Genomic DNA, 144,179 nt, shown 5'->3' with positions numbered 1-144,179 from the left:
TAGGGGATCCATAAGGCCTCTCTTCTCCATATAGGGAGCCCAGTACTATGAGTAAAGCATTATAGTTGGGGTCCCTGTTACAGGTTTTGCATTGGGGCCCAGGAGCTTCAAGTTACGCCTCTGTCAAGCTTGTTGTTACGTCCGTTCAGGACTGTCAGCAAAACCATTTACAAACACAGAAACAAAGTAAAGGCTGGAGGATGTGTAACCCATAATGGTGTAACTAGACATGCAAGACTTTACCAAGGACAGCAAGGGAACAGAAATAAAGCATAAACTCTTTTCCTAGAAATGCCTTTACAGAGCACCCATCCTGAAAAGGGCAACCCTTGACTATCTTCCCTAACCGTTCCTATTTGTAATATGGAGTCTAGGGAAAGGTCTAAGACTGGGTAAGTCAGACTGTAGTAAGTCAGAGACGAAGAAAAAAATTGGAAGTACCACAAAGCCCCAGGGCAAAGTAACAATAGAAGACTAGTATACTAGAGATTCCAGGAGTACTCAAGGGTATCCATAAGTATAACTGACATCCATTGCTCAGAGGAATGGTAATAAAGCAAGTTACTGGATCAGCTGTATCCCGCCGAGAATCCCTAATAAAGCTCTTCGTCGTCTTGACGACAAGAATGAGCGATATGATACCGAAAACGGCACGATGTCAGTGCAGTTAAACACAATGATTAGCGCTCAAAAAACGGCTTTTGAGCGATAATCGTTGTGTCTAAATGGGCCCTATGAAATAGAATTCCTGAAGATATCAGCTCAATGCACAAGTGATCCAAGAGAGTCCCTGCTGGCCTACTATTGGTGGCCTCTCTGTACCTTGCCTTTTATACATAAGGATTATCATTAGTCTTATTATCACCATTATTGGACGTAATGTACAGATGTAGCAAACATTAACTTGACACTTAACACGCTACGATCACTCAACTCCAAGGCACAACTGCATACACGTGTTATGATTCATCCTCCAAGCCAATAATCCCCATCTCATCTGTACTTTAATGTCTTTTTAATGCATTTTTTACTCTTTAGGATTAACCCTATAGCGCCATTCTCCCCGCTCTCCGTTTCTTCAGGCTGTCTGCGAAACAATCACAGAAGTGCTGATAAGTTAGAATGATTTATGGATGGTATCCTTTACCTAAATCATATTTATTGCACACTGAGAGAGTAAATTGACTTAACTGCTGAACCTAACCAGTACAGATTTAATATTTTTCCAATTTCAATCCAAGTCTGTGAGAATGAAAAACACATTCAAGGGCAGAACATTTAGAAATCCGAGGAATGATGGAGCGCAGTCACAGAAAAACGCAAGCAATTTAACTCTACAATATACAATAATTTGGTAAAGAAAATGAATCTTCAGCACCAAGACTTGAGGAATCTGCTGTCATTTAACTTTCTGACCTTAGAACGCGTTCCTCACTGTGCAGTTATTACAGGATTGCTTATGCATTGACCAAAGATTGGTCAAGGTGTTCGGCAGCTGTTCCTCCACCAGGAGAGATAAAGGCGATGAAATCCATTCACTATTTTAATGATTTTTCTGTCATTGTTTACCTCAGCAGTTCCTCCGAGGCTTAACTGACTCTGTGAAGCCAATCTGTACCGTAGGTTGTCTTATCCTTTGCCTGACTGGAATTAAACGTGTTTCAGGAACATTTGCTTTGCATTTGACTCTGTACAGAAAACTATTGTTCTGCAGTAGTTTATGTAGGTGTTGGCTGCAGCCGGTGGCATCTTCTCGCACCTTCCTCTTTCTACCCCAGCCACGGCCACCATCCGGGTCTTCTGAGTGGCAGACACCAAACTATCCTTTTGGCTGTGGGACATGCGCACATGCTTGGCCCACCACTCCAACCCAGATTTCCCAACACCAACCTATCGACACGCTTCCCTACTGGAAAGTGTCTGATGAAGAGGGTCCTAACGTTCTAAATGTAGGTGTTCCAGTATTCTGCTTGCTACCCAGTTTTGTTCTTTGCCTGTATGGCCATCTTTTCCAAACTCTGCCTGTCCCACCTTGACCTGTTTCCTGACTAAGCCTTGGCTCTTGCCACCTACTTATTTCCAGACTGGTTTCCAGACTTGGCTTATTATACTGACTACATAGTTATCTTTTCCTTTAGTACAAGGCTTCAGTGCCTTTTGGCTTGTCCGGGTCAGCTATCACTGCACTGAGACTTCTTCTTGGGAAATAACCTAGGGGTTCTCCGCAGCAAAGACCAGATCCCCCAAGAAGGCGTTAAAGGGTGAAAACCAGAAGACCTTTAGAATAGCCAAAAGCCAAATCAGTTAGTGGAATAGTGGGTCCACATAGTGTTCTCTAAATAACAGGTACACATGTAAGAGCATGTATGGGCACCTGCACCTACCCTGTGACTGTATTTTATATATTTTGTGATGTCTCTTTAACTATGGTGACTGTGCATACTGTAACGACGGGAAGCAACTCCCGGTGGAGTGCAACTAATGATGTGGCTGGTCAGAGTGGCTGACGTATGGGTGTGTAAGCTGGGTTCTTACACGATTGTGTGATAGTGATAGCACCGGGACAAACAATGGTATTGTGGAAATGTTGCTTGAACCATGCCAGCAGATCACATTGGTTGTCAATGTCCTCCAGAAGAGTGCTACCTGGCAAGATAGAGAGCACTAAGACTGATAGTGCCGAGCCAGAATGAGTACATCTGCCCAAGCGAGTCCAGTTCTGCTGCCGCCAATATAAGAAAGATTGACAAGTTCTAACCTGTTGGTTAGAAGCTGTTAGTTCAAGCTGCCTCAGTCTTCCTATTGCCTGAGTCTGACAGTATGACTTTATACAATTCCCATCCGGTGACATTAACCATCCAGTAATACCTGCAGGGGCTCGGATGCTCCAGAGGACTTCGTAAAACCCCTTTAAAGAAGTTTCCCTAGACTAAACTGTTAATGATATATTGTTAGGATAATCTGATGGACAGTAGTCTGCCGCTTAGTACCCCCATAGATCAGCTGTTTGTAGTAGCTATTGAGCTTTTCTCAGGTCAGTGATGTCACAGGCCTGAGAGCAAATCAGTCCCACCCAAGTGAACGGGATTCAGCTGCACTACCAGCCACAACCACTATATGAAGTCCAGCACTGTGCCTGGTATGCAGTGAAGAGGCAAGTGCCATAGCCTTTTCAAAGAGACGATCGTGTCCCGAGCGGTAGACCCCACCAATCACTATTTGCTGACCTATCCTAAGCATAGCTCATCAATATCGGAGGCTTGGAAAACCCCATTAATTTCGATACATTGTGTAAAAGAAGTCTTATTGTTGGCAGAAGTGGGAATCATCTGGGGTTTCCCGGCAGGCAATGAGTCACGCGGTGGCGCCACATTCCTCCAGAGACCTAGGGCAGCATTATCAGTAATTACTGTTGTTGCTTAGTAGATCCTCAATCCAAAGCGTATGGGAAAGCAGACATGTTTACCCCGTGTTGCTCTCTCCAATTACTTTGCATTCCATGGTTAATAAGACACAATGGATTTGTTGTGGAAAACAGAGGCAAGTTATCAGCGGACAGGAAGAAACTCTGATCCTGCCGAACATTCTTTATCTCGCTTTCATTTATCAGCCGAGTTTAATGAGTTTGGTTTTTATAAACAACTCTCAATCAGAACCTTGAATATCAATGGGAAGGAATACACTACAAAGTTCATTATCGCTTCAGGTTTAATTGGAAAGGCTTTAGGTGGAAACATCTTGCTGGTGCATTTCACAAACCAAGTCCATTATTCTTATATAAGTCATTACCTCCTGGAAAGTTTGAAAGAGCGTCATAGGAAAGGTGCAATATACATCTATGTCAGCTCTAATAGCAGACATGAAATACCAGATGTTTCATGTTGTTAGCTAGGAGGGTAAGATTAAACATCCATTAGCGTAATTATAAAATTATGGGCAAATCAACGGGGTTTTTATTAAATTATTTCTGTATTCTATATGGAATAGTTCATTTTTCACCACCTTCATGACATCCATGTCTGCAGGCTGTGCAGCTAGAGGAAGATACAGGAAGCCATGAAAATTAAAGGGACGACCCAAATCTTTCTAATGGCACCAACAAGTAATCAATGGAAAGCTAAAAAAAAATGTCTAGGTTTTTCCGATCTTCTGACACTTAGGGTCATTCACACGAGGGAATTTGTGCATATAACTTACCTGCGCAAAAAAACCACAACTCTTGAAACCAATGGATTCCTATGGGAACATTCAGACAAAGGAAGTTTAGCCGCGTGCAAAAAGAGCACTTAAAAAGATAGGATATAAGTAGAGATGAGCGAGTATACTCGGTAAGGCACATTACTCGAGCGAGTAGTGCCTTAACCGAGTATCTCCCCGCTCGTCTCTAAAGATTTCGGGGCCGGCGGGGGGCGGGGAGCGGCGGGGGAGAGCGGGGAGGAATGGAGGGGAGATCTCTCTCTCCCTCTCTCCCCCCCGCTCCCCGCCGCAACTCACCTGTCACCCACGCCGGCCCACGAATCTTTAGAGACGAGCGGGGAGATACTGGGATAAGGCACTACTCGCTCGAGTAATGTATCTTTCCGAGTATACTCGCTTATCTCTAGATATAAGCAACTGAAATTCTCTGCTGCATGAAAAAAAGGTCTTGCACAGAAGCCTCCATAGACTCCTATAGGAGACTATGCGAGCCAGCCGGCAAAGGGAGATGAAGGGATTCCCCAGCAGCACGGATGGAGGGTTTCCCCTGCAGGAGAGATAAATAATTCTTGTTATTTGTATGGCACCAACTTAACCCGCAGGACTTTCAAGGAATTTGTTTATTACTCCCCACCAAGCTAGGTACTCATTTAACCAACCTTGGAAGTATAGGTCAACTACCTGAACCTTCAGGTCATGAGCAAGAGCTTAGGACTACATTTCTGCTGCTTTAGCACTCTGTAATACACAAGGCTCATAGTGGCATATATCCCCATAAAGGGGAGAGAAGGATTCCCCTGCAGGGGAGTAGGAGGAATTCCCCCATAGCGGGGAGAGAGGGGTTCTATTATTTGCAATGGTTCTATTTGTGTGGGTAATTTTTCTTTCGCAGCGATGCTGTGAAACACAAAGCTTGCAGCATGTCCTATTTTTTGGGCGATATTGCTCATATTTTCTATGGGAGTAAAAAATAGATAAAATCGCACTCACATGCAGATGTCATTTTCATGCAAGTGCAATGCAATTTTTATTTTTCCTACAGAATAACATGCGATTTTCACATGCATGAAAAACCCGCAAGAAAATCGCATGTTTAGAGATGCAATGTGTTTTTGTTGCAAAACACATCAACTATTGCATGTACTTGATGAGAATCGTATCACGGCGTGGACGGGTGACATGATGGGTAACTATAAATCAAGGCGTGCGCACATGGCTACATGTTACTATATATCAACGGATAATCCATCTCAAGGCATTACAAACAGGGAAATCAAACATGCGACAATCACATGACACCGGGGGCGAGCGCTAACGGGAACATCACCCAGAATGACATGTAATAGGTGGATTGGATGTGACGTGGCCGAACAAAAGGCACACATATGGGTAAAGCTGTACCTACTGTACATATTATGTGCCTACATGGCCTTCCAACAAAAAGGGCCGCAAACAAGATGTATTTTTGCCCCAGCGATACATAGGACACATTTATAAAGCTTGAGAACCGTGAATTAATAATCGTTTATAACTAGAGATGAGCGAACGTACTCGGTAAGGCTGATTTCGCAATCGAGCACCGCGATTTTCGAGTATTTCACTACTCGGGTGAAAAGATTCGGGGGTCGCCGGGGGGCGGGGCGTGGTGGAGCGGGGGGTAGCAGCGCGGAACAGGTGGGAGCTCTTTCTCCCTCTCCCCCCACTCCCCTCTGCAACCCCCCGCTCACCCACGGCGCCCCCTGAATCTTTTCACCCGAGTAGTGAAGTACTCGAAAATCGCGGTGCTCGATTGCGAAATTGCCCTTACCGAGTACGTTCGCTCATCTCTATTTATAACGCAACATGCAAAAGACTCCAGACACATTCCCGACTCGCTGTGATATGTGACACAGCCAGATTCTGATGAGCCTTACTGAGGCCATATTTACACAGACGATTTTATTGCGCAAATCTTGTGTATTGTGGTACACATAAAACTCGCGTGAAGATAGAACCCATTATTTGCAAAGGGTCTATTTACACGGGCGAGTTTTCTCTTGCAACGTTGTGGTGAGATGAAAAAATCGCAGAATGTTCTATTTTTTAGGCGGAATTGTCCATAGAATCATAGAATGATAGAGTTGGAAGGGACCTCCAGGGTCATCGAATCCGACCCCCTGCTCAGTGCAGGATTCACAAAATCATCCCAGACAGATGTCTATCCAGCCTCTATTTGAAGACTTCTATTGAAAAACTCACCACGTCTCGTGGCAACCTGTTCCACTCATTGATCCCCATCACTGTCTAATATCTAATCTGTGTCTCCTCCCTTTCAGTTTCATCCCATTGCTTCTAGTCTTTCCTTGTGCAGATGAGAATAGGGCTGATCCCTCTGCACTGTGACAGCCCTTCAGATATTTGTAGACAGCTATTAAGTCTCCTCTCAGCCTTCTTTTTTGCAAGCCCATTATTTCCTGGGAGCAACATAGTAAGTTAGGCAAAAAAGACATATGTTCATCCAGTTCAGCCTGTTACCCCGCAATGTTGATCCAGAGGAAGGCAAAAAACCCCAATGAGGTAGAAGTCAATTTTCCTCATTTAAGGAAAATAATTCATTCCCGTCTCCAATCTGGCAATCAGCAATTTACTGGTCACCTGATGTTTAACCCCGTAGTGACTAAGCCTATTTGTGTCTTAATGACTAATTTATTATTTCTTTCATCATCGCATTCCTAAAACCATAACCTTTTAATTTTTCTGTTTGTTGAACCAAATCAGGGCTTATTTTTGGTGGACAAGTAGTATTTTTGATGGTGTTATTTCAGGGTGCATATAGTGTATTATATATATTTTATTTTTTTTAAATGCGGATTCAGAATTTTTTTTTTACAGCGTTCAGCATGTGGAATAAATAACATGACAGCATTATCCTCTGGGTCGGCACGATTCTGATGATGCCAAGTTTATACAGTATTTTTTATGTTTTTTACACAAAAAAACGTTTTCTTTTAAGCTTTGCTTTTGTATCTCTGCATTCCAGGAGCCGCAGCTTTCCTATGTTTCCATCGACTGAGCTCTATGTGGGCTTGTTTGTTCACGGGATGAGCTCTAGTCTTCAATGATCATTAGTAACGTCTTTTACTATGCATACAGAATGTAAAGATTATAAAAGTATGACTCGATAATGTTACAGTGTCTTTAATTGGAAGACTGTTCAACGATTTTAAACACTGTGAAAACACAAAAAAGTTACATAAAGTTTTCTATAAGCTCTGATTTATCATTCCGCTGTCATCTTCATACTGGGGGCTAAATGCAACATCACTGAAATGAATGGCTACATCTGTATAGAGAAATATGTTACTCCGACTCCATATGTCATTCCCTTGAGCATTCACTGGGAATAGGAGGTGGACAACAACACCGCAGAGCTGTCAGATTTTGCATGTCACCCTGTCTTTGTATAATTATCTGCACTTTTATTGGAGTGAGGGGTCCTGGAGAGCCATATCTAGTATCTCTGAACTATCAGGTAACCAACGTTATGTGGAATATGAATGATAGGCAGATCTATTGATATCTATCTATGTATCTCATATCTATCTATCTATCTATCTATCTATCTATCTATCTCATATCTATCTATCTATCTATCTCCTATCTATCTATCTTTCTATCTATCTATCTATCTCATATCTATCTATCTATCTATCTATCTATCTATCTAGCTATCTATCTAGCTATCTATCTATCGATCTCATATCTATCTATCTATCTATCTCATATCTATCTATCTATCTATCTGTCTCCTATCTCATATCTATCTATCTATCTATCTATCTCATATCTATCTATCTCATATCTATCTATCTATCTCATATCTATCTATCTCCTATCTATCTATCTCATATCTATCTATCTATCTATCTCATATCTATCTATCTATCTATCTATCTATCTATCTCCTATCTATCTATCTATCTATCTATCTATCTATCTATCTATCTATCTAAATATAATGTTTGCCTACTAGTTTTGGTCATCAATCACCCTATCAGTAGGACATTATAGATAGATATAAGCTAGCTAGATAAAAACACATAAGGAAGGAAGAAAGAAAAAAAAATGGATGGAAGAAATGAGATGCTGTAAATGGATGGATGGATAGATAGATAGATAGATAGATAGATAGATAGATAGATAGATAGATAGATAGATAGATAGATATAAGATAGGTAGATAGATAGTGAGATAGATAGATAGATAGATAGATATGAGATAGATAGATAGATAGATAGATAGATAGGTAGATACATAGATAGATAGATAGATAGATAGATACATAGATAGATATGGGATAGATAGATAGATAGATAGATAGATAGATAGATAGATGATAGATATGAGCTAGATAGATAGATAGATAGATATGAGATAGATAGATAGATATGAGATAGATAGATAGATATAAGATAGATAGATATGAGATAGATAGATAGATAGATAGATAGATAGATAGATAGATAGATATGAGATAGATAGATATGAGATAGATAGATATGAGATAGATAGATAGATATGAGATAGGTAGATAGATAGATGAGATAGATAGATAGATGAGATAGATAGATATGAGATAGATAGATAGATAGATAGATAGATAGATATGAGATAGATAGATAGATAGATAGATGAGATAGATAGATATGAGATAGATAGATAGATATGAGATAGATAGATAGATAGATAGATAGATATGGGATAGATAGATACTCATTTTTTATGTCCATTTAGAAAGCAGTAGGTAAATGATGGGAAAGTGATTGCTATGTTTGTTACTGGAACTTCTGCCTGTGATACATTACCAGGACGTACGGATCTAGCAAACTTTAATTTGACAAGATGTAACACATTACAATAACTCAACTACAATGTACTTTAGTGCTATAAATGGAGTTATGACGAGGCGCCGGTCACGTGACTGATTGCTACATCTGTACATCAAAGAGTAATTTATTTCCTAATGAGCATTAAAGGAAAGTGGAAGAATTTCTAGATTTATTTCCCAACCAATCACTCTTTATCTTATGATTACAAGTATTTTATATAATTCAGCAAAAAACAGCAACATATCACTGACATAAATGTATATTTTTCTCCTCACCTTAATCTAAACTACATGAAGGTCATCCCTCCCATAAAATGTTAATCATTTCAATTATTTTCCCTTCTGCGGAGCGCCATAAATAATCTACATCCTATTGTTCCACAGTCGTAAAAGCAATAAACAAATTGATATTAAACTTAACTTCCCAGAGCACATTGGAAATTGTAAGTGATAGAATTTACTTCTTTATAGATCGTTATATATTGTCCGCGGTGATTATAAAACTAGACCCATAAAAATCCGGTAAAGCATTGCAGATTCTATTTGCCTTGTGGCAATTACAAACTCAAAGAAAAAATACAGTTTGTAACAGAATCCTGTCCTTGGTCTTTTATTGGTTTGTTATGAAGTGTTGAAATGAGTATTTGCTTTTACAATGGAGGTATTTTATAGTAGTATAACTTTTCCTTCCATTTATTAACATATGCAAATGAGTAATGAAATAATGTCTCCACAGCGCCACCTATTGGAATGTAGCTTCACCGTGAATCATTAGCTAGCATTTTAAAGGGGTTATAAAGTTATCCCCTATTCAGAAGGTAGGGAATAACTTTATAATCGGCTGGGTCCGACTGCTGGGTCCCCACCATCCTGAGAACAGGGTTCTGGTCAGTCCCTGAGTGAATGGAGTGGAGGTTCTGCACCGCTGCATCATTCACTTCAATGACAGTGCTGCAGATTACCAGTGCAAGCACTTCGGCAATCTCTAACATTCTCATTAAAGTGAATGGAGTAGTTACCTCCATTCGAAGTTGGACCAACTGGAGTCCCATTCTCAGGATTAGTAGGGGTCAAAGTGGATGGACCCCCAAACAGGGGCGTAACTATAGAGGATGCAGGGGATGCGGTTGCACCCGGGCCCAGGAGCCTTGGGGGGCCCATAAGGCCTCTCTTCTCCATATAGGGAACCCAGTACTACGAATAAAGCATTATAGTTGGGGGCCCCGATCCAGGTTTTGCATTGGGGCCCAGGAGCTTCAAGTTACGCCTCTGCCCCCAAAGCATATTTGGTATTTCAGCCGCACCTAAGCAGTGGTGAGCGATTCCAGCGACCTGATTGATTGTTGGGTACACCCCCCCCTTTGGAGGTGTGCAGGAATGCTACTTCAAGAGACCAGCGGGAGGTTAGGGTTTAGGTTTAGGGTTAGTGTTTAGGGTTAGGGTTTAGGGTTAGGTTTAGGGTTAGGGTTAGGTTTAGGGTTAGGGTTTGGGGTTAGGTTTAGGGTTTGGGGTTAGGGTTTAGGGTTGCGCTTAGTTGCCGAGCCTCCTACGGCCCTGCTGCTGCTTATTTTACGGGCCGGCCACTCGTACACATCTCCAAAGGGGGGGGGGGGGGGTGTACCCAACAACCAATCAGGTCGCTGGAATCGCTCACCGCTACTGAACTGCGGCTGAAATACCAAATATGCGCCCCCAAAGGCCATGAAGTTATCCCCGTACCTGTAGACAGGGAATAACTTAGCACAACCCCTTAAACAGGTTTGGCAAAATAACAAGGGATGAAGGCCAAACCAGACTACCCATGTACAGACAGCTGTTTCAGGGACCTTGCCTCTGATCAGTGCACAGTAGGGTTTTGCTTGGCTGGCTTAGAGGCTATCAACATGATACTGGAGGGAACAATGGAGAGCACCACAACAGCATAGGTTGTGCTTTATAAATCATGCAATGCTCCCTAGGAAAAAGGTATGCAAATGAATGATTGAATGAACCTTCACAGCGCCACCTATTGGATGTAGCTACCTTATGTGTCAATTTCTGATTTTTCATGCATGGAATTTCCGACCTTTTAACAGGCTTTGCAACATAACTAGACATGTAAGAGCCACAAAGCAACTGCCCGTAATTGGGTATTCTGGTTTGTACAATTGTTTGTCCCCATACAAGGCATATTCCTCAGCAGTATAGCCTCTTGTTCACATGTGGGGATGCGTTGCCAATGAATGACCCTTCTTTACTGACACGAAGGGTCTAATCAGCCAACAAAAGTTTGCTCATTCATCAGTTGATTGCCAGCATACATACATGGGCTGAAGTTGAGCAAACTGAAACAGTCACACCCAGTTGTGGGTCCAACTTTGCTAAAAACTCGAACCTCAGGTGGTAAATTGTTCCTTTTCTCCTCCTCCTCCTCCTCCTCCTTCTTCTGTTATACACTAGTTTTAGGGTTATTGTTAGAGATGAGCGAGCATACTCGTCCGAGCTTGATGCTCGTTCGAGTATTAGGGTGCTCGAGATGCTCGTTACTCGAGACGAGCACCACGCGGTACTTGTCTCGATTAAACGAGCACTGACCATTGAATTCAATGGAGCCGGCAATACAGCCGGCTCCATTGAAAGCAATGGGCTGCCGGCGAGGGCGGGATGAATTTTCGGGAAGGGCTTAAAAATATAAGCCCTTCCCTGAAATTCATCCAGAAATGTGTAAAAAGTAAAAAAAAAATATACTCACCATGTCCCGGAAGACGGAGTTGAGCCACGGCCGGCCAGCAGTTCTCCTGAACTGCTCTGAGTAGTATTCAGCAGCCGGGGATTTAAAATCCCCGCCTGCTGAATGAGCTTCCTCTGATTGGTCACAGCCTGACCAATCAGAGGCAGCTCTCACTCACCCATTCATGAATTCATGAATGGGTGAGTGAGTGCTGCCTCTGATTGGCTCAGCGCAGGGACCAATCAGGGGCAGCTGTCAGCAAAACAGTCCGGTGGAGACCTGGAGACTCCTTCCGCATTACATTGGACTGGTGCTACATGTGAGGAGGGATTACTCCATTCTCTGCCCAAAGCGCTGTGCACCTGTATCAATGTAAGGTCACCTGTTTGTATTACATAGTAACATAGTTCTAAGGCCTAATGAAGACAATGGCCATCTAGTCCAGCCTGTCTATCCTCCTGTGTTGTTTATCCAGAGGAAGGCAAAAAACCCCAAGAGCAGAAGCCAATTAGCCCTTTTGGGGAAAAAAATTCCTTCCCGACTCCCTAATGGCAATCAGACTGCTCCCTGGATCAACCCCTACGTGATTCAGTCATTACTTGCTGCGCCACTTTGCTAGGCATGTGTCCTTGTTTTTTTCTCTACCACCTTCATCTCACATACAGAGTTTTTGGGATCGTACAGCCTCTGTGTGATTCATGGCAGTTTTATTAAGGCCCATTTAGACACAACGATTGTTGTTTACGTTTCGCTCAAAGCCGTCTTTTGAGCGATAATCGTTGTATATAAACGCGCGCCCATCGTGCAGTTTTCATTATCTATTCGTTCATCGTTGTCTTTCAGTCCACCTAAAATCTATCATTCGGCAGTTCGCTTTTCGTTTGGTTTAAATAACATTTGTTCAACCATTCAGCGATTTGAGGGGAGTGTTTAATCGTTTGGCGGCGCGTACATTTAGCCGGCTAAAGGCAGAGTGATTGGTTGTCGGGAGGACAAAGCTTCGATTTTAACACGCCCACCTAGTGCTCAACCATTGGCCGCGCCGTGACGTACCGTGCAAGCGGCAACCAAGACTATTGAAAAATTAATTTGCCTTTCTAAACACACGTGCGAAGGTCCCAGATTCATGGATTATTTTTAGTTAGCCTCGCGCAGATTTTGTTACTAGATTTTAGATCACTAATAGGTTAATACTAGAGATGAGCGAGTATACTCTCTAAAGGCAATTGCTCGAGCGAGCATTGCCTTTAGCGAGTACCTGCCCGCTCGAGATGAAAGGTTCGGGTGTCGGCGCGGGGGAGCGGTGAGTAGCGGCAGTCAGCAGGAGGGAGCAGGGGGGGGGCAAAGAGGGAGAGATCTCCCCTCCGTTCCGCCCCGCTCTCCGCCGGCACCCGAACCTTTTGTCTCGAGTGGGCAAATACTCGCTAAAGGCAATGCTCGCTCGAGCAATTGCCTTTAGCAAGTATACTCGCTCATCTCTAGTTAATACATAAAACTACCTGTATTTTTGACACGGATGACCAAGAGAAGATTTACAATCCAACGACAACAGTACGATCGTTTGTACCAACTCGTTTTTTTTCATATAACTCTTTTGCAATTCCTTACCATGGACCGCCTAGAAGAGGCCTCTTTTTTTCCTTTTATATTAGACTTCTAGTTTCTTTCTGTCGCGGCTAAACAGACACGTTTTTTAAAGACGAGATAAGCGCAGCCACGATTTTCATGAGCCGATACAAAGGAGCTCTTTTTTTCCCTTCCCTAAATGCACATGCCTTTCAAACAAACTATTGCGCAATTATCGTTTAACGCAAACACCACGCAATGATAATCCTTCGACTGACATGCCCGCCCACTGCGTTCATTTACCAATGATTTTCATTAGGTTAAAACGTCCGTCTTTAAAAGCAAAACCATCGCTCACTTTTGATCGTTATAACGAATTTTAAGAGATGATCGTTGTGTCTAAACAGGGCTTTAACCCTTTCCAATTCACTGTCTGACGTCTGAAGACGTTCTGATTTGAAGGCTCTATAGCTCCGATGTCGGAAGACGTCCGGCAGGGTATTCTTACTGTAGATTACTGGCCGCTCTGTTATCGAGGGGCCTCTCCAGCATGTCACATACTGCAGTACTGGCTCTAGCCAGCAGATGGTGCTATTGTATAATGGCAGAAAGAGAAAGCCCCCTAGGAAATCCTGAATCCAAAATTGGATTGCAAAGGGTTAATGGTAGTGCCGACTTGTTGTTTTTGGTGTTTTATCTGCTGACCCTGACACTAAGGGCTTCTTCAGACATCCGTATTTGTGTGCATTTTTGTAGCCATAAAATATTTGTGCGCAAAGTGCAAAGAATAGAACCCATTGATGTGAATGGGTGGCCCAGCGGGTCCTACAGAACATTCACATACACACTGTCCTGTCTCACCTGCCTATGTGCTGTCCCTGGGCATAGAAGGTGCCATCTGTAGGAGAGACCCTGTTTCTCTCCTTCTCTCTTTAGCCTGATGTCATCTGCAGTCTCATTGGCTGATAAGTTTAATTTCACTGGTGCAGAGTTTCAAGGGGGGGGGGGGGCAGCAAAACAAGTCTCTATGCAAAAGTGGGAGGGGACCAGAAAGTGCGGGAACTGAACAGAGGAGAAAAAAGGAGGAGTCAGTGAGCAGTTAGGCAGACTCAGCCGGATGTCAGAGAGGAGAGGCTACAGTCAGCCGTGTCAGATGGGAGGAGGTACACGTGCAGAAGCAATCCAACACGTTTCCTTTCAAGATTGAATGTGGTGCAGACCCGTTCCCTTATCATCCTGCTGCACAGGGAGTCAGAGCCTTTCCGAGGTCACCCTTCTACAGTGAATCATAGTTATCCGGTGAATTCAAAGCCAGGATTAGTCACTCAGTCACTTTCTACGCTACTTCAGCTACACTTCACTTAACTCAGATCAGCTCTTAAGACGGGATATTTAGTGGGAAATTGTCTGCCAGGTTCAGTCCAGAGTGAAGAAAGAAGAGAGCATTGAAATCAGGCCCTAATCCAAACAAATACTGCCGTGTTTCCCATTGTGTTCAATTGTCTGCACAGTGCTGCATCTCCTTGTACTATTTCCAAGCATCTTGTGGAGAATTGTAAATTCTGTTACTTTTTCAAATGTAAAATCAGTAAATCTGCACAGTCCCAGAATTCTAAAGTATTGCTGGACTCGGCTCAATTATTTAATCGCCGTTTTATCTGCTGGAGTCCATTTGGAGTGCTGGCGTCACCGTGACAAGAATAGGCCTTCCTACCACCCAGAATACAATACGTTCTGCGGGCAGTTGCAGGTTCGTTCTCTTGACCGTGTTTATAGAGCATGGAAAAAAAAAGACCCTCATATTTACAAACCAAGAGCCCCATAGAAGTCTATGGAAGCTGCACAAATGTGTAATATACTGCACAATTCTGTGAAAAAAAGCACACATCTAGACCTCATTAGACTAAACAGCCTTTTAAATCATGGCGGGGGATGCTGCACATGCAGGTGAACAGGACTTGCGTGCACAAAAGTACAGTACCATGTACCAATTTGAGCAAAAATCTACCTCATCAACCTCATTCACGGTTTCACACAGTCAAAAGAATCGCGTGAGATTTGTGCCTTGCGAAACGAGCAAATCTCGCAGAAATATGAATCCAATTCTTATGAATGGGGTCATACATATGAGCAACGTTTTCCTGCATCACACCGCAATGTAACGCAGGAAAAAATGCCCAGGATTTCCTATCTTTGGGCGTGCTCTTGCATCACATGGCCCATGGGCCCGGCGGCAGCATCGCACCACGTGCTAGGTGTACGTGACTGCGAGGTTCCCCATTGATAACAATGGGAAACACTCCGTGATCCTCCACCATGGCTGACAGCCGCGGCGGAGGATCCTTACTTCACTGCAGCGATGAGAGGCGGTTTTGATACAAAAACATTTCACATTCGCGGTGAAATCACGTTTCACGGCCCCATATCACAATTGTCCATGTGAAATTAGCCTTAGAGCCCTTTTACATGGGCAGTAAATCGTTCACGTTCCCCCATCCAGTGAGCATCTGTACAATTATCGTTCAGTGTACATGCACGCCTGAACAACTAACGAGATTTGTTCTCATATCATTCAGTTTCTGCATGCATAATACTTATAATACTTACTTATAATTACAGATTGGCCCGTGCAAACAGTCAATCATTCATCTATGAACGACTGCCTGCTTACTGAGAATGCAGATGGCCAGAACGACCCCGGGGCCGCTTCGTCTCCATTCACTGAGTGATGCTGACTCCTGCGCAAAAGCACAAGAACGATCATTGCTTGGACGGCCTGTCAGGCATCTGCACCCGGCATGTCGCGTCATGTTTAAAGAACTGGGTTCACGCAGGATGGAATTGCCGTAGAATTTCCGTGCAGAATGTCCGCACGGCAATTCCGCATGCGGCTCCTAATCCCGGGATTAGCCAGCATAGTGGATGAGATTTTGCAAAAATCTCGTCCACATGCTGCAGCCAATCTGTTGCGGCCATGCCATGTGGAAACGGACATGCGGCACGGAAAATAAAGACGTACCATATCAATTCTTTTTTCAGTTCCGCAGCTGCCTCACTCCTCTCTATGGGGAGAAAAAGCTGCAGCGGAATTCTCGCGAAATTTCGGTGTGGCCATTGTACAAGAATTCCGCTGGAAATCCGTCCTGTGTGACCCCAGCCTTATATATATGGGGGAGTAGTTACATAATGAATAGAGATGAGCGAGCATACTCGCTAAGGTAAACTACTCGAGCGAGTAGTGCCTTATTCAAGTACCTGCCTGCTCGTCTCTAAAGATTCGGGTGACGGCAGGGGGCGGGGAGCGGCGGGGGAGAGCGGGGAGGAACGGAAGGGAGATCTCTCTCTCCCTCTCCCCCCCCCAGCTCCCCCCTGCTCACCGCCGCAACTCACCTGTCAACCGAGCCAGCAGTCGAATCTTTAGAGACGAGCGGGGAGATACTCGGCTAAGGCACTACTCGCTCGAGTAGTTTACCTTATCGAGTATGCTCGCTCATCTCTAATAATGAACCAAAATTAATAATTTCACCCGAGTGTCCCGTCAAATGAAACCAAACATCTCCATTTGTTATATTTCCGGAAACGAAGCAAGTCATTAGCAGCAGTGACTACAGAACACAAAGTGAATCCTCCATACAGCCAACAACAATAGGAACACATTGCTGCACACTGAAGAATACTGTATGGCATTGTGAGAGTCACATTGGTGCGGTGAGAATACTGTACTAGGAAAATATGAATGATGGAACTTAATTTCTATTTCAATGGGTCTCTGAGCTCAATTTGTTGCTTTTTGTTAAAATATCCTGCAATCCCGCTAAAAAGCAGATTAAACTGCGGTTTATTATTTCAGCAGGAGGCTGTAAGTGCTGTGTACAACACAACCAAATTATCCCAAGAAATAGCCTTTCACCCCCGTAATTCATTCCTCGTCCTCGCAGGCATGTATTCAACACCGCATTGTGCATTTCAACAAATACATCCATTACGGTATTCCACTGTAGGGGGAATTAGATGAAAACACGCTCATTTTCATTTTGTGCCTGTGGAAATATCTCAATTAATTTATTAGTCTATTTGAAGTTGTTGTGTCTGATGTACAGATTGGAATATGGAGCGTATTTGTATGTTCCATATATTATATGATTATGATAATAGTCCCATAATAGCATGAAAGATGTCTGCCTGAAACATCAGTGAGACGTTCATAATGACAATGTAGCAAAGAGACTGATAGAATAGAAAAAGGAAACAATGCTTTACAAATAAACCCAAAAGTAACAAATAAACAAAGTCTCAGACAAGCACACACTCAGATGCACCCCCCATCCGATATGGTATACTGCGATAAAGCATACAGGTAGCCATACTGTTCAAAAAATAATGGGCACATAGTCTAAATAAATGTCATATATTACCTATTAGGCTTTAGTCAGACGGGCGGTTTTTTGCGCGATTTGCGGATCGCATGACGGATGCGCATCCGCAAATCGCGTGACCGGTGCGCAAGTCGCCCGCAAATCGCCCGAAAATCTGCTCCTAGCCGCGTTTCATTAGAAACGGGCCAGAGCTGTCCAGCGCATTGCATTCAATGGAGACGGCAATACAGCCGTCTCCATTGAAAGCAATGCGCTGCGGGCGAGCCCGGGATGAATTGTCGGTAAGGGCTTAAATATATAAGCCCTTCCCTGCAATCCATCCTAAAATGTGTTAAAATAAAAAAAAAATGTATACTCACCTTCTTCCAGCAGCCGGAGCTCCGCGCGGCCGTCCTGCAGTGGGTGTGAAGGGGGTGTGAATCAGACCTGCCCCCTGATTGGCTCAGCGCTGAGCCAATCAGAGGCATGCCTCACTCACACCCATTCATGAATTCATGAATGGATGTGAGTCAGACCTGCCCCTGATTGGCTCAGCGCTGAGAGGCAGCAGTCACTCACCAATTCATGAATTCATGAATGGGTGTGTGAGTGTTTTCAGCCTCTGATTGGTCAGGGCTGTGACCAATCAGAGGCAGATCATTCAGCAGGCGGGGATTTTAAAGCCCCACCGGCTGAATAGTGCCGAGAAGCAGTTCAGGAGAACTGACAGCGGCTGCGGCTGGACTCCGGCTGCAGCGGAAAGGTGAGTATACAATTTTTTTTTTATTTTAACACATTTTAGGATGAATTGCAGGGAAGGGCTTATATATTTAACCCCTTCCCGACAATTAACCCCGCGCACGCCGGCAGCCCATTGCTTTCAATGGAGCGGCTGTATTGCCGCTCCATTTAATTCAATGGGCAAACATCGTTCTTCTCTGTCACAGCTGTTACAGCTGTGGCAGAGAAGAATGATTTGTCTTCTATATGTTCTCAATGGGGTTGGCACTGCTGCCGCCGGCCCCATTGAGCGCATATAGAGAAGAGAACAGGAATCGCAGATCGCAGATAGGTGCGATCTGCGATTTCTGTTCTATAATTTATCGGACGAGCGCATAAAAAGCGCTCATGTGTCCGATACCATTGCAAAGCAATGGTTTTAAAAAATCGTCGGACGCATGCGCATGTGCAAATCGCGGCTAAAAACGCCCGTCTGACTAAGGCCTAACTATATATTACCTAAAAGCACTTATGTATTGTTACCTAATAACAGTGTTACTCAGTCCTCTCCGCCACCGTACATTACTATACAGAGCTGGAGGAGCAACTCCATACAAATGCTGAATGTCCATTTTATTAGAGACCCCCATCTAGTAGATGTTGGACCTCTATTGATCTTCAGAGCCATGGTGGGTTTAGTTTTTACAGCGTTCACAGTGCAATAAAAAGTGACATATGAACTTTGTTGCCTGGGTCAGTGCAATTACGGTGATATCAAATTTCTATAGTTTTTAGGCCTCTTGTCCACGGGGAAAAGAAGAATTAAAATCCGCAGCGGATCCGCGCCCCATAGGAATGCATTGACCACCCGTGGGTAGATAAATACCCGCGGATGGTCAATAAAAGTGAATAAAAAAATTTGTGGAGCATAAAAAAAATGGGCATGCTCCATTTAGGTGCGGGTGTCCCACGGGGACGGCTCCCGCAGGCTTCAATTGAAGCCTATGGGAGCCGTCCGGATCCGCAGGAGACCCGCGCCTGAATTAAACTCACCTGCTCCGGGCGATGCAGATCTTCCTTCCTTCGCGGCAGGATCTTCTTTCTTCGGCCCGGCGGATGTGCCCGCCGCATGCGCGCGGCACGCAGCCGGCAGGCCGAGCACATCCGCCGGGCCCAAGAAAGAAGATCCGGACGCGAAGAAGGGAAGAACCGCATCGTCCGGAGCAGGTGAGTTTATTCTTCTTTTTAGACCTCATGTCCGTGGGGCCTAATTTTCCCCGTGGACATGAGGCCTTAAATGTTTTTCTATTTTTGAAAAGTAAATACAGTGTTTTCTTATTTTTCACCTCTAGTGCCACGTGCACCAGGGGAACATTATTATTCTGTTTTTCTGTTTTCTTCTTTGTTTCCTTGTGACCTCCGTTACTTTTGCCTTTGCTTTCATTCTAGTATTGAGAGGTTATTTTCTACACTACGTGCCACCACTCTCAGTCCGCCATGAAGACGGGACATGGTTTTGTTGTTTATTTATATATCATGCCTCTTTCTTCCTTAAAGGGGTTGTCCCGCGCCGAAACGGGTTTTTTTTTTTTCAATAGCCCCCCCGTTCGTCGCGAGACAAACCCGATGCAGGGGTTTAAAAAAAAAAAAACGGATAGTACTTACCCGAATCCCCGCGCTCCGGTCACTTCTTACTTACCTTGCGAAGATGGCCGCCGGGATCTTCAGCCTCGGTGGACCGCAGGTCTTCTGTGCGGTCCATTGCCGATTCCAGCCTCCTGATTGGCTGGAATCGGCACACGTGACGGGGCGGAGCTACGAGGAGCAGCTCTCTGGCACGAGCGGCCCCATTCACCAGGGAGAAGACCGGACTGCGCAAGCACGTCTAATCGGGAGATTAGACGCTGAAAATTAGACGGCACCATGGAGACGAGGACGCTAGCAACGGAGCAGGTAAGTGAATAACTTCTGTATGGCTCATAATTAATGCACAATGTACATTACAAAGTGCATTAATATGGCCATACAGAAGTGTATACCCCAACTTTGTTTCGTGGGACAACCCCTTTAAATGTTAAAGGTTTAAACAGCCCATTCAAGCGCAGCCTACTTTGGCATGATGCCCTCAAACTATACGCTGTTGTACTTTTTGCTCAAAAGCCGCAGTTTATAAAAGACCATATTTAGAAAACCCACATATTTATTCTGCTTCTAATCCCAATAAGAAGAAGAGGAGTACTAATTCCAATTAGCAATTCTGTATCATTCTCCCTTTGGGTCATTTCATGATTCTTGCATGTGAGATCAATAACCCCCCTTTCGCTTTAGTGAGGGTATGTTTTCCACAGAAGCGGCAAATTAATTTTTTTTACACACATTTTGACAGAAACTGCTAAGATTCGAAAGGGAACCTTGATAGTTGGGGGATTTTAACCCATAATGGATCTGTCTCTAGATTCTTCCTCCTGATCTAGATTACCCTTCCCTATTGTCCCACTTTTATAAAGAGAGGAATTGCAGGATCCTTGGTGCTGTCTTCATGGCTCTGGGAGAGATTATATATATTTTTTATCTTTGACTCACTCTTCTTACTCAAGAATTGATCTGTTTTCCTCGAATGTTAGAGGCTTGGGGGAGATTATATGGACCAAGATCGGAACCATAACCTGGTTCGATCATGCCCCAGTGTCAGAGTTTTCCTATTCTCCTTCCTTTCCTTGGAGACTTAATGATATATCCTTTGTCACCCAGAATAGGAATCTAATCTGAAAATCAAACCAGAAATATTTTTTTTTACAATTAACTCTTCGCCAATCCCTAGTGTCTTCTCGGGGTGGAATGCTCATAAAGCTTATGTGAGAGACTTGTTTCTTAAAATAGTGCTCCAGGGCTAAGAGAAAAAGAGAGGAGGAGTTAACGATCCTGATCTTTTAAATCAATACAATGGATTATTTAAATAAAGCTAACCCTGCACCCCACAGAACTGAAAAGATATTTAAGTTATGCACCAAGCTCCAGAGTCTTATGGCTGTCCAACATGATATTACTTTCCAAGAAATCAACATGTAATTTGAAGCTCACCATAACTGTACTGGAGCATTAGTGGCTAAGCAACTTAAAAATGTTAAATCTAAAGAAAGGATTAGAATTTTCTCGGACCTTGGTGAACATAAAATTACCCACCCCAAGAAATCGCCGATGCATATTACTCTTCACTTTATAACCTAGGAGAAGACATACGTACGCATCAACCCTAATCGGGGGAAATCTCAAGCTTCCTCCAGAGCAATAATCTTTCTTGCCTATCACCCGGCCAATTAGCCCCTCTTTCCACACCATTCTCTATATTGGAAGTTCAAAATTCTATTTTTGTAAAATTTGAGAGCTCTACTCGAGTAACGAACCCCATTGACTACAATGGGAGACTCAAGCATTTTTGTATGTGGGACGTCAGGTCCCGAGCTTTTTGTTTTTCTTGGTTCTCTCTCTCTCTCTCTCTCTCTCACCCTTCCTGCCTGCCAGCCAAAAGATTTGCCATTGACGCGTGTGCTGCATCGCGGCAGGGAGGCACCAAAACAGGCACGTTACAGCTAGGAGGAGCCAAAAACTGGGGCGGGGTCGAACACAGCGTGATGCTCGTTCGAGTAACGAGCACCATTGAGTACGCTAACACTCGAACAAGCATCAAGCTCGACAGAGTACGTTCGCTCAACTCTAATTAAAACCCTTCAAGTCCCCAGACAGATTCTTCAAGGGTTACCTCATAACATTGGTGACCGCGGATCAAGTAGCATTTATTCCACTAAGACAAGCTCCTGATGGAACTTGTGGGTTTCTAAATCTCATCAGAGCTGCCGAACTTGATCATCTACCCTCTTTATTCATAGCCTTACATGCAGAGAAGGCATTTGACCGGATCCACTGTAGATATCTAGAGGCTGCTTTGGAACAATTTGGTTTCTCAGGCCCCCATAAATCTGTGATCCTGTCACTGTGTTCGGTGTCATCTGCATGGGCATTTACATTGGTGTATTTCCCCCCTATTTACAATTTCTATTGGCACTTGGCAGGGCTGCCCTCTTTCGCCCCTTATCTTCACTTTACTTATGTAGCCTCTAGCTGAACAGATTAGAACTGATGAAGATATTAAAAACATTAAATTAGGATATCAGGAACACAAAATATGGCTTTACGCTGATGATGTTCTTTTGGCATTAACGGACCCTAGCTCCTCTTTAAAATAGTCCCAATCTGCATTCTCTAACTTTGGGACAATCTCATATTACAAGGGATGATAAATGGGAGGGAGAAGAATATGTGGAGTCTCTATGGGTGGAAATACATGGAGGGAAAAACAATAATAAAATCCTTGTAGAGGTTTTCTATAGACCACGAAATATAACAGAGGCTACTGAAAATCTATTATTGAAACACATTTGAAGCAGCGAATCACAATGAGGTAATTACTATGGGGGATATAAACCTAGAAGACGAAACCTGCAGATCTCATAAAAGTAACAACTTCCTGTCGATTGATAAGATAATTACTAGAGATGAGCGAGCGTACTCGGTTCGGGTGTTTTTGCACTCAAGCACCGCTTTTTCCGAGTAACTCACTACTCGGACGGAAAGATTCAGGGGGCACCGTGGTGGAGCGTGGGGTAGCAGTAGGGAACAGGGGGGAGCTCTCTCTCTCTTTCCCACCCCACTCTCCTCTGCTCACCCCCAGTGCCCCCTGTTTTTTTTTGTCCGAGTAGTCAGTTACTCAGAAAAAGCGGTGCTTGAGTGCAAAAACACCCGAACCAAGTACGTTCGCTCATCTCTAATAATTACCTTATCGAACTTGTACAGGACCTGACTAGGGGGACGTCCATTTGGTCTTAATATTAACCAATAGACCTGACAGAATAACAGAGGGGCACCCTGGAAATAGTCACCATAATATAATATATTTTCACTGGTCCTTCAACAGAGAGTTTTATAAGGGAGCTACGAAAATACTAAAATTTAGGAAGGCCAAGTTCGATCAGCTTAGTGCTGCCCTAAATTATATTGACTGGGACAATGTCCTCAAAAATAAGAGTACAAACAATAAATGGGAAACGTTTACAAACATTCTAATTACTCACTGTGAGAAGTTCACACCTTACAGAAATAAAAGAGTTACTAATAGGAGAAAACCATTGTGGATTAATAAAGAGGTAAAGGGTGCAATAAACAGCAAAACTAAAGTGTTTAAACTACTAAAACAAGAAGGTAGTAAAGAAGCACTTAAAAACTATAAGGTAAAAAATAATGTACAAATCATATAAAAGCAGCAAAGATGGAGACAGAGACTTATTGCCAAACAGAGTAAAACTAATTCTAAACTGTTCTTTACCTATATAAATAGTAAAAAAAGATACTTTTACTATTAGATAGTTTAGATAGTTTAATACTTAAACTGTTCACCCTTTAAAAAATAATGTAGAAGAAATTGTAGAGGGTGATGAGGAGAAAGCAAATCTATTAAATAGTTTTTTCTCCATTGTATTCATAGAGAAAAATGAAATGTCAGATGAGATGCAGAGTTATAATGTAAACTCTCCACTAAATGTCACCAGTCTAACCCAGGAAGAAGTGCAGAGCCGTCTTAAAAAGATTAAAATAGACAAATCACCGGATGGCATACACCCACGGGTTCTAAGGGAAATAAGTAATGTGATACACAGAACCTTGTTTCTTTTATTTAAGGACTCACTAGTGACTAATTGTTTCTTTTTACCTTCCTCTGGATCAACATGGGGGGGGGGGGTGGATGGGCTGAACTGGATAGGCATGTCTTTTTTCTGCCTTACATACTATGATAGCTGGATAATACAAAATCTCATTTATTACCAGGCAATAGATAACTGATCCCTTTCCACATGTATGGAATCATCATTCTATACCATATTCAGGTATACATTTTAACTGCCTCAGCTCCCTTACATGTACCAAAAATTATTTACAGATGCTTGATTACATTCCACAACTTTTAAAACAATTTTCGTAAAGTTCTTTATTTCCTGGGTAGGAAGGATAGCAGCCGTTAAAATGATGATTTCACCCCATATTCTTTATACTTTCAGAACAGTAGCGAGCCCAATCCCCAATTTCTTCTTTGCCAAGCTACAAACCATTCTTAAAAGGGGTTGTCCCGCGATAGCAAGTTGGGGTATACACTTCTGTATGGCCATATTAATGCACTTTGTAATATACATCGTGCATTAAATATTGGCCATACAGAAGTTATACACTTACCCCCTCCGGTGCTGGCGTCCCCGTCTCCATGGAGCTGACCAAAGCCTTCTTCTGCCTGGATTAGACGCGATTGTGCAGTCTGCCCTCTTCTGTCCGACTCCGGCGTGCTCGCGCCGCAGAGGTCTTCTGCGCATGCGCAGAAGACCTGTGCGGCGCGAGCACGCCGGAGCGGCCCCTTCAGCGCAAGCGCGTCTAATCCAGGGAGACGGGGACGCCAGCACCGGAGAGGGTAAGTGTATAACTTCTGTATGGCCAATATTTAATGCACGATGTATATTACAAAGTGCATTAATATGGCCATACAGAAGTGCTTAACCCCACTTGCTATCGCGGGACACCCCCTTTAACAATTTTATTTGGGTTCTCATGCTAGAATCAAATTTGCCAAGCTCTGTTCATGGTCGCGCGGTCAGCTTTGACCACAGCATCTAAGCAGTTAACAGCCATGATCAGAGCTAACTAATCTTGGCAGCCACTGGTGGCTAATCGATAGAGCTGAAAGCCACCAGTTATGATGTGGACTCGGCTGACTGCTCTATACAGACTTCATGACCACAGGACGATCAGGGATCCTGAAGTGGTTAATGCCTGATTTAAACAAACTTATCCAATGTAGGAGAACCTTCCTGCCAAGTAAGCAGACAGTTATAGGCCACAATTTTCATGCTTCGGGATCCTGCATAGGACGGGCACTTGAATATCTGCATTTGAATGAAACGTAGCAACAACAAAGCGGAAACCTTTACCTCCAGCGACTCGGATTTAATTGAAAAATAGGCACTTCTAGGGAGAGAAAGGTAGAAACAAACGCTAGAAAATTACCATGTCTCATGTGCTCCAGAATAAACTGCTTACAGCGACACAAAAGTAAGGTGCGGAGAGAGCGCTGTTTTGGAGAGAGCTTAAATCTTAGCTTTTAGCCGGAGAGTCGTGCTGTGATAAATGTCTGTAGGTAGCGCATTGCTGATTACAGCATAGAGGAATCCTAATGAAATGCCTTCTGTGAAGATACAAAAACCCGCAGATAAATAATATATTCTTCTTACTACAGAAGACACCGGGATGCTATATAAATATTTTCGGTGGTTTTATTAAAGTTCACCCGTCGTCTCCAGCATTAATATTGTTAGACAGTAACGGGTTTTTTCCATAAATCAGTCGGAAATATGAAGATATGAAACTCTGTAACACATCTTAGACTACATTCACATCACTTTTTCGGGAGCGTTTAGCATGTATGCCTGGAAATCTCCAGATATAAACGCTAGCCGTGTTCAAAACTCATCACATCCAATTACGTCCCAGACTGTTGTTGGAGTTCATTGTTAGACACCTTTTCACATTAACCCTTTCCAATCCACTGTCTGACGTCTGAAGACATTCTAAATGAAGGCTGTACAGCTCCAATGTCGAAAGACATCTGACAGGGCCTTCTTACTGTATATTACTGACCGCTCTGTTGTCCGGTGCCTCTCCAGCATGTCACGTACCGCAGTACTGGCTCTAGTCAGCAGATGGCGCCACTGTATAATGGCCGAAAGAGAAAGCCCCCTAGGAAAGCCTGAATCCAAAATTGGATTGCAAAGGGTTAAACGGACTTTGTATTACAGTGTTAAATAAGACGTAGGCGAATAGATGGATCCAGCCTAATATCTCACTACCGGTGTCCTAGATTGAAATAACAATAGTATGCTTGAATAGGAAGGCACGAATGTGCTACATGATGGTATGGTGCACAGGCCCTGGGGGCCTCAGAACATGGATTTACATTTTGTATTGTGGCCCTTGTAAGAGGGGGAATCATAGAATGGTAGAGTTGGAAGGGACCTCCAGGGTCATCTGGTCCAACCCCCTGCTCAGTGCAGGATTCACTAAATCAGCCCAAACAGATGTCTGTCCGCTCTTTGTTTGAAGACTTCGATTGAAGGAGAACTCACCACCTTCCATGGCAACCTGTTCCACTCATTGATCCCCTTCACTGTCTAATACCTAATCTGTGTCTTCTCTCTTTCAGTTTTATCCCGTTGCTTCTAGTCTTTCCTTGTACAAATGAGAATAGGGCTGATCCCTCTGCAATGTGATGGCCCATCAGATATCTGTAGACCGCTATTAAGTCTCCTCTCAGCCTTCTTTTTGCAAGCTAAACATTCCCAGATCCTTTAACCGTTCCTCATAGGACATGATTTGCAGACCGCTCACCATCTTGGTAACTCTTCTCTGAACTTGCTCCAGTTTGCCTATGTCTTTTTAAGTTGGGGTGCCCAAAACTGGACACAGTATTCCAGATGAGGTCTGACTAAGGAAGATTAGAGGGGGATAATGACCTCACGTGATCTAGACTCTATGCTTCTCTTAATACATCCCAGAATTGTGTTTGCCTTGTTGGCTGCTGCATCACATTGTTGACTCATGTTCAGTCTATGATCTATTAGTATACACAAGTCTTTTTCACATGTGCTGCTGCTTAGCCCAATTCCTTCCACTCAGCCAGTTGTAAATCCACCTAACAGTTGCCTTGTCAATCCCATATTTGGTCATGTTTTCAATAAGTATGGTATGAGATGCTTTAGCAAATGCTTTACTAAAGTCAAGATATACTATATCCCCCACATTTACCTGATCAGCCAGTCGGTGATTCTGTCATAGAAGAGAATTAGATTTGACTTGTTTGTTACAAACCCATGCTGGCTCTGGTTAATTACTTCATTCTCATCTAAGTACTTGCATGCATGCTGTTTAATAATTTGTTCAAAGAAAGTAAAACCCAATGGCAAAGTAACATGTGATAAGCAGAAATATGCTTTCACGTCTCTTTAAGGCCTTAGTCAGACGGGCGATTTTTCGCGCGATTTGCGGATCGCATGACGGATGCGCATCCGCAAATCGCGTGACCGGTGCGCGCAAGTCGCCCGCAAATCGCCCGAAAATCTGCTCCTAGCCGCGTTTCATTAGAAACGGGCTGGAGCTGTCCAGCGCATTGCATTCAATGGAGACGACAATACAGCCGTCTCCATTGAAAGCAATGCGCTGCGGGCGAGCCCGGGATGAATTGTCGGTAAGGGCTTAAATATATAAGCCCTTCCCTGCAATTCATCCTAAAATGTGTTAAAATGAAAAAAAATTGTATACTCACCTTCTCCCGGCAGCCGGAGCTCCGTACGGCCGTCCTGCAGTGGGTGTGAAGGGGGTGTGAGTCAGACCTGCCCCCTGATTGGCTCAGCGCTGAGCCAATCAGAGGCATGCCTCACTCACACCCATTCATGAATTCATGAATGGATGTGAGTCAGACCTGCCCCTGATTGGCTCAGCGCTGAGAGGCAGCAGTCACTCACCCATTCATGAATTCATTAATGGGTGTGTGAGTGTTTTCAGCCTCTGATTGGTCAGGGCTGTGACCAATCAGAGGCAGATCATTCAGCAGGCGGGGATTTTAAAGCCCCGCCGGCTGAATAGTGCCAAGAAGCAGTTCAGGAGAACTGACAGCGGCCGCGGCTGGACTCCGGCTGCAGCGGAAAGGTGAGTATACAATTTTTTTTATTTTAACACATTTTAGAATGAATTGCAGGGAAGGGTTTATATATTTAACCCCTTCCCGACAATTCACCCCGCGCACGCCGGCAGCCCATTGCTTTCAATGGAGCGGCTGTATTGCCGCTCCATTGAATTCAATGGGCAAACATCGTTCTTCTCTGTCACAGCTGTTACAGCTGTGGCAGAGAAGAAGGATTTGTCTTCTATATGTTCTCAATGGGGTCGGCGCTGCTGCCGCCGGCCCCATTGAGCGCATATAGAGAAGAGAACAGGAATCGCAGATCGCAGATAGGTGCGATCTGCGATTTTTTGTTCTATAATTTATCGGACGAGCGCATAAAAAGCGCTCATGTGTCCGATACCATTGCAAAGCAATGGTTTTATAAAATCGCCGGGTGCATGCGCATGCGCAAATCGCGGCAAAAAACGCCCGTCTAACTAAGGCCTAAGTCACACCAAATTGAAATCCATGTTCTCGGGCTCAAATGCCATACCATCATGTAATGCAGCCATGCGTTTCTATTCAAGTATGCTCTTGTTATTTTAATATAGGACTTCATTGTTGAGATACACACCCTGTATATCATATAAAACAACTTTTATACCACGCTGGGCTTATATACAGCATCTCAGCTGTGGTATACCTCAGGATAATTCCATCACTGTATAATAGTCAGATTCCAGATCTACATAGTTATAGTGATTACAGTTTCATTACCTCCAGCGAGAGTAATTACAATGCAGGTACCTCCAGTTATCACAAGTGACGACGTCTTTGATTATAGTCATCAGATTTTGTTTTCCTCTTGTATGTGGTCCCAAACCGCTATGAAAACTTTTTACAGCCATTACTTGTCTTTGCACACTCTCCCCATCCTGCTGTTACCCCCAGTGCCTCTCTCATTATCCCCTCTGTTGCCCCAATTAATAATAGTTTCCCTCTCTGTGACCCAATTAGTAAATATGCCCTTAATTAGTAATATTGCACCCTCTGTGCTTTAACTGGTAATAGTGTCTCTTGTGCCCCCTAACTCTAGCCAGTGGTAGAACTAAACTCCTCCCTCTGGCTCCCGCTCTGCAACTACAGCGTGTGCCGGAGCTGGAAGGAGGAGTCAGGCTACACACAGAGCATGAAGTGTCAGAGAGAAGCTGTGAGCAATTATGGTTCTACTGCAGCTGGAGTGCCGGTGAGTAGGGGCATTGGATGGGATGGGGGCTGGGACATTTGCCCAGGGCACCCTAGCGCTACTCTTAACAAAAAAGGAAAAAAGAACACTTTGGATTTTCTCCTTTAATGGTCATTAAATCAAAATCACCACTAAATTGTATCTAGACAAACCCTGAAGTGTTTATATATACTGTATATACACTTATCTTCGTGAGTTTATGATAAAGCATGCCAGATGACAGACTCTGCTCCTCACACCAGCTCGGCTCTGGATACTCTATGTAGATACTTTGCAAAAGAAATGCAGATTTTTACAATCATTAATTTTAATATCTGGGTAGCAGCCAAGTCTGTTGATCAAATACAGAAGGACAGCGGAACTGCATAATGTATCCCACTGATATTATAATTCGAGATCCTAACAAGGACCCATGCTGCTCAATAAATTACATGTCAGCAATCTTTTATCTCGCATGCTCTGTGTTGTATCATGCACAGGGACTGAACTGTATTCCTATCTGTTGCTGATTAGCTCTGGACAGGGCAAATTACTGCGGTCATTAACATCTTGCATAAACTGAAGTGCCTTTTTGTAATTACTTCAACAATCCGACTCCAGGAAATGAGCAGTCACTAAACACAGCCCTGGTTATATTAAATACTGATGATATTCAAAGTCACATGTAGAAGCCAAGTAATGAGCACTTAGATAATAAGTGCTCTGCTGCAAGCTCATTGTATAATGCACACTGTGAATGTACCAGAAATACAATAAGACTGTCTATACAGGGGCAGGCATACCATCTACCATGCACAGGAACCCAAAGTGCAGCCTAGGAGAAAATGGCCTTAGCCCTTGTACCACCTCCAACTCACTGGGCTTCTGTTCCCAAACCTACAGAAGAAGTATCAAAGCCTGTCATCTTTATTAACACAGTCTTGTATGACACCATACCCTCTTTGTACAGAGCTCACCCTTCCCTTACTAGGAGCAGCGCTGTTCTAACACTGAAGTTTCCACTCCTCCTCATTTCTGGCTGTCAGTTCTGCATGTGCCAGAAACGGGGATGCAATCAAGGTACGCCCCGTACATAGAGTATATGGCATCAGATAGGACCATGTGAAGAAAAAAGGAGATCGTTTTGTATACCGCTGTTGAAGGTTCAGGAGCAGGGAATGTAGACTGCAGGGGCCACAGAGGGAGCACTGTTACTAAGTGGGGCCACAGAAGAGGTACTATTACTAAGTGGGGGACACAGAGAAGGTGTACAGGGTGTATCATTACTATGCGAGAGTTGATGAGAGGTTCCTTAGGGTAATGGCAGAAGAGGAAGTCTGTACAGAGTTGAGTTGTGGCTGGAAGAAGTCTTCATAGTGGTCTGGTCCCAGATAAGTAAAATGAAAACATATGATCACAGGGTGTAACTGCACTGTAATCACTATAACTGTGTAGAACTGGCATCATGGTGTCTGTATTATTCGGAGGTACAGCTATATCTAAGCCACTATGTTCTAAAAGTTATCTTAGAGTGTCTGTCTAACTATCTAGCCAGCTATCTCTGCTAATCTAGTTTTGTTCCTATGGTTATTTTTAGTCCAATTTTTGTATTTTATTGTTTGCGTAGTTCAGCTCTGCTCAGTTTGGTTTCTAGTGTATTTTTATGGTTTGTCAGGGACAGTATTTCAGATAGGGTTTCCATTAGGGTTATCTTTAGAGATACTCAGGGACAGTGACATTTGATGTTAGGGTTAGCTTCAGAAATAGATTAGTGGAAGACTTAGGGAACGTTAGAGTTAGGGTCAGTTATTGTTAGTTTGTTACTATCTGCTTATCATCATCTATCTTCTCCATTATCTGACTACTATTATCATCTGCCTGCATGACTACCTAACTACCATTACCCTCATCAATCAGAAATTCCTTTAGAAACAAATCTGAACTGCAGCAATGTGCTAAGCTGACCCACTATAATACATCAGCTGTGAGTTTCATAGCAATTGACCCAAGAACAAACTAGAAGCCAGTAGATGATGATACAGCAGGAACATTTTTGCTTATCGTATCTTCGCCTTGGAGGGGTCCAATAGTTTGTAAACACAGAAGAAAGTTTAACAGAATTGAAAATTACTGAAATCTCTTCGATATACGGTTTCATTGCTGACTGCAATGGGCAAGAACAATGACGTCTGGCTGAATAGTCTGCTTCTTTGAGATACTGCAGTAGATTGGTCATGGTGGCCAGATCAGACACTGTGGTACTTTCCCCCTTCATTCTGTTAATTCAATTAAAAATGCTAAGCCACATAAATAACAATCACAGTGTACCCGACCTGCCAGCGGCATTTTAAAGTAATTTCCTTTGATCTGAAAATGCACATAAAAGTCAATAGTGTTTAGAAGAAGAATGATGTTGATATATTAATGCCATTAAGTGGGTCAACACTTCTTTTGTACTAGGGAAGTGATTTTTTGCCATATCTTAATGGTTTATCTGATACATTGCATGTTTAAGGGCATTCATGTTATGTCATGGTGATTTCCAGGCTTTGATAAGAAGAACCATTTATCTGAGCAAGAACCTTTGTCTGTTCATGTATTGCTTAGCATTTTTGATCTTTTTGCACTTTTTCTGGTAAATGGGTTTATTGGTATTGACCTATTTTCTCGTTTTTTGCGACCTAGACATATAGATGGCTGCTTTACAACTATGACAAAATAAAATGTCTGCAGTTTGTCTATATAAAATGTATTACCAGTGTGAGTCCAATAAAAAGAGACCAGACATATCTGCCAGGAAAGCCTTGTGAACAACTAGTTCCTGCTTTAAGGCGCAAATGTGCAGCTAAAGAGAGTGGAGAGCTTTCAGCATTAGTCTAATTCAGCATATTTCCCTGCTCTTATAATCAGCAGTTCTCCTTCTGCATTGTTATCTGCTGTTTTCTAGCTTGTTTTTGGGGATGTTGCTATGACTCGTTGGGTTGGAGAGGATCAGCATACCACACTGCTCCACTTTGTTATAGTTAGGATTATCTGTTTGGGTCACCTCTGTAAATACTTTTGGTTTCCGCAGTGTGGTGTAGTTAATAGCTGTGACAACCTGCTCGTACTATCCAGTATTCCCTGTTTCAGTTGCAAGTACCTAGTTCTGGTCCTGTGTTGTCTATACTGTTCAGTCAGTGTAACTTGTTCCTTGCTTTTCTGTTCCAGTTTCTGTTTCCTAGTTTGTCATTTGTCTAACCGTTTCTTGCTTGTTTCTGTTTGCCTTGGTACATTCTAGTATTTTCTTCTTTAGCCTTTTATCTGGGTCACAGTGCCCTCTTATTCTCAGGGATAGTAACATAGTATGTTAGGCTGCCTGTCCACAGGGGTTCTTGCATTGCATTATCCGCAGTGATAATCCGGGTGTGGGGTAACGCAGTGCATGCTTTCCATAGCGTTGCTATGGAAAGCGCAGCCCCCTGTCCAGAAGCAGAGAATCATAGTGATTCCACACTCGCCGGATTCAGATCGCGGCATGCCGCGATTTCCCGCGATTCTCCACGGTGAGCCTATCTATCAGATAGGCTCACCGCGGAGAACCGACAGGTCTCCCCCCTCATCCCCCACTGCGGAATATCGCTAGCGATATTCCGCAACGGCCGTGGACCTGCAGCTTTAGGCTTAAAAAAAACAAATGTCCAAACAAGTTCAGCCTGTTTCCACCTCTCCTCCCTTTGTTGATCCAGAGGAAGACAAAAAGAACCCAGTGGGTAGAAGCCAATTTACCCTCATTCTAGAGTATTTTAGACAGGATCATCCATGGACAACTTAGGGCTGTTTAAGGACAGCGGGGTCTAGTGTTAAGGGACAGTGTCAGGTAGAGATTAGGCTGAGAAGTATGGATAGCATTTAAAATCAGCATTTATCTGCTTGTTTCTTATTTTATATCATTTGTTCCAGTCTCAACTGCCAGTTTCACTATATTTTTCATCATCGTCATTCACATCATCCGGTTACCACAATCCTTTATCCCTGTCATCTAATGGTGGGTCCCCTGTTGCATTTGTATTTCGACTGTGTTAATACATGATTCATATCTATACTTCTCATGGCATCTGGTTGTTACATTTTTTGGATCTATTACATATTTAGCAGTGTTAATGCCTGTTGTGTTAGCGCACTACTGAGAAATGGAAACATGGCTTGCTGTGGTGGCGCTAATTGTGCAGTGCAGCTGCCATTCAAAGTGAATGACAGTGGCCATGCTGTGCAAATAGCAGATGTATGTTTTTAGCTATTCATTTTAGACAGCAGTCAACCAAATGGACATCCATCTCGCTTGAAACCCCCATACAAATGCATGCTCTGCTCACTCAAGTGTGTATGTGTTGTAAATGCATGAGGGGGCCTTGGTATCTGGCTCTGGATTTCCCGGTGATCTGGGATGGTATTGGTAGCATGCAGGTTCCGGGGATAGCTCACATAGGATCCAGGAGCCGACATTATGCTTTCAGTAACAAACTTTAATGAAACATAAAAAATAAAACAGTTAAGTCCTATTGCAGAGTGACCCATGATCGTGTACTGATCGTCTATTACAGAGGATCCGCATTAGCTGCATTAAAAAAGTCTAGTACTCCCATATCGGAGGCTCCAAAAATCCTTACCCGGTAACCAGTATATCAATCTATGTCCTCTTTTCCCTATGTAGTGGATTTTTCAAAAGTCCTTACCTGGTCACCAGTAATGTAGTCTCTGGCAGCTCTATACCACATCAACATTATTGGCAGAAGGAAGGAGGGGAACAAGGAGGAGGAAGTCTCACCAATGCTTGTATCTAGCTCAGCCTTTATCAAAAAGAAACATCTGTCCAGTTGACCAGCTCACACATATAGGGCAAGTCCTGCACATTGCAGTTTCTCTCACACTATGCTGCGCAGACATAGAGGAGTATCCCCAACTCCCCACACTGCAGCATAGCTGCACAGACTAACTACTTACTGTCTCTTCCGCCTGCTCAGCTTTGTTGCTCTTTCCCTCCTCTCTTTAAACTCATAGTATTTTACAAATCATTGGCACAGCAGGATATTAAATGAACAATAAAACAGCAACAACCATGCATCCCTACAAATGTACAGATGGGAGAAAGCTTTGTGGCTTATCTCTCAAGACGAAAAGGATCAGATGTTTGAAATCCCACTGCCTGATCCTTATCTTACCCACATCTACTGTTGGTAAGAGTTATGAGGCCCCAAAACACATTAGAGGATCGGCAGTATTATGTCCTCCACACCCACGAACTCAGACAGAACCGCAGAACTATGAACTGGACTTCATACACACTGACAGGTGAACTCAGACTGAACTGCAGAACTGTGAAACAGACTTCATACTCTCCAGCAGGCGAACTCAGAAGGAACCACAGAACAGCAAAATGGACCTCATACTCACCGACAGGCGAACTCAGGAGGAACCACAGAACTGCGAAATGGATCTCATACTCGCCGACAGGCGAACTCAGGAGGAACCGCAGAACGGCGAACTGGACCCCATACTCACGGAGAGACATAAGCCAACAACTGACAAGCACTCAAAACACTCACCTGCATACCTGCACACATCGCCAGATGGAATGACTATAGAATGTACAAGGTATTAGTTCGTATTTTGGCCAAGATACTTAAGTCTGAAAGCCCACCTAAAGGGTACTCGTTGTCTCACGGGTCCCTACTCTAACGAGACAACTAAGCCCAGGAAACCTGCCTGCATGCAAGTCGATCGCCCTGACATGGACGATCCTGCACTGGAACCTATGGACCTACCTCATCCTAGATGATAAGCAAAACAGAGCAGGACTGAACGAAGCTCACACCAACATGACAGAGATTTGCATACAAGACTGAAAACAATGCAACCTTAACAGCACTGTTCACACCCAATGTCCTGCGCACACACACAGGAACATGACACTGTTCACACCTAAACACACTGAACATGCTCGTTCACACCTCTTGTCCGCCCCCTTGCACAGACAAGCAGGAACATAACACTTTTCACACTGAACAAACAGGGGAAAGACCCGCATCCACAGCAGAGGAGCTGGTATATATGAGCAGCAGACCTGCGGGATTGGCTGGCTGGAGCAATCCACACTCAGCCAGCTCAATCAACCCTCACCTGTGGAGCCGTGCTGCTGGTAAAACATAGAGCAACAGATCCCAGCAGAACGCCTTAGGGTTAATGCCCACGGCCAGATTTATGCCATGTTCCTCATGGCGTAAATCCGCGGCTGAATAATGCAGCTATTAGGTCTTATTGAACCTAATGGCTCAGTCCTCACATGTGGAATTCTACGCCGTGGGAAAAAAATCGCGGCATGTTTTATTTTAAGGCGTTTTTCCATGGGGGAGGTCTCCATGAATTTAATATCAATGGAGACCGCGGAAAAGCCCGGTCACTAGCGGGGACTGTTTTGTTTATCCCGTGGGATTCCCGTGGCGTAAAACCGTGGGCATATCCTGCTCCGTCTGACAAGCAGGTTCATATCAAAAGTGTATGGCCACCATAAGCATTACTTGGATATTCGTGTTACCACTTGTAGGATTAGCTGTAACGTAAGCATTTGACTTCTAACTCTCTTCGTCATACAAATAGTTACATGGCAGCATGAAAAATGTTCATCATTGTCTGGAAAGCCCACCCTTTCCCTAGAACAACCCCAGAACATAAAATCAATCAGAAGCACTAATTCTACCGGGTCCAATAACACAGACTACAAGCGTGCATGAGTCTGGGTGCGGCACACACTCCGAACACAATGTCTCAATTAAACTGGAAGGTTCAGGAAGAAAAAAACTTGTAAAAAGATCGAAACTTCCTAAACATTATTCAATCCCGATAGTTTGCGGTGGGATATTTATGCTCCGGATGAGGATAGTACTTAGTGCGATACAATTTAATTCATGAGATCCTATTGATTGTGAACCTCATTTATCATCACCTTCATCTGTTCTAAGGGGATATGAATTGTGCCTGTAATAAATAAATGCCGCTCGGTTATTCCTGCGAGGCCCGGTGTTTGTCATGATTACAATCTAACTTTTCCTTTAAAGTTATGCTGAACCCGGTTACTTATGAGACCTGAACATCCTTCATTTAACCTTGCAAAGTAGCAAAGCGAGAACAATAATCGCTATTTCTGTAGCAACTTATTCTGTAGCATTGTACAAATCAGAGAGAAATCAGACATTACTTATAAACAATGGGAACAGGAGTGAGGGCCCTGCTAACAAGAGCTTACAGTCTATGAGGAAATAAGGGGACACAAGAGCTTACAGTCTATGAGGGAATAGGGGGACAGAAGAGCTTACAGTCTATGAGGGAATAGGGGGGCACAAGACCTTACAGTCTATGAGGAAATAGGGGGGGGGAGGGAAAATAGCTTACAGTCTATGAGGAAATAGGGAGGGGGGGTACAAGAGCTTACAGTCTATGAGGAAAGAGGGGGACACAAGAGCTTACAGTCTATGAGGGAATAGGGGGACACAAGAGCTTACAGTCTATGAGGAAATAGGGGGGGGGGTACAAGAGCTTACAGTCTATGACGGAATAGGGGGACACAAGAGCTTACAGTCTATGAGGAAATAGGGGGGCACAAGAGCTTACAGTCTATGAGGAAATAGGGGGACACAAGAGCTTACAGTCTATGAGGAAATAGGGGGGGGGGTACAAGAGCTTACAGTCTATGAGGGAATAGGGGGACACAAGAGCTTACAGTCTATGAGGAAATAGGGGGGCACCAGAGCTTACAGTCTATGAGGAAATAGGGGGACACAAGAGCTTACAGTCTATGAGAAAGTAGGGGGGCACAAGAGCTTACAGTCTATGAGGATATAGGGGAGCACAAGAGCTTACATTCTATGAGCAAATAGGGGGACACAAGAGCTTACATTCTATGAGGAAATAGGGGGACACAAGAGCTTACAGTCTATGAGGAAATAGGGGGACACAAGAGCTTACAGTCTATGAGGAAATAGGGGGACACAAGAGCTTACAGTCTATAAGGAAATAGGGGGACACAAGAGCTTACAGTCTATGAGGAAATAGGGGGACACAAGAGCTTACAGTCTATGAGGAAATAGGGGGACACAAGAGCTTACAGTCTATGAGGAAATAGGAGGACACAAGAGCTTACAGTCTATGAGGAAATAGGAGGACACAAGAGCTTACAGTCTATGAGGAAATAGGAGGACACAAGAGCTTACAGTCTATGAGGAAATAGAGGGGACACAAGAGCTTACAGTCTATGAGGAAATAGGGGACACAAGAGCTTACAGTCTATGAGGAAATAGGAGGGGGCACAAGAGCTTACAGTCTATGAGGAAATAGGGAGACACAAGAGCTTACAGTCTATGAGGAAATAGGGGGACACAACAGCTTACAGTCTAGGAGGAAATATGGGGGACACAAGAGGAAGCAGTACTCGTTCTGTACAATGGCCCTGCCATCTTTATATAAAGCTGTATGAGCCGCTCATCAGCTACAATCCATGTATGTACAGATATGAGGTGTGTTAGGATGTGTGCAGTCTGTATGGGTGATGGGGGAGATACTGTGGGATGAAGGGATCAGATTCTGAGGGAGAATGTAGAGGAGAGGTAAAAGAAGAGTTATGTTAGGGATGCAATCAGCCTGCCTAAAGAGATGTGTTTTTAGGGCTCACTTATACCTATCGGAGTTGGGAATTCACCTCATTGTCCGGGGTAGCGCATTCCAGAGAACTGGTGCAGCTCGAGAAAAATATTGGAGATGGCAGATTCACATTATGGAGAAACTTAGTCCGAAATCATCAGTAGAGAAGAGAGCATGGATAGAGCATGGATAGAGCATGGATAGAGCATGGTAGAGATGAGGAAGGAGATATGGGGCGGTGCAGCACTGTGGAGAGCTTTATGGATGAGAACGACGTGTATAAATTGTATTCTATAATGGATTGGAAATCAGCACAGTGACTGGCACAGAGTAGAGGCATCAGTGTAGTGATCGGGACCAGGTGAAAGCGTTAGTTTAGTGACTGGCACAAGGTACAGGCATTGTTGTAGTGATTGGCACAAGGTCGAGGCATCCGTGTAGTGACTGGCACAGGGTAGAGGAATCAGTGTAGTGACTGGCACAGGGTGGAAGCATTAGTTTAGTGACTGGAACAGGGTAGAGGCATAAGTGTAGTGACTGGCACAGGGTAGAGGAATCAGTGTAGTGACTGGCACAGGGTAGAAGCATCACTGTAGTGACTGGAACAGGGTAGAGGCATCAGTGTAGTGACTGGCACAGGGTAAAGGCATCAGTGTAGTGACTGGCACAGTGTGGAAGCATTAGTTTAGTTACTGGCACAAGATAGGGGCATTGGTGTGGTGACTGGCACAGGGTGGAGGAATTGGTTCAGTGACTGGCACAAGAAAGAGGCATTGTTGTAGTCACTAAACTAATGCATAGGGTGGAAGCATGCGTTTAGTGACTGGCAAAGTGAAGTATGACCCCAAGACAGCGGGCAGGCTGCCTAGGAATATAAAAAGCTTATAAAGCACATTGGCCACATGTATAAATACCAAATCACAACTGGTTTTGATTCTTTTGTTCTCTGCGAATAGAAGTGTCAGACAGCAGCTTATTCCCCTACATATAAGACAAGCCAAGTGTGAATGTGTATGGGGAGATCAGCAGAGGTAGCTGTCAGGTGGACGAGCCTTCATCCGTCAGCTGTCTCACGTGTGTTTACACGGCCGAGAATGCGGTGTGCCCGAGACACAGCTCACAACACACATACCGCACACTGCAGGTCGCACAAACATAGGACCCGCTTCAGGTTTTCCATCTCCCACTTTCGGTGTAAGAGAAAAAACCCCGGTGTACATTAACCCATTAAAACAACGCCTGAGTTCTGCACGCCTCGCAATCACACAGAACTCGCACACTTCTCTCAGCTGTGTAAATAGAGCCTGACGGCAGCTTCACACGAGCGTATGCGGAAAAGCATTCTTTTTGCAGTGCAAAGGTGGTTTTAGCACATTTTACTCTACTTTCTGCGCTGCGCTGCAATTTAGCGGGGTTCGAGCGCACATTTGTGCACCCCCAAGCACAAAATACAGTATGCCACGTCTTCTTTGCGCAAGCGAAAAAGAATGGTGATAATGAAACCTTTGAAAGCAATGGGTTCTGTTCTCTGTGCAATGTGGGTACAAATTTTGCACATGCAAAACCTGCACTAATACGCTTGTCTGAAGCCTCCCTTAAACTTAAAGAAGTGACTCACAGATTGTCACGAGTGCCAGGTGAGAACATTGCAGATTTTTAGCATCAATTGCACCAAAATGTTGCTACAAGTGATTTTAAACACATTTAGAATAACTTGTTCAACCCCCCCCCCCCCCCCCCCCAGACGTTTGCACCTTGCTAGGATGCTTCTCAAAAGTCTGTAGAAAAGGAGATGCACATTGGTTGAGTTGTAAAATGCACCCAATTTTGTACTAGTGTACGCCAGTTTTTGGGTGCAAAAGGTTGGTGTAAAATATACCAACCGACAGATGGTATAAAATAGTAAACTGGGTCAAACATGATCTCATTGAGGAGAGTGGAATAAGTCGCTGCCAAAAACCTCTGGCAAAGGCTTATCTTCCTGGAGAACAAAAGGATCCGGAATGTTGAAATCAAACAGTCTGATTCTTCTTTCCCGCAAGATCTGCCATCGAGGACGTTGGAACAGCCTCATACACATTAGATGTCGATTGGGGCCACCATAATTCTTGAGCTAGGTCAACATCATCTAAACCCTTGGTAGAGTTTTCCAAGACCATCAGAAGATGAAAAGTTGCTAAGAAGCCCTAGTGCAAGTGATTGGAACTGTCGATGATTTGATGGAAGGAAGTAGGGGAGTTATGTAGTGCAGTGTAGTACACTTTTCACTAATGAGCTATTAGACCATGCAGGAGGCGTGGAGAAGCAGGGTCTAATAGGCAGGAGGCAGGGTCTAATAGGCTGGTTTGCCAGTAGATTTAGAGGCCTTAATGAGGCTGCCATGGGAATTCATTGGAGCATGTGATAACATTGCGTGGTGTGAATGCGTGACAAGAGAATCTACCTCCCCCTGTTACAAACCACAATGACTATTAATCGTCGCACGTAGGGAACGGAAGGGTTTCTCTTCTCCCATCCGTTAGTGCAGGGTTCCGGCTCTCATCTGGCATAAGCGGCCCGAGTCTTCCCTGTATGGGATTCCCTTAGATTAGACCACCGTAAATACATGGCGGCCTAGCCTAAGGCCCCTTAGTGACCGCCGTAAAAAATGCATATGTCTTATCGCTTCTTAATTCTGCGCCATACTCATACATGTAAAATACCTCCAAAAACACAATTCCACACGCAACATTGATGATTCTCCTGTAAGCATGCGATAAGAGCAGTGTGCTCTGTTAAACCTCCTAGAATACAATGCGAGGATAGAATCGATATAACATTTAGAATAAAGGCTAATGACATGGCCGACATTTGGACAATTGATCCATGTAAAAATGAACTCGTAGAATTAATGATTGCTTACAACGTACTTATTTCTCTTTTTCTACCAAGATCGATTTTCCAAATAATCTGAAATGACCTACAGTGAGATCCAATAAAACATTATTGTCCGGGCATCACTTAAAATTCTTATATATCAAGAAAATTTTTTATGCTACAAAGAGATTAGATTTCAAGGCTGGCTGACCCCGGGCCGCCCGCGAGCAAAATTGACTGAAGACGACTGACTGTAGAAATTAAGAAGAGACAAATCTCACTATACAGAACACTTTGTCTAGTGAAAACCCCTTCAGACGTATAACAAAGGTAGTGAATGATGCAGTTCTGTACCGTAGACGTCTTAGCAGAACCCGATGGACCCCAATGTACATCCTACCAAAAGTAACTGAACACCTGAGCAAGAGTGAGAAGTAGTCTTTATTGCCATATGATATTACTTAGTGGGGCTACTTTGGCCCTAATGACATGGGATACTCTCTGTGGCATACTTTCTACTAACATTTGAAACACCTCAGCTGCTATTTCCCTCCATTCATCCTGCAAATGTCTCAAAGAAGATGCTTTTAAGATCTCCTGACTAGTCTCAAAGACGTTCAATAGGGTTCAGGTCGGACTCTGTCCAGTCATGGAACATCCATATCCTGAAACTAACATATAGCATTTGGACTTGTAACAAGGTGCGTTTTCTTGTTGGAAGTATAGCCGACCATTCCCAGAGTATTGCCACATTGTGAGCAGCACATTAGTGTCTAGAATGTCAGGGTACACCTCCGTGTTCATGGTTCTTGTCACTGCAAACAATCGACCAAGGTCATGCCGCATAAACCATCCCAAGACCATTACAGAGCCTGTGCTGTACTTGACTGTTAGCACAGAACACTCAGGCAGAAGGCATTCCCCAGGCTCCTCCACACCCAGGTTCGTCCATGTGATTTGAAGATAAAGTAGCGTGATTTGGCACTCCATAGAACATTCTTCCATTGCTGAACTGTCCAATGATGACGCTCCTCTCTACTCCCCGCTACACCCCTCCCCCCCCCCCCGAGCCTGCTCGGACGAGAATGCAGTTACTGGAGAAGAGCGATGCTTGCTCGCTCCTCTCTACTTATATCCTTAGCCATGCCTTTTAAAAGGTTGGACGTTGATTTATAAGGAAGCCAACTTCCAAGAGGTGGCGCTGCAGAGGCATTATACCATCTCCAATTTGCATACCCAGTTTCCCACCGAGGCATTGCATGACCTCTTTCCGCCTACTTGATGCTCTCCACAAGGACAAACAGCACTTCTCCCAGAAGAGACATAAGTGGAGATTCTGATTATGTATGGAATACTAATGATATATCATGTGTGTATACTGTAGCGGCCGCAGTAGACGTTACGAATGTGCCATCCAGTCACTGTAGTATCCAGACTGCATATATCATCGAATCTTCAGCCCTGACTTGAATTGCTCTTTAAAAACATTGAGTCTGATTGTACAGATCTGAAACAAAACCTCCACATTCTAAAGCAACTTGATGAATTATGAATTTGTCAACTTGACGTATATTAAATTAAACAAGGAATGTCAAAGAGGCAGGCGGCGAGGTTAGGCTGTACACAGAACACGTCTGACAGATATCCTCTGGTCACTCGCTCTGGGCATATGTTTTTTATGCTTCATTGCATTTCACTTCTGACATATAGTGCAGGAACGTGAAAGGCTGGAGTAGAAGACCAGGCGCAACAACAAACAAGGTTTTCAGGTTACAAATCATATCCCTAATTCGCATCTATGATGCTTATAATAATACTAATATTTCAGGAAACCCGCAAGACGACTGATTGCAGAACATGGTGGAAGACATTCAGATATAGATGCTCTAAAGACCTTTTTGCTAACGGTTGAAACGGTCAATATCCCCATTAGTAAGACCATTGAATTGGCCCAGGATGTTAGTCACTTTTAGGGAGGTAGAGGAAGATAAGCTGCTAAGACACAATCCTATCAAAAGTAACTAGACACCTGAGCAAGAATCAAAAGTAGTCATTATTTCCATATGTTAATACTTAGTGGGGCTACTTCGGCCCTAATGACACTGGATACTTTCCATGGCATGTTCTACTAATGTCTAATACACTTCAGCTGGTATTTCCCTCCATTCATCCTGCAAACGTCTGGCGAGTTTTATCAAAGAAGATGGATGCTTTTCATATTTTCTGACCCAATGTTGGTCCCAAAGATATTCAGGTCGGCTCTCTGTGCAGTCTGACCATTCCCAGAGTATTGCCACATTGTCGGCAGCACATTATTGTCACTCAGGCAAAAGGCATTCCCTAGCAGCCTTCTCACCCAGCTACATACATCTGTTTTGAAGATAGAGTAGTGTTGTCAAGACTCAAACCTGGGAACTCCCATGCTCCAGGGGGGTATCTCTTCCTGGTGAGCTATACAGCCTGATGGACAGCTTCCCTGCCTAACCTTGTCTAGTTTCTTGCACCCGCAATACAGCTTCTGATTGCTCCAACCTGTTTGCTTGATTGCTCACACTATATAAACTTTTCCCTCCCTTGGTGCATGATTATTATGCTCCCAGCCAGTAGTCAAGCTTTTCTACCAACTGCTCCTCTCACTACAATTGCTGCTTCCATGTACTGACTTCTGGCTTCACTGACCACGCTACCGATCCACACCAGTTACGACACAGGGTTTCCAATCATTATCCAGATCACTGCAAGTGTGTTTCATCACTCCATAAAACATTCTTCCATTGCTCAACTGTTCAATAACAATGCCTCTTCTGCCATTGTAGACGGGCCAATGCATCCACTTTGAGAGAATTCACCAGACGTTTGCAGGATGAATGGAGGGAAATACCAGCTGAAGTGTATCAGATATTATTAGGAAATATCCCAAAATAACTTACTGTGAGTCATAGGCTCTGACTCGTACTAGTGGTACTGCATATGGACTTGGATGTCCTGCTGTATCCTGTATGGTTATACCACTGTGAGGATTTTGACATTATTAGAAAGTATGCCTCTGCAAGTATCCAATGCTGTTAGGGCCGGAGGAGCCCCACTAAGTATTAATATATGGAAATAATGACTACTTTTGATTTTTGCTGAGATGTCCAATTACTTTTGGTAGGATAGTGTATAGTACCTCTGGCACTACTGGACATGTAGCTTTTCCTATCTTCTCCATTCCTGACTTCGGCTTTTCTTACCCTGATTTCTCCGTCTGCTGCCTGCTCCGGCATGTCCTGACCTTGCCTCTTTTCCTCAACTACGTCTTTATCTACACCCTCCAGTACCGAGTTACAGTAAAGCTGGCCAAGTTGCATCAGCTGCTTCATAGCCAAGACTATTTCTGGGTAAGTGATCCGGGGTTCCCTGTAGTGAAGACCAGATCCCGATTGGTGGGGTTAAAGGGGGATCTCCAAGCACAGCCCTCAGATTTAGTCCTCGTATACCAAGAACTCTGGAGTTAAACTCTTTATACTAAGGCCGCCTGCACACGGCCGGATTTACACTGCAGAATCCGGACCGGGTGTCCGCCTTTGGATTCCGCAGCAAATACCGCCCATATCATGCTACGGAAAAGCCTTTTTTCCTGCCTACGAGCGGAAATAAATCACGATTTTCTAGCTTCTATTTCTAGGTGGATTCCGTGCGGATGGCTTCTGTTGAAGTCAATGGAAGCTGTCCAACCCACGGGCCTTCCGCAATAATCATTGCGGAAAGGCCGCAGGATCCGTATTATCGCAAGTGACAATGCCGCATAATCTGTACTGCGCTGGCGCAACCGCCGACACGTCCGCAGTACAGAATAAAGAAGAATCCGGACAGGTACATGGGTTCAGCAGCCGGGCACAGGGTCGGATTCCGCTGTCGGATCCCGTATGCAGAATCCGACCCGGTCATGTGCAGGCGGCCTTAGCCGGCCCCCTATTCCTGCGCTGTTACCAGTGCATGTGAACTGCACAGCGGACTCATCTCTGTGGTCAGTTCACTTGGACATACATTATTCCCTATGGACGTGCGTACAGCCTACAGAGATAAGTCCGCTGCACTTCTCATGGGTGGTGACAGGTTCCCTTTAAATTGCACCTAAATTCCAGGTAATGCATGGATGCTATTGTTATTTGGATGCAATTACTATTTATATGTAGCTCTTGGATATACGAACATTTCCTGATACAATACTAGATTATCTATTCAGTGGAACAGCACAGTATTTTTTAACCACTACAACAAAACATATTGTAATGAAAGCCTGAAGCCTCACCGGGCGCCGTACAAAGTAAACACTGACAGCTTCTTGTACTTCTGTAATGAAAAGCCGGAGGCCGTTACATCGAAAATGTGTCGAGTTAATATTGTCAACTTTTTGCAAACTTTTATGCAACGTGAAATAGATACAAACTTATTTCCAGTCTAGGGAAACTCATTGTAGTCAGTTATGATGGAAGGAATCTGGTTCCAGGGCAGACTGAGTGATCATATCCCTGCACAGCGGAGGTCTTAGGCAACTTTATTAGAGCGTCGGCCTTTTGTGATCGGTGCTTTGCTGTATGGTAATGCTCCCCGTGACCCCGGAGCGCAGCATAAAACCACGTGACAAGTTTTCCGTAGATCAGTTTCAGTGTGAATCCACATTAGATGAGAATATCTAGCAAACTGAGCGACTTCTAAAGAGGCCGGATCATCGGTGATAGACTAGTTGGGGCTAGGATTTCACTGTCAACTGTGTGGGGGTCTTCTCGTGTAATCGTGTGGAGAGTATACAGAAAATGGTATGATCGAAGAAAAAGATTCAGCAAAAAGGGAATCTTGGGGAGGAAAACAACTCATCACCAAAAGGGGTCAGAGGAGGATGTCAGGAATCACTTTGAGGAACAGTTAGTGCACAGTTAAGAGCAGCCAAGTACAATGCGAGTGCTCTATATAACAGACCAGAACAATAACTTATTGTTCCTTGGAACGGATGGCCTATAAGAGTAGATGATCAGATGACCAGTTCCAGCACCATTGTTGGTTAAAAGAAGCAAAACAGCGAAACAATGTATCACTGAGCAGTGGAGAAATGTCACCTGGTCAGATGAATTCAGATTTCTGTTGCACCTTGCTGATGGGTGAATTTGGAGCAAGCAGCATGAATCGATGACCCCTTCCTGTCAGCTGATCAGAACATGTCAGGACCTTCAGGGGAGGGGTGATTGTGTGCCTTGCAAAACACAATGATTACTTGAAATCAATGGGAGCTGCGCCTGCAGTTACAAGCACCGGCGACTACATGGGAGATCGGCGCAGAGACTACTGCTTCAAATACACAGAGGTCAGAGCGGAAGCCTCTGTGCCGACCTCCTTATAGTGGCCGGCGCTTGTAATTGCAGGCACAGCTCCCATTGATTTCAATGAAAGCCGTGCCTGCACTTACAAGCGCCGGCCACTATAAGGAGGTCGGCACTGAGGCTTCCACTCCGACCAATGTGTTATTGCGGTACTCAGTTAATCGGCTGGGATCCCGAGCGGCGAACCCCGAGCGATTAATTATTGATGGCCTATCCTGATGATAGATCATCAATAGTATTTCACTGGAAAACCCCTTTAAGGCTTGTCCCAGAGGTGGAGACCAGCAGAACAACATCTGTCTTCATCCATGATGTGCCTCACTTGGGCACCATACAGTAGTTCCACCTCTCCGCAAACTGCGCACTGCAGCCATGCACAGCTAGGCTTCTTTCACACGAGCGTAATTAGATGTGTGTAAACATGCAAGGACACGTGAACTTGTTGAGTTCCGCCAATCCCCATACCCCATCTTGGTGTGCATGCCAAGATTTATTTTTTTGGATCTATTTCTCGCGCACAATTAACATTTAGGGGACATTGTTACTACGTATTATGGGCGCAAAAACTGCACGCGTAATATGCGATGAGCATACGCTCATGTGAGAGAGACCAAATCTGTAAAACTATTAAAAACCCTACGTAGTAAAGGAAAGGGGGCCTGCCCCGCTTTTCAGTTACATTTTAATTCCAACGGGGTAAATTTATCTTTTAAACACCCAAAAAATGATCACGCAGAACCTTCACGGTGGAGTCAGGAGGGAATTTTTTATATTTTTTTTCCCTTGGGGAAGTGGGTTGGCTTCTGCCTCATTTTTTTTCCTTCTTTGGATCAACATTGGGTGATAATAGGCTAAACTGGATGGACACATATTTACTCTTGGCCTTACATGCTATATTGCTAAGTTCTCCTTCCTAGCCAACTCATTGGCTACAGGGCACTGTTATAGAAAAAGACAAAAACAATCACCTAAACTTTACCAATTCTGCAAATTACAAGCGACTTGGCCAAGTCAACGTCTTATTGACATTCCCATCCGTGTCAATGGGCTTAACCTAATTTAGCAGCTCTATTGAATGTCTGGAAGTGCAGTAACTGCTTGAATATAGACATTAGCAGACGAGCTTTTGTAATGACGGCTCTTAGAAACAAAAAATACTCTAAAAACAAGTGGCACATCAAAACAGAAAATGAGGGCGAGCTGGAGGGCTTCCTTCCGTATCGGACTTTGTACGGCTCTTGGACTCATTACAATAATTACCGCATTTCGGATTCTCAAGGTGAACATGTTTAATTTGCTTTATCTCTCTCTCTTTTTTTTTTTTACCTTTAAATTTGGAAAATTCTCGACGGATTTAAGCAATACACAGCTGGAAACGGCAGATAAACAGACGCATTTATGATCAAGACCAAAGAGACTCTCAGATGTTCTGTAAAATGGGAAGAAAATGCAGTACGCTGAGTCACATCCGCAGTAATGGGATTAGGAGAAATAGCCTTTAGGGAAGCAGGTTGCAAATGGTGCCAGCGACTGAGGATTATAACAAAAAACGGTGACATTATGAAAATACCTCGGAGTGAGGCTTTTGGGGCCGTAAGTGGCGCTTTTGCCAGTTCTAAAGAATGCGCCTCATTAAAATGAATGGGGTAATCTAGAACAGAAATATTTGTTGGAGTAAGTTATTTCACTTGTCGCTGATTAGCTGTAATTCACAGCGCCGCTCGCTTGGCAACGCAAACAAATATTCCTGGGTAGCTGCTGGAAATAGTCTGATATGCCCGATGCACTTGCATTCTTCCCCGGCTCACGGTTTTAGGCAGGCAGCAAATGTGTCTAGGAGTCTATGCAAAGTGATTCGCCTGTGTATAAATCAAGGTCAGCGCCTTTTACAATGCGTTTTAGTTCTGTTCTTGTCATGAAATGGGGACTTTAAAACATTATTCAGGGCAGCTAGGAAAACAGATACTAAGAAAATGAAAAAATGATGGATGAATGGCGCGGCCGCCACGCGGCTTTTTTGTATATATTATAGAGTGGCGGGGATGATGCATTGTGTTTTTAGGTTACCGCTATAGGTCAATGTGTGCATGTCGCTATATGATGATTTCATATCGGCACAAGGCCGGGACTTCGCCTCGTTCCTCTTAAATCAACTCACTTTTTCATTCTTGGGAAGCCGTTTCTGCACAGGGAGGTCTACCGTGTTTCCCCGAAAATGAGACACTGTCTTTTATTAATTTTTGCCACAAAAAAGGCACAGTGTCTTATTTTCGGGAGGGGGGGAATACTCACCTGGTGTCCTGATGCCTCGCGATGGTCTCCGGCGGCGTTGCAGCAAGCTGCAGTGTCCTCCACGCTGACATCTTAGCTCTTTTCTGGTAACGGGGCTTTAAATACCCCGCCTCAAGCAAAGCGAGCGTTGTGATTGGATTGAGCACCAGCCAATCACAGCCATTCAGTGATGTAATTTACTGAATGGTTGTGAATGATCGAGTGCCGGTTGTGATTGGCTGGTGCACGATCCAATCACAGCGTTTGCTTTGCTGAAGGAGGAGTATTCAAAGCCCCATCACCATAAAGGAGCTGAGATGTCAGTATGGAGGCCACTACAGCTTGCCGCAGTGCCGGAGACCATTGCGAGGCATCGAGACGCCGAGGACCAGGTGATTATTTATTTTTTTATGTAGGTTAGCTAAGGCTTATTTTCGGTGGAGGGCTTATATATTAAGCCTCTCCTGAAAACCGTGTAGGGGTTATTATCGGGGTAGATCCTATTATCAGAGAAACACGGTTGTAGAAGGTATATGATAGGTGGCGGGTGTGGACCTACTATGCCACTGAATGATTTGGGTTTGGGCTACTCCTAAGGGCAACAACTAGAAGACCTCTGATTGGAGGACTGTCCTGCATTAGGCCGCCTGCACACGGCCGGATTTGCATTGCAAAATCAGGAGCAGAGATCCGCCTCCGGATTCCGCAGCAAATACTGCCCATAGCATGGTAGGGAAAACGTTTTTTCTTGCCTACGAGCGGAAATCAATTGCAATTTCCCTCTTGCGGAGGAAGGGGGGGGGGGAATCGCAGCATGCTCTATTTCTAGGCAGATTCCGCGTGGACGGCTTCCATTGAAGTCAAAGGAAGCCATCCGACCCGCGGCCCTTCCGCAATCATAATTGTGGAAAGGTCGCAGGATCCGTGTCATCGCCTAGCGACAGTGCGGCATTATCTGTACTGCACATGTGTGCCAGCGACGGCCGGCACATCCGCAGTACAGATAAGAAGAATCAGGACAGGTATGTGGGGGTCACCGGCAGGGCACAGGGTCGGATTCCACTATGGGATCCCGTATGCGGAATCTGACCCAGTCGCGTGTAGCCGGCCTTACACAGACAGCTCATTAATATGGAAGAGCACCATGTAATGCCTAATTTTCCCTGTAGGGGCACTGCAAGGAAACTGAACACTTGCGGCCAGGTTTTTCTATAGATTACAGTTGATCACAATGAGGGGTATTTATTAAAGCATTTGCACCAGTTTTCTATCATTAAACAGTCACAAATTTTAGTACATGCATTTTTGCACAAAAACAATAAAACTTTTTCACTTTTATACTACACTCACCGCTTTTTAAAAATGTGGGAGGTGCTTAAAAAAGTGGACGTAGACTCCAGCAGCCCCAAATATTTTACACCAGGAACTAGCAGAAATTATTGCAGAAATTTACTCTAGCTCATAGATATATAGATTTTGGTTTTTAGTGCATTGTCAGCCCAAGATGCCCCAAATGTATTAAGAGGCTTGCACAACTTCCTCCAGAGGCCTTCAGAATAAGACTGGCATAAAAAATATGGCATAAATAGAAACCCATTTTGTGCTGGAACCAGTCATCAGCTGTAATCTGTAGGAAAACTTGGCAGCAAGTGTTCCGTTTTCTTGCAGTGCCCCCACTGGGGAAATGAAGCATTGCACAGTGCCCAGTAAAGTTAATTGGATGTACATGAAATGCATGTCCAGAGACAGAGAGCGGCAGTAAATGTGATATCATATAGCAGGATGGGGGCAGACTACATAATAGAAAACTACAGACAAGGTCAGTCTAGCCAGCCATGACACCAAAAAACCCACAGTTTTTTAAACATGGCAATACCATTAAGTATAATATTGGCGATGAACAAACTTTTTCAAAAGCTTGGTTCAGTTGGTTTCGAGAATTTCATCAAACAGTTCAGTTTAGTCTAAATTAGGTTCAACTGGAACAGAACTTCACCTCCGAGTGGTTTGCAATGGGAGTGGGTGGGATGAGGTGGAGCTAAGCTCCCACCCCCTCCCTGCCCCTTGTCCTTAGCCAGCAATGGGAGTGGGTAGGGCAGAGTAGAGCATAGCTTCACCCCAATCCCACCCACTCCCATTGCAAATGCCAGAGTGGAGGAGAGAGGCAGAGAGACGGTGAGGGGAAGGGAAGAGGAACCTGCTTAGATGGAAGCATATATTGGCCGGCAGTAAAAACGCTGGCTGATATACGCTCGAGTAAATAAGCCCTAAGAGCCATGAAAGCTCTTATAGCACTCTTACGTCACCTAGTACTATATGTAAGTACTTTTGAGCTCTTTTTAAGGCAAAGTTAATGGAGAAAAAGAAGGGAAACTAAGGAAGAAAAAAGAAAAGGAGGAAAAAAGAAGGGAAAAGAAAGTAAAAGATGGAAAAGTATGGAGAAAGAAAGAGGAGAAGGAAAGAAAGAAAGAAAGAAAGAAAGAAAGAAAGAAAGAAGAGGAAAAAGAAGGAAAGCGTAGAAGAAGAAGAAGAAGAAGAAGGAAACAGTGAAAAAGGGAAGAAGATGAAGGAAGAGGAAAGAGAAGGGAAGGGGGGAAAAGAAGAAGAATTCTAGAAGGTTTGGCTGAGACAATCTACCTGACTTTCAGATTCATGCCGAACCGAAATTTTTACAAATTTAGACCCAAAACAGGTTCTACTGCTTTGGTGCTCAGCACTAATCACAATTCAGCCGGTGGCAGGAGACCTCAAATTTCCCAATAGCTGAGGGTCCCAGAGGAGTTTATGGCTGGAAGCATAGGCTATCACTCCCAGTCAAGCATGATTGCCTTCTAAGTATAGGGGCTTAGCGGTGGGTCCGTAGGTAACTATAGAGACCTATTCTTGATCTGCAGGTCCTTTCACAGTGGGGACATTGGTTTCCAAGTGGAAGATGGTCCCGACAAGGGTTGGCTTGACGTTCTTTCCACTTAATACGTTTCTCCCTTTCACCATCCATTCATGCCTCTACGAAATCCACAGTGCTGTTGGTAACAGCTGACCCCCAAATTGAGCGCTCAAGGGCCAGGGCTTCCCGGTTCTCAATGTCTATGCCACCGTCTTTAAGGTTAGCTTTATGCTCATCCTTAAAACTCTTTTGCTGTCCACCAACATTCCGTTTTCCGTTCTTGAGTTGAGAGTATAGTAATTGCTTTCCAACTGTCTCTTTAAATATCCACACATGACAACTTTGTACAGTAAGTTATTCCACCCCACTGATCTCAGAAAGAATCTCCTTTCACACCATTTCGTTTTCCTTTGTCAGTCGGATGTAAAAACTTTATTTTTTTAAACTTTCTTTTATAGGTTTAAGATGCAAATAAGCTTCATCCTACTTCTAAAAATGTTTGATCAACAATGCTCAGAAACCAACTGTTGTGTCAGCTTAAAACACCAAAGAAATGTAAAAAGGCTGAATAGAAATGAGAGGGAAATGGCAGAGTTCTGACAACTTACACTAACACCTTCTAAGTCTGGAGTTTTTTTTCACACCATCTTTCTCTCTAGCATTTGAAACTCATGCTGCTCCCCCAGTATCACAAGCTGTTACCTAAAAGTGCCTTTAAAGTCATCAATCAAACTCTCAGTCTGGCTTTTTGCTGCATGTAGAGTACAAAGGCTAAGCCTCGGAGCTCACTGCTGCCGCAGAACATTTCCTTTTCACCCATGCCTTCTACGGTTCGCGATGAATTCCTAATTGTGCAAATGTATAGACGTAAATTAAGAACTCTGCCTACAGCGTAAGAGTTTGATGAATCTTGCTACTTACCTTTCTCCGATCCCTGCGGTGAGTCCCCATGGGCAATTGTAGCTCTTGCTGATAGTTACAGCCTCCTTCACTCCAGCAATGGCTCCTGTCTTCTGCCACTGGTAAGGGTACCTCTCTCCTTCTCTGTCTACATGGTGGTGCTGGTGTCACGGGTTGTCATGTGACACAGGATCAGGAACAATGCAGCAGATGGAGTAACCAAAGTTTATGATATTTATTGATAAATACAGAAATAGAAATGACCAATAATATGATAGCCACAATGGATAGGCAATTAAACCTTTTTACTTAGAATCACTTGTTGCTAGCTGTGGCAAACTAGTTACTAAGGATAATCCTTTGTGCACTATAGAATATAATTTTGGAAGAACAATATCAATAACACTAGACTATTATCAGCACCATTTCACACAATGTCTGATTATGCCATATTATGGAAAAACATATGACACAGTTTCCTCTTAGGGTTTTCCTTCTAGACTCCAATACAGTCTCCAGTATTCACATACGAGGACCCATTAAATAACACAATCTATATGACAGGGCTTGAACCCACAACCCCTTGTGTTTCAGTCAGCAGCTCTATCCGCTAGGCTATCCAGGTCTTGGACAGTTCCCTTTCTGAAACCCTGCCCCTTTCCTGATTGCACTTCCTTTATAAGCCTGGCCCTGCCACACTTTCAGTGTGTGATTATTGTGATCCCTCACCTTGCTCAAGGTCCTCTTCCTCCTGCTCATCTGCAATTGTACCAATACCTACTGCTGCTGACCTCTGGCTTCCATTTAACTAGGCTTTGTTCTCATCCCATTGTACTGCATACTGATACCTACTGCTGCTGACCTCTGGCTTCTATTGGACTACGCTTCCATCTCATCCTATTGTACTGCATTTCATGACTTTCCAATAATGACTCCCAGCTTCCTTGGCTACTCTCCAGTAACCGGCTCGGCTACTAGACGTGGGCTCCAATCCAGCACCAGTAAGATGCTTACACTATGACCCTCTTTTAATGATCAGAAAACGTGCAAAATGTTAGTGTCCGCAATATGTTTCTTACCCCATATAGCAGGCCTGCTAACACACCTGTTGTTAGATTAAGGCTAGGCTCACTTACAATATGTTGTGTGGGAGTACCGATTTTGACTGATCTATGCTAGCCCAAGATCAGGATTGCTCCTCCACCACAATTGCCATAGATGCTTGTCACTGTCCAGGTGTCCCGATGGAGAGATAGATAGATAGATAGATATATATGAGATAGATAGATAGATAGATAGATAGATAGATAGATAGATAGATAGATAGATAGATAGATAGATAGGAGATAGAAAGATAGATAATTAGATGGATAGATAGATATAGATAGATATCAGAGTTAGATAGATATAGAATAGATAGATAGATAGATAGATAGATAGATAGATAGATAGATAGATAGATAGATAGATAGATATGAGATAGATAGATAAGTATGAGATAGATAGATGTGAGATAGATAGATAGATGTGAGATAGATAGATATGAGATAGATAGATAGATGTGAGATAGATAGATATGAGATAGATAGATAGATACATAGATAGATAGATAGATAGATAGATAGATAGATAGATAGATAGATAGATAGATATGAGATAGATAGATAGATAGGAGATAGATAGATATGAGATAGATAGATAGATAGATAGATAGATAGATAGATAGATAGATAGATAGATAGATAGATAGATAGATAGATATGAGATAGATAGATATATATGATAGATAGATAGATAGATAGATAGATAGATAGATAGATAGATAGATAGATAGATATAGAATAAATAGATAGATAGATAGAAAGATAGATGATAGATATGAGATAGATAGATGGGAAGATATATAGATAGATAGATAGATAGATAGATAGATAGATAGATAGGAAGATAGGAAGATAGATAGATAGATAATTTAGGGATTTTCCTTTACTAAGACCCCTCTCACAGACGGATTACTTCTGGATCGCCCCATGGCCCTGTTGATCATGTAAACAGATTATAATGTGTTGACTGAATAGTGGAAGCTATAATTCTCAGTTTATAATGGGGGAGAGCAATATCCAATTTTGACTCTGGAACTTCCCCGTTGAGAGGGGCTAATTTATGGCAGCTGATTTCCCTTCCTGTGCTGTGAGCAATCATTTCTCAGCATCATTGCAGGGTCTTACTAGAAAGGACGGCTGCCTAATCTGAAATGTATCCAAGCACATTTACAATAGTGAGAGATTGCTCATACTGGGATCCCGGTGAAGCTACAGATTGTTTTACTACCTCCCGCTTCCCCAGTCCTGCCCGCACATAAACATTTGTTGACTGCTTGCCGTATGCACATTTCTTCCAGCTTGCAGCCTGCGCCGGCTTTCCCCTTGACTATCCTTGGCCATTTGTCATTACGTTGCAATCGCTCGGCGTTTTGTTTCGGTTTATCTGCCAGATTAGTAGCTACTTGTTGGCGGTTTCTAGGCAAAGAGGTTGTAAATGAGGCTTATAGCACCAAAGACTGATGTGTAAGACCAGTGAATCGGCTTTGTCTTCTTTATCACATAGAGGACCAGTCAGCATAGACGTCTTGCAACTACTTAAAGGAAATATATCATCTATAAATTTTATTTATTCTATAAAACCAGATTTTATTCCATTTTGCTAATCTGTTTTTTTTTCTGATTGTAGATTTTTTTATTCTGTTGTCTGTATATGACTATGGGGGCGGCCATCTTGCCTGAGATACAGTTAACAGCCTTTCAAGATATGCTTAATAGTAGTGTCATGGGCCATAGATACAATGGACAGAAGAGGACCATTGACTTCTTTGGGAAAGTGTTATGTACATGCTCTGTGCAAGGAGGGGAAGAGGTCAGCTGTGACATCTCCTATTGTGAATGGTGGATCTTGTGTTATCTATATATTTCCTTGTAATCCTGACTGGGATGATAATGGGAAGACTGCTGAGAAGTTTTTTTTCCTCTATAGAACGGGAAGTATTAGAATATTAGTTGGCTTAGTGGTCAGTGTGAGAACTGCAAGATTTTAGGACTTTTTAAATATATAAATAATAATATAGATAATCAAAAATTAAAATAAATCTTTAAAAATATGTTTTTATATAAAAGTTTGATTTATACAAGAGGTCATTTTCTGATGGCATGTCCCTGTAAGGAACACTTGTTAGCTCTCCTGATACATCTGTTTTAGTAAATAGGTCTTCTCTTAGAACTCAGTACACAGTGATGTCACAGTACAAGGATAATGCACAGAGTGATGTCACAGTGCAGGGATAATGTACACAGTGATGTCACAGTAGATGTATGTATGTAATGATGTCACAGTACAGGGATAATGTACATATTGATGTCACTGTACAGTGATAATGTACACAGTGATGTTACAGTACAGGGATAATATACAGTGATGTCACAGTAGACGAATAATGTATACAGGGATGTAATAGTACAGGGATAATATACACAGTGATGTCACATTACAGGCATAATGTACACAGTGATGTCACAGTACAGGGATAATATACACAGTGATGTCACATTACAGGCATAATGTACACAGTGATGTCACAGTACAGGGATAATATACACAGTGATGTCACATTACAGGCATAATGTACACAGTGATGTCACAGTGCAGGGATAATACACACAATGATGTCACAGTACAGAGATAATGTATATAACGATGTCACAGTACAGGGATAATATACACAGTGATGTCACAGTACAGGGATAATGTACACAGTGGTGTCACAGTAGATGTATGTATGTAATGATGTCACAGTACAGGGATAATATACAGTGATGTCACATTGGATGAATAATGTATACAGGGATGTAATAGTACATGCATAATGTACACAGCCATGTCACAGTACAGGGATAATGCATACAGTGATGTCACAGGAGAGGGATAATGTACACAGTGACGTCACAGTAGAGTGCTAATGGACACAGCGATGTCACGATATAGGGTTAATTCATAAAATAATATCAGAGCATGGGGATAATGCACACAGTGATGTCAGAGTATAGGGAAAATGTGCACAAAGATGTCACCGAGTGTTACAATGTGCACAGTGATGTCATAATACAAGCATAGTGCACAGGAATGATACATACTGTGATTTCATAGTACTGGGATTATAGCACAAGAATAACACAAACAAAAAACATCGCCACATATAATGTTACATTGCGGCATGAAAATAAATCATAATGATTAGAGATGAGCGAACACCAAAATGTTCGGGTGTTCGTTATTCGTAACGAACTTCCCGTGATGCTCGAGGGTTCGTTTCGAACAACGAACCCCATTGAAGTCAATGGGCGACCAGAACATTTTTGTATTTTGCCGATGCTCGCTAAGGTTTTCATGTGTGAAAATCTGGGCAATTCAGGAAAGTGATGGGAATGACACAGTGACGGATAGGGCAGGCGAGGGGCTACATGTTGGGCTGCATCCTAAGTTCACAGGTCCCACTATTAAGCCACAATAGCGGCAAGAGTGGGCCCCCCCCCCCCTCCCAACAACTTTTACTTCTGAAAAGCGCTCATTAGCATGGCATACCTTTGCTAAGCACCACACTACCTCCAACAAAGCACAATCACTGCCTGCATGACACTCCACTGCCACTTCTCCTGAGTTACATGCTGCCCAACCGCACCCCCTCCCCCCCACAGCGCACACCAAAGTGTCCCTGCGCAGCCTTCAGCTGCCCTCATGCCACACCACGCTCATGTCTATTTAGAATTGCGTCTGCCATGACGAGGGACCGCAGGCATACACTGCAGAGGTTGGCACGGCTAGGCAGCGACCCTCTTTAAAAGTGGCGGAGCGATAGCCCACAATGCTGTACAGAAGCAATGAGAAATAGAATCCTGTGCCACCGCCATCTGGAGCTGCACACGTGGGCATAGCAATGGGGAACCTATGTGCCACACACTATTCATTCTGTCAAGGTGTCTGCATGCCCCAGTCAGACCGGGCTTTTTAATTCATAGACACAGGCAGGTACAACTCCCTATTGTGAAGTCCCTGTCGACCCACAGCATGGGTGGCTCCCTGGAACCCACCGGCGGTACACAAAAATATCCCATTGCATTGCCCAACACAGCTGAGGTAGTAATGTCGTGCGTAATACAGGTGGGCTTCGGCCCACACTGCATGCCCCAGTCAGACTGGGATTCTTTACAAGTGGACACATGTAGGTTTAACTCCCTGTGGACCCACTGCCTGGGTGGGTGCCAGGAAGCCACCGGCGGTACATAGAAATATCCCATTGCATTGCCCAACACAGCTGAGGTAGTAATGTCGTGCGTAATACAGGTGTGCTTCGGCCCACACTGCATGCCCCAGTCAGACTGGGATTCTTTACAAGTGGACACATGTAGGTTTAACTCCCTGTGGACCCACTGCCTGGGTGGGTGCCAGGAAGCCACCGGCGGTACATAGAAATATCCCATTGCATTGCCCAACACAGCTGAGGTAGTAATGTCGTGCGTAATACAGGTGGGCTTCGGCCCACACTGCATGCCCCGGTCAGACGGGTTCTTTAGAAGTGTACAGATGTATTAAAAACTCAGTGTGCACCTACAGCATGGGTGGCTCCCTGGAACCCACCGGCGGTACACAAAAATATCCCATTGCATTGCCCAACACAGCTGAGGTAACGTCAGCTGTAATGCAGGTGGGCTAAAAATTAATTTGATTACACTGTAGGCGAGGGCCCACACAAATTGCTGTATCAACAGTACTAATGTACATCCCAAAAATTGGCCATGGCCAGCCAAGAGGGCAGGTGAAACCCATTAATCGCTTTGGTTAATGTGGCTTAAGTGGTAACTAGGCCTGGAGGCAGCCCAGTGTAACGAAAAATTGGTTCAAGTTAAAGTTCCAATGCTTTTAAGCGCATTGAAACTTATAAAAATTGTTCTGAAAAATTATTTGAGTGAGCCTTGTGGCCCTAAGAAAAATTGCCCGTTCAGCGTGATTACGTGAGGTTTCAGGAGGTGGAGCAGGAGGAGGAGGAGGAGGAATATTAGACACAGATTGATGAAGCAGAAATGTCCCCGTTTTGGATGGTGAGAGAGAACGTAGCTTCCATCCGCGGGTGCAGCCTACGTATTGCTTACGTATCGCTGCTGTCCGCTGGTGGAGAACAGAAGTCTGGGGAAATCCAGCCTTTGTTCATCTTGATGAGTGTTAGCCTGTCGGCACTGTCGGTTGACAAGCGGCTACGCTTATCTGTGATGATTCCCCCAGCCGCACTAAACACCCTCTCCGACAACACGCTAGCCGCAGGACAAGCAAGCACCTCAAGGGCATACAGGGCTAGTTCAGGCCACGTGTCCAGCTTCGACACCCAGTAGTTGTAGGGGGCAGAGGCGTCACCAAGGATGGTCGTGCGATCCGCTACGTACTCCCTCACCATCCTTTTGCAGTGCTCCCGCCGACTCAGCCGTGACTGGGGAGCGGTGACACAGTCTTGGTGGGGAGCCATAAAGCTGGCCAGGCCCTTAAAGACTGTTGCACTGCCTGGGATGTACATGCTGCTCGATCTACGCACATCCCCTGCAACATGGCCCTCGGAACTGCGCCTTCTGCCACTAGCGCTGTCGGCTGGGAATTTTACCATCAGCTTGTCCGCAAGGGTCCTGTGGTATAGCAACACTCTCGAACCCCTTTCCTCTTCGGGAATCAGAGTGGGCAGGTTCTCCTTATACCGTGGATCGAGCAGTGTGTACACCCAGTAATCCGTCGTGGCCAGAATGCGTGCAACGCGAGGGTCACGAGAAAGGCATCCTAACATGAAGTCAGCCATGTGTGCCAGGGTACCTGTACGCAACACATGGCTGTCTTCACTAGGAAGATCACTTTCAGGATCCTCCTCCTCCTCCTCCTCCTCCTCAGGCCATACACGCTGAAAGGATGACAGGCAATCAGCCGGTGTACCGTCAGCAGCGGGCCAAGCTGTCTCTTCCCCCTCCTCCTCATCCTCCTCATGCTCCTCCTCCTCCTCCTGTACGCGCTGAGAAATAGACAGGAGGGTGCCCTGACTATCCAGCGGCATACTGTCTTCCCCCGCCCCCGTTTCCGAGCGCAAAGCAGCTGCCTTTATGGTTTGCAGGGAATTTCTCAAGATGCATAGCAGAGGAATGGTGACGCTAATGATTGTAGCATCGCCGCTCACCACCTGGGTAGACTCCTCAAAATTACCAAGGACATGGCAGATGTCTGCCAACCAGGCCCACTCTTCTGAAAGGAATTGAGGAGGCTGACTCCCACTGCGCCGCCCATGTTGGAGTTGGTATTCGACTATAGCTCTCCGTTGTTCATAGAGCCTGGCCAACATGTGGAGCGTAGAGTTCCACCGTGTGGGCACGTCGCACAGCAGTCGGTGCACTGGCAGCTTAAAGTGATGTTGCAGGGTGCGCAGGGTGGCAGCGTCCGTGTGGGACTTGCGGAAATGTGCGCAGAGCCGGCGCGCCTTTACGAGCAGGTCTGACAAGCGTGGGTAGCTTTTCAGAAACCGCTGAACCACCAAATTAAAGACGTGGGCCAGGCATGGCACGTGCGTGAGGCTGCCAAGCTGCAGAGCCGCCACCAGGTTACGGCCGTTGTCACACACGACCATGCCCGGTTGGAGGCTCAGCGGCGCAAGCCAGCGGTCGGTCTGCTGTGTCAGACCCTGCAGCAGTTCGTGGGCCGTGTGCCTCTTATCGCCTAAGCTGAGTAGTTTCAGCACGGCCTGCTGACGCTTGCCCACCGCTGTGCTGCCACACCGCGCGACACCGACTGCTGGCGACATGCTGCTGCTAACACATCTTGATTGTGAGACAGAGGAGGAGGAGGAGGAGGAGGGTGCTTTAGTGGAGGAAGCATACACCTCCGCAGATACCAGCACCGAGCTGGGGCCCGCAATTCTGGGGGTGGGTAGGACGTGAGCGGTCCCAGGCTCTGACTCTGTCCCAGCCTCCACTAAATTCACCCAATGTGCCGTCAGGGAGATGTAGTGGCCCTGCCCGCCTGTGCTTGTCCACGTGTCCGTAGTTAAGTGGACCGTGGCAGTAACCGCGTTGGTGAGGGCGCGCACAATGTTGCGGGAGACGTGGTCGTGCAGGGCTGGGACGGCACATCGGGAAAAGTAGTGGCGACTGGGAACTGAGTAGCGCGGGGCCGCCGCCTCCATGATACTTTTGAAGGACTCCGTTTCCACAACCCTATACGGCAGCATCTCAAGGCTGATGAATTTTGCGATGCGGACGGTTAACGTTTGAGCGTGCGGGTGCGTGGCGGCGTACTTGCGCTTGCGCTCGAACACTTGCGCAAGCGACGGCTGAACGGTGCGCTGAACTACACTGCTGGATGGGGCCGAGGACAGCGGAGATGAGGGTGTGGGTGCAGGCCATGAGGCGGTAGTGCCTGTGTCCTGAGAGGGGGGTTGCATCTCAGTGGCAGGTTGGGGCACAGGGGGAGAGGCAGGGGTGCAAACCGGAGACGGTGAACGGCCTTTGTCCCACCTTGCGGGGTGCTTGGCCATCATATGTCTGCGCATGGTGGTGGTGGTGAGGCTGTTGGTGTTGGCTCCCCGGCTGAGCTTTGCGCGACAAAGGTTGCACACCACTGTTCGTCGGTCGTCAGGCGTCTCTGTGAAAAACTGCCAGACCTTAGAGCACCTCGGCCTACGCAGGGTGGCATGGCGCGAGGGGGCGCTTTGGGAAACACTTGGTGGATTATTCGGTCTGGCCCTGCCTCTACCCCTGGCCACCGCACTGCCTCTTGCAACCTGCCCTGCTGATGCCCTTGACTCCCCCTCTGAAGACCTGTCCTCCTGAGTAAGCGTTGCACACCAGGTGGGGTCAGTCACCTCATCGTCCTGCTGCTCTTCCTCCGAATCCTCTGTGCGCTGCTCCCTGGGACTTACTGCCCTTACTACTACCTCACTGCAAGACAACTGTGTCTGATCGTCATCGTCCTCCTCACCCACAGAAAGTTGTTGAGACAGTTGGCGGAAGTCCCCAGCCTCTTCCCCCGGACCCCGGGAACTTTCGAATGGTTGGGCATCAGTGACGATAAACTCCTCTGGTGGGAGAGGAACCGCTGCTGCCCAATCTAAGCAGGGGCCCGAGAACAGTTCCTGGGAGTGTTCCCGCTCCTGAGCAGGTGTCATTGTAGTGGACTGAGGAGGCTGGGAGGAAGGAGGAGCAGCAGACAGAGGATTCGGATTGGCAGCAGTGGACGGCGCAGAACTGCGGGTAGACGATAGGTTGCTCGAAGCACTTTCTGCCATCCAGGACAGGACCTGCTCACACTGCTCATTTTCTAATAACCGTCTCCCGCGTGGACCCATTAATTGGGCGATGAATGTGGGGACGCCAGAAACGTGCCTCTCTCCTAATCGCGCAGCAGACAGCTGCGACACACCTGGATCAGGAGCTTGGCCTGTGCCCACACCCTCACTTGGCCCTCCGCGTCCTCGGCCACGTCCACGTCCACGTCCTCTAGGCTTACCCCTACCCCTCAGCATGCTGTATTACCAGTGATTAGATTTCCCAGGCAGGAAATAAATTGGCGCAAGACTGCAGGCCAAATATAATTTTTGCCCTTTTTGGAAAACGAAAGGCCCCACTGCCTCTAGTGAATGAATTATCTAAGTTTAATAACTGTGCTGTGTCCCTGCTTATGTGTCACAGAACGTGAGGGTAGCAGAGTTATTATAACTCTTGGAGAGCAGGTATTTTTTTTCCCAATTAAGGAAAGCAAATGGCGAACCCAGCAGTAAAGCGTAGCTGGGTGCGTATGATTTAGCAATGTTTTTCACGCAGCTCACACGTCTACACAGGCGTAAGGACGGACACAGGCTGGACAAATAGATTTGTTTTCAGTTTTTTCCCACCAACAGGCAGCACTGCGTATATTCAATGAACCTGCGAAGTTTAATAACTGCGCTGTGTCCCTGCTTATGTGTCACAGAACGTGAGGGTAGCAGAGTTATTATAACTCTTGGAGAGCAGGTATTTTTTTTTCCCAATTAAGGAAAGCAAATGGCGAACCCAGCAGTAAAGCGTAGCTGGCTGCGTATGATTTAGCAATGTTTTTCACGCAGCTCACACGTCTACACAGGCGTAAGGACGGACACAGGCTGGACAAATAGATTTGTTTTCAGTTTTTTCCCACCAACAGGCAGCACTGCGTATATTCAATGAACCTGCGAAGTTTAATAACTGCGCTGTGTCCCTGCTTATGTGTCACAGAACGTGAGGGTAGCAGAGTTATTATAACTCTTGGAGAGCAGGTATTTTTTTTCCCAATTAAGGAAAGCAAATGGCGAACCCAGCAGTAAAGCGTAGCTGGGTGCGTATGATTTAGCAATGTTTTTCACGCAGCTCACACGTCTCCACAGGCGTAAGGACGGACACAGGCTGGACAAATAGATTTGTTTTCAGTTTTTTCCCACCAACAGGCAGCACTGCGTATATTCAATGAACCTGCGAAGTTTAATAACTGCGCTGTGTCCCTGCTTATGTGTCACAGAACGTGAGGGTAGCAGAGTTATTATAACTCTTGGAGAGCAGGTATTTTTTTTCCCAATTAAGGAAAGCAAATGGCGAACCCAGCAGTAAAGCGTAGCTGGGTGCGTATGATTTAGCAATGTTTTTCACGCAGCTCACACGTCTACACAGGCGTAAGGACGGACACAGGCTGGACAAATAGATTTGTTTTCAGTTTTTTCCCACCAACAGGCAGCACTGCGTATATTCAATGAACCTGCGAAGTTTAATAACTGCGCTGTGTCCCTGCTTATGTGTCACAGAACGTGAGGGTAGCAGAGTTATTATAACTCTTGGAGAGCAGGTATTTTTTTTTCCCAATTAAGGAAAGCAAATGGCGAACCCAGCAGTAAAGCGTAGCTGGCTGCGTATGATTTAGCAATGTTTTTCACGCAGCTCACACGTCTACACAGGCGTAAGGACGGACACAGGCTGGACAAATAGATTTGTTTTCAGTTTTTTCCCACCAACAGGCAGCACTGCGTATATTCTATGAATAATAACTGTGTTGTGGCCCTGCCTATACAATTCTTTCCCTGCAGTATCAATGGAGGGTGCAATGCTCTGCAGAGGCGATTTTGAGAAGCCCAAAAAAAATGCAGCACAGCCAACAGCAGCCTGGACAGTACTGCACACGGATAAATATGGCCCTAGAAAGGACCGTTGAGGTTCTTGAAGGCTACACTCACTCCTAACACTCTCCCTGCCTATGCAGCACTTCTGTCCCTAATGCCAGGTGCAACGGTCTGCAGAGGCGATTTTGAGAAAAAAAAAAAAATCCCACTGCTAACAGCAGCCAACACACAGCTATCAGTGGCCCTAATAAGGACCTTTGGGGGGTCTTGAAGCCTACACTAACTACCAATTCTTTCCCTACAGCAGCTCCGGTATAAACAGCACTGTCCCTCATCTAACTCACACCGCATCTGAGGCGAGCCGCGGGAGGGGCCGACTTTTATATTAGGCGAACACCTGATCTCGCCAGCCACTCACAGCAGGGGGGTGGTATAGGGCTTAAACGTTGCAGGGGGAAGTTGTAATGCCTTCCCTGTCTTTCAATTGGCCAGAAAAGCGCGCTAACGTCTCAGGGAAGGAAGTGAAAGTAACCAGAACACCGCATGGTGTTCGTCACGAATAACGAACATCCCGAACACCCTAATATTCGCACGAATATCAAGCTCGGACGAACGCGTTCGCTCATCTCTAATAATGATGCCATTACGGTAAGTAGAAATTGGCCCCCTTAATTGTTTGGCCCCAGCTACTGTTCTGGCTAGCGTGGTATTTACAGTACGCCAATGGACAGCAAATAGGAATCCCCAATCATACAATAGTGGGGATTCCTTGGGAGAATTGCAAATACATTTTGCAGAACCTTGCAGCCCATCGCTGCTCTGATGACATCACCACCGCTGTACACCTCATCTGCATGGTAGTAATGACTACAGCAGCGCCAGACACAGTTGGACAGATGACCAGAATATGAGCAACTGCAGAAATAATCTTCAGCGTTGCGAACAACAACATCATTTCATTTCTTAATTGCTGCATTAAATAGAAAAAATAATCCCCAGCTTGACTTTATTTTCCATATTTTGACTCATTTTCCCGCTATAATTAGCCTGGTGGAATGATTTCTAAGAGTATCTTTCAGGGACGATGCGCAGTAAAATGCTAGAGGTACTCGCTTACATCTGTTCATTTCTTCCCGAGTTCTTTCAGCCTATTTAAAGTTAGAAGTTGCTAATAGCTTACTAGTTTCCAACAGACGTGTTATTTTGATGATGTATCTCGCAATATGCCCGGTGGGAACGAATCTTCTTCAAATGATTCTATTTTTAAATCCCTGGCAGATGGATCTAAGATTAAAACTTTTTCAATTAAAACCATTTTTTTTCCTGCGCCAAAGAAAATAAATATATGTGCACTTTCTCGTATGAAAAGAAGAAATATCTCGCATTCTCAATTTTAGGTATTGTTGCTAAAATCTATCAATTTGATTCGCTGAGAGTATAATCGCCATACAGCCATACACAACCTGGAATTACACTAAGCACTCGCTTAGGTGCTAGTTGGGGGCGTGGGCAGGATTTTTTGCCAAGGTGGTGGGGTCTAAAAATTAATTATGAACCTTTGGTTGGGCTCGGATGTTGTGCCCACTGCTCTTTCTCCTATGCTCATAGCACTTACTATGCACAGGTGCACAATTGGGTTCAAGTTTGGAGAATTAGTGGGCCTTGGAAGTCTTGGTCATTCTTTTCTGTACTGGCCCAGAGTTAAAGGGGTCCACTTCAGAATGCTCTATGTTTATCTCATGTCAACGTCTTGTCAGTGTCTAGTGTGTGGAGTACATTTGATTTATGCATATTGGATGTTTGCTGGACTGAAAGGGGTTAATGTCTGGTATGTTCTGTCCTCTCCGGAAAATGTATCGTTTGCGGTCAGCTGAGTGCTGAGAAAAAGCAACCACTTCATAGCGAGAGGAGGAGGGAAGTGTGAGTGTTTGGCAGGTGGAGAAAGTGAGTATTGGGAGTAAAGGAACATGCAGATAACTTGGACTGTGGGTTGTACAAATACCCTGTGAGCTCCACTGAGATATAATGCTTGTAAGCTGTGAGTTCCGCAACTATTCTGCAACTGCTATTGACTTAATTAAAATGTTTAAGTAAATGGACAACATCGACCATTCCCGGTTTTGTTCCAAAATATACTCCTCTGGTGGTGGACTTTTTTATTCATCTGCAAGATCCATCCCTGGAGAATGAGCGGTGATGTCACGAGTGACAATTGGACTTAAGGTAACCCTGGATACTATCCCTGTGATCTCCCCCTGCGGCGAAGGGGTCAGGTCCTGAGCTACCCTCAGGGGAGGAGATGGTAGAGCCCCATGATGAGGATAACATCTCTCTTCCCCACTGTCTCCTTGGCTGTGGGCCTGCTCCTCGGACACTGCACTTCCAACCACTGTTAGACATTTGTAGCTGTGTGACATGTCGCATTGTCTTGCTGGAAGATCCCATCTGCCCCAGGGAAGACAAGCAGCATGTATGAGTGTACGGGATCTGCAAATTGGTTCAGACTACCCTTCACATGGATGAGCGGTCCCAAAAATGCCACAAAAAATTCCCCGGAGCATAACACTACCACTAACAAACTTGTGTTCTTCCAGTAATGGTTGCCTCGTGTTTGGTCTATAATGTTACTCTCCCGACACGCCAAAGTCCATCCGTTCGATGAAACAGAAAATGGGACTTTTCAGAGAAGTCAACCCTCTGCCAATCAGTGGTGCTCCAAATATGATACTACAAATTGAAGCCTTCTCTTCTGATGCACCATTGTTAGTTGAGGTGCAGTAACGATTTGTCTGCCTAAGAGCCCTATACGCAGTAGGGTCCACTGAACTGTTGTTTTAGACACATGTCTGATAGCCCCCTGGTTCATTTTCGTGGTGAACTGCTCCACTGTAGCGTATCAGTCAGCCCCCACATACCTTCATAGCCAACATTCATCTCTCACATCAGTGGCACAAGGTGTTCCGTAGTTTCCTTGTCGATTACTCCAAATGGTGGCATTTTTCCATTCGTGATACACTTTCACCAGCATGCAAACAGTTAAAAAACTGCGCTGTTTGATAAATACTCCCACCTTTGGTCTGAAAAGCAATCCTCATCCCTTTTTGCAACTCTGATGAATCGCCCCTTTTACACATGACAACAGCGAGTGATATGTGAGCAGACAGTCTATCGCGCACCCTATATACCCACCAAGCCAGACCACGACACAGCACTTCATTAATGAGCAACGCACTGCCGACTTCAAAAGTAGGAGTTGGTCATACTAATGTGACTTAAATATGTATATCCATATAGTTTCTACCGTATGTAATATCATTATATACAAATCAAAAGGAACACCACATCTCCACTACATAATGGTGGCTTCCAGTTCTAAAATACAGACTTTATAAATGCTTACAGTACAGTTGTACAGCTACAATGCATAGTTATATGCAGGGAATCACAGCTGATGTCCTCTCTGACTGGAGTAAGCTTTTATTCTCCATCCATCCCAGACCATCACGACGTCTTCTCCCCATCATGACCTGTCTGTGCAGAGTTTGCTGCCCAAGCACCTTTGTATTTTGACTTTTATAACACTTATAATATTAGGGGAATTAGAGATTTCATGATTCCACATAATATTGGTAGCAGCACTCCAGGAACTCACATCCACAACATGGATTTCTCTTTAACTAGCTTCAGCGCCTTTATATTGCTTTTATTCAACAGATCAGAGCAATGCCCACACTGTATTTACAAACTTCACAGTGTACACAAAATAACACCTGGCCATCTGGCCTCTAACTAACACAATGTAGTGATCCTTACTACATACAGGCTCGATGCCTCAACTTTACATCAGCAGTTTATAACAAGAAATGTGTTGGCATAGGGAGTATCCTTCCCCTGGTATGCTTTTTGCCAGGCAGTGCCCATCTCTTTCAATGGCCAAACCACATTGGACTGCAGGGGACTCAGAGCCCAGAAGCTTATCAGCTTTTCACTCTAATAAACACACCCACCCAGGTGCCTCTTAATTCGTGGGCAGGTACACCCTTCTCTGCCAGACATGCCAGACATTCTTTTGACTAGTCTGCCTTCAAGCCCCCTAGTGGCCACTTACATATCCAATTTTCGAACAGAGGTAACCAACATTAACTTGATATTAAGTACATTATGATAGCTCAACCACAATTTACTACAATGCTGTAAATAAAATTATAAGTTGATTATAACTAGCCAATCACTCTATACATTCAGCAGTCTCTATATACACTCAGTACACTGCTATAAATCATATACAGTACATCCCTACATTGAAATGCGGAGTCAAATCTTCCCGGTTGTCATTATGTAATGTAATACGTTCACATCGTTCCAAATGATCAATGAATCAATAGAATTCATGAAACTGCTTTAAGCTAAAGGAAATTTGCCAATAGCTTCTATGTAACAGAAGAATGTGACAATTTAACATTGCCTCATCTATTGATATTGCATACTAAGTGGTCGGCCAAGTCAATCAATCAAGGTGAGATGTCCCTGAAAGTGACTCACATACGTTACACAGGGAAGGAAGGTTAGGTCGAGTGCAACCTCAGAATTCAACAGCCTGATCTCTTCCCTGTGTCTACAGTGAAGTGCACACTTGAATCCAACCTTTCCCTCGACTTATAAGATTTTTTCACTAATTAAAATTCCAATCACATTGCACATTGGGGCAGAGGAGTGAAGAAATTACACTCAAGTCTTGCCTTGAAAGAGAGAGACTAAATTACTTTGATGTATTCTAGAATTAATTTAACATTTTGCCCAGATACAGCACTTATTTTTTATGTTTGAGGTCTACATTACTGATGAAAAAAATAGACTTTCTGAGATTAAAAGTGAGTAATTTCCAAAGAGAAAGCTCTATAAAGGAAAAGGAGGCTCTATAGAGGAAGAGGAAGTTGTACAAAGGAAGTTCTATGCAGGAAAAGGAGGGTGTATACAGGAAGAGGAAGCTCCATAGAAAAAGAGCTCTACAGAGGAAGAGGAAGTTCTATAGAGAAGCTGTACAGAGCAAAAATAAGTTGTACTGAGGAAGCCCTATAGAGAAAGAGGAAGCTCTATAGGGGAAGAGGAAGCTCCATAGAGGAAGAGCTATAGCCAAAGAAGAAGCTCTACAGAGAAATAGAAAACATTACAGAAGAAGCTCTAAAGATGAAGAACCCTATATAGCAAGAGCAGAGGCGTAACTTGAAGCTCCTGGGCCCCAATGCAAAACCTGGAACGGGGCCCCCAACTATAATGCTTTATTCATAGTACTGGGCTCCCTATATGGAGAAGAGAGGCCTTATGGGCCCCCCAAGGCTCCTGGGCCCGGGTGCAACCGCATCCCCTGCATCCTCTATAGTTACGCCCCTGAGCAAGAGGAAGTTTGATGCAGGAAGAGGAAGGTCTAAAGAGTAATACTTGGTTTACATTAGTCAATTAACTGGGCCTAGTAACTTGGATCAGTACTTGACTCACCCTCACATATTCATGCTGGTGTTTACATTAGTCAACAAACTGGACCTAGTTCAGAAGGACAAAACTCCAGAAAAAAACATTCCTTTCCTCTATTGCTATTCCACTTACCTATGTACTGTCATGTCTGTTTACACAAGGAGAGTGCAAGGACAGTTCACAGTAGAGTCAGGGAGGAGAGGGCAAGTGGTGGAGCAACTATGCTGTCTGCTGAACCACTCAACTTTACCCAGTGCTCGCCTGCTTACTCTACTGCTAACCCGACTAGTGCATTTAAACTCGTCAAGTGGACATGCATTTCCTTGTGTTCCTATCTACTTGACTATTTACTTGACTAATGTAAAGCAGACATAAGAGGAACCTCTATAGAGGAAGAAAAATCTTTCAAGAGGCAGCTCTGTAGCTAATAGGAAGCTCCATAGAGAAAGAGCTCTATATAGGAAGAGGAAGTTTGATACAGGAAGCGGAAGGTCCATAAAGTAATGCCTAGTTTACATTAGTCAAGTAACTGGTCCTAGTCAAGTTTACTTGAGCAGTGTAAACAAGACTTAAGAGGAACCTCTACAGAGGAAGAAGAATCTCAATAGAGGAAGATGAATCTCCATAGAGGAAAAAGAAGCTATACAGACAAAGAGGAAGTTCTATAGAGGAAAAAGTTCTACAGAGGAAGAGGAAGCTCTATAGAGGAAGACAAAGCTCTACTGAGTAAGAGGAAGCTCTAAAGAGGAATGGAAGCTCTAAAGGGAAAGCAGAAGCTCTATAGAGGAAGACAAAGCTCTACTGAGTAAGAGGAAGCTCTAAAGAGCAATGGAAGCTCTAAAGGGGAAGAGGAAGCTTTGTGGATTGTGAAAAGTTAAACAAAAAAACAAATATCAATGGAATTAGATAAATACAATAAGATGGTACAAAGTAATGTAGAAGGCCAAAGGCAATAAATATTTTAGCTAGCAAAAGAAGAGTCAATGTCTCAACTACTGTAGGATTTATATTTGACTTGGAATGCACGTGTAAAGGTGTTAATACACAAAATAAAAGTTTGCAGAAACTAACCATTGGGCTGAATGAATCTCATATGTAAGGGGGTGACCAAATTGGGCCTCCAGCAGTACAAACAGGAGCCACTGAACAATGTATGGAGCCATCTAATTCCAGCAGCAAAACTGTTTTAGTGCACTGGCCTAGGGGAACAGCTGATCTCTGTGGGGGGGGTTCTGGGAGGCATATCTTCACCCTGAAGCTAGGTCATCAATAGCTGGAAGTGGAAGAACCTTTTTAATATATCATTATATTCCACTGTATGATATTTATTTTAGATGTATTTACAAAGGCTTCCTTATGACAATCCAGCTTCTTGCGGGTCTATGATCTGCCACAAATCGACAATCATGCCGCTCATGTCTTTTGCTATATCTTTCCTTTAAATTGTGATTCTCTCTGGTACAAAACCAATCTCCTCTATGCAGGCTAGTTGTGTATATTATGGGTAGCGTGGCCACAATTAGGAGAGTGGTTAACAGATGAACATTCAATTGTTTTATCAGATGGAAAGAGGTTATTGATAAGGTGAGAATACTCATTCCGTTATCTAATTATTGTTGTCAGAAAGTCTATAGAAGATCAGAGGGTTCACTGTTAATATTAAGGATAAAGAAGACAAGATCAATGGGCAAAATATTGTTAACGCTGTGAGGAACCATGGAAATGCAAATACAACCAAATCTGGAGGTGCTGAAATGGGGGTCACATAAAATCCAATGGCAGCCACTTCCATTGCCAACAGCTTTATGTTTCTAGTTTTATCTTCAAAAGGGTTTTCCAGGAAGAATAATAATTCTACATGAATCCAGGCCATAATGATGAACATTTTTTGTATTTATACTTATACCATTTGTACATGGTCACACACGCTCAGTCTTGTACATGGTCTCACATGCTCAGTCTTGGACATGGTCACACACCTTCAGTCTTGTACATGGTCACACATGCTCGGTCTTGGACATGGTCACACATGCTCGGTCTTCTCCATGGTCACACACCCTCAGTCTTGTACATGCGCACACATGCTCAGTCTTGTACATGGTCACACATGCTCAGTCTTGTACATGGTCACACAAGCTCAGTCTTGTACATGGTCACACATGCTCAGTCTTGTACATGGTCACACATGCTCAGTCTTGTACATGGTCACACATGCTCAGTCTTGACCATGGGCACACATGCTCGGTCTTGTACATGCGCACACATGCTCAGTCTTGTACATGGTCACACAAGCTCAGTCTTGTACATGGTCACACATGCTCGGTTTTGTACATGGTCACACATGCTCAGTCTTGTACATGGTCACACAAGCTCAGTCTTGTACATGGTCACACATGCTCAGTCTTGTACATGGTCACACATGCTCAGTCTTGTACATGGTTACATGTGCTCAGTCATGTAAATGGTCACACAAGCTCAGTCTTGTACATGGTTACTTATGCTCAGTCTTGTACATGGTCACACATGCTCAGTCTTGTACATGGTCACACCTGCTCAGTCTAGTACAAGTCACACATGCTCAGTCTTATGCACACACCTGCTCAGTCTAGTACAAGTCACACATGCTCGGTCTTGTACATGGTCACACACCCTCAGTCTTGTACATGGTCACACACCCTCAGTCTTGTACATGGTCACACAAGCTCAGTCTTGTACATGGTCACACATGCTCAGTCTTGTACATGGTCACCCATGCTCGGTCTAGTACATTGTCAAACACACTCAGTCTAGTACAAGTCACACATGCTCGGTCTTGTACATGGTCACACAAGCTCAGTCTTGTACATGGTCACACAAGCTCAGTCTTGTACATGGGTACACATACTCAGTCTTGTACAAGTCACACACACACACTCAATCTTGTACAAGTCACACATGCTCGGTCTTGTACATGGTCACATACCCTCAGTCTTGTACATGGTCACACACCCTCAGTCTTGTACATGGTCACACAAGCTCAGTCTTGTACATGGTCACCCATGCTCAGTCTTGTACATGGTCACACTTGCCCAGTCTTGTACATGGTCACACCCCCTCAGCCTTGTACATGGTCTCACATGCTCAGTCTTGGAAATGGTCACACGCACTCAGTCTTGTAAATGGTCACATATGCTCAGTCTTGTACATGGTCACACTCCCTCAGCCTTGTACATGGTCTTACATGCTCAGTCTTGTACATGCTCACACATGCTCAGTCTTGTACATGCAAGAAAGAAAATCCTGTGGCAGCAAGCAGCAATGCAGTAAAAGCTTCTTCCTTTATTCCTCCACACACACCATACGACGTTTCGATCAACACAGTGATCTTTGTCAAGTACAAATACACCCTTAGTTACAGACTATATATAGTGAAACAACAATTAAAATCAGACATGAAACAGCTGAACAGTACCTAATCCGCATGTGCTCGCATCCTCCATGGCTTCCGATGCTTCCGGTTTGTTAACTGTGCAAGTGCGCCTGTGCATGTTTCTGCCACTATCGCGAGATTTAAGAAAGCGAGAGGAATCTTAAGGGACTGATTGCGCATGCGCCTGGGGTTCTCCGGTGCCGCTGACATAGCCATTAGACTCCATATAGTACAAGAGACAGTCTTGTACATGGTCACACACCCTCAGTCTTGTACAAGTCACACATGCTCAGTCTGGTACATGGTCACACATGCTTGGTCTTGTACATGGTCACACACCCTCAGTCTTGTACATGGTCATACATGCTTGGTCTTGTACATGGTCACACACACTCAGTCTGGTACTTGGTCACACATGCTTGGTCTTGTACATGGTCACACATGCTTGGTCTTGTACATGGTCACACACCCTCAGTCTGGTACATGGTCACACATGCTTAGTCTAGTACAAGTCACACATACTCAGTCTTGTACATGGTTACGCATGGTCAGTCATTTATATAGTCGCACCTATTCAGTTTTGTACATGGTTACATATGCCTTACTGTAATGATTACATACAGGGGTCTAAAAGAGCTAGGGCTTTATTCACATGAATATATAAAATGAGGGCTGGCGTTAGCTATGTACAACAGCTGCAACCTTGTATGGGGGGCACAGACGAATGTAGGGTGGGGGAAATCACCCTCTTAAGTCTGCCTGGCCAGTTGATGCTTTTCTTCTGTGTCTCATGGAGCTACAGGAATCATCCTCCTCCTGGCTCTGCCTCCTGCCCTCTGATGTTCTGAGGCACTGCTTTTAGCCCCTCAGCACCCCCCACAACATGGCTGCTTAGTTCTGTGTTTATGTTATGAGTTTGGTTCTGGGACTGTAGTTTTGTTATGAGCTTGGTTCTGGTAATTAATCAATATACTGAGTCTCGTTTGTGCTACATTTATGTTATGAGTTGTGCTGGTATTGAATGTTTGCACTGAGGTTGCTTTATGCTGTATTTATGTTATGACTTCAGTTCTAGTGCTGTATTTATGTTATGGGCTTGTTTCTGATCCCGTATTTATGTATTGAGCTTGTTTCTAGGACTGTATTTACATATTGAGGTTGTTTCTGTTCCTGTTTATGTGCTGATCTTGCTTCTGGGGTAGTATTTATGCTATGAATCTGGTTATGGTCCTGTATTTATGTTATGAGCTTGATCAAGGTCCTGTATTTATGTACTGAGCTTGGTTCTGGCTCCGTATTTAATCACTGAGATGTTCTGGTGTGGGCACGCTGCTATCTTGCTGCTTTCTGTACAAACAGAATACAAGCAGACTGCCTATTAGTGTAACATAGATAGTGTTTTTCTTGTGACAGGGGGGCAACTAAAAGAATAAAGTGAGGGGTGCCATCTAACCTAAGGTCCTCTACATGGGCTGATTCATGAGGTATAGAAGCTAAATGATCATAAATGCAATTGTTTGTCCCCGTATCCTTCTAACATTGTCATCAGCGTCATAAGGGGAGATGTACTGGCGACTGTGCTTCATTGAGTCTGATGATCAGGCAAAAGAACATTCGAGCGAGCGTTCTTCCTGGATTTGGACCTTGTCAATGAGCTCATGAGATGTTTACTCTTTAGTGTAATGTGTATTTTGGCCTTTATGGCCCTTTAAACAGTAGCTACATTTTGGACTTTGTCTATAAAGGCCCCTTAATCACAGTCTGGGATCTATAAAGTATAATCCAGGCTGCAGTCAACGCTCTGCTCCTTTACCTTATATGCACTCAATTCATTTATCTCCTCATTTACCGATTTTCCAGACCCTGATTTAGTAGTACCAGATGTGGTTGGTTTGTTGCTTCTTTGTCCATTTATTCCTCTACAAGATGCTTTCCTCGTACAATACAGAGACTTATTTAGTTACGGAATGAAAGTTTATGAAAAGGAGGTTATTGCTATTATTTCTGACGGACGGTCGTCGTCAATGGCTTTTTCCATAGTGGAATAGATAGATAGGCTGTTATGAATGCCGCTCCAGCAAATACAGAAACAATAAAGTAGATTTTTAGAAATGTGTTTATATCAGTTTTCTGGTGTGAATACATAGAAAAATACACTATTCAGGCCATGATCTATTGTTTTACGGAAACAGGGCAGTGTTTTAGAATTGCATCACTGAGATGGTGTATAAGTATTAATATGTCTCCCTCAATGTCGCAATTCATTTATTAAAAGTGTCTAATATACACTGAATGGATACTTTTTTTAGAGACCCCCATCTAGTAGCATGTTGACCTCCTTTGGCCTTCAGAACTGCAGCAATTTGTCACGGCATAGAACTGCACTAGGTGTTGAAATCATTCTGCAGGAATATCGGCCCCTGCGGACAGGAAGCTTCTAGCAGTTGCTGCACATTAGATGGAGGTGCTGACATGTTCTGATCAACTGACAGGAAGGGGTCATCGATTCATGCTGCTTGTGCCAAATTCTGACCTCCCATCAGCGCGGGGCAAAAGAAACCTGGATCCATCTGACAATTTCCTGCAGTCATACGGGGCATATAGAGATAGAACTGCTGATTTGTCACTTAAGTGTTTGAGATCTGCACTGTTAAAGCATTAAGATAAATAGGGCATTAGTTTTGTTGGCAGCCCTACGTAAAACCATCGTTAACATACTGTACTGTGATAAAAGGGTAAGTTCCAACAAATTTAGCTTTGCATCTGTAAGTTAGATTCCAATAAACTACTAGAACAAGAAGAATAAAAGTTTCATGGCTCCATTTTGAATTAGTCTTGCTTGCACTCATGGGCTTTCCATTCCTGAGGCAAGATGAGCCTCCTGCCTCAGGTGGCATGACTTAGTGGGAAGAGGGGAAGGGGGGGGGGCAGCAGACAGGAGAAGGGGAGAGGCTATGTAATGATATGTAGATGATAACTGAATAAGGACATGTGATGATGTCACAAGTGGAGACTTGTATGCTAGGCAGTAGGGCTCAACGACCTGCGATGATGTCATGAGGAGTGGAGATCAGCAGTGGAGACTGAAGGTCCTGTGATGATGGAAATTAGTTGAGATCATATAGCCAGGAAAGTGCTGAGAGTTGTAGTTAGGCAAATGGGAGCTGAATAGAGCACTGATACTCCATCTAATGTCCGAATGCATAACCCGACGTTCCTTAGCACAGATGGGCTATAACAGCAGAAAACCAGTTCCAGCGCCTTTGTGTCTAAGCGACATAGAAAAATGAGTCTCCAGAGGGCAAAAGAGTGCAAAAGTTGTATCATTGAGCTGTGGAAAAACATTTCCTAGTCAGATGAATCCAGAGTTCTGATGCACCATGCTGATGGGAGGTCAGAATTTGGTACAAGCAGCATGAGTCGCTGAACCCTTCCTGTCAAGCTGGTCAGAACACGTCAACACCTCCATCTGATCTGCAGTAACTACAAGAAGCTTCCTGTCCGCCGGGGCCGATATTCCTATAGAATAATTAGATCACCAAGAAGAATTGAGGCCATGATGAATTGCTGCGATTTTTAAAGCCAATGGAGTCCAACGCATTACTAGATGGGGGTCTCTATTAAAGTGGCCATTCAGGGTATATTTAGTTGCAACTTTCAGGTTTTTTAAGATATATTTGTACTTAAAAATCCATAATGTTAAAAATGCTGAATGCAAAATGAGATGAAAATGTAAAACAATGAAAGTAAATAAACATAAAAGGTTTCATTGGAATAGCACAATATTAAAACAGAAGGAATAAAAAGCCTTGAACTGAAAATAAGGCAAAATCACAAGAACGAGTCGTAAGAAAAGCCTCTAATGAAGAAAAATCGCAACTGTGGGCTGCGGAGAAAGAAGCGGCATCGACGACCAGTGAGTGTAAAATGAGGACAACACAACGCGTCGCTCCGAGTCCTCTAACCAGAACCGGTATAATGAAGCCTGTAATGGGCTGCAGATGAAATGATCGCTCGCTGCAGTCTCAGTTACTTCCAGGAGTTTTAGCCGAATGGATATTTTAAGAAAAAAAGAAAAACAAGTAATAATATAGGAGTGCCGCTGCATAAAAATAAGGGCGATCATGATTAAAGTATCACTATTCCGAGATGTCTACAGAGACATCCACTGGGCGTAGCAGATTTGGTAATAATACTATTTTGGACATGTGGAAGCGATCCATCAAGGGCTTTAAAAGAATTTCAGCAAATCGGTCAAATTCGAAGATGCCCAATTGTAAGGGGGGAGAGTTATGTTCTCTGATATTTTACCTTGTTTATCATTGATGGCAATTGCAGCTCTGAGATACAATAGGGCTTCTCTGATCGGCTTCCGGGAAGACAGGCTTGGGTTGGGGTGAGAAGGTTAGTGGGCAGTTCTACTGCAATCCGAGGTCTGGACCCAATGGGCTACCAGAACCAAGAAGCCATATGGGCAGCAAACAAGTGATGCTGCTTCCCTGCACTATTAAGAGGAGAGGGCACATGCAGAGACTTTTCATTGTTTGCTGTTTGGGACCGGTTGGTACCCGGCCATGACATCACTCAACCGGCATGTAAATATAAGGACTTTTTGACTGTAACCTCTGATATCAGTATGGCTGTGCTTCATTAAGGAAACCTCCTTACTGAGAGACTGTAACTAGAATACCAGAACTGCGGCCGGATACGACCTTAAGGTTGTAGTTGTATAGATCTTAACCGAACCCGGATTTACATGACATGGTACCTTTGTGATACCACCGGTTGTGGACTGTTGAAACCATTGTGCCTCCCAAAACAGCCTTATATCATTTATAGTTCCTGCTAATAAAAGTTGTAAACGCCAACGATCTCATTTGATCATCAGTGTGCCAAACATCCCCAAAGCAAATCCCAGTCCCCTAAAATGTCCCAGGCCTAAAGAGACCCAAGTTATACTGGCCAGACTCCGGGCATGAGTTGTTGATTACTTTATTTCCTCCTACGTCCAAGAAGGCCATGATAACCCCTGGAAGATACCTGCTGTGTCTCAGATGGAACCTACTTCCATCACACTGGTTCCCGAGTGTCCGGACGCAGCAGAGGCCCCCTTGGTGCATAGGGAATCACCCCAGTTTTCACCTCAGCTAGATCCTTCAGAATGATGTCAAGTGCATTGAGAGAAAGATGGTGTTGAAATTTGAAAAAAAAGGACATTTGGGGAGTCCGACCTGGAAGAGGACAGAAACCAATCTCTCAACAACAAATGTTACTACAGCTGCTGTTGAGAGGTCTATGGAGAATCTGCAAGTGACAAGCAGTGCATGACCTGTTTCAAGGTAGACATCAACGGTACTAATTGAGGATAGGTCATCAATAGTTTATGGTTGGCCAACCCCTTTAAAGAGGTATTCCCATATTGGATATTTATGGTATATCCACTGGGAATTTTCTTATGCAAGTCCTATCTTCATGGAAATTTGTGAGTTTTAGGCATTTTTCTTAGTCTATCACCAATTTTAGTACCCCTGGCTTTTATCATCTCTTTTACCTGATATCTATCCTACCTAGATGATGAACAAACTTTTCAAAAGTTTGGTTTAACTGGTTTTTCCAATTTCCTTAAAACGTTCTATTCAGTCCAAATTAGTTTGAGACAGAAGTTCATAAAAACCTGTAAAACTAGTATTGAACACAGTCTAAGAGCCCTGAAATGGTGATGCCCTGTCAATGGATGTGGCTCACCTGTTGGTACTGTTCCTTTGCAGCGCTGGAGTCCAAGGTTCAAATCAGACTGAGGACAACATCAGCATGGGGTTTTTACAAAGTCCTACAGATGTTGGTCAAATTTGAACCTAGAACCCCAGTGCTGCCAGGCAGCAGTGCTAACCTTGAACCATCACCACCACATTCAATACTAGTCTTAGGGGGTTTTATAAATTCCGATTCGGCAGAAACATACCACCGGAGGTTCGAGTTCTCACCACACCAAACTTTTAGCAAAGTTTGACCCAAAACAGGGTTCTACTGATTCAGTTTACTCAACACTAATCCTACAGTGCAGAAGTTTAACAAATAGAGATGAGCGAATCTACTCGGTTTGGGTGTTTTTGCACTCAAGCACCACTTTTTCCGAGTAACTGACTACTCGGACGAAAAGATTCGGGGGGCGCCGGGAGTGAGCGGCGGGTTGCAGAGGGGAGTGGGGGGGGGGAGAGAGAGAGAGCTCCCCTATGTTCCCCACTGCTACCCCCCGCTCCACCACGCCGCCCCCCGGCGCCCCCCGAATCTTTTCGTCCGAGTAGTCAGTTACTCGGAAAAAGCGGTGCTCGAGTGCAAAAACACCCGAACCGAGTACGCTCGCTCATCTCTTTTAACAAACTCTACCCAATGTTACGTGCTGACAGTATTTGCACTCTAGTTAAATATATGCCCCCCTTGTGTATCACTAGCAAATTAGAAATAAGCTCTACATCAACTCAATCCCTCTTTTGTGAACACTTGACAATCAGAGAGAAACACGTCATGTATACTGCGTGCAGGGGTGTAACTAAAGGCTCAGGGGCCCTGATGCAAAAGGTGAGCTGCCCCCCCCCCCTCTATCTGTATTTGTACCCGTACCCATACCTAAACCATGCTGCACAGAGGCATAACTTGAAGTTTCTGGGCCCCAATGCAAAACCTGCAACAGGCCCCCAAACTATAATGCTTTATTCATAGTACTGGGCTCCCTATATGGAGAAGAGAGGCCTTATGGGCCCCCTAAGGCTCCTGGGCCCGGGTGCAACCGCATCCCCTGCATCCTCTATAGTTACGCCCCTGACTGCGTGTATCTATACAAATATTGTGAAGCTTTGGCTGCCTTCACTGGGTCGTGCACACCTGCCGCCCATCTACCTCCTGTCCCTCCTATTGGAACATCTATATAGTATCCTACCCTCCCCGGTTTTATTTGCAGGCTTAGTCCCAAGAGAGGAGCATTTTGAGAGGTAGGAACTCAGCTTTCCCAGGTTAAGATATCCACCTGGTATTAATGTTAGGACCCATCTGAGAGCTTGGTCACCTGGACGTTGGTAGATGGGCCAATGTAATTTGATCAAATTATATACTAAGAACCTTGCATTATTTAATGTGGTTAGATTATAGGTTTGTATACCCCTGATAGTGAATTTATTTTGCGTGCTGCTGCCAATTTTGGTTTCTGCCTTTACTGTATGTTGCAGCCATGGTTTAGCGTGCACCTATACATTTCTATTGGGATATATTTCCAATGGGTAGTGCTGACCCCCCCCCCCTTTTTTCCCTTTCTATATATATATATATATATATATATATATATATATTTTTTTTTTTTTTTTTTTTTTTTTTTTTTCTTCCCTTCATTACATACTGGCTAGAATGATATGAAAAAAGAGACAGGAATTATGGAGTCCGTAGATCATCTCTCAGAAACCTTTCCCGGGTGACATAATTTACAACAATTCCATATGAATGAGAAATAAAAACAATCTTCACATGTTTGAAAATACTACATCAAGTAAATCTCCCGAGGCTCTAAAAAAACACTTAATCCTCCGGTACTTTATGCATAGTATAAATTTATGACCCGGCGACATTGTAAATAAAGTTTTCAGAATAAACACGGCAATAAAGCATGAGGAATATTACCCCAGCAAGTGGCGCTCATGCGATTGTGATTCCATTACAAAGTGGAGATGTTATTTTCCCCACTCACATAGCACTTAAGGTCATAATTTATTGTAATGTACTAATGATATACTCCCCCAGGCAGTGCATGCCGCACATTCTGTAATAACATGGGGGAGGAACAAGAGGAACATAACTAATTATGTGCAACAATACAATGAATAATGATAAGCATAATTGCATACAAATAAGAACTCGTGTATTGAATGGCTGCAGGGTGCATTCCACAAAGTGGAGGGAACTGGCCGCAATCCCAATGTTTGTGCCTTCTGATCTGTGACTCGCTGAAATCCAAAGAGGCTGAATTTACATTAAGATGCATCAATGGTCATCAGTAGTGATTAGAGATGAGCGAGCACCAAAATGCTCGGGTGCTCGTTGCTCGAGTCGAACTTTCCGCGATGCTCGAGAGCTTGTTTCGAGTAACGAACCCCTTTGAAGTCAATGGGCGATTCAAGCATTTTTGTATATCGCCGATGCTCCGGATAGGTCTTCACTTGTGAAAAACCAGAAAACATCCGAAATCTATAGACACGACACAGAAACGGATAGGGCAGGGCAGGGGCAGCATGCAGGGCTGCATCTCAAGTTCCCAGGTCCCACTATTCAGCCACAATAGCGGCAAGAGTGCCCCCCCCTCCCTAACAATTTTTACTTTGGACAAACCCTCATTAGTAAGGCACACCTTAGCTAAGCACCACACTACCTCCAACAAAGCACAATCACTGCCTGCGGGACAGAGCGCTGCCTCTTCTCCTGGGTTACATGCTGCCCAACCCCCCAACCCCCCCCCCCCCCCGCACGACCCAGTATCCACAGCGCACACCAAAGTGTCCCTGCGCAGCCTTCAGCTGCCGTCATGCTACACACTGGCCTCATAGCCACACCACCCGCATGTCTATTTATAAGTGCGTCTGCCATGAGGAGGAACTGCAGGCACACGCTGCAGAGGGTTGGCAGGGCCAGGCAGTGACCCTCCTCGAAAGGGGCGGGGCGATAGCCCACAATGCTGTAGAGAATCAATGAGAAATTGACGTTCGATCTTCACGTGAGCGGGCCCAGGGTCAAGCTCGTTCCCAGCCTCCATCTTGTGTGACCCAAGGTGCCGCGAGTTACATAGCAATGGGGAATCCATGTGCCCGCACACGATTCATTCTGTGTAGGTGTCGGATAGCTCAATCGACACCACAAGGGGAAAGGCATCTGCACTCTGCCCCCTACCCAGGTCAGTCAGTGTCTTTGTGCCAGACAGGTAAATCCCCGCAATGGGAAGTCTGTGTGCACCCACAGCATAGGTGGGTCCTAGGCAACTCAAAGATATTAAACATGAAGAAATCAGAGTGCCCCAACAAGGCAGACTTTCACTGCGCTGAGGACATAGGCCCCAGCCCACACCCTCAGCAATCGTGGGCATGAAGCGGACTTCAATGCTAGTTCAGCTGCGAAGGTCTCAGTAAATCAGTTACGTTTTCTTTCACCGCTCCAATGACTGGATTAGCCAGGAAAAGTTCCACAGGCCCAACCTGGCGCAGTTGCAGTTCCCCCGGGACATAGGCCTCAGCAATTGCGGGCATGAAGCAGACTTCGATGCTAGCACAGCATTGAACGTCTCATTAATGCAGTAACGCTCCTCTTCTTTGGCCCAAACCAGTGTATCAGATAACTGTGGTAACACGAGAGCAAATACATGATGCCCAGTGCTGATCCCCTGACCCCAAGCAGGAGGAGGAGGTGGCCTTACAAGGCCAAGAAACCAGGACCAGGACCCACTGTAGCCTGTGTGGGAAGTATGTGAGCAGGCTCTTGGTCCGGCTCGGTCCCAGCAAACACACTGTGTTACCCAAGGTGCAGCGAGTTACATAGTAATGGGCAATCCGGGTCCCCTCACACTATGCATTCTGTGTTGGTGTCGGATAGCTCAATCGACATCGCAAGGGGAAAGCCATCTGCACTCTGCAACCTACCCAAGTCAGTCAGTGACTTTGTGCCAGACAGGTAAATCACTGCCATGGGAAGTCTGTGTGCACCCACAGCATAGGTGGATCCTAGGCAACCCAAGACATGAACCATGAAGAAATCAGAGTGCCCAAACATGGCAGACTTTCACTGCGCCGAGGACATAGGCCTCTGCACAAACCCTCAGCAATCGCGGGCATGAAGCGGACTTCGATGCTAGTACAGCAGTAACGCTCCTCTTCTGTGGCCCAAACGAGTTTCTCAGATAACTGTGGTAACACGAGAGAAAATACATATTAGCCTCGGCCCACAATTCATGCCCTAGTCAGTGAGTGTTTTTTGGCCAGATAGGTAAAACACCGCGATGGGAAGTCTCTGTGCACCCATTGTATAAACAGACCCCTGTAACATTCCAGTAGAAAAGGTATAAGCAGACCCCAGTAACATTTCTGTAGTAGAAGTATAGGCAGACCCCTGTAACATTTTGGTAGCAGGAGTATAGGCAGACCCCAGTACCATTCTTGTAGCAGACGTATAGGCAGACCCCAATAACATTTAAGTGGCAGCAGTATAGGCAGACCCCTGTAACATTTATAGGCAGACCCCTGTAACATTTTTGGAGCAGCAGTATAGGCAGACCCCTGTAACATTTACGTGGCAGAAGTATAGGCAGACCCCTGTAACATTTATGTAGCAGCAGTATAGGCAGACCCCTGTAACATTTACGTGGCAGAAGTATAGGCAGACCCCTGTAACATTTTTGTAGCAGAAGTATAGGCAGGCAGACCCCAGTAAAATTTCTGTAGCAAGAGTATAGGCCAACCTCTGAAACATTGGGGTGCCATGAGTGTAGGCGAAGGCCGGAAAAATTAGTTGGATAAGAGTGTATGCGTGGGCACCAAAAATTAGTGATATAGAGGAGAGTGCTTTTATCTGCGGTTGCATCGAAAAGAATCTTTAGGTTCCGCTGCTCTCCGCCGGTGGAGAAGAGAAGTCTGGGGAAATCCAGGCTTTGTTCATCTTTATGAATGTAAGCATGTCGGCACTGTCAGTTTACAGGCGGGTACGCTTGTCCGTGATGATTTCCTTAACTGCACTAAACACCCTCTCTGACAAGACGCCAGCGGCAGGGCAAGCCAGCACCTCCAGGGCATACAGCGCAAGTTTGTGCCACGCGTCCAGCTTTGACACCCAATAGTTGTATGGAGCAGAGGCATCACAGAGGACAGTGGTATTATCGGCTGCATACTTCCTCACCATCTCTTTACAGTGCTCCCTCTGACTCAGCCTTGACTGGGGAGTGGTGACAGAGTCTTGCTGGGGAGCCATAAAGCTGGCAAAGGCCTTGGGGAGTGTTTCCCTGCCTTCGCTGAACATGCTGCCTGATCTCCGCGCCTCCCCTGCTACTTGGCTCTCGGAACTGTGCCTTCTGCCGCTAGCGCTGTCAGATGGGAAGTTTAGCATCACTTTGTCCAGCAGGGCCCTGTGGTATTGCATCACTCTTGTATCCCTATCCTCTTCAGGAATGAGAGTGGAAAGGTTCTCCTTGTACCGTGGGTCAAGAAGGGTGTACACCCAGTAATCCATGTTGGCCAGAATGCGTCTAACACGAGGGTCACTGAGGTGCTGCTGTTTGGTTACTACTCATAACACGAGGGTCACGAGAAAGGCAGCCTAACATGAAGTCAGTCATGTGTGCCAGGATGCTAGTACGCAAGACATGGCTGTCCTCGCTAGGAAGATGACTTTCAGGATCCTCCTCCTCCTCCACAGCCCATACTCGCTGAACAGATGAGAGGCAAGGAGCATGGGTACCCTCTGTAGTGTGCCCAGCTGTCTCTTCCCCCTCCTTCTGCTCCTCCTCCTCCTCCAAAATGCTCTGAGATATAGACATGAGGGTGGTCTGGCTATCAAGTGACATACTGTCATCCCCCGTCTCCTGTTCCAACCACAAAGCGTCGGCCTTTATGCCTTGCAGCGAAATTCTCAGCAGGCATAGCAGCGGGATGGTAACGCTAATGATTGCAGCGTCGCCGCTCACCATCTGGGTAGACTCCTCAAAGTTTCCTAGGACCTGGCAGATGTCTGCCATCCAGGTCCACTCCTCGGTAAAGAATTTGGGAGGCTGACTACCACTACGTCGCCCATGTTGGAGTTGGTATTCCACTATTCCACTATTGCTCTACGCTGCTCATAGAGCCTGGCCAACATGTGCAGCGTTGAATTCCACCGTGTGGGCCCGTTGCACAGCAGTTGGTGCTCTGGCAGATTAAACCAATATTGCAGGGTCCTTAGGGTGGCAGGGTCCGTGGTGTACTTCTGGAAATGTGCGCAGACTCGGCGCACCTTGCTGAGCAGGTCAGATAAGTGTGGGTAGTTTTTCAGAAACCGCTGAACCACCAGATTGAAGACGTGGGCCAGGCATGGCACGTGTGTGAAGCTGTCGAGCTGCAGAGCCGCCACCAGGTTACGGACGTTATCACACACGACCATGCTCGGTTGGAGGCTCATCGGCGAAAGCCAGAGGTCGGTCTGCTCTGTCAGACCCTGCAACAGTTCGGGGACTGTGTGCCTCTTGTCACCTAGGCTGAGTAGTTTCAGCACGGCCTGCTGACGCTTGCCCACCGCTGTGCTGCCACGCCGCGTCCCACCGATTGCTGGTGACGTGCTGCTCACATTTCTTAATTGAGAGGTAGAGGTTGCGTAGGAGGAGGAGGAGGAGGGGCAGGGTTTAGAGGAGGTGGCATAGACCGCCGCAGATACCAGCAGCGAGATGGGACCCGCTATTCTGGGTGTGGGTAGGACGTGTGCGGTCCCAGGCTCTGACTCGGTCCCAGCCACCACCAAATTCACCCAATGTGCCATCAGGCAGATATAGTGGCCCTTGTACATGTGTTCGTGGTTAAGTGGACCTTCCCAGTAACCTCGTTGGCGAGGGCACGATTGATGTTGCAGGAGACGTGCTGGTGTAGGGCTGGGACGGCACACCGGGAAAAATAGTGGCGACTGGGGACCGAGTAGCATGGGACCGCTGCAGCCATCATGTTTTTGAAAGCCTCCGTTTCCACAAGCCTGTACGGCAGCATCTCCAGGCTGATTAATTTTGCAATGTGCACGTTTAAAGCTTGAGCGTGCGGGTGCGTGGCGGTGTATTTGCGCTTTCACTCCAACGCTTCCGCTAGCGACAGCTGAATGCTGCGCTGAGAGACATTGCTGGATGGGGTTGAGGACAGCGGAGGTGAGGGTGTGGTTGCAGGCCAGGAGGCGCTCGTGCCTGTGTCCTGAGTGGAGGGTGGATCTGAGTGTCAGGTTGGGGCACAGGGGAAGAGGCAGTGGTGTGACCCGGAAGCGGTGAACGGCCTTCGTCCCACCTTGTGGGGTGCTTGGCCATCATATGCCTGCGCATGCTAGTGGTGGTGAGGCCGGTACTGGTGGCTCCCCGGCTGATCTTGGCGCGACATAGGTTGCACACCACTGTTCATCGGTCGTCTGCGCTCTTACTGAAAAGCATCCACACCTTTGAACAACTAGGCCTCTGCACGGTGTCTTGGCGCGAGGGTGTGCTTTGGGAAACAGTTGGGGGATTCTTCGCTCTGGCCCTGCCTCTACCCCTGGCCACCCCACTGACTCTTCCAACCTGTCCTGCTGCTGCACTTGCCTCCCCCTCTGAAGACCTGTCCTTAGTTGGCTTAGCAAACCAGGTGGGGTCAGTCACCTCATCGTCCAGCTGCTCTTCCTCCGAATCCTCTGTGCGCTCCTCCCTCGGACTTACTGCCCTTACTACTACCTCACTGATAGACAACTGTGTCTCATCATCATCGTCCTCCTCACCCACTGAAAGCTCTTGAGACAGTTGCAGGAAGTCCCCAGCCTCATCACCCGGACCCTGGGAACTTTCCAAAGGTTGGTCATCGGTCACGACAAACTCCTCAGGTGAGAGAGGAACCATTTTTCCCAATCAAGGCAGGGACCCGAGAACAGTTCCTGGGAGTCTGCCTGCTCATCAGAATGTGTCATTTTCATGGATTGAGGAGGCGGGGAGGAAGGAGGAGCAGCAGCCAGAGGATTCAGAGTTTCAGCAGTGGACGGCGTAGAAGACTGGGTGCCCAATACATTGCTGGATGCATTTTCTGCCAACCATGACAGGACCTGCTCACACAGCTCTGTTTGTAATAAAGGTCTACGACGTGGACCCATAAATTGTGATATGAAGCTGGGGACCCCAGAAACTTGCCTCTCGCCTAATCCCGCAGCAGCCGGCTGGGATATACCTGTACCAGGAACTCGGCCTGTGCCCACACCCTCACTTGGACCTCCATGTCCTCGGCCACGTCCATGTCCACGTCCTATAGCCCTACCGCTACCCCTCAGCATGGTGGATTACGAATAGAGCAGACACAGACCGGTTTAAGTAATTATGGAATTATTTGCGTACACTTTCACGCTGAGAGCCGTATTGTGACGCAAACTCCAGGCAGAAAAAAATTATACGGAAGGCCGCAAAAAGGGCTAGCTGTGCAATAGTGATGCACTACAACTCCCACCAGACACCCTGTTAAATGCAGATGGTCAGAGGTAGCCCAATGAAGGAGCTTTTTTTTTTATTATTGAAAAAGAATACAGGCTATATAGTGTGAATATCACTTTCCCTCTATAAGTGGCTGTGTTGGCCGTACACTGTGCATCAAATTCACTGCAGACACAGACCGGTTTAAGTAATTATGGAATTATTGGCGTACAGTTTCACACTGACAGTGGTATTGTAACGCAAACTCCAGGCAGAAAAGAATTTTAAGAAATGCTGCAAACAGGCCTAGCTGTGCAATAGTAATGCATTACAACTCTCACCAGACACCCAGTAAAATGTAGTCGGTCAGATGTAGCCCTAAGAAGGACCGTTGGGGTTCTCTTAGACAGGTTCCTACACTAACACTTTCCCTTTCTCAGCAGCACTTTTCCTATACTCTATATTACAGACTGCAGACTGAGAATGCTATAGCTGTAATGGCCTGCACAGCCCAAGATGAAAAAAAAAATTGTGCAAAACCGCTCCCAGGCAGCCACACAGTTATGCACATGGTCAGAGGTAGCCCTAAGAAGGACCGTTGGGGTTCTTGAGGACAGGATCCTACACTAACACTTTCCTTATCTCAGCAGCAGCACTTTCCCTTTACTCTCCCAGTGTGTGTCTGAGGCGAGCCGCGGGCGGGACCGCTTTAAGTACTCGGCGGTCACTTGATCTCACCAGCCACTCACTGCAGGGGGGTGGGATAGGGCTGGCACTTCACAGGAGGAAGTTGTAATGCCTTCCCTGCATGTCTATTGGCAAAAAAAATGGCGCTAAACATGCGGGGAAGGAAATGGAATTGACTGGAGTACCGCGTGGTGCTTGTCTCTAGTAAGGACGAGTGTGCTCGCTCATCTCTAGTAGTGATGGGAAGAACTGGAAACAAGGGGAGTTGCAAGAACCCAGCGTTGCGGCGGTTCAGGGATCTGTTCCTTTCTAGTAATCTGGTTCAGGTCTTGTATTTGGTTCTATTCATCTTCTGGCTGTGGTGGGAGTGGTGTTAGGTTAAACTTGCTTAGTCTCACCTGTGGGAAAATTAGGGGGACTATTTAACCTGGCCTTGTGCTTGGCTCATTGCTGTTTAATTCAGTCTCCCTCTGACTGTGGTGGAAGACAGAATTTGGTTTTGGATCTCCTGTTTTCCTGATTGATTCTACACTAATCCAAGTACTGCAGTTACTATTGTTGATATCTTGTGGTTTTCTCCTCTTCCACATAGGGTCTGCTAGTGGCCTAGGTGGTCAGGTTCGCCCTTGTCAGGGCGGGTTATCTGCACATACACAGTTCCCTTTACTGGGTAAAGGGTTTATAGGGACAGTGTTCCTCTGGCGTTTTCTTTATTAGTTACCATTGTCTTGTATGCAGTTGTGTTCTGTTTGTTCAAAGCCCGTAAGTCATTCAGCTTTTCGGATCGAGCAAGTTCAAATTAGATGTGACACCCAGGGTGATAGTATAGATGAGGTTTGCATTAATGGGGGTGTCTGGTCACTGGATAACATTGCCACTATAGCTCCAACTGTATTAAAATAACAAAAAGAACAGTACTTACCCCTCCTCTGAAATGGGGATCCAGTGCTGATGATGTCTTCGGAAGTCACCTGACTGTTGCAGCCAATCAGAGGTTCTCCTGGCATCAGCACTCACATCCTGGCTGCCATGATGCCAGGGGTTTAGAGTGGTGATGCCACAGCCCTGCCCAGTTTATGAGACGCCACAGGGGCTTTAGATAATAACAGAGCTCAGCAATTGATCTTGGATCAATCAATTGACTGGAGCGAGAGCGGGAGACTGAGCACCATTGCGGGACACAGCAGGAGTCGGGGGAGGTGAGTATGTGACGATTTGGTATGTTACTCAATGCAGAAGGGGTTGTACTGAGATGGTACAACTAAACAACCCCTTTAATGAATTTTTGAGCACAATTACAACATAGAGTTGATAATAAGTTGATCATTCAGTGTTATTGGGGGAATAAGTTTGTTCACACTTCTGAAACTTTTAACTGAAACTTTTAATAACATACACCGATGTCACCGCTTAGTTTGTAGGACAATATTTCTTAAGAAACGGGATTTTGAAGCAAAGGGCCAAAAAAGTGTGTTCCTAATTAACAGGATCGGCTATAGTATTTGCACCCACTGCTTACAATATGGAGCTGTCGCAGGATGCCACAAGTCAATTCATCACATTTCTGCCCCACTGGCTCTGCCCGCATGGACTGTAAAGAGAAGATGTCTAGAATTAACCACAGCTCAGCCCTTTCCCTCGGCAGCTCACCTTGCTTGTATCTTCTGTAATTATGTGAAATGTCTCGTGCTCCTGTGAGGTGGATGTATGCAGAATTTGCAGAAACAAAGTATTCAGCACAACATCATTAATCAGTGCCATCTGGTCCCAGACGAGTTTGCTATTCAATTAAATCTACTTTGGAAACATTGCTTGTTTTTTACCTTTACCAAGCAAATGTTGCCACCTGATAATGATGTGCCCGAGATGATGCCCAGCAGAGATACTGTATGCACCTTACTATACATGACTTAGCTACAACTATACACCCACTGTACACTGAAAAGCCCCTTTATTAGAGCCCTCTTGGAGCTTGGAAATTACCTCCCTGACCTCGGGGTGCGGCATAAAATCATGTAATTAGCTTTCCATGGTTCAGTTTCAGTGTGAATCCAGATTAGATGAGAATATCCAGGAACCTGAATGACTTGCAATGAGGCCGGATCATCGGTGCTAGACTAGCCAGCCAAGATTTCACTGCCAGCCTTGTGGGGTTTTCTCATGTAATGGTGCAGAGAGTATACAGAGAATGGTGTGATCGAGGAATAACACACAAAAAATCGGGATCCTGTGGGCGGAAATAACTCTTCAACAAAAGGGGTCAGAAGGGGATGTCAGGAATTGTTCTAATAGACAGGGGCTCCAAATGACACATCTGAAGGCACAACTCGCCGTTCTTAGCACAGATGGGTTATAACAGCAGACGACCAGTTCTAGCCCCATTGTGTCTAAGAGAAATAGAAAGACGGGTAAAAGAGCACAAAACTTGTATCATTGAGCAGCGTAAAAACATCTCCTGGTCAGATTAACCTTTAACAGGGGGCGTGGAGTCTCTCAGACGCCTTCCCATTCTAGATTTCCGAGAATCACATACTTTCCCCGCAACCGAACAGCTCAGTAGCTTTTGTTCTAGTTGTAACAAGACCGATTCGAGAGGAGGTTGTGTAGTCAATTACGGACCAATGTCCACAGCAAACGCAGATTCAGAGTATGGAATCCCGCATGGAATCCCCCGCGGCCATGGGACATTTCTTCACTTTCCGGATCAAGCGCAGGTTTCTTCCGTGCCAGATGGATCTTCTTTCAAATCTCCTGCTTTCCCGTGGGGTCCAGGGCATGTCCACACTGTCAGCTGTGGGTGGACCGCGGATCAGACAGCTTCCATTGACTTCAATGGAAGCAGTCCGTCGAGATCCACAGGAAAATGGAGCCTGCTGTGGTTTTTTGGGGGAGACAGGATGGTCTGCAAATAAAAATCTGCATGCTTTAACCCTTTCCAATCCAATTTGTATCCTGGGTTTCCTAGGGGGCTTACTCTTTCTCTGCCGTTATACAACAGCACTATCTGCTGGCTAAAGCCAGTACTGCATGAGGTGACACGTTGTATAGGTTCCAACTGCAGAAAGGTTGGCAATATACAGTAAGAGAACCCCGACGGACATCTTCCAACATCAGAGTTGTACAGCCTTAAATCATAATGGCTTTAGACGTCAGACAGTGGATTGGAAAGGGTTAAATGCATTTGCAGGCACCCATGCACCCCTATGGGCGCCCTGATTTGCGGATTATTCCGCAAATAAAATCCACCCGTGGACATTGGGCCTTGGACTGAAAAGTTCCTATAGTTCTTTAGTATGCAACGTTACTAAAATATATAAATAAGGTTGAATGCAGACGGCCGAGAATCCTCGCAGCGGGATGCGACCTGTGCCCCTGCAGTGTCCAGCAGCTCACCTCCTCCCAGCGTCTTCTCTTTGCTCTGCGATATGCCGGCTGGCGCACAGTCGCACATGCGCAGAGCCGGCGGGTCACCAGTGACGTTCCTGTGCGGTCCTCTGCGAGGCTTACATAGAAATAAGACACGCCGGGATTTGTTTACCACGCGGGTTTTCACATGGTAAAATCGCGGCTGTCTGCATAGGATTGCATAAACCAATGAAATTCTATGGCAGCAGGAACGTGCGAAAATTCTGTGGGAAATCTCACTGTGGAATGTCCGCCCGCGTGCATTCACCCTAAAAGTTGATTATTTCTACATATTTTTAAATTATTTATAACCTGAAAATGAATAAAAAACTTGTTATTGTAAACATCCAGTTCATTATTGCGAAAAACGTCAACCACAATATATAAAATATTGTGAGACCCCAATATACAGGAGACTGTGAGAACCCAATATATAGGAGACTGTGAGACCCCAATATATAGGATACTGTGAGACCCCAATATATAGGAGACTGTGAGACCCCAATACATAGAAGACTGTGAGACCCCAATATATAGGAGACTGTGAGACCCCGATATATAGGAGACTGTGAGACCCCAATATATAGGAGACTGTGAGACCCCAATACATAGAAGACTGTGAGACCCCAATACATAGAAGACTGTCATCCACAATATATAGGAGACTGTGAGAACCCAATATATAGGAGACTGTGAGGCCCCAATATATAGGGGACTGTGAGAACCCAATATATAGAAGATTGTGAGACCCCAATATACAGGAGACTGTCATCCACAATATATAGGAGACTGTGAGACCCCAATACATAGAAGACTGTCATCCACAATATATAGGAGACTGTGAGACCCCAATACATAGAAGACTGTCATCCACAATATATAGGAGACTGTGAGACCCCAATACATAGAAGACTGTCATCCACAATATATAGGAGACTGTTAGACCCCAATACATAGAAGACTGTCATCCACAATATATAGGAGACTGTGAGACCCCAATACATAGAAGACTGTCATCCACAATATATAGGAGACTGTGAGACCCCAATACATAGTAGACTGTCATCCACAATATATAGGAGACTGTGAGACCCCAATACATAGAAGACTGTCATCCACAATATATAGGAGACTGTGAGACCCCAATACATAGAAGACTGTCATCCACAATATATAGGAGACTGTGAGACCCCAATACATAGAAGACTGTCATCCACAACATATAGGAGACTGTGAGACCCCAATACATAGAAGACTGTCATCCACAATTTATAGGAAACTGTGAGACCCCAATACATAGAAGACTGTCATTCACAATATATAGGAGACTGTGAGACCCCAATACATAGAAGACTGTCATCCACAATATATAGGAGACTGTGAGACCCCAATACATAGAAGACTGTCATTCACAATATATAGGAGACTGTGAGACCCCAATACATAGAAGACTGTCATCCACAATATATAGGAGACTGTGAGACCCCACGTCCACGAAAGTGTAACAAATAAATCACGTCCACAGTTGAAGGTTGATCCAATTTCCTGTTTCCCCGAGCTGATGGGAGGTCATAATTTGGAGCAAGCAGCATGAATCGATGACCCCTTCCTGTCAGGCTGGTGGAGGGGGCAGTACTGGGCCTCGCGAGTCAGCGGACCCACCTACAAGTCAGCTGACCTGCCTACTAAGTAGGTGGTCCGGCCTACCCCAAATGGGCGCTGCTGGGACCGTGCTGATGTGAGCGGTCCCAGCAGCGCGATAAAGTGCAGTAAAATGCAATAGTTCGCGATCGTGCGCCATGCATAGCGCATATATGTCCCGTGATATTGAGCGTATTTGCGCTTAAGCTTTTGCAAGGCCGCACTTAGAGAGACGCAGACATATTTGTGTGTAATCGCGCAGTACACAGAGAGCAGAACCTATTTATCTCAATGGTTCTTATTCATTTTCCGTTTTTGTGCGCTCATTTCACACATGCAGTAAACAGCCAGAATGCTCTACTTTTGCATATTTACGGAAGGTGCGTAAACGCGCACTTGATATGTGTATTCTACGCTTCACAATTTCTGAAAATGGAGAACATATCAGGACCTCATTAGGCTAAACAGCCTTTTACATTGGAGCGTGGTGGCGTCCGCTGCACAAAAAGCCCGCCCTGCAAGAAGTGCAGTAAAAGGCGCTTGTTCTGTACAATGTGAGCAAAGCTACCTCGGTTAGAACACTAATATGTTGCACTGAAGCGGGTACAATTGCGTATAGGCTCATGTGAAGGAGCGCTTAACGTGTTACCATAGCTTTTTGTGACACAGTTTATTTGCCCTTACAATAGCTTTTCAATGCCATTTCTTGAGGCAGGATACTATATATATATTCAGTGGCTTAGGGTGGCTTCACACAAGTGTGTGCGTACATATGTGTGCACCCCTGTACGCGCAAAGACACGCATGTGTAAAGGTCCGTGCATTGCCTTCCATTGAAGGCAATAGTCTCCTGGCACCCCTTAATTGTTTTTCGAGGAAGAGCTTTACATATAAGCTCTTCCCTGAAAATCATCCTTTTTAGTATGAAAAAAAAATAAAAAATAAATATATATATATATATATATATATATATATATATATATATATAATAAACTTTATTTGTATAGCGCCAACATATTCCGCAGCGCTTACATAGACAGGGGGATACAGAAAGACAAAAGTACAAACATTACAGAACCACGGTTACATAGTAATCAGTTGATGGAAACAATAGGGGTGAGGGCCCTGCTCCAACGAGCTTACATACTACAAGTAATGGGGGGGATACAGAAGGTAAAGGGCTGGAGATGTGCACGGTATGGTGAGGTGGAGATGTGCGCGGTATGGCGAGGTGGAGATGTGCGCGGTATGGCGAGGTGGAGAGTGAGGGATGCTATACACACAGACAATGGTCAGACATTTAGCCGTGTGACGGCAGAATCGATATGACTGCAGGAGCGGTTTATGATGGCTAGCAGGGATTGCAGTCAGTAGGTCAGGGAGCATGTTATCAGGCGGAGTACAGAGGGGTTTGGTTTAGGGAATGTGGTATGCCTCCCTGAAGAGGTGCGTTTTTAGAGCACGCCTAAAGTTCTGCAAGTCCTGGATTGCTCGGGTAGCCTTTGGTAGTGCATTCCAGAGGACCGGTGCTGCTCTGGAGAAGTCTTGGAGGCGGGAATGAGAAGTTCGAATTAGAGGGGCAGCACGGCTCCATTGAAGGCAATGCGTGCATTCCCTATGGTGCACGCATGTCCTATCTCTGCAGGCACACGCCTGTAAAACACGGACATGTGAAAACACCATAGGGAATGCATTGGTTGTAATAGACGCATGTTTTTGTGCGCGTGTATGCACACACATAAACACGCTTATGTGAAGGCACCCTTAAGATAAGATAACAAGTCACAGTCAAGCTCTAGGGGGTTTCTGAGACTTTACTTTGACCACCTAAACTCATGATGGTTCATTAATAGTTGATTGTTGGGGATCCACTAGTCGGACAGATCTCTCCATAGTACATTGATACCAACCTGGTAATAACCCTACAGCAGCCCATGCCAGCAATACCAACCTGGCCCGCTGCACTACGGACATTGTTGTCTGCTAACGGCTCTGTATATAAGAAAGCTGCCCAATATCAGCTGATCAGTGGGGATCCCGAGTGGCAGATCCCCGCTGATCAACTACTGATGACCTATCCTGAGGATAGACCATTCATAGTAAAGTCCCAGACAACTCCTTTAAACTTGTATATATATATATATATATATATATATATATATATATATATATATATATATATATATATATATATATATATATATATACATTGCAGCAGAGGTATATCCATGAGCTCCAAGTATTATCCTCCCTAACTTTCTTGGTGACTTCCTCCTTGACTTCCTCGGTAATTTCCTCTATGACTTCCTTGGTGATCTCCTTCATGACTTCCTCTCTGACTTCCCCCGTGACTTCCCTGGTGACTTCCCATGTGGCTTCCTCGGTGACTTCCCCCGTGACTTCCTCAGTGACATCCTCGGTGACTTCCCATGTGGCTTCCTCGGTGACTTGCCCCGTGACTTCCTCAGTGACTTCCTCGGTGACTTCCCATGTGGCTTCCTCTCTGACTTCCCCTGTGACTTCCCTGGTGACTTCCCATGTGGCTTCCTCGGTGACTTCCTCGGTGACTTCCCCCGTGACTTCCTCAGTGACTTCCTCGTGACTTCCCATGTGGCTTCCTCCGTGATGGTATCGTTGTGTCGGGACGAAAGATAGCGGCAGCAGTGGGATTCTGCGACTCTGACCCATTTTGGCTCCGGGTGCTCTTGATACAACAGGAGCTGAACCTGCTAATTAGTTTGGCTTTATTTCAGACATTGGGAATGTAGATAGTGATAAAGCGCAGCAGAAGGCACCTCTTGGCATCCGTATCATTGTACTCATTATGTTTACTGATGGATTCTGGGGAAAGGAGACTTTATAATCTGTAGGGCTGCTATGGAAAATAAATTTCCAGATTATTCACCGTGCGGAGCTTCGTGGCTGCAAGAAATGACATCAAACATGGAATGTGGAGCGTGCAAGGAGTGTGCAGCCAATACAACATGTCTCTTCAGGGTGAGGGCTCTGCGCACAAGAGCTTACAGTCTATGAGGAAATAGGGAGACACAAGAGCTTACAGTCTATGAGGAAAGAGGGGGACCCAAGAGCTTACAGTCTATGAGGAAATAGGAGGACACAAGAGCTTACAGTCTCTGGGGAAATAGGGGGACACAAGAGCTTACAGTCTATGAGGAAATAGGGGGACACAAGAGCTTACAGTCTATGAGGAAATAGGGGGACACAAGAGCTTATAGTCTATGAGGAAATAGGGGGCACTAGAGCTTACAGTCTATGAGGAAATAGGGGGCACAAGAGCTTACAGTCTATGAGGAAATAGGGGGGCACAAGAGCTTACATTCTATAAGAAAATAGGGGGGCACAAGAACTTACAGTCTATGTATGAGGAAATAGGGGGGACACAAGACCTAACAGTCTATGGGGAAAAAGGGGAAAACACAAGAGCTTACAGGCTATAGGGAAATAGGGGGACACAAGAGCTTACAGTCTATGAGGAAATAGGGGGACACAAGAGCTTACAGTCTATGAGGAAATAGGGGGACACAAGAGCTTACAGTCTATGAGGAAATAGGGGGACACAAGAGCTTACAGTCTATGAGGAGATAGGGGGCACAAGAGCTTACAGTCTATGAGGAAATAGGGGGACACAAGAGCTTACAGTCTATGAGGAAAGAGGGGGACACAAGAGCTTACAGTCTATGAGGAGATAGGGGGCACAAGAGCTTACAGTCTATGAGGAAATAGGGGGACACAAGAGCTTACAGTCTATGAGGAAAGAGGGGGACCCAAGAGCTTACATACAGTCTATGAGGAAATAGGAGGACACAAGAGCTTACAGTCTCTGGGGAAATAGGGGGACACAAGAGCTTACAGTCTATGAGGAAATAGGGGGACACAAGAGCTTACAGTCTATGAGGAAATAGGGGGACACAAGAGCTTATAGTCTATGAGGAAATAGGGGGCACTAGAGCTTACAGTCTATGAGGAAATAGGGGGACACAAGAGCTTACAGTCTATGAGGAAATAGGGGGACACAAGAGCTTACAGTCTATGAGGAAATAGGGGGACACAAGAGCTTACAGTCTATGAGGAGATAGGGGGCACAAGAGCTTACAGTCTATGAGGAAATAGGGGGACACAAGAGCTTACAGTCTATGATGAAATAGGGGTGACACAGGAGCTTACAGTCTATGAGGAAATAGGGGACACAAGAGCTTACAGTCTATGAGGAAATAGGGGGACACAAGAGCTTACAGTCTATGAGGAAATAGGGGGACACAAGAGCTTACAGTCTATGAGGAAATAGGGGGACACAAGAGCTTACAGTCTATGAGGAAATAGGGGGACACAAGAGCTTACAGTCTATGAGGAAATAGGGGGACACAAGAGCTTATAGTCTATGAGGAAATAGGGGGACACAAGAGCTTACAGTCTATGAGGAAATAGGAGGGACACAAGAGCTTACAGTCTATGAGGAAATAGGGGGACACAAGAGCTTACAATCTATGAGGAAATAGGGGGGCACAAGAGCTTACAGTCTATGAGGAAATATGGGGGCACAAGAGCTTACAGTCTATGAGGGAATAGGGGGGACACAAGAGCTTACAATCTATGAGGAGATAGGGGGACACAAGAGCTTACAGTCTATGAGGAAACAGGGGACACAAGAGCTTACAATCTATGAGGAAATAGGGGGACACAAGAACTTACAGTCTATGAGGAGATAGGGGGCACAAGAGCTTACAGTCTATTAGGAAATAGAGGGACACAAGAGCTTACAGTCTATGAGGATGTAGGGGGACACAAGAGCTTACAGTCTATGAGGAAAGAGGGGGACACAAGAGTTTACAGTCTATGAGGAAATAGGGGGACACAAGAACCTACAGTCTATGAGTAAATAGAGGGGACCCAAGAGCTTACACACTATGAGGGAATAGGGGGGCACAAGAGCTTACAGTCTATGAGGAAATAGGGGGACACAAGAGCTTACAGTCTATGAGAAAATAGGGGTGCACAAGAGCTTACAGTCTATGAGGAAATAGGGGGGCACAAGAGCTTACAGTCTATGAGGAAATAGGGGGACACAGGAGCTTACAGTCTATGAGTAAATAGAGGGACACAAGAGCTTACACACTATGAGGGAATAGTGGGGCACAAGAGCTTACACTCTATGAGGGAATAGGGGGGCACAAGAGCTTACAGTCTATGAGGTAATAGGGGGACACAAGAGCTTACAGTCTATGAGGAAATAGGGGGCACAAGAGCTTACAGTCTGTGAAGGAATAGGGGGCACAAGAGCTTATAGTCTATGAGGAAATAGGGGGACACAAGAGCTTACATTCTATGAGGGAATAGGAGGACACAAGAGCTTACAGTCTATGAGGAAATAGGGGGACACAAGAGCTTACAGTCTATGAGGAAACGGGGACACAAGAGCTTACAGTCTATGAGGAAATAGGGGGACACAAGAACCTACAGTCTATGAGGAAATAGGGGGACACAAGAGCTTATAGTCTATGATGAAATAGGGGACACAAGAGCTTACAATCTATGAGGAATAGAGGGACACAAGAGCTTACAGTCTATGAGGAAATAGGGGACACAAGAGCTTACAGTCTATGAGGAAACAGGGGGGCACAAGAGCTTACAGTCTATGAGGAAATAGGGGGACACAAGAGCTTACAGTCTATGGGGAAATAGGGGACATAAGAGCTTACAGTCTATGAGGAAATAGGAGACACAAGAGCTTACAATCTATGAGGAAATACAGGGACACAAGACCTTACAGTCTATGAGGAAATAGGGGACACAAGAGCTTACAGTCTATGAGGAAATAGGGGGACACAAGAGCTTACAGTCTATGAGGAAATAGGGGGACACAAGAGCTTACAGTCTATGAGGAAATAGGGGGACACAAGAGCTTACAGTCTATGAGGAAATAGGGGGACACAAGAGCTTACAGTCTATGAGGAAATAGGGGGGCACAAGAGCTTACAGTCTATGAGGAAATAGGGGGACACAAGAGCTTACAGTCTATGAGGACATAGGGGAGGTACAAGAGCTTACAGTCTATGAGGGAATAGGGGGACACAAGAGCTTACAGTCTGTGAGGAAATAGGGGGCACAAGAGCTTACAGTCTATGAGGAAATAGGGGGACACAAGAGCTTACAGTCTATGAGAAAATAGGGGGACACACGAGCTTACAGTCTATGAGGACGTAGGGGAGGTAGAAGAGCTTACAGTCTATGAGGGAATAGGGGGACACAAGAGCTCACAGTCTATAAGGAAATAGAGGGACACAAGAGCTTACAATCTATGAGGAAATAGGGGGACACAAGAGCTTACAGTCTATGAGGAAATAGGGGGGCACAAGAGCTTACAGTCTATGAGGGAATAGGGGGACACAAGAGCTTACAGTCTGAGGAAATAGGAGACACAAGAGCTTACAGTCTGTGAGGAAATAGGGGACACAAGAGCTTACAGTCTATGAGGAAATAGGGGACACGAAAGCTAACAGTCTATGAGGAAATAGGGGGACACAAGAGCTTACAGTCTATGAGGAAATAGGAGGACACAAGAGCTTACAGTCTATGAGGAAATAGGGGGGCACAAGAGCTTACAGTCTATGAGGGAATAGGGGGACACAAAAGCTTACAGTCTATGAGGGAATAGGGGGACACAAGAGCTTACAGTCTGAGGAAATAGGAGACACAAGAGCTTACAGTCTGTGAGGAAATAGGGGACACAAGAGCTTACAGTCTATGAGGAAATAGGGGACACGAAAGCTAACAGTCTATGAGGAAATAGGGGGACACAAGAGCTTACAGTCTATGAGGAAATAGGAGGACACGAGAGCTTACAGTCTATGAGGAAATAGGGGGATACAAGAGCTTACAGTCTATGAGGAAATAGGAGGACACGAGAGCTTACAGTCTATGAGGAAATAGGGGGATACAAGAGCTTACAGTCTATGAGGAAATAGGGGGATACAAGAGCTTACAGTCTATGAAGAAATAAGGGGGACACGAGAGCTTACAGTCTATGAGGAAATAGGGGAACACAAGAGCTTACAGTCTATGAGGAAATAGGGGGATACAAGAGATTACAGTCTATGAGGAAATAGGGGGACACAAGAGCTTACAGTCTATGAGGAAATAGGGGACACAAGAGCTTACAGTCTATGAGGAAATAGGGGGACACAAGAGCTTACAGTCTATGAGGAAATAGGGGGACACAAGAGGTTACAGTTTAGGAGGAAATAGGGGACACAAGAGCTTACAGTCTATGAGGGAATAGGGGGACACAAGAGCTCACAATCTATAAGGAAATGGGGGGACATCGGAGCTTACAGTCTATGAGGATATAGGGGAACACAAGAGCTTACAGTCTATGAGGATATATGTAGTGTAGCATATATAGAGCTGCATGAGCCACTCATGTGTCGCTATCTGTGTATGTACAGATATGAGGTGTGTTAGGATATATGGGGGGGGGGGTCCTCCCTAAAGATATATGTTTTTAGGGCTCACTTATTACTGTGGATTCTGGGGGTTAACCTGATTGCCTGAGGTAGTGCATTCCAGAGAACTGGTGCAGCTGAGGAAAGGTTTTGGATGCGGGAGTGGGAGGTTTGGATTTTGGTGGCATTTAGTTTGAGATCATTAGTAGAACAGAGAACATAGGTAGGGTGGTAGACAGAGATGAGGGAGGAGATATAGGATGGTGCAGCACTGTGGAGAGCCTTATGGATGAGAGTGATTGCATTCTATAGTGGTCGGGCAACCAGTGTAGTGACTGGCACAGGGTGGATGTAACAGTATAGTGAGTGGCACAGGGTGGAGGTGCCAGTGCAGCGACTGACAAAGGGTGGAGGCATCAGTGTAGTGACTGGCACAGGTTAGATGCATCAGTGTACCACAATGCAAGGTTGATAAGGTAGATTTCTGTGTGTGTCTGCGCATAGTACTTTACTTTTTGTGCTTTTTGGACCAGTTCAAATGCGCATGTGACACACCCCTTCCGTGCATTAAAAGGATTTTTAGCCTAATGAGGTCCAGATGTGTTCTTTTTAATGGAGTTTCGGCAGTGTTTCACGCATCCCCTTCGCGTATTTGCCCACCTCCCATATACTTCTATGGGGACCTTTGCTGTGCAATACGCAAAAGAAAAAAGCAGGTCATATTTTTTTCTCGCGCAATAAAATAGGACCTGCTCGATTTTTGGGCGCATTTGTGCACCAAAGTTCCCCCTTCAAAGTCTATAGGAGGTTCGCAAATGTGTAAAAAGTACAGTAAAATACACCGGTAGGAACGCAAAAAAGCCTTGTACACAGTGCAAATATGTTGCGCTGAGGCGTGCGCAAAAACACATTTACAAAGGATGAGAAATCATTCAGATTCCCACGATCAGTGAGAATCTGAACACCTATCATTCCATCTAAATGCAGGCACAACTGAATGAGAAGTTCATTCGCCATTAAGTTTCGGAATGCATAAAAACTGAATGACGATCGGCCCGTGTAAACAGGCAGCCGCTGATCTATGAACAACTGCCTGTTTACTGTGAATGGAGGCCGTAACAATCCCGCCTGCATTCACCGATTGAGGTTTGTTTCTGTGTAGAAGCACAAGAACAATCATCGGTGGGATAAGATGTAGGCAGGGGCGTAACTATAGCGGGTGCAGGGGATGCGGTTGCACCCGGGCCCAGGAGCCTTAGGGGGCCCATAAGGCCTCTCTTCTCCATATAGGGAGCCCTGTACTATGAATAAAGCATTATAGTTGGGGGGCCCTGATACAGGTTTTACATTGGAGCCCAGGAGCTTCAAGTTATGCCTCTGGATGTAGGGCATCGGCGCCCAACACGGTGTCCTGAGTAAAAGCACCTTTCGGGCTCTTTCACATGGGCGCTGGCGTTTTTTACGTGTGCCTGCCGGCGCCGTAAAAACCCGTAAATTGATGCACAAAGCAAACAAGCAGGGAAGGAGGCGGGAAGGGGCAAGAGCTAGTGTGCTAAGCTCCCGCCCCCTCTCCGCCCCTTGTTGGCAGCCAGCAATGGGAGGGGGCCGGATGGGAGATTAGCAACTAGCCCCGCCCCATCCCGCCCCCTCCTGTTGCAAACAGCCGGCAAGGGGCAGAGAGGAGGATAGAAGGGGGAGGGAGTTAGCAGTCACACAGCTAAACTCCCTCCCACCCCCCTTCTCCAGCAGCTCTCATTGGCTCCCATTGGAGTCTATGCAGCCTCTGCCGTATTCCGGCCAGAAAGATAGTTCCAGGACTATCCTCCCTGGCCGGCGTAAAAGCGCTCAGCGCTATATTGGCCGATCGGGTGCTTTTTTGCGGCCCTTAGTGGTCAATGTGAGAAATGCAGAATTTTATAGATTGTGGCTAAAAAACCAAAAACATCACCAAAAATCTTTGAAAACATATTTTAACATAAATACTTGACTTCTACAATCGGCCACTTTCTGACGACACCTTCCCATCAACCCCTAAGGCCAGCTTCAGCGTTGGCGGCGATTATACAGCGTACGGTATACAGAGTGTAGTGGCTGACAAATAGCGACGGGGCAGAACTCTAATGGCGAGAGCACAAAGCGTGGCGTCTGCGGGTGACAAATTAATGGTCACACCGCCAACGGGTAGAAAATATATATGTGCTGTTTATTACTCCGTAGCAGTAAAAGCCGCACAATGACAAAAAGCTGAGAAAAAAACCTAAAAAATGGCGCATTCCAAATCCCATTCTTATGAAATAACCCGGAGACTTGTTCTCGCTAAACGCGCTCGCTATAAACATCCTGTTTATCTTGTTCTGCGTTAAACGAAAATCATTGGCTCGGCGATCTATCATCTACAAGGTGTCTACAAGTGCCGGCGCTGCGAGGGAAAATAATCAAAGAAGAGATAAATCCGCTTCTAGGAGAGATAGGAAAATACCTTAAAATTTCACCGACGTTAATTAAATTTTTAATTAAAGTGTGGGTGTCAGCGCAGGAAAATCTTCATAAAACGGAGCGCGGCCGCCAGTAAAAATTAAATATTTCTGCTAAATTGAAAGGCTTGTTTTACAAGGTTATTTTCTTAAGGTAAACATCCCTTTAAATCTTCGCCGTAAAACAATCACATCATAAAAAAAAAAAAAGTTTGTGCGCCCAACGAAGCTGATTCTAAATCAATATCCTTTTCTGCGGCGGCGGCGGCGTTGGAGAGGCGAAGGAATGCGAGTCGTTTCTAAGACTCCTGCCCCACCAAGTGGACTGACGGAGATTTGATTTCTCTTGTCACGATTTTTTTTTTCTTTCCGCTCGAGATATTGCAGAAAGTCAGTATCCATGGCAACAAAGCCGGTCTTCCGAATTTGGAAAGCGCTATTTAGCTCCACCTAAATACTTTAAGAAACATCTTTTAATAATGAAATGTCGCAGATTAGACAAGATGGCTACAAAAAGAGGGCGAGCGAAAATGTTTGACCTCGGTTTGATACAAAATATCAACTTGCGAGGATTCCATTCTACGCCGACTGAAAACGTGTGCAGAGGCGGGCAAGGTAACAGCAGATTCTGGAAGGTTGAGGCGGGATTTACACGAACGTATTTGCAGAACGTATTACGAGCAGAAAAAAAATGCGCGCTCAATACGCAGGGAATAGATCCCTTTGAATTGAGTGGAGTTTGTTCGTCTAAGCGTATTTTGCATGTGCATTTTTTTGTGCGCGGGGAGAGAATGCATATTGAGCGAACTAATTCACTAATGATTGGGAGCGCGGTTTTGTGATTCTTTTGCGCACGCAAAAAATACAGTAAAACACGTACACCTATTGCGCAAATACGTGGCACAAGCGCTTTCATAAATACACTTATCCCCGTGTGATAAAGGCCTAAGGGCTTCTTCACGCGAGCGTGTGCACAAAACATTTGTGACCGTGAATGATGCGCTTTGGCGCGTATTACTGTACTTCGCAGCGCCAGTTCACAGGGGCGCGGGAAATCCCCCCACCGTGATTTTAAAAACCTAATGAGTTTCAGACGTGTTCTTTCTGAAGTGGAATTGTGCAGCGTATTGATTTGCGCTCCTCCCATAGACGTCTATGGGGACCTTTTTTGCGCAAATGTGCGCAAAATAGTGTGCGCTTTGCTTTTTCGCATGCAGAAAGGAGTACTGAGAATTGATATCAATGGGTTCTATTATGTGTGTATTGCACACTCAAATACACGCGCAAATACGTTTGTGTGAAGGGGCCGTAAGGCAAAATTTAGGGCTTAAACAGACAAACATGTGCGCAAATCTGTCGCAGCACGCACAAAAAAAGCAGAAAATTGGAGCAAGGCCTATCTTTTTTTGCACAAAGAATTGCATGCAAGAAATACGGATTTCAGCATGTTTGGTCGGTTTCACACAGATGAAAAATTTGCGCGAGATTTGTGCGTTGCGAAATTTACAAATCTCGCACGAATATGAACCTTAGTCTATGGGGCCGGAAAACACATCCCACGGCATGTAATGGGCACGGTGCGCCATACGAGGCTTCCCATTAAGAACAATGGGAAATACTTGCTGGTCCTCCGAAGCGGCTGGCAGCCGAAGCGGAGGATCGCTACTCTACCGAAGTGATAGGAGGCATTTAAGCGCTGCCTGTGTAGGTAGTTTCAGGGCGTCTGCACGCGGGCGTATGTATAGATACTCTTGCGAGAGGATGATGGGATTGCTCTCTGAATGGAGTGCGATCACATGCTTTTGCGTGCGCGCTTGCGCATTTTACAGTACATTTTTGCGCTGCCGGCCCCGTTCACATCGACGCGGGAGACATCCGTGCCTGTTTTTGAGCCAGCAGCCTAATTAGTTACCAATTAACACCACAAAGTCGTTCAATTACGTGCGCAATTTCGTGCAGACGGAGTCCACATTTGTGCATTCCCATAGACTACTATTGAGTCTCGGGAGCGCACAAAAATAGAGCATGTTACGATTTTTTTCGCCTGACAGAAATGTGGGTACAAAGTTGGTCAATGTATGGGAACTCAATCAGTGGGCCCGGATGGCATTGATTAGCGCTTTCCAATCCACTGTCTGACGTTTTCCAACATTCTGATTGAAGGCTGTACAGCTCCGATGTCGGAAGACATCCAGCAGGGTATTCTTACTGTATATTACTGGCTGCTCTGCTGTTGGGGGCATCTCCAGCCTGTCACATACCGCAGTACTGGCTCTAGCCAGCAGATGGCGCCATTGTATAATGGCAGAAAGAGAAAGCCCCCTAGGAAACCCTGAATCCAAAATTGGATTGCAAAGGGTTAACCCTGTGAAATTGGGCAGTACCATGTGCGACATTGTGTAGACAGGGGCCTTCAATTGCGCCCGAAAATACACATTTTCAATTTTTTTTCCCCATTCTTGAAATGCGCTTGTGTGAGGCCACCCATATACTTCCCATAGACTTCTATGGGGGTTTTTGTTGCGCAGTACGCAGAAATATCAGGCAGACCTTTTGTCTGCGAATTGCGTGTCTATATTTTACGCATGCGCAAATACATCCAAACGAAACCAACTTTAGGGCAGACTGACTCGAGTGAATTTGCGCCCGTGTCTGCGCACGCAATACCCAGAGACTAGAACCTTTTGATTTCAATGGGCTCTCGTACATTATGCATTTTTGCGAATGCGTGAAAAAGAACACATCATGCTCTATCTTTTTGTGAAGTTGCACACCAAAGGCCCCATAGCGCATCTGATACCTGCATAAATGCGCATTTCACTGCGCAATTTTGCAGTAAATCAAACATTTTTGGTACTATCTGCACAGTTATTTAAAACCATGCTGATGTGAATAGCCCCCGGTAGCGCAAACATTACAGTAAAATGCATTAGAGGCTCAAATTATAATTTTGCCAGGGATTTCGAGATAAATCCGCGGTAGAATTCCATTCCGTCTGAATGAAGCATGAGGATCTGGCCACACGTGCCCAGTTTTCCACAGTGGAAAATATGCTTGGGGATTTTGGTACAGCTCTGCACCAAAATATGTCTCAAAATTCGCATGAACCACGCAGTATTCTTATTAATGCGGAAAACAAACATTTAAATTGCGAAACCAAAAAGTCGGAGACCGGGTAACCTACTAATGCGATGAGATCCTACCTCAAAGCAGAGCACTCCCCCTAATATGTCAGGACCCTGAGGCAATTCTGAATCTTGCTAGTTGGAAAACAAGGATGATGTTTACTGCAGATGGTAACCAAGGATGTGGTGCCGGTGGAAACAAGCATGCAATGACTAGAAGGAAGACTATAGCGACAATAATCAGGAGAAAGACGTCAAACACCGCAGAATATACGAATCACCAAACATACTGACAATGGAAGCCATAGCTGTGATCAGAAACACCTACAGACTAGAAGAATAACTGGTGTCCTCCAAGAGGAGGAGCTGGAGTAAATCGTTACAAGGAAGAAGGTCTGATTGGCTGGCGGGTCACACACCTCCCAGCTGAGCAATCCTCCCAAATGACACTGAGCATGTACTAGCGTGTGGGTCACGTTGGCCAGGACTGATGCCATGACATCACCTTGTCCTGATCTGACACGGCAGGAGAGCACGACAAATATGTTAAGAACTTTATCGGCACTGAATATTATACTGGAAACTACAGATGCAGCAATTGTTAACATAACTAGAGCATCATAATAACTCTACTTGTAAGAGGGGTGAGCCATGCCCGACACCCCACTTACTACAAATGTGCTGCTGAACTGGATGGAGCTCTAAATTTAAGAAATAGGCTGGTTTATTAAAGTTGGCCACAAGAGGAAGCTGTAATACAAGCTGATGCTACTGCAAATAGAAAAGTTTCTGATTGGCTGTTCAGCCATGTATGACAGTGAGGAGGAGAGCCAGGAGCCCTCTTGTGGAAAGCCCTTTAAAAGGCATGACACTTTGGGTGTGTGACACAGCAGAGTTTAGAGCAACCTGCAGAGACCTGTGAAGTGGCGGAGGCCATGGTGGAAGATCAAGTCAGCAGGCCACAGATGTTAGGTTGTGCTCCTGAGACCTGTAGTTCTATGGGTTGCCAGGAGCACACCTTCACTGGTGTGTAATGTTTGGAGCTGGGTGGGTGTGAATTTCTCCAGCCAGTCAATCCTCACAGGTCTGCTGAACATAAATACCAACCCCTCTGGCTAGAGGATGATGGTTTCCCCATTTTCCTTGTGTTATCATCTATGCATGTTTCTTGTATGGTGTGAACACTGGCGTGTTCTGTGGGGTTCTGCAGGTGGCCAGACATGGTGTATGAACAGTCATATTCTGTGTGATATGCATTCCCTAGTGGGAACTGTATCTTGTCTGCTTGGATCACTTTCCATCTAGGGCAATTTAGGTCTTTAGGTTCCAGCGTAGGGCCATCCCTATCGGGACGATCACCCCGCTTGCAGGCAGGATTCATGTGCTAGTTTGTCTTGTGAGAGCAGGCACCCATAAGGCAATGAGGACCCTTGTCGTGGGCTTGTGGGCTTAAGTGTCTTGCCAAAATACAAACCAATACCTCATACCATATCTATTCAATCTGTTTATGCGTGCAGGTATGCTAGGTGAGTGTTTTGGTGGTTTGTCAGTCATTGTGTATGTCTGCCTGTGAGTCCAGTTTGCAGTTCACTATCTTTGGTGTTTCATGTGCGTATTTGTGTAGTAGTTCGGGTTACGGAACCAGTGCATCCTGCTTAGACGTGACAACAGCCTTGCCAGAAAAGTGGGCAAGAGTGGCACCATAGGTTCCAGCACTAGCGGATGGAGAGAGGGCCATGATGACACGGGGGCAGAAGATGTCACCATCACGCCATATAACACCACTACCCCGTAGTTATGATAACCGTTTAAAAGTCAAGTTAACGATTGCTAAATCTGCACATGTTGCTGAAAGAATATTAACTTCCACCACAGAAGGACTGCGCTCCCAGTACACCTCGCTCTTCAGTTACTCTCCACCGCTTTATACCAGCCCTTCACCTACTTTCTTCATTCAACCTTACTAATTCAGGAAAGACGTTTTAATTTAGCTTTAATGTAGCAGCGCTGGGGATTTAAAGCTCGGAGCCGCTTCCTTCACACCGCTGACGTTTTAACATTCACTCGTCAATTATGTATTCGCCATGACTCCTCCAACACTTTCGGATTCATCATCTTTTATTTAACGTCGATGTTCTTATTTATATGTTTTGTTGGGCTCTGACATTAAATTATCTCCCTACAAATAGAACCTGATTATTTTTCTAACTGGCACAGAAAAAAAAATCAGCCATTTAGATTTCTTTTAAGAGAAAGTTAAATTCCGGTTCTGCTCCACTTCCAGCGCAGCATTAAAATAATGAGCGTTTCAGTGGTAAGTGAAATTGTTTTGAGTGAAAATGGTAAAATTAAAGGACTATTAGAATAGTAAAGTGCCTGCAAGTAGAAATTCAGTAATAACCCGCTTTAAATCGTACACAAAAGCGGAATTGGATGAACATTACTGGATCTGATTTCTTTTTCAGCAAAGATAGATGACGCTGAAGAACACGTCCATTTGTCTTGGCCAGTAATTTCCCTTAAAGGGGCACTAACTTGTCAGACAGCGTCTGCTCATCTACTGCCTTGTGTTAGTCCCATTATTTCTGTAATATACTTGCACTAAAAATATTGTTGCTTTACCAGTGTAAATCGTGTTTGAAGGGGCTGCCACTAGGGGTCTCCCTTCCAGCTTCTCTGCAATCCACTCTCTGTTCAGAGCTTCCTTAGTAACTAGAACACATGGATGTTTCCATAGCAACAGGGGGATGGACTGTCTTTATAGGCGACTCTCCTACTCTAAGGGGCTGCATGCTGACAGATCTGCAGACACTGCGATAAGGATCTCCACAGTCTCTGCTTCTCATGCTGTTACAGCTTGTGAATGTGTGCCTGTGTGTGCACACACTACACACACACACACACACACACACACACAGAAACATTACAGTAGATTTGGCCAGAATTTCTCTAAAAGCCAGATTTTCTGGGAAAGCAGAGGGGCGAGCATTCAGATACTGCCTCCCTGCTGATTGGACCAGAAACTGTGCAATGCAGCACAGAAAGTAAGGGCAAGGAAGTCAGGACAGTGAACTACTGGCAGAATGCTAGGTATGTCCCCACCCAACCCCCCGTCCTAAAAATGCATTGCAAACAGCAGAACGGTAGATAATGGGGAAGGCCACCTGAAAATCAGAGCTTACAGACATGAAACAAGGTGCAAACAGCAGCAAATGAGGGTAAGGAGAACCTGGTGGATTTTAGAAAATTTGTTAAAAACTCAGGTATTTCATAATGCACATTTAATAAAGCATTTCCACTGTCTACAGTATACAGACTAGTAAATGATGGTGTTACGTTGGACGGTTATTAAAGGGGTTTTCTAGAACTTTACTATTGCCTATTTTATGCACCCACTGTCATTGCAGAGAGAGCTAGAAGAAGACAGCTCTATCCCTAGCTCAGTGGCCTTGGTTGGTATTGCATGTGCAGCTCCATCTGAATTTAATGCTATAAGACCGAGTCCACTACAAAGTATACAGAGCTGTCAGCTTTGGCTCCGTTTGCACTGACAACGGGTCTGATATCAGCTGACCGTGGGGATTCCAACTGGTGGACCCACATCGATCAACTAATGAAAACCTATTCTGAAGATAGGTGATCTGTAGTATAGACTTGAACAATTGCTTTAATTCTAGGATATTTTTAGCATTTTTATTTAAAAAACTCAGTCTGGCAGATACGCTATTGACAATCTGAAGGTTTCCTGGTGCAAATTGCGCCAAAACAACTGTTAAACAAACTTTGTACCACATAAATGATGGGCTTTAGATGCTTTCGGACACTTTTTTCGACATGTGCAACAAAAAGATGTGGTTTCATGAAAAGGTGACATGATCTAAATGCGACGCAGTGCCCCAAAAATTGTGCCAAAAAAATTATGCAATTTTTGTCATAAACTAGCTAACTAATAGGTGGTTTAAAGCTGGACTAGACAGTCTTAAAGAATAGCAGTGCTAATGTGAAAGATCTCGTACATTTTTTAAATGTCCGCTATACCTTTATTGTTAAAGTTTCATCTGCAGCTTTAAGACTGTCTAATCTAAGTGTGCGCTCTCTAATTATTAGGCTTCTTTCACACAGGGAGCTACGCACGGAAAAATCACACAACTATAAGAAACAATGGTTTCCTATGGGGACGTTCAGATGAAGTTAACCATTGGTTGTAATAGCCGTACGTTTTTTAGGTGTGTGATTTGTGCGCACATAGATCCCCGTGTGAATGAGCCCTTTGACCATATTAGCAAATCAGCTCCAATATGTGCCTGCTTTTGACGTTGCTTTCACATGGGCATTTTTATTGCGTGAGTTTTATGCATTATTTTTCAGATTGACATTGCATTCGCCCGTGCAAATAAAGCCTTGAATAGAGTATAGTAGTTATGGCAGTGAGTATGTGGGGAGTATCCAGCACCTTAAACCTGCTGCTTCCTCAGTAGTTTATATAAAAAGCACAAAGACATTTTTAATGACTACAAAAACGTTGTAATACCATATCCAGAACACAAGGTGGCACTACAGACATATTTCCTATAAACTACCTTATTGCTCTAATATGTTATTTGTATGTTATACTAGGCAGGAATCTTATATACTGTAGCAGGGCAGCTTTAACTATAAGGCAAATGGTACATCTGAATTGGGTACCCGGGCATTGACATCACTTTCAACTTTATCTACATCCTCAGTAAAGTATTACAGAGCTTAAACATTTATGAACCAAGATATATAATTTTTAACACATGTCTGCACTTCAGCTATGATGGAGAAGGTCCCATGCTGAGCCAACGAAGGGAAGGATGGGGGGAGAGCAGCACGTGCCTCAGGAAGTACCTGGTACAAATAGGACTAGAATAAAGGTTTTTTTACATGGGCCATTCATATGAACACTCATTTATCTTACTATTGGCCCATTTAATGCGACATCCAATCAGTCAACAAATGAGCAGCCAAAAAATAATTGTTGTTGGCTGCACAAGTCCCCATGTGAACATGTAAGGGGTCACGTTACTATGTTACTATGTTATTACTATGTTATGTCATATGTTGTTTTTGCTTTGATTTGGCATTGATGGTAAATGTACCTTTAAGACATTACAGACTCTGGAGGACTCAGGGGGTCTCTGGGTGTGTCTGTTCTTCCTCTATCTTCCTGAAATCTCTGTCCAGTTTTTGGGTAAAGAGTAAATTTTGGAGGGATTCAGACAAAACTAGAAGCAAGGCTGGCAGTTCCCTGCACCTTGCAGTCTGGACGCAATGGGTGACCAGTAGCAAACAATCCTAAGGGCAAGGAACCAGTCATACCATTTTCCTGCACCACTAAGGGGAGAGGACACATGTAGATATTCGCCTATCGACATCTAGTTATGACTGGTACACGGCTAGGATATCATTCACCGAAATATAGAAGACTAGAATGGGGGGTTCTTTACTGTAAGAGCAGTGAGACTATGGAACTCTGTGCCTGAGGATGTGGTGATGGGGAACTCACTAAAAGAGTACAAAAGGGACCTGAACACCTTTCTTCAGTCAAACAATATTACATGTTATATTACTGATTACTTCAGAAGGGTCGGTGATCCGGGGATTACTCTGCCAGATTGTAGTTCGAAGGATTTTTTTTCCTTAAATGAGGAAAATTTGCTTCTACATCATTGGGGTTTTTTGCCTTCTTCTGGATCAACATTGGGGGGAAATAAGCTCAACTGGATGGACGTGTCTTTTTTTCAGCCTCACATACTATATTACTATGGACTCTCAGAGTCTGCTGATAGCTAGTGTGGTTGTGTTTAGGTACAGAGCACGTTAGGCCCAATGTCCATGGCAGATTCGAATTGCGGAATCCATGCGGGGCACCCGCATGGAAGATCCGCAATTCAAGTGGCCCATAGGGAAGCATGGGTGCTGCACTAGAATTAAAGCATGCGGATTTGTTTTGCAGACCTATTGGTCTGGAAAATAAATCACAGCATGCTCCATTTAAGTGTGGTTCCCGCACAGACGGCTTCCATTGAAGTCAATACATGCTGTCCGATCCGCATCCCATCCGCAGCTGGCACTGTGGACAGGCCACGGATCCTGCAGGAAAGCAGGAGTTTAAAAAAAACCAAAACCCACTGTGCATGTGTGGTGGCCGGCTGGCTGGCGCTTCGACACACATCCGCAGTGAAGAAAATAGAAGACCTGGACTGGTACGCAGAAGACCCAAAAGTGTAAGCAGTGTCCTCGGCCGTGGGCAGGGTCACATTTTGCAGCAGGCTCCCGCATGCGGAATTCGATCCACCCGTGGACATTGGGCCTTATTATAAGAGACTTTCTCTAATAACATGAACTGCAGCCAGAATCTATGCTTTTTTGAACTGAATGTGGGCTGTTTAACCCTTTGTGCAACCAGATCGGCCTTTCAAAAATCATCATTTTCGATTAATAAAAGTTTTAAGCAGCAAGTATGTCTGGTGACCGTCAGTACACAGATTACATCTGGAGCTCTCGACCACCTACTGTATAACGTACCGACCACCCACTGTATAATGTCTCGGACAGGGATCAGCGATTAGTGGAATAATTGGTTCTTGTCATTGTCGGGTCGATTTCATGAAAGGTCAGAGGGAGTAAAAATCAGGTTCACTTATTTGCCCTCCAGAAGGTCACCAATGCAACTAAAGCCGCCAAAATTACAAGGAAATACAGCCACACATCTGGGGAACACTGTGCTCCTCCCAAAAAATTGGTCAAAATAGTGTACAGTGGTGTAGGGGGTCAATCGTACCACAGGGGTGTCAATGAAAACAAAAGAAGGCCCACGTAGGGGATCCCAGACTAAAAATTGCATGAAGAAAGTCAGCAGGTGTTGAGTTTGTTTTAAAAGCAATGTCATAAATTCTACAAGGAGTAATTCTGCCAGATGAAGACAAACCTCCAGCACGGACCTCCCCCAAGGAATAGCGGTAGAGCTACCAAAAATTATGCTACGGAAGACGATGGATGTGCTGCTTGTTTTAAAAGCAATTTCATACAGTTTGCAAAGGACAAATTCTACCAGGTGAACAGAACAGCCGAGTATGGACCTCCTCCAAGGAACATCTGTAGAGCTAGAGTTGTTTCTTATGATTTAGAAAATGTTAGTTTTGGGAGAAGGAAGAGGAAACATGGCGGAAGCAGGAGAAGGAGAGCAGCAGCAGTTCCACCAGCAGCAACAGCACCTTGAGTACAGAGTCTGCTCCTCATAGAAACATAAGAGATAAAGCTCCGTATTTCCATACTGACATATTTTTCATTCGGGCAAAGTAGGAGTAGGAAACATGGTGGAAGGAGAGCAGCACCACCACCATCATCAGCAGCACCTTGAGGGCACAGTGTGGTCTTTCATATAAATCTATTCTCAATCATATGTGAGTAAAAATTGCCAGCGTGCTAATATGAGTGGAATCTGCAATGCCGGTGCAGAAGTCAGGTGAAATCCAAGCCTGGATCATTTTTTAAACATATTACACATTGTCTGTGGACAGGCGGATGTGTCTGCCAGTTATCACACCCTTTCTGTTAGCACACTGGCAGTGGGCAGGCAAGCACCTCTAAAGCATGTTGTGGAAGCTCTGGCCACTCATCCAGCTGAGATACTCAGAAGTTAAAGAGGCCATCACTATGTCTGAGTACATACTCTTGGACCATCAATGCTGCACCTCTGTTAGACTTTCCATTCCACCAATTCTGGTGGTGCTGCTTCCTGCTCATCCGCCATAAACCGCAGAGCTGCGATCCATTGAGGATGCATCCTCAGGGCCATGGGGAAATGCTCTGCTAAGGTGATTAACAGTTTGTCCTGAAAGTGCTGCATTTTAAAGTCCCTCTCCACTAACGGAATGATATTTGTAATTTTGGCCTTGCAGCAAGTACCCAGTGATGTTCTGATGTGGGCTATGCATAAAAGCACTCATATGCCTCAAAGTGCTAAGTGTAATGGCTTACATTCCTCTGGGTCATGTCTAAGAGTGTCCTCCGGCTGGTCCCACCATCCACGTGGAGGACACAATTGATGACATCAGCAAGACACCCTGGCTGTTGATTGGCTGCACGCTCACTGACCTCTGCAGCAAGCATTATAGAAAATTTGATTCTTCCGTGATTTTCGTCAAAAATCAATTCAGACTTAGCCAATTCGATTTAGCAAAAACCAGGACCATTTTTCCCGCCCGGCCGATCAAGATGAGAAGCACTAGTCCTGGAGCCAATTTAAGGAGATTAACCACCGACCATGGCTCACACTAAGCTGGCCAGTTATGGGGCACAAAATGCTAAGTGCCTTATTCCCTCCCAACAGCCAAGAAGGGCACCATGACTTCAAAATTAGTGTCTGCCGCTGCACAAACTGATCCGGCCTCTGTGCTACTACCATCTATTGAGCGGCCGACTGCTGCTGCGGTTGTAGTCCCTATTTGTAGATAAGGAATCACCTCGACAAACAGTGATGCATAAATCATCCATCCCTTCGTAGAGTTGGAATCGGCCCGTTTGCCGGGGCAAATCGCTGAATTCAAAAAGACCCTTAGTGATCAAAGTAACTCAAATTATATGTGGTGCTGTTGGTCCGCATGAGAAAAGGGTGGTGCGTAGAGATGAGCGAGTATACTCGCTAAGGCTAACTACTCGAGCGAGTAGTGCCTTAGCCGAGTATCCTCCCGCTCGTCTGTAAAGATTCGGCTGCCGGCGCGGGTGACAGGTGAGTTGCGGCGGTGAGCAGGGTGGAGCGGGGGAGAGAGAGGGAGAAAGAGATCTCCCCTCCGTTCCTCCCCGCTCTCCCCCGCCGCTCCCCGCCCCCCGCCGGCCCCCGAATTTGAGTAGTTAGCCTTAGCGAATATACTCGCTTATCTCTAGTGGTGCAGTGTGAACGGATGGAGGTAGAGAGTAGAAGCATAGATGGACAGCCTAGTTGGGCTGAGAACTGATGAGTTACATGCGGCTTTAACCACACAGAATGATAATAGGACATTGTATTAATTGGAATAAGCTTAGTAATACATACAGAGCGCTGATAATATTCAACGCATTGCCTGAAACACAGACTTTGATGAGCTTAAATCTCCACTGAAATATTTCATACCTTTCCATTTCAATTGCGGCCCAGTGCAAACACAGCCAGAGATTAGCTAAACACACTTAACTATTCTTGATTGTTTATGCAAATGGTGGTATCTGAACCGTACCGCGCCGAACCGGGGTAGTTTTAATGTCTTTGAAGCTTATCAACCTTTTAATCATTTTGCAAACAGATGTAAGTCATTTTAATTTCCTATTTAACAAAGTCAATTTTTTCGAGTTATCAGGGGAACCGGCAGAGCCGACAAATCAAATATATGGATCTAATAAAATCAGCTGGAATTAGGGACAATGCGCTGGAATTCATTACTAAAGTGGTTGGAGAGAGTGCACGGGGCATTAACTCTGCTAAGCATGATGCTTATTGATGCATGACTCCTCTGATTAAATATTTAAGAGACTTTTTTTTTCCATTGTTACGTAAGATAACAGGTGGTTTCTGGACTCATCGCCGGCGCCATGACTGATTAGATGAATGGAAAGCAAAGCAAAGATTAAACTTTTCCCTATTTAAAGGGTTTTTCCAGACATTTACTATGGATGACCTATTCTCAGGATTAGCATCAATAGTTGATCGGAGGTGGTTGTCTGCTGCTCGGGATCTCTGCCAATCAGTTGATCCTCTGACTCTTTGTTAGTGCAGCAGAACCGCATGTTTGCATTGGGGTTGGAGCCGGAAGTGCAATAGAAGTCATCGCAGCTCTGGAGGATCAACTGATCGGCAAAGATAAGTCATCAATAGTGAATACCCTTTATATCCTTTTTAGGGGGCCTTTTACATGGAAACAATTCTCAGATATAGCATAGTGCATGCTGTTTTAAAAGTATCTTGATTGCACTTGTTCAATCCGTACGCAACCTTCCACTTTAAATTTACATCACTGCTGCCTGTGCTCTGTGCAGCAGCGATATAAATTTAAGTTCTGCTGTCAGCGGACAATCGCAGCCTCCTACAACAGATAAAAACACCTGAAACAGGCTGTTACTAACTGTAACCTGCTCCAACGAGCTTACACACTACAAATAATGGGGTGATACAGAAGGGGCTGGAGAGTGAGGGATGCTATACACATAGACACTAGTCAGACATTAAGCCACAGTGAGAAAAGGGCCAATTCTTGCGATGTTCTTGAGGTGCAGCTGACATATCCGGGCCAGCGATTGAATGTAGGGGGTAAAGGAGAGATTAGAGTCGAATATGACCCCAAGGCAGCGGGCATGCTGTCTAGGAGTTATGGTGGCACCACACACTGAGATGGAGATGTCAGGAGGAGGTCGGTTAGTGGACGGTGGGAATACCAGTAGGTCAGTTTTAGAGAGGTTTAGTTTTAGGTAGAGAGAGGACATAGTGTTAGAGACAGCGGACAGACAGACGGTGATGTTCTGGAGGACCGGCGCTGTGATGTCACGGGAAGAGGTGTATAGCTGGGTGTCATCAGTAGAGGTGGTATTGGAAGCCAAATCTCTTGATGACTTGTCCAATAGGGGCTATGTAGATGGAGAAAAGGAGGAGGCCAAGGACCGAGCCCTGGGGGACCCCAACAGCAAGGGAAAGAGGAGGGGAGCTAGAGCCAGCAAAGGAGACGCTGAAGGAGCAGTCAGATAGGTAGGAGGAGAACCAGGAGAGGGCAGTGTCCTTTAGGCCGATGGAGCGAAGCATGCTAAGTAGGAGTTTGTGGTCAACAGTGTCAAATGCTGCGGAGAGGTCAAGGAGGATGAGTAGGGAGTAATTGCCCCTCGATTTGGCTGTCAGGAGGTCATTTGACACCTTTGTAAGGGCAGTTTCTGTCGAGTGTAGAGGGCGGAAGCCAGACTGTAGGATTACTTGGATGTGTAAGACCTTTACAGAGTTAATAATACAACATGTACTAGCTTTACAAAAATTGGCCCACTCATTAAAGCACAAACAGGCTTGGACTTGAAGGGGTTAATTTTCATTTGCGCAGGCCAAGAGTTGCTTATGGGAATGAACGATAACTACCATGGCTTATCTCCATGATCCGGCTGTGCATCTCTCCATTCACAGCCTATCAGCAGGCATTTTTATGCTTGTTAAGAATGATCAGCTGATGAAAGAGCGTTTGCTAGTTCATCGACTGATTGTTATCCATTTTGCATAGCCTGAGGATCAGGCGAATGAATATTTAGGCAAACATTCATGTCTGGTTTTCGAGGCGTGTAAAAGGGTCTTATCATGGCCTCGATACACATTAATGTTTAGTTTTTCGAATCCATTGATGACAGTGGGGTCAAATGACTCTCTAATGTCAGGTTAAACCTGTTCATGATAGATGATGTTGGGGAAGAGAAGGATTGGGAATGTTGACTTCCAATGTCCAATCTTTTCATTCCCTTGGGTATAAGCCATTGACATAAGATCCTTTTACATGGGATGGCTATCGGTCTCATTAGTACTTGACAGTTGTCCTACGGACTATCACTTCTCTGCTTTTATGTAGTAGTAATAGTCATTCTGTGAGTAGAGTCAGATGGGCCAGAGATCACTTCCAGCTGGCCACTGCCATCGACAGTAAACAAACAGTTGCTCAAAGATTGAGCGACTCCTAACATGAGTTAGCAGTCGCCTGGTTTTTAGTTCTGCTAAAAACCAAGTTACTCCGACAAGTGAACGATTTATCGCTCAGTGCCCTGTTGGTGACTCCGTGTACATGGGACGACTATAGCCCCAAATCACTGTTTCCAACTATAGTTCCAGCAATAGTAGTGTAAAGGTACCTATAGATGTCTGACTGTGACGTAGCTCCCTAAACACGAAGCCGAACGTTATTTGCATGGCATAGTTGGGGAAGTATCTGTCAATTGAAGATAGCTGTAGAACACAGTGAAAACGATCCAAAGTTCACCTCTTTAAGAAGACCCTCCCCCCGCCCATCAAGATTAGATTTGTCTATAACATACTGTATTTCCGATTCCCCTATCCTTTGTGTATATTGGCTTCTTCTTTGGGAACATCAACCTCAAGAAGACCATTTTCTCACAGCTGTTGAGTAGTCAAGTCAAAGAAGTATTGTCAGAGTACGAATCCATCCAGCACTTCTCACAAATAAACTTAAAATGTTCTTAAAACAAGTGGTGTTTTACAAGAGGGATCTTGTAGGATTCATTAAGCCTTTCCAATCCACTGTCTGACCTCTGAAGACATTCTGATTTAAGGCTGTACAGCTCCGATGTTGGAAGACGTCCGTCGGGGTTCTCTTACTGTATATTGCCAGCCTCTCTGCTGTGGGAGCCTATCCACATGTCACCTCATGCGGTACTGGCTTTAGCCAGCAGATAGCGCCATTGTATAACGGCAGAAAAAAAGTAAGCCCTCTAGGAAAACCAGAATAAAATTAGATTGGAAAGGGTTAACACATTATTGTAACTTTGGTGCAATTCTACGGATTTTGATATGCATTAAAAGCCGCATCAAAAATCAAACCAAATGGTGTGGATTTTGGTGCAGATATGCACCAACATACACTATGTATGAACACAGTAGAAATAGTGTGGATTCTGCAAAGCTTTAAAATAGGCACCAAAATCCGCATCATTTTCACATCAAAAAATGCAAAATCCATTGGTGTGGATTTTAGTGCTGATCCACAGCAGACTTAACTTCTTCTTTGAATGGGTGAAATCCAATGTGGATCTGAACTGAAATCCACACCAAAATCCATGTCCTTTCTGCATCAAAAACGGGTTCTGGTGCTATATTTATTTAATGAACCTGGTTCCAGTGCTGTACTCATGTTATGAACTTGGTACTGGTGCTGTATTTATGTTATGACATTGGTTCTGGTGCTGTACTCATGTTATGAACTTGGTTCCGGTGCCACATTAATGTAATGAGGTTAGTTTTGATGCTGTACTTATGTGACTTAAGTCAGAGGTAAGTGGGTTATGGATGGGCTGCTGCTCCTGAGCCGCTGCTGGGTGCTTGCCCCTCAGGCTACAATTTGCCAGCCAGCCTCTGATTGCAGTGCATGTCACTAAACCGTTAATGCTTGGTACTTTTCTTTCCGCTATACTATGTTTGACATATTAAAGTCATGACATGTTTACTTATCATCACCAGCGTCGGCTTCATCTGACTTTGTCTTCATATTTCTTTTGAATAATTCAGTAAGAATAATACAAGTAACATAAACTTCCTCTGATTATATTAAAGCCACGTCAAAGTCGTAGAAAAATACGGGAGCTTAGCGGCGGGGAAGGTAATTTGCATGTACAATGCTCATTAATTACATAAACGTTAAATCTTTCCTCAAATATTAGAGATTACATTTAGTTGTTACTTATCTGAAAGTTACAATCTCAATTCACTAAATAAATAGAATGATATAAAAGTGAAGTCATAAAACACGGTTACTAGAAGGGAAGATTAGAGTCCAGATTTCCCCGTTTGTAATTTTGGATTATGAAATCTTTCATCGCCGAGGATTTATGTTCTACGGAATTGCCACAGCTACAATATAACATAAGAAGTGTTTACTGACGTCTGGAGTACAGAAAGTTTTGTTGAATTTTGATTACTATTGTCAAGATATGTGCGTAGAGCAATAAATCAGGAAAGTTACTTTTTCTTCTTGTGGAGAGCACCAAGTAAGCATAAGGAGACGTAGAGGTCATGCAATGCTCTCTGGGTAATTTGTATGTAAATGGGAAATAACATAATGCCTCTACAGCACCACCTATTGGAAGGTAGCTTGCCTATAAGTCAGTGTCATGACTAAGAATATAAGCAAAACCAAAATCTTCTCTATAAGAAAGGATACTCCTCTAGAGACGAGGTGTCAGGGTTCTTGGTCCTTATCAGCACACAGTCGGATTCTGATTGGCTGGGTGAGAGGCCTTTGATGTGGGTCAGAAGGGGCTGTTTCTGCTTGTGGGGAGCACCAAGTATGCATAAGAAGACTTATAGGCCATGCAATGCTCCTCTGGTATGCAAATAGAAGATAGTATTAATGCCTCTGCAGCGCCACCTATGGGAAGGCAGCTTGCCTATAAGTCAATGTCTTACCTTGTAACAGGTTTTGTAGCATTACTAAGGATATAAGCGAAACCAGAATCTTCTTTATAAGAAAAGATACTCACCTAGTGACGGGGCTTCAATGTTCTTGGTCCTCATCAGCACACAGCCCGATTCTGATTGGCTGGGTAAGAGGCCTGTGATGTGGGACAGAAGGGGCTGTTTCTGCTTGTGGGGAGCACCAAGTATGCATAAGGAGACTTATAGGCCATGCAATGCTCCTCTGGAAAATGTGGCATGCAAATAGAAGATAGTATTGATGCCTCGATGGGAAGGTAGCTTCCCTAGAAGTTAGTGCCCAACCTTCTAAAAGGCCAGGCCTTGTATCATCAGCCAAAGTAGAATCGTCTACATAAGGAACATACAACCATGTACAAAAGGGGTTGTTTTGAGGCCAAGGGTAATGTTTTGACTTATTTAATCACCATGAGATTGTAGGCCATGCAGTTCATTGATTGAACATTTCCTCCACAGCACCACTCGTTGGATGGTAGCTGCCCTTTTAAACAATATCTGACCTTTTAAACAAGCCTTGCAACATGACTAGGGAGGTAAGACGAACAAGATTAGACATGTACATATAAGTGAATTTGGAATACTTGCTCCTCTTCAGTGCACAGTCGGATTCTGGTGAGCTGGATGAGAGACCTGTGAGTCAGGAGGCTCCTTTGGTGGATAGCCTCAAGTAGGTGAAGGTAGACTTATAGGTCAAGCAATGCTCCCTGGGAAGTCTGTTTGGCTTTTGTTGTGTTAAGATAAGATAATTTGTTTCAGCAAGTTATCAAGTTGGATTAAACTTTGCCACATCTGTCTAATGCGCCTGCAATGCCCCCTATTGGAAGGTACAGTAACTTCCCTGTAATTTAAAATTCGACCTTCTAAGAGGTCTTGTAAAATGACTAAGGATATAAGCCAAACCAGAGTCTTCTCCATAGGGAACACAAATACTTTCAATAGGTGGCGCTACAGGGGCATTGTACAGGTGTACCAAAATTTAATCCAACGCTGCAAAAGTCAAACCAAGTTTCCCAGAGGAGCATTGCAAGGCCTATATATTTTCCCCTATGTCTATTTGACGCTCTCCACAAGGTGAAGCAGTACTCCTCCCAACTCACATCACAGGCTTCTTGCCCAGCCAACCAGGACTGATGAGGGGCAAGAACCCTGGGGTATTTTCCTTATGGAGAGGACTGTGGTTTGGCTTATATGTTTAGTCATGTTGCAGGGCCTGTTAAAATGTTGGAAAGTGACTTATTGCAGTAGAGGCATTATAATGTCTCCCATTTGTATATCATGTAGACATAAGCATAAGAGTGTGTTCACACCACATTTCTGACTTTGTCGCAGGGTTCGGTCTGCATCCTCAAAAACAGGATCCAAACAGAACTGTTTGGCCATCATAAATGTTGGACTCAAACAGAAAGCAAATTTACAGCTTTAGCCTCTGTTTTTAGTAATGACAGCCTATGGTTCTATTCGGGACACAGACAGAAATTTGGGACGGACCCCAAAACATGGTATGAATGTTGCACATCCTTAGCTTTTGCTTTTTGCAGGTGTTTTGCACTTCAGACTCGGCTTAGGTCAGACTTTCAGCCACAAACATGAATTTGTAACAAACATTATACATTGACCACCCATGTATACGGAGGATCTGGGAAACGTCATGAAGCAACTGAGCATGTGTGACCACCAGCCCTGGACACATTAAGAGGACAAAACAGAACAGCAAGGAGCACCATAACAAGTATGTAACTGTAATAACTAAAAACAGGAGCAAATTTTTTAGATTTAGTATTACATTTTGTATGATCTAAAAGAGTAAATTAAAAGCTGTGGACGCCTTTGTTTCATTTTTATTACTCAAAAAGAAATTATGAAATTGCATGTAATTACAAAATGTTAATAATTTTTATTCCGTGCTTGCAGTGTGTTCCGATGCACTGCAAGCCAGAGGACTCATTTTCTTACAATATCTGTCAGTCAGTCTGACTGACAGGTTCTGCAGTTAATGATGAGGATATTTAATCTCTAGTTTACGTTAGGTCGGCTACCTGGGTATACCGCCCTCTTGCTATTGCAGGCAGACCCAGGTCGCCGACCTAACATAAACTAGCAAGTTGTGTAATTATTGTAGTCATTATTGTTATTATTTTAAGTATAGTGTTGGTTTATTGTTGGTTTGGAGTCACATGAAGGCAGTACATTGGCCATGCTACATGCATCCTTCCTATGGAGGGCAGTGGAGTTTCCGAAGGGAATAAGTCCAGATGTGCCTGGTGATTGCTGGTTGGAAAAGTACTCCAGAAAGGCTCTAAGGGTTGAAAATTAGGTGGAGCAGCAGCAAGAAGTGCTCATTGATGCTGCTTGTCTGGTGAGATATTAAACTGCACACTCTGCCAGTCCCAGCTAGAGAAGCCTGCTGATACGTAAGTCAACCCCTCTGCTGCCGGAATGTAAAGCTTGAACCTGTGTGCCGAGTTTTACAATAAAGTTTTAGTCAAGCATCATCCTGGTCTCCAAAGAATGGCTGATCAAAAAACACCGGCTCCTGTGACAGGGCATGCTGCTACGTTCATGAGCGCTTCATGCGAACCTGTTCGACATAGGAACACATTGCTGAGTCCCCCAGCTTGCAGTGTATAGGAACGCAATGCAAGCGCAGAAGAAAAACGGTTAACATTTTTTAATTACTTCTAGAGATGAGCGAATATACTTGTTTTGAGTAATTACTCGATAGAGCACCGCGATTTTCGAGTACTTCCGTACTCGGGTGAAAAGATTCGGGGGGCGCCGGGGGGTGGGGGGAGGCGCGGCGGAGCGGGGGGTAGGGTGGAGCCCTCTCTCTCCCCCCCCCCCCCCACTCCCCACTGCAACACCCCACTCACCCATGGCGCCCCCCGAATCTTTTCGCCCGAGTATGGAGGTACTCGAAAATTGCGGCGCTCGGGCGAAAAAGGGGCGTGGCCGAGTAGGTTCGCTCATCTCTAATTACTTCCAATTGCAAAAATTGTTTTTGAATAAAAGTACACAGATTAAATAAACTGAACAAAGCCTCAAATATTTATTCATGGGGCATGAAGGAGGATGAGTCAAGTGTTAAATGGATGTGACTCAGTGGTTAGCACTGTTGCTTTGTAGCACTGAGGTCTTAGGTTCAAATCTGATGAAGGCCAATATCTGCATAGACTTGGTAAACCGCCATACAGATGTTGTCTCCAATATCTGAGTCACCATGCTTCTTCAACCTTATCTGGAGCAACAGAAGAAACTCAAACACAGGGAGAACATATAAACTCCATGCAGATGTTGTCCTTGGTCAGACTTGTACCTAGGACTCTAGTGCTGAAAAGCAACAGTGCTAACCTCTGCGCTGCTGCTTCTCTCTTCTTCCTCTTCCTTTTTACTCCAAAGGGGAAGAAAAACAAATACAGGGAGAACATACAAACTCTATGCTGAGGTTGTCCTTACTCAGGGTTTTGGACAGTCTTCAATACTAGTTTTATGGGTTTTCATGAACTTTTTGGTTTGGTTTGAACTAATTTTGACAAAATTTGGCAAACCGACTGAACTTAACTTTGGAAAAGTTCATTAATCTCTATAAATAACAGAATTCTGTCATCATGCATCGGCATTAGGGAGAGCTCCCTTTTTTATACAGCTCTTTTAAATAATAAATCAGAATGCAGTGAGCTCTCCCTAGTGCCAATAGAAGGATCTAGATCCCCCATGTCCACCCCACCACCACAGATGCATGTACTGTTTCTTTAAGAATAGCAAATATCTTCGATCTGAAGAGCCATGTAGTCCATGGAAAGTTTCTATCCCAAATACATCTAGATAAGGTTTTAAGCAATTTTAACAATTAGTTTCGCGATTAGGCATAAAATAAATTCACTGATTTGGGTCCCTTGTAGTGATCAGCGCCCGGGGCCGGTGCTGGTTTTAATCCATCACTGGCAGCATATTATCTCTTCATTTCAGCGCATTTCATATTATTTGTGAGAATTCAATCTACATCTAAATAGACTGGAGGAACGCACTACATGGTAGAAATGCAAGAATTTCACTCATTTTCTGGGGTGTAGTTCATTTTAATTAGAAAAACTGAATGTTTAACATTTCTTCAGCGCTCTTAATTTGTCGAGTCATTTAGATCAATTATCCACGGAGTCCAAAATACACATTATTACATGTTCCACTTCACTATAAAAATGTTTGAATATTTTACTAAATAATCAGGAAATCACCTGAAATGGGAATAATCCTTAAAATACACTTTTTTGTTATGTTATGGAATATTAGGAGCAGAGCCGTCTATGGCTCGGCGTCTGCTAGCAGTCAAAGTTATCATCGTTAGACAGGCGTGTGCTGCGCTCCCAGATAAACTGCTTTCAGGGAAATACTGACCCCATGCTGCTTTCCCTATTCCCTTATTATGGCGCCACAAAATTTGTTGATTTCATAAACATTGGGGACAAACTTACAAAAAGTTTCTAGAAATTTATACAGCTTCTTACTAATATGGAATGATAAAATAGAGCAGCGGTTCTTGGACCCCCGACATATAGAGATTATACCAAAGTACTGCCAAGGTGCATATACATAATGCCCCCTTTGTGGCCCTTTATATATAATGCCCCCTTTGTGCTGACCTCCACATATAATGTCCCCTTTGTACTGACCTCCTCATATAATGTCCCTTTTGTACTGACATCCACATATAATGTCCGCTTTGTATTGACCTCCACATATAATGTCCCTTTTGTACTGACATCCACATATAATGCCCCCTTTGTACTGACCTCCACATATAATGCCCCCTTTGTACTGAGCTACACATATAATGTCCCCTTTGTACTGACCTCCACATATAATGCCCCCTTTGTACTGACCTCCACATATAATGCCCCCTTTGTACTGACCTCCACATATAATGTCCCCTTTGTACTGACCTCCACATATAATGTCCCCTTTGTACTGACCTCCACATATAATGTCCCCTTTGTACTGACCTCCACATATAATGTCCCCTTTGTACTGACCTCCACATATAATGCCCCCTTTGTACTGACCTCCACATATAATGTCCCCTTTGTACTGACCTCCACATATAATGCCCCCTTTGTACTGACCTCCACATATAATGCCCCCTTTGTACTGACCTCCACATATAATGCCCCCTTTGTACTGACCTCCACATATAATGCCCCCTTTGTACCGACCTACACATATAATGTCCCCTTTGTACTGACCTCCACATATAATGCCCCCTTTGTGCTGACCTCCACATATAATGCCCCCTTTGTGCTGACCTCCACATATAATGCCCCCTTTTGTACTGTCATCCACATATAATGCCCCCTTTTGTGCTGTCCTAAATATATATTGTCCCCTTGTGCCACCTTCCATATATAACGCCTCCTTTTTATGGCCTTCCATATATAAAACACACTTTTGTGCCGCCTTCAACATATAATGCCCACTTTGTTCTGCCTTTTATATATAATGCCTTCTTTGTGCTGATCTCAACATATAATGCCCCTTTTGTTCTGTTCTGCATATATAATGCCCCTTTATGCTGTCTTCCATATGCTACTCATTTTGTGCTGACTTCGATATATAATGCCTACTTTGCCATAACCCCCACATATACTGCCCCCTTTGTACTGACCTCCACATATAATGCCCCGTTTGTGTTATCTTGCATACATTATGTCTCCTCTGTTCTGCCTTTCACACATAATGCCCCTTTTGTGCTGATCTCAACATGGAATACACTCTTTATGCTGATTGCAACATATAATGCCAACTGTGTTCTGTCCTGCATATAGTGCCCCTTTCAGCTGCCTATATAATGCCTCTTTCTGTTGTCTTTATAATGCCCCTTTCTGCTGCCTATACAGTATATTGCCTCTTTCTGCTGCCTTCCATATATAGTGTCCACTTTGTGCTGGCCTCCACATATATTGCCCCCTTTGTGCTGCCTTCCAGAAGGCTGAAAGGAGACCTAATAGCTGTCTACAACTATCTGAAGGGCTGTCACAGTGCAGAGGGATCAGCCCTATTCTCATCTGCACAAGGAAAGACTAGAAGCAATGAGATATATTTTAGGGCTCATTCATATCTGGGTTGAGGATTCCATTAAAATACCAGAAATAATAGTGCAGCATGTATTGCTATTTTTTCCTGTGAAATTCCAGAGACTACAATAGAAAGCAGATGGACCCTATTACAGTGGGATCTCTGCAACACTCTTGGCATCTGGCATATACCGGGGTGTGGCACTGTCCTTATTTCCCCTGTTCTGCTCATATAATGAAGCAGAAGAATATAAATTATTAACAACGACAAATGCCGATCTGGTTGAGCTCTTAAACGTGCAGCTCATCTGTGTAATACCTCATCTTCCCTGGGGAGGCACTGCTCGGTAATTGAACACTTTGTGCTGGGTTACCTCATAGTATACATTTGATCATGAGGTTCCCAGCAGTGGGGCAACTTGTGATCAACTTTTTCCAGAGGACCCTTCTAACTCGTTACAGCAGTCTTTTCGGCCCACCTTTGGTCGTTAGCACTTTGATATATTGAAAAACGCAGTCAACTACACTCTTCAATATAACACGATGCAAAAATAACCATTTGTTACATTGGTTACATTAGGTATGAAACATTTTTTAATGGAAGCCAAATGACAAAACGCAGCTCTATAGCCATATGAGTGCATATTTCTGTTGCATATGTTTGATGAACCATTTTTGTTTCAAACAGTTGCACCAAACCTTTGCCTGCAGGATGTGACTACACACAGGGATTGTAGTCTGTAACCATGGAGACACATAGATCGGCATGGGAGCAGCATACACAAAGTGGTTGAATTTTTTAACTATTTGCATGGTTTATAACTTTTTTTTTCTTTTTATATGCATTAAAGCAATACAAAATTGGTAGCAGAAGTGTACATACCCTTTAAGGTTATTTTATGTAAAGTAAAATAAGCAGAGGATAAAGTCTGACAACTTAAAGGAATGCTATAAGGAAGAGAAAAGCAAATAAATATTGATCTCCAGGAAACCGGTATAAAATGACATCCTAGCAATACCCATCACATAAAGTGGCAAATAATGTTGAACCACCATCTCCATATAATAAGGTAGGAACAAAACTATAGCCGATACTACAGATACTGTTGCCTCTCCCGGTCCGTAGAGCTGAGGGATCCTAAAAGGTCTCTTTGTTCTTCTGTCTCATGTGAGGATATAGGAATAATTTTTCATGCTTGGGAGGACCCTGATACACATTTTACATTGGGGCCTAGGAGTTTTAGTGATTACAGAGTTTTCAACAAACTTGTGCTTATGTGATAGCCAATATGGTAACTAGAGATGAGCGAGCATACTCCATAAGGCAAACTACTCGAGCGAGTAGTGTCTTATTCGAGTGCCTGCCCGCTTGTCTCTAAAGATTCGGGTGCCAGCAGGGGGCGGGGAGCGGCGGGGGAGAGTGGGGAGGAACGGAGGGAAGATCTCTCTCTCCGCCCCGCTCCCCCCTGCTCACTGCCGCAACTCACCTGTCACTCGCGCCGGCAGCCGAATCTTTAGAGATGAGCGGGCAGGTACTCGAATAAGGCACTACTCGCTCGAGTAGTTTGCCTTATGGAGTATGCTCGCTCATCTCTAATGGTAGCCAATAAAAGTGCAAATCAATTTATTTACCTAAAATTATGTTTTTGTACTTCAAAGTCACTCTAAAGTGCTGAGCACAAGGGTTTCCCTTCCTTCTAACTTGCTCTCCAATGCCTGTTGCCATGTGAAGTCCATCTCTAACAGAAGAGATGCTGAGACGGTTTACAGCAGGAGGAAGCAAGTTCTTGGAGGGGGAGAGCTGCAGGGGGCAGAGAAAAGAAAGACTCAAAGAGATGCTGTTGCAGCTAAAAGTAAGTTATTTACTTTCTCACAGCTACTTATATCACATCTTCACTGCTCAGTATGGCTATATAATGTCCTTCATGCAGCTGTTATGTCTGAGGGTGTGCTTCAGAGACATGGAGAATAGATGCTGCAATCTTATGTGTGCAGCGTTTGGAGACATCATAGCAGCTAGTCTATAACCACCAGCTCAGAGAGATAGAGTAGAAATACTGCACCCCTATATGTGCAGCGTATGGAGGAATAAAAGCAGCAGTATATACCACCAGCTCAGAGAGAGAAGATGAGATCCTGTTCTGCTATGTGTTCAGTGTATGGAGGCATCATAACAGCAGTCTACACCCATCAGCTCAGACATATAGAGAAGAGAGATTACTCTCCTATGTGTGCAGTGTAGGGAGACATCATAGCAGCAGTCTACACTCACCAGCTCAGAGAGCTACAGAAGAGATCCTGCTCTCCTATGTGTGCAGTGTATGGAGACATCATAGCAGCAGTCTACACCCACCAGCTCAGGAAAGATTGTTGAATTAGAATGGAGCCTGCAGAGGGGAAAACTGGTGAGAAATGCAAGATATAATTCATATAATGGCCAGATATAGTATTGTAACTTATGTGGCCTTCATGAAGAGTCCACTGAAAAGTCAGGATTGCTTTCAGGTTGCACCTCTGTACTCAGAGGCGTAATTTGAAGCTCCCGGGCCCCAATGCAAAACCTGTATCAGGGCCCGCAACTATAATGCTTTATTCATAGTACTGAGTTCCCTATATGGAGAAGAGAGGCCTTATGGGCCCCCTAAGGCTCCTGGGCCTGGGTGCAACCGCATCCCCTGCATCCTCTATAGTTACCCCCCTGTCTGTACCCATGTCTTCTCTGGAGGGTGTTCACTAGTGTTGAGCGAACTTTGCCTAAAATTTAATTTAGCATGAACCTGAACCAAGCTTTTAGCAAGGTTCTACTGGTTCAGTTGGCTCAACACGAGTCCTGAACATTAGTGTATAACACTGTCTAAGAGCCACAAAAGCCCTGTGTAATACTCTAAGTGTGTTACACAGTACATTAATTTTACGGCTTTTACACAGTGTAATGCACCAGTTTTAGAGGTTTCGATGAACTTTCGATTCGCTTTATACTAATATAGACTGAACCGAAGTTTTTTCAAAAGTTTGGCAAAGCGACTGAACCAAACATTTCAGAAGTTCACTCATCACTACTCTTCCCATTCTTTTAGTGTATATTAAGTTTTAGCTCCTCTACAACTTTACCAACTCTTGAAACCCATACTTCTGGGTTTATAAACTACAAGTGGTGGACCGTCAGGCCATCTATGTATGCCCAATGCCATATTACCTGGGAATCTGAACGGCAGAGTCTTGAACTAAAGGACGTTTACTCTACTCCACCTTCAATAGTCCCTTACAAAAAAAAAAGCCATTACATTAAAAAGCAGTATAGCACTTCACCGGCAAATTACTCATAAGTTATACCTCTTAATCTGTGACATCCATTATAATAATTACAAAACATTACGCTTAAACAGTTTACCTTTATACGTGCTAATAAAATTATGATATGCTTTTTGCATTTAGCGCTCTATAGACAAATATGTTGCCGTACTGGGAATTCCTGAATCAGTATGTAAAGTACTCTTCATAATTAAGCGACAACTACTCTTTGATTCCCTGCCAAGAATATAATAACTTTGTTGCTCCAGAATGTAAAACTTTCACAAAAAGAGCATCTATCTATTTCATAGGCCCGGTGGTGATTAGTTTGGCTCTAATTAACAGCGGATTTCTAAAGTGAGGGAGAAATGCTGACACGCTTAATGCGGAGGGTGCCATGACTAAATGAGGAGGAATGAATAATCGCCGGTGAATGTCTGTGACAGATATCGTGGCTGTAAAGACGTTAACGGTTTTCGGAGGGTGCATGGAAAGTACAATGGAGGCCACCTATACTGTAATCATGACTGACCGTGAGCCAAGAGACAGGACATGAATTTATATACATTGTTTCAAGGTCGTTTTAATCATTAGGCCAACTGGCAGCTACCTAGAGGCCAGAAATGGGGAGGGACAAAAAGTGGGAAGAAAGACTCATTTACTAAAACGTCCGGTCACACGAAACGGCATTCCTTCACCAGGTACCCAGTGGCCTCTATTGAGTGTAGCGCCGCTGGTCAGGTGATGCTGAAGGGCCATCATCTGACCGGCAGCACTACTCTCAGTAGAGACCGCCGGGTGAAAAAGTGCACTTCCAGCTGAAGACTTCAGAGGTGAGCGCGGTATCTTCTGGGTACCCAGCTGATTTTGAGTCAAAATGTGGATTTTGGAGGCAGAAATGCTGCAGAATTTCCACTGCGGAGAAACAACCAATGTTGTACTCTTAAACATGCACTTTTCTACGTGAGTGCCATGTGTTAGGGCTCTTTCAGACGAATGTAAGCGTTTTTACAGGCGCCTGCCAGTGGCGTAAAAACGTGTGAACGGGCGCACAAATCTGCCATTTGTACGCCAATTTAGACAACCCTGGCCCAGCGCATATATGCTGAGCCCAAGATACCGTCAGGTCGGGGGAGACAGTTTAGCTCTGCTAAACTGCCTTCTTTCTTTCCGTCCCCTCGCCGGATCTCGGCAAGGGGAGGAGGCAGGCCGGGGGGGGGGGGGGGGGGGGGTGTCTTAAGCTCCGACCCCCTCTTCTCCCCTTGTTGGCAACTTTGCTTGGCACCCAGCAATGGGTGGGGGTGGAAACTTAGAAAGAATGGCCCCCTGCGATGACATGGGATGCCTTGCGGTTGCCTGCCATAGCAGTCGGGGCCTTCTGAAAGCCCTTAGAGCTACCATGGCATATTGCCCATCAAGCCATGACTGTGACGTGGCTTGATAGATTGCCTGTCAGATGGCGATATAACGTAATACTATGGCATTACTTCGCACTGCAGGAGCGATCAGGGGACTAAAAAGAATGAAAAAAATAGTTTTAAAAAGTTGTATTAATTATTTTTAAAAAATTAAAAGAAAACCCTTTCGCCATACTTAGATTAAAAAACAGTACAGGATATTCTGTGTACGGCTCTTCTACAATGTACTCAGGTTGCTTCTGGTGCTGTGTTTATAATTTAAGCTTGGTTCTGCGCTGCATCTATGTTATGAGTTTGGTTCTATTATTGTATCTATGTATTAAGGTTGCTTTGGGTGCTGTGTTTATGTTAAGAGCTTGGTTCTGGTGCTGTGTTTATGTTATGAGGTTGTTTTTTGCTGTGTTTATGTTATTAGCTTGATTCTGGTGCTGTATTTATATCATCAGCTTGGTTCAGGTGTTGTATTTATATTATGAGCTTGGTTCTGGTGCTATATTTATGTTATGAGGCTGGTTCTGGTGCTATATTTATATTATGAGCTTGGTTCTGGGGCTGTATTTATATCATGAGCTTGGTTCTGGTGTTGTATTTATATTATGAGCTTGGTTCTGGTACTGTATTTATGTTATGAGGCGGGTTCTGGTGCTATATTTATATTATGAGCTTGGTTCTGGGGCTGTGTTTATGTTAAAAGCTTGGTTCTAGTGCTGTGTTTATGTTATGAAGTTGGTTCTGGTGTTGTATTTACATTATGATCTTGGTTCTGGTGCTGTGTTAATGTTATAAGCTTGGTTCTAGTGCTGTGTTTATGTTATGAGGTTGGTTCTAGTGCTGTGCTTATGTTATGAGGTTGGTTCTTTCGCTGTGTTTATGTTATGAGGTTGCTTCTGGTGCTGCATTTATATTATAAGCTTGGTTCTGGTGTTGTATTTATATTATGAGCTTGGTTCTGGTGTTGTATTTATGTTGTGAGGCTAGTTCTGGTGCTGTATTTATATTATGAGCTTGGTTCTGGTGCTGTGTTTATGTTATGAGCTTGGTTCTAGTGCTGTGTTTATGTTATGAGGTTAGTTCTGGTGCTATATTTATATTATGAGCTTGGTTCTGGTGATGCATTTATATTATGAGCTTGGTTATGGTGCTGTATTTATATTATGAGCTTGGTTCTGGTGCTGTATTTATATTATGAGCTTGGTTCTGGTGCTGTGTTTATGTTGTGAGACTGGTTCTGGTGCTGTATTCATATAATGAGCTTGGTTCTGGTGCTGTGTTTATGTTATAAGGTTGGTTCTATGTGCTATATTTATATAATGAGCTTGGTTCTGGTGCTGTGTTTATGTTATGAGGTTGGTTCTGGTGCTGTGTTTATGTTATGAGCTTGGTTCTGGTACAGTATTTATTCCCTCAGCTGTTCAGGAGCTGCTGTCAAGCACAATACAGGCAGACTGCCTAGCAGTACAATATATATAATTTTTTTGATATGAGGGGGGGGGGGGGGGGACCAAAAAGCCTCTGCAGGGGGTGCCATCTATTTTAGGGACAGCATCAATGTTGCAGCACAAGTTATTTAGTAAAATAAATGTTTTATTTGTGCAAGAGAAAAAAAAACCATAAAATTATGTAAATTTGGTATTGCCATAATTGTATCAGTCTACAGAATACATTTATCATGTCATTCATATGGTGCTGTGAAAGTTGTATAAACAAACCCCAAACTTGAGTTGGAGTTGCTGCTTTTTTCTACATAACCCCCACCCCCTACCCCCATCATTACATTATATGTACACTAAAATAGTGGCATTTAGCAGTATGCATGCACTATGGACTTCTTTCTACGAAAACAATGTGCTGCCTATTCAGACAACACAGACTTGTTTTAACCTTTTCCAATCCACTGTCTGATGTCTTCCTACATTTTGATTGAAGCTTTTACAGCTCCAATGTCAGAAGACGTCCGACAGGGTATTCTTACCGTCTATTGCCAGCCACTCCGCTGTCGGAGCCTCTCTGGTGCACACACACTGGCTTTAGCCAGCAGATGGCACTGTTGAATAACCGCAAAAAGAGAAAGCCTTTTAGGAAACCCTGAATCTAAAATTGGATTAGAAAGGGTCCCTCTCACCAGCCTGAGAAGTTCCCTGAAGAAAAGTTCCAGAAATTAGGAGTAAGTCTGAGCTGCTTGTTGTCTGTACTGAGAGGGAGACATTGGGAAGCTATTATGTAGCCTAGGGCACCTTTATACGGATTAACGCCTGTCATTCAAGTTAATGGAGGTGAAGCGGGTCGGGATTCATTCTGTCCGCCCCCCCTCCATTCACCGTAAACAGGGGTTGTTTAAACATTGAGTGTTTCCTGTTTCCATGCCCGATTGTAGCTTCATCTTTAGTTCTGCTACAAACCAAGTGACTCTGATAAGTGAGCTATTTCTCCCTCAGCGCCCTTGTCGGCGGCCGTTTGTAGACTGGACGATCATTGCCAAAATTCACTGTTCCCAATAATAATTTGGGTAATAATTACCTTGTGTAATGGTACCTCAAGGCCTCTTTCACATGAACGCCATTTTAGCGCTCCAATAGCCACGCTAAAAAAATTGGGTGAATGAAGAATAGCCACGACCAAGTCGCAGATACTCTCCACGGGTTTACGTAACTGATTGTGGCTTCTTGCAGTGCAGTGACGCTGCAGACCCCAAATCCCTCAGCAGCCTGAACAATGAAGGAATTCCCCGCAGGGATGAAGGACATCCCCACGGTGATGAAGGGTATCCCCGCGGGGATGCCCTTCATCTCCATGAGGATTTCCTCATCCCCACGGGGAATTCCTTCATTGTTCTGGCGGCTGAGGGATTTTGGGTCTGCAGTGTCACTGCACTGCAAGATGCCACCACCAGTCACCAGCCGCCAGAACAATGAAGGAATTCCCCACGGGGATAAAGAGCATCCGCACAGTGATGAAGGGTATCCCCGTGGGGACGCCCTTCATCTCCATGGGGATTTCCCTCATCTCTGCAGAAATTCCCTTCATTGTTCTAGTGTTCCCCGCTGCTAAACTCCATCCCCCTCGCTCTTTCTGCTCCCTCCCTTTGCCGGCCAGTTCCCATTGGCTTCCATAGGAGTCTATGGAACTTCCAACGTTGTGCCATCAAAAGATAGGACAAATCCTATCTCTTTAGGGAAGGAAATCTCGCGGTCAAAAGATCTCATCTATTGCCTAATCTTTTGACACGCTGTTTTTTTTAGGCATGCCAATCATTCCTCTGAAAGAACCCACAGGAAACCACAAGTTCTTTTAGACACGTTTTTTGGTGGGCCTACTCTGTGTCAAAATGACGCCCGTGGGAAAGAGGCCTAAAGGAGACAGATTTTAAGATCATTTATGGCTATCCATGGGTCGTCAAGCTAGAAGGACAAGATGCAGAAGCTTTACACTCGGAGACATTCTTCTAACCATGAACTAGTTAACTGGACCTGACCCCTCAAGCATACGTGTTTGATAGGTAATTTAAATGCTACAAGGCAATGGAACGTGTCATCATTAAAAGCTAACAGAGCAAGGGAAAAATCATTTAAACTATCATATATACACATAAAAAGGTTAAAGCGCCAACATTATGCTGTCTCCTTATCCAGCGTGTTGTAAATGGTTATTGCAGACTTTCCTCTTATTACAACCTTAATTTAGGCTAAATAGTTTTCACCTCTCTGAATATCTAATATTCTATCAGATCTAATCAGATCGTCCGTTCTGTGCGGCTTCTCCATGTCTTTGGCGTTAGACGCGTAATTATGATGCTTAGCAATATGCTAGGAACTTTTCTGTGACCGTATGGATTCCTGAGCTCTTAGTATATTATATACTTATAATTATCATTATGCCATGCATCACATGCTCTTTCTATAGGGGGAAGGAGCACCTTCAGCGTATTCGAACATATTTTATACATCTGAATGTTTAGTAAAGTCTTTATATTCTTATATACAGATAAGTTCATCTTTAGTTTTCAGTGAATTTTGTTCAAGACTCCGATTACTCATGATATAAACTCAATACATTCCCACAGCATGAAAGAAAAATCCTTAACAGGCTGCAATTCACATCCCAACCACTGGGTGGCCACATTTAGACACATATAGGATAGAGATCCCCCAACAGAGTATTGCAAAAAATGTTTGTTTTTCCAAAGCTGGTCATTTTGCGCCACACATCTTGGGATATGTTGAGCCAAGATGAAAAGTAAAGGAGAATATATATATATATATATATATATATATATATATATGTATCAATGATTTATTGTAGGTTTGGGCTATATGGGAACTTTTGGTCACCCACAAGTCTCAATTAAACTGTGGTGTTACTGCAGTCATAACACACTCTCAACAGATTGGAAACCAAGCTTCTGGAAGCTTTGTGTCTTGGTGCGCCAACACTGCTTCCCTGACTATGCTACCAGCTGAGCCGGCACCTGCATTATATAGAGCAGAATTGGCTCCCAATCCCTTTCTATACAAACCCCAAACCAGAGGACAAAACTGTACATCCTGTGTCATCAAGGGGTTAAAAACCTTCCCTTTACAGGTATGCTTTGCCAAGGATTTCAATAAAAACAAAAAACTGGGAAAATGCCCAATACATGATTGCTTAAGTGGTGTAGGGCACATATGTCAAACTCAAGGCCCGCGGGCCGAATCTGGCCCACCACATCATTTTATGTAGCTCTCAATAAGGTCTGGACCCCAAGAGGACAGGCACTCCACTTTCCTCGGAGGATGCAACCAGCGCTTGGCAGAGGGTGCGGTGCCAGCACAGGGAGCGGGTGCCATCGTGGATTCTGAGCTTCGGCGCACACCTGCACTCTGTTCAGCAGCTCACAGGTAGTGGCCAGCCTTACCCAGGCGCCCTAGCCATCCTCCAAAGTAGGAAGCTCAGTGCTAAAGAGATGAAAGGGGAAAAATGCCATCATAGTGCAGAGAGCTTCATAGTCACGATAAGGAGGGTTTTCAGGCAGCGCCCGCTGTTGTGCTAGAATGCACTGGGGGCAGAGCGGAAGGTGGCACTTTTAACTGCAGCTGGGGTCTCATTGAAATCAATGGGAGCTGCACCTGCAATAATAAGCAGCTTCCACTCCAAACCCCACATATCCCAGCACTGACGGCGGGCGCCCCCCTGGAAAACCTTTGCAAGGAGTATTTACATTTAGGGCTCATTCACACAAACGTATGACGTTTCGGTCCGTGAAACATGCAGCGTTTTCACAGGCCAAAACTGGGCATATTGGGACCTTCTTGCATATATTTTTTTGGCGCGCTTATTCGCTGCATTTTTCAGGTGTGCAAAAAAATCACAAGAAGGTCCCATAGATTTCTCCTCGAGTATTTACACGATGGCATTGACTTTAATGGACAATTGTGGTCCGTAATATGAACCATAATACGACATGCTGCTTTTTTTTTTACACATGTGAAAAATGCGTGTATGAATACCCCAATGCAAATCAGAAGTGTTTAAGGGGTCCGTATTATGTGCATAATAAGGAGCGCAAACACCCCCATGTGAATGAGCCTATATAATAGGCTCTTTGAAGGCAACCATAATGCTAATGGGGCCCTCAGTGAAAATAGGTTAAACACCCCTGGTGTAGGGGGTTTAGTAGGTGAAAAACTGATGACAGGTTAACACCTTTAACCCTTTGCAACCCAGTTTTGGATTCAGGGTTTCCTAGGGGGCTTTCTCTTTCTGCGATTATACAATGGCGCCATCTGGTTGCTATAGGCAGTACTGCGGTATGGGACATGCTGAAGAGGCCCCTGACAACAGAGCAGCAAGTAATATACAGTAAGAATACCCTGCCGGATGTCTTCCAACATCAGAGCTGTACAGCCTTCAATCAGAATGTCTTGAGACGTCAGACAGTGGATTAGAAAGGGTTAAAGGGAATCTGCACCCTACGTTTAGCCCTATAAGTTACGCTAAAAGTACGTGCCCGGGGATTATGCTTTCTTCCCCATCATTTCCCCGTCCGACCGTTTAAATTTTTTAAATTGGTGGACTACTTAGTAGCATTCACATTGGGGGAACGACGCGGCATGCAAGTATCAAACTTACATTCCCAGACTCAGCGGGTCACCTACTTTCAGCCCATAAGCTTAGCTTATAGCACTAGAAGTAGGTGACAGAGACCCTCTAAGTCTCTATAAGCTCCAAAAAAGCTGACAGTTGCAATTTCTTATGTCAATTCACAATAGATATTACAGCTCTGCAGCACAAGCTGCTGCTCTACAAATAAAACTCCGCAAAATAAGAGAAGTTCATTTCTAAACACACATACATTGTATCACTTTGATACATATACATTGTAAATAGAAGTCCGGAATAATGTTTCTTTCACATCTGTGTCGGGGGTTCCGTTTTCCTGCTCTGTTCGGGGAGCAGACAAAGGGAATCCTCTGGCCCTAGAGGTCCGTCTTATCATGGAACTGAACAGCGCCGAATGGACCCCGTTGATTATAATGGGACCCATTCGGTTTCCGCTCAGCTACCCGTCACATTACTGCATGCAGCGCTTTTTCTTCCAGTACTCTGTATCAGATCTGCAACGGAGCCTCAGGACGGAGATTCCAGCGCAAATGTGAAGGCAGCCTAATGTAAGGTGATTATCTTGAGCTGCTTTGTGTTGCTCCTCAGTCTGGTCCTTATATCATTAGGTAGAGATGATTCATCTTCCTGTAACACAACACAGAGCTGTTCCCAGAACACGGCTGTATCACATCCCGATGTATCCCAGGCCAATGGAAATAACAACATATTATACTAAATGTATTGACACGTCTGAAAACCTCAGACTAAAGACAGAGAAGAAACAGAGTGAGCAGATGATACCGCGGGCACCATGCAGATTGTCTGCTCCAAAACTTATTTTGCTGGTTAGCTGTGTGAACTTTTGAAAAGCTCGGTTCGGTCGGGTTGGCTGATTTTCAGCAAAAAGTTTGGTTTAGTCCAAATGAGTTCTAACTGAACAAAAACCTCACCAATGCCCCTAGAAGTGGCGTATAATACTGCCTAAGACCTATAAAAGCCTTGTCTAACATTCTTAAGTATTTTAGAACTTTTGAGCTGTTTTTAAAGTAAAGTTAATGAAGAAAAAAGAAGCAGAAGAAAACAAAACAAAAATATTATTTTTTCTTCCTTTTCCCTCTTTTACACAGTTGCCGTTAAAAGGGTTGTACCAAGATTGCAAATCATCCCCTTTCCAAAGGATAGTAGATAACTTGCTGATTGGTGGGGGTCTCACCTCTGAAACCCTTGCTGATCTCGAAATCAGGGGTCCTATGTCCCCTGTCCTCCTCACTTCGGGCTTACTTAACCCCCTGACTGCAGCGAGGGGAGACTTAATGGAGCACTGATCACACAAGCCCACTAGTGCTCCATTCACTTTCAATGAGGCTGTGAAGACACGTGATTGGTACCTGTGGTATAATGATATTGATAAAGTGTTCCCTAACTGTCCAAATTAACATGCTGTTCAGGAACCTGGGAAAGCTGAGTGGGTTCAATATTAATTTCCCCCTTCTCCCCCCACATCTCTGATATGCATTTTTCCTCAGAAAGCCTTTGAACCGGATGGCAATACAATTAGCTAGTGACAGGGGTGTGTTAAATCCCCCCCATCCCCGCCGGTGAGGATCGACACCTTGGATATTTCCCATAGACATCCTGGCTGCAAATTTCACATCAGAAGGAAATCTCTTAGTAAAGATTATTGGTTATATGAAGGTCTTAGCCCAATATATCGGATCGGATGGACTTGCTAATCAAAACGCATCCACACACATCGAGGTGCGGCGCCCAGAACACCCTGAAACGGCGTATCCATGTACCTGGGTATAATTTATGTGTCATGCTTGGTATCGCTGAATAGTGAAAATCATAACCAGAAATATGCCAGGCCTATATTCCCAATCGGAGGATCTTGTGCAGAGATACGGCTGAAATGGGGAATTATGGTTTTTTCACAATCCCGATGCATGCACCCTGACAAGGCCTTCTCTGAATGACATCAGAGAGGGCGGGGGGGGGGGGAGCTGTGTTCAGGGTAAACCTTTAAGAACCAGGGGTTCAGAAAGATGGGTTGTAAGACTTCATAGATACGCCTCAGCGTAAGGCTGTTCCGATTTGCTTCAGTGACTCTGCACGAACAGAACTTTGTGCCGAGTATTCCAATTCTGGTATATTTTTTTTATTTTCTCCTTGTTTTGTTTTAAATTAGCCTGTTGTGTATGCCGTTAAACCTTATCTCCATTGTACATCCTTTTCTGTATATTTTTGCATACATATAGATATTTAGCACTGTTAATCTTTTTAGAATAAATCTGCAATTTATTAGTCAAGCCTTGTCCGTTTTGAAATGAACCATAACTTTGAAGATTGTGTTCATAAGTGTGGCTCCCAGCTTACATGTAAAATTCCATTAAAATGCATGCAGCGCTGACCGCATACATTTGGTCAGCACCCCCTTCATGCTAACGCCAGTGAGAAAAGCAACTCTCGCAGTGACAGGCCGAACGGGACATGGAAATCCCATTCTCAAGATCGGCAGGGGTCTCAGCAGTGAGATCCTCCACTGATCAGCAAGTTATCCCTTTTCTTGTGGATTGAGGATAACTTGTAATTTTGGTACAACCCCCTAAATTCAATGACCTGCCTATGCAATGTATGGGGGCAGCAAGTAGTGCAGAACAAGGGCTGCTCTTTGTAGCCACTTTCCACTCTGCTTACTAAATGAGGGTCCTGAATGTTGAACCGCCACCTAACTTATTTGAAATGGAGTTGCAGACAAGCCATTTAAATACCAAGTTCTGCTCTGATACATTTATAATGCTAACAACGTTCCCCGGCAGCCATGATTTTTAAGTGGTGGCAGAACATATAGTGCAAGTTCTCATTTTAAGATCACAGTATACGTGATGACAGACGTACAACCAGCCTATATGTGTGATGATAAATTAGTCACCTCACACTATACTGTCATATCCAATTATCCAATGTATTTCAGGGGTGGAATGGCACTGAATATTATAAGGTCAGAGAATCTAACAAACAAGAAGCGACTCCTTCAGAGACAAAATGCAGCAAATGACAAGATACTGCTGAGTATTAAGGATCAATACAGTACCGAGTCCAGAGCAGACAGTAAATCTGGATTAATCTGACCAGGTGATGATTTTCCGTTCTCAGTGATACAATTTTTGCACTTTTTTACCCCAAGAATCTCGCCTTCCTGTTTCTATTAGACATAATGGAGCTGGAACTGGTAGTCTGCTGTTATATCCCATCCGTGCTAAGGAACGGCAAGTCATCCATTCGGACACATTAGGGCTAATGCCCACAGATGGATTTTTGCTGCGTTTCCCACAGCAGAATTCCGCAGCTTTTAGTTTCTATTGAGCCTAATAGCTTTCCTGCTGCCAATGCTCACATGCGGAATTCTGCTGCGGATTTCCGCTGCGGGGAAAAAAATCGCAGCATGTTCTATTTCACTGCGGATTTCCGCAGCGGGAGGTCTCCTTTAACCCCTTAAGCACCAAGCTGTTTTGTACCTTAAGGACCAGACACTTTTTAGGGATTTTACCCATGTGGCGGTTTTACTGCTCCATTTTTTTTCCTTTAGCTACCAAAATTATTTTTGCTGCGTTTTTTTTCAGTGATATATAGGACTATTTTTTTATATCTTTTTCTCTGACTTTTTTTTCCGTTTTTTAGTTTTATTGTGGGTAAAATGCTAAAAAAATGATTTTTTTTAACATTTATAGTTTTTTTTTAAATTATTTTTATATTTACACTAAAATAAAGTATGGAAACGGGTTCCTCTATTTGTTTTGGACGTTTTGATATATAGTATGTATGGTTTTGGTTTACAGGGCGCATACGGCAACGGTTTTTGTTGGCGTCTGCTTTGTGTTATTCTCTTTCTTTTGTATGTATTGTTGTTTTATTCTGTTGTTTTGTTTTACTGATGTATGCAATTGTGTTTTTTACTATCTGTGTCCCCCATGACGTCATATAAGACCTCTGGGGGACATTCACATTTTTTTTTTCTTTATTTGACACTTTCCCACTGTAGCTGGAGCATCCATAGGAGCCCTAGTTACAGGGTAAAGCAACCCCTGTGGTGACATTAGTTACCTGCAGAGCTGCCAGGGTCTAGTCTGACCCTCCAGCTCTGCAGTAGCAGGGAATCCCAGGAGGTCACATGACCCCCGAGGCTCCTGTAGCCCCTCATTGAGCACTGTATATCGGGGAAGCAGAAGGCAGGAAGGGTTAAAAATCCCTCCTGTCTTCTGCTCTGGGTTATCAGCTGTCACTAACAGCTGATAACCCGTTCCTGCTTCTGACTGATTGCAGAGGCAGGAGACTTAGAGAACCGCCGTAATTTTAGTATATTTACTGTGGCTGGTCCTAAACGGGTTAATATAGTATTAAGGGGACCGTGGAAATCCGCATTTACTTGCATGTTTAAACGTGATACTCCCACTGCGGAAATCCGCGGCAGAATTCTGCGACACTCGTGGGCATGAGCCCTTAGTTGGAGCCACAGTATTATATTCGGCTACAGTTTGCTTGACTCCACAGCACCTGTTCATCAGAGCAATTCCTGACATCCTCCTCTGACCAGTTTCATCGACACTGTTACATGGGAAAATCCCACAAAGTTGGCAGTGAAATCCTGGTCCTAACTAGTCTGACACTGATGACCGGGCCTCATTGGATTGCTGGATTTTCCTATTTAACATGGACTCAAACTGAAACGGATCCATGAAAAACTTACGCTCCAGGGCGACGGGTCTAATTTTAAATACTGGGAAGTGGCAATCACGAAAAAACCAGGGGCTCTAATTAGAGGACCACTCAATGTATATATATATATTTGTTAAAAGCCTTGCAGTCAATAGAGTAGATTTACTTAGCAGTATGTGCCAGAATTCAATTGCAAATTGCGCAAAAAGTGGCAAACATGCTGTGCACCTAATTAATGATGTTCTTCAGACACTTTTTACCCCTACCTTGACAGTTTTGAAAAGTTTCTCTCTGTTCTTATGGAAATGTGCGACCTCTTTATTTAAATCTCTGAAATATTCATCTAGTAAGATGAAATGAGCAACAGAAAAATGTAACAAATGAATAAAATCACAGTCTGACAAGTCTGGTCGTATGTTCCCGCATGATCCGTCATTAATTGTAACAGAACCGTCACACGTAGCGCTGTGCGTGTGCATATATACATACTAGAATAGGCAGAATACGCTCTCATCATACATTGTCAGGATCAGCGCCTTCATTATCCCTTATGTAAATAATTTGCAATCTAAATCTAATACATTAAATGTCAGCGGCGTCTACTGGGCGCCATAAAGTATCCAAACTTTGCTGTAAATACCGGTAAACAAAGGGTCATACAGCAGTGGAAAAGTGGAATGTAGAATCGTATAATGTGAGGATCACATTCTGTCATGGGATTCTGGGTTTCTTCTCTAATAAAATCTTTGTATAAACTTAGCTAGAACTTTTTCCATATTTAAAGGGGTCGTGTCATCAAAAATAACTATTGCATAAATCAAGGTGTAATATTACACATATTTTTAAGGATTTTTAAAGAATTTTGGTGTTTTTTATTTTTGATGTCACTGTTTATATATTTCTAAAAATCCTGAAAACCTGCAGTTCTCACACTGACCGCTAGGCCTACTAAGGGACTGGCACTTCCTGTTCTGTAGAGAAAACTTTTCATCTCATTATCATCACAGCCAGGATTACACTGAGAGGTGACAATTATATATAGATAATACAGGATTTCACCTCCTCCCCATCCCTGTACAGAGCATACCCACAACACTCTCCCATAAAAGTCAATGTCAATCCTGTCCATTGTATCTCTATCCAATGAAACTGCAGTAAAGTATAGCTCTACATGCTATTAACGACTACAGCTCAGGCGGCGGGCAGCAGGGGAGAGCGGGGAGGAACGGAGGGGAGATCTCTCTCTCTCCCGCTCCCCGCCGCAACTCACCTGTCACCCACGCCGCCCCCCGAATCTTTAGAGACGAGCGGGGAGATACTTGGCTAAGGCACTACTCACTCGAGTAATGGGCCTTAGCGAGTATACTCACTCATCTCTAGTTGTGACGGTTTATTGATAGATTTCATTATGTATATAGTCTGCAAGGATGCTGAAACGGTGCGAAAAGTATATTGAGTATACTAAAAATGGCTACGGGGGGGGGGGGGGGCATCCCTCCTGAGCTACACTTAGCAGCATTTAGAGAGATGCTTGACAAAAGCTACATGGGCCATAGACACAATAGACTGAAAGGGACTCATGGAATTCTTTAGGAGAGTGTTGTGAGCATGCTCCGTGACCTGTGCAGGGAGGGGGAGGCGGTGAGCTGTGACATCACCTATTGTGAATGATGGATCCTGTGTTATTTATATATTTGTCACCTCTTAAATGAATGGCGCTTATACACAGGATGATTATTATACCCTGTAAGGGGAGCTATTTTTTTCTTCTCAGAGTATTCAAACTTCACGCTATAATGCACCGAGTTTAAATAAAACAGCTGGAAGATAAGTCCTGCCTGATCTTTCCCGCATGTAGTTAATACGATATATAGGGTAAGTCCTATCTTTTCTTGCCCGTGCAATTAACGGGTGAGAATCCTGCCAGTGAAAACAAGACCATTGAAATCAACGGTTTAGTTTCATCCCATTATGCGGCCATGATTATCCCAGACGCAAAACGACACTAAATCATGCCCATGTGAAGAAGTCCTCAGGTCTGATGTCCACGACCATGTTTTCACCGTGTATCACACGTGCGTTTCACGGACGCGTGATACACGGTGAATGCTGTCAATGGAATTAAATGGACTTTCACTGATCTGTGCACACTGGTGTGTGAACACTGTATATCGATACGCATGAGAAATAAATCGCAGCATGCTCTATTTCTGTGTACGTATGCAGTATGAGCCCTATACCCTTGTATGGGCTGCGTGTGATAAGCTGTCCATATGCAGTACTCTGAACAGACTGGGGCAAGGGGCATGAGCACTTAGTGGTCAGTGTGAGAACTGCAGGACTGTAGCAAAATAAATAAACAAGAATTCCCAAAAGAATGTTTATCATAAACATGTTATGTATGCAATAAGTCATTTCTGATGACACGTTCCCATTCATATATTCATTGAGCCATATTTTACTTAGACCGACCTACATTATACTAAATATGATGGGCCGCATGTGCCCATGCTTCGAATGATAGGCACCACCCACTTTTGAAACTGCAACTTTGTATGCCTGTAAACTGTCAGACGGCGCAGAATAGATACATTGTTTCTATGTTGTAGATTAGAAGAGGAAATAAAGAAGTAGCTATAACTTGGTAATTACATTGTAACACCCATGTCAATGGCCGGCTTCTTAATTCTGTTCTTCCCTTCCTTGGAAGGAGACGAGGGTGTTCTGGAATGTGCTCTAATGACTCCATTTCTATGACATCTGCACTTTCCTAATATTATTAGACCAGAAATGAATTATGAAAATGTAAAATGATATTTTTCCTATTAAAGTTTTAATTTATTTATGCGCGATCAGGAGCCATCCATTAGGCCGGGCGCTTTATAATCCGTGGCATGTTTGCCTAAAATAAATAAGGTTCCTAAATTCAATTTTATTTATTAGACGCTGGGAATTTTTCTAGGTGTTTATCCATCAAGTGTGGCATTCTTATTGCACATATATTATGCAGGATGTCTAATGAAACCACGATTGGCAAAATAAATATTGGTT

This window comes from Eleutherodactylus coqui, chromosome 4 (assembly GCF_035609145.1).
Source record: "Eleutherodactylus coqui strain aEleCoq1 chromosome 4, aEleCoq1.hap1, whole genome shotgun sequence".
Lineage (NCBI taxonomy): Eukaryota > Metazoa > Chordata > Amphibia > Anura > Eleutherodactylidae > Eleutherodactylus > Eleutherodactylus coqui.
Note: the sequence above shows the minus strand (reverse complement) of the source record.